Source organism: Hyla sarda, chromosome 9, assembly GCF_029499605.1.
Source record: "Hyla sarda isolate aHylSar1 chromosome 9, aHylSar1.hap1, whole genome shotgun sequence".
NCBI lineage: Eukaryota > Metazoa > Chordata > Amphibia > Anura > Hylidae > Hyla > Hyla sarda.
The window spans coordinates 42,211,891-42,356,069 of record NC_079197.1 but is presented as its reverse complement, the minus strand read 5'-3'; the positions used below and the strand labels follow the sequence as shown (position 1 = coordinate 42,356,069).

At 42.9% G+C, this 144,179-nt stretch overlaps 1 protein-coding gene across 3 annotated transcripts; it reads right to left on the bottom strand.

Annotated features, from left to right (window-relative positions):
• Positions 1 to 26,822: 26,822 nt before the first annotated feature.
• LOC130290247 (uncharacterized) lies at positions 26,823 to 93,790 on the bottom strand. 3 transcript variants are annotated; one of them, XM_056537596.1, is made up of 10 exons: positions 93,636 to 93,749; positions 92,171 to 92,452; positions 62,273 to 62,380; positions 59,513 to 61,144; positions 59,290 to 59,389; positions 49,077 to 49,228; positions 43,807 to 43,919; positions 36,211 to 36,291; positions 28,210 to 28,332; positions 26,823 to 27,222 (listed from the first exon to the last, which is right to left on the bottom strand). In XM_056537596.1, the coding sequence occupies exons 3-10, from the start codon at positions 62,373 to 62,375 to the stop codon at positions 27,148 to 27,150; spliced, it is 2,379 nt and encodes a 792-aa protein (XP_056393571.1). In that variant the 5' UTR covers positions 62,376 to 62,380; positions 92,171 to 92,452; positions 93,636 to 93,749; the 3' UTR covers positions 26,823 to 27,147. The 3 variants fall into 3 exon arrangements, with proteins under 3 accessions (XP_056393571.1, XP_056393570.1, XP_056393572.1); XM_056537595.1 differs by lacking the exon at positions 92,171 to 92,452 and having other exon boundaries at positions 93,636 to 93,790; XM_056537597.1 differs by lacking the exons at positions 36,211 to 36,291; positions 92,171 to 92,452 and having other exon boundaries at positions 93,636 to 93,790.
• Positions 93,791 to 144,179: the final 50,389 nt, after the last annotated feature.

Genomic DNA, 144,179 nt, shown 5'->3' with positions numbered 1-144,179 from the left:
AGTCATCAAGAGACATGATCATATATGTCTTTAATAGATGCAAGAAAAAAGGGAAAGAACGTCTAGTATCAGTGAAGACGTCACCTGTGATCACTGGGTGTAATACAGTAGGTCTATGTTCTGTGGATGCATCTAACCAAAATAACATGGGTGGCAGAAGTGAATGTGCTACAACGTCCAGCCGGTTCTAGTTACAAAAGGTGAGAGTTAAAAAAGTTTTAAAAAAAAAGGTGAATGCCATTTAAACAAAAAATTATAATAATAATAATTACCCAATGGCAGAAGTGCTGTTTTTAGGTCACCATGCCTCCCTAAAAAATGAGTAAAAAAAAGGAGGTCCCATCTACTCCAAAATGGTATAAATGCATGCAACTCACCCTACAAAAAATGCACTTACGCAGCTCTGTGTAGATTTACTATGTCTAAAACATGACGTTTGAATTTTTTTTTCATTCCACCCCTCCATTTTTAATTTCTTTTTAAATATATTATATGGTATACAGATGTTTGCTGAGATGGCGACCCCTTTAAGTGCTATGTGTTGAACATTATGTGGAATTTATTTGTTTTGCTGGAGTGATATTGAACCAAGGGTAGTAAAAGTTAAGAAAAAAAAAAGTTAAAGTTATGTCATGCTTCTTTTAGTACAGCTGATTTATGCCATTTTGTACCCCTGATAGCCACCGGGGGCCATCATTCAACAAGATTTCTAAAACCAATGTGAAGTATTTTTAAACTCAAGAATTAGAATTAACTTGTTGACGGGAAACAGAGACTAATTTATCTGATGAAAGGAATGAAATGTGATGTTTAACGTATAATATTGTTTGATGAAATATTCATCTAAGGCAAAGCACTTAGCTATATAGAACAAGCTGCGGTGACAAAGGTTATTTTTGAACTACTCTACTATACTATGCATTTACTGTTCCTAAAAGGAGCCAACATTGGATTCCCATTTCTTCCTTGTCAACTTATAAACGTCACTGGAAAATAACAGAATGTCATGTTCACCAAGAGAATTAGAATTAGAGAGGTTTGTGACATTCTTGCAGAAATGGTTTATGGCAGCTGTACCAGAGCCAGCACTCAACAAAAAAGCAGTGGCTGCCAGACGACATGTCTACACAGTTGTGAGAAAAAGTAAGTGTACACTTTCCTAGATTTCTGCATTTAATACTAATAGATTATAGCCTTATTGTTACCCAAGTCACAATTAATCTAATTATCTAATACCAAATAAACAATTCTACCGCTCTTGTTTTTTATTGAGCATATTAGGTAGACATCCACAGTGCAGGGAGAAAAAAAAATATGTAAACCTCTGTGCTAACTTTGCTTTGAGCTAGCTGGCATAAGGTGTTTCAAATAACCCCTTAAATACATAAGGAATTTCATTTTTTCATCTTCGCCTTTTAATAGCCATAAATCTTACAATTATACACCTACAGACCCATATGAGGGCTGTAGGTGTACTTAAGTTGAAAATTGCTGATTTTTGTTCATATCACATCTCAGAAAATAAGGAATAAAAATGAATCAAAAAATCACATATACATAAAAGCTACGGATCATTGCATATAATAATTTCCCTCATACAGCCCTTTATATAAAAAAAAAATAAGAAAGTTATAGGGGTCTAATTAGAGCAATTTTAAACATACTTTTGTTAAACTTTTTAAACAAAAGTGAGCAGAACTGATCGGGACCATTGAGGTAATACCGCGGTGTCCCAATCAGCTGAGACGGCAGGAGGGCCCTTATCTGCCTCCTCACTGTTAGGATTCGGCTAGCTGGATGTGGATCCTCTGTGTCAGCGAGGGATTGGCGTGGACCATGTCGGTGGACCGGTTCTAGGGTTGCTACTGGTATTCACCAGAGCCCGCCGCAAAGCGGGATGGTCTTGCTGCGGCGGTAGCAACCAGGTCGTATCCACCGGCAGCGGCTCAACTTCGCTGACTGCTGAGAAGGCGTGGGACAGAAGGACTAGACAGAGGCAAGGTCCGACGTAGCAGATGGTCGGTGCAGGCGGCAAGGTTCGTAGCCAATGGCGATAGCAGAAGGTCTGGAACACAGGCTTTGGACAACACTAAACGCTTTCTCTGGCACAAGGCAACAAGATCCGGCCAGGAAGTGCAGGGGAAGTGAGGTAATATGGAAAGGGAGCAGGTGGAAGCTAATCAGACTGATTTGGCCAGGCACCAATCACTGGTGCACTGGCCCTTTAAATCTTAGAGAGCTGGCGCGCGCGCGCCCTAGAGAGCGGAGCCGCGCGCGCCAGAACATGACAGCCGGGGACGGGTAAGTGGCTTGGGATGCGATTCGCGAGCGGGCGCGTCCCGCTATGCGAATCGCATCCCTATCGTGAATGTCAGTGCAGCGCTCCCGGTCAGCGGGGCTGACCGGGGCACTGCAGAGAGAAGAACGCCGCGAGCGCTCCGGGGAGGAGCAGGGACCCGGAGCACTCGGCGTAACACTCACCATCCATCAGAGTAGGAGCAAATCCCTATAGCGAACCTATGCTGCTCCAGACAGTTCCTGACATGGACAGAGGTGTCAGCAGAGAGCACCATGGTCATACAGAAAAGAAATTCAAAAAGAAAAGAACTTAATGTGGATCACACAGCAGCTGATAAGTACTGGAAGGATTAAGATTTTTTTATTGAAGTAATTAACAAATCGGTCATCAGTTGATAAAAAATTTTTTTTCCAGTAGAGTACCCCTTTAACTCCTTGATGAAAAGGGGACAGAGGAGTGAATAGGGGGGTGGACATGGGTGACAGGGGGGAGAGTAGGGGTGGTCAGGGAGGGTGAACATGGGTAACAGGGATGGACAGGGGGGTGGACAGGGAAGGTGAACATGAGCGACAGGGATGGACAGGGGGGTCTACAGGGGAGATGAACATGGGTGACAGGGATGGACGGGGGGTGGACAAGGATGACAAGGGGGTAAAAGAGGGGTGACAAAGGGACAGAGCAGTGAATAGGGGTGGACATGGGTGACAGGGGGTAGACTAGGGGGTGGCCAGAAGAATGAACATAGGTGGCAGGGATGGACAGGGTGGTGGACAGGGGAGGTGAACATGGGTGACAGGGGAGTGGACAAGGAGGGGAACATGGGTGACAAGGATGGACAGTGGGGACAAGGTGGACATGGATGACAGGAGGGTGGACATGGGTGACTGGGGGTAGACATAGGTGACGAAGAAAGGTGACAAAGGGACAGGGGTGAATAGGGGGTGGACATGGGTGACAGGGGGTAGACTGGGGGGGTAGACTAGGGGTGGACAGGGGGGTGAACATGGGTGATAGGTATGGACAGGGAGGTGGACAGGGGAGGTGAACATGGGTGACAGGGATGGACAGAGAAGAGTGGTCCCAAAGTGAAGCTGCTCCCACAGTTTCCAGGGTAAAAAAATGTGGATGGTATCCGTGGTGCCTTGAGGGTATGTTGCAATGAAACAAGTGTCCTGAGTTTCTTTGGCAATTGTTTAATCAATATGGCATAACATGATAAAATAAAATAAAATGGAAAAATAATAAAATATGGGAGCAACGCATTTCGCAGGGTGACCCCCGCTTAGTCAGGCTGATGTAGTGTGACCCTATATTTTCATTATATATAGAGAGAATTTCGCAGGTGAAAAAAGAAAGAAATTCCTCATGATTCCTCATCCGTCACAACCATTTGTCTATCATCTTATCACGTATCAACAGTCATACGGCAAATACCGTATTTATCGGGGTATACCACGCACCGGCCTAAAACACGCACCCTCATTTTACCAAGGATATTTGGGTAAAAAAAAGTTTTTTACCCAAATATCCATGGTAAAATGAGGGTGCGTGTGTGCGCGTGTATACCCCGATACACCCCCAGGAAAGGCAGGGGGAGAGAGGCCGTCGCTGCCGGCTTCTCTCCCCCTGCCTTTCCTGGGGTCTAGAGCCCTGCTGCCGGCCCTTCTCTCCCCCTGGCTATCGGCGCCGCTGCCCATTCTGTCCCCTTGACTATCGGTGCCGCGCCCATTGCCGGCGCCGATAGCCAGGGGAGAGAAGCGGCGCCGACAGCCAGGGGGAGAGAAGGGGCAGCGGCACCCATTGCCGGCGCCGCTGCCCCGTTGCCTCCCCCCATCCCTGGTGGCATAATTACCTGTTGCCAGGGTCAGGTCCGCGCTGCTTCAGGCCTCCGGCGTGCGTCCCCTGCGTCGTTGCTATGCACTGCACGGTGCAGTGCACTGACGTCAGGGGGAGAGAAGCGGGCAGCGACGGCCTCTCTCCCCCTGCCTTTCCTGGGGGTGTATCGGCGTATAACACGCACATAGACTTTAGGCTAAAAATTTTAGCCTAAAAAGTGCGTGTTATACGCCGATAAATACGGTATATCTCATTATTTGGATTTAATCCTACAAGATCATGTCCAAACTCTTCCAAGCTTTCTGAAAAACTCAGATGATTTAATCTCAATTCTGAAGAACATAAAATGGGAAAAAGATTGTACATTTATTACTATGGACGTAGCAGCCTCATACAGCAACATCAAACATGACATTGCTTTAAATTGTATCAAAAAAGTCCTGGAATATGATACACCAATACCAACTACAAAAAAAGAGTTTCTTCTTAATTGCTTGGAAATCATCCTAACTTAAAATTTCTTCTGCTATGAAGTATGCTAATTTGGTTATGGGCTGTTTTGAAAATCTGTGTATCACGTCAAATTACCTATTCAAGAAACATGTCATCATCTATAAAAGATATATTGATGACTTGTTCTTTGTATGGAAAGGCCCACAATATCATATCGACCATATGGTAGAAGAAATCAATCAAAACAACTGGGGCATCTCTCTGACATCCCAATACTCTGACATAAGAGTAGAATTCCTGGATTTAGAGATCTATCACAATACTGACAACATTCTGACAGCAACATTTTTAAAAAAGGTTGACTCTAACAGTTACCTTCCATTCTCCAGCAGTGCCTTAAAAAGTGGAAAACCAATATTCCCTTCAGCCAGTTAAGAAGAATCAGGAAAAACTGCACTGAAACAAAGAAATATAATGAACAAGTAAAGAAAATAACAGAACGGTTCATAGCCAAGGGATACCCCCAAGAATTATTGAAAGATGCACGCAAAAAAATGGATTCACTTTCCCAAGAATATTGTCTGGCGAAAACAACAAAGAAGAAAACCACCGAGCCAAGTGTACCAAGAATAAACTTTATTACTACATTCAATTGCACTCATAAGAAAATCTGTAATAGATGTATCTATGTTTATATGTAAGAAAATGTTCATTTAGGAGCCCCCCTCCCCCTAATGCTATGTAGCTCCTTCCGGTCTCACCCCTCCCATCGTGTGAAGCCTTTGAACAAAGAAGCCCGCCAAACTGTTCAGGAAAGGTATATCTTTCCCCCTAATAGGGGGTGGGAACTTATGTTAATTATAAAGGTAATATAAGCTTGAACGATTTGGAAAAAGCTCAGTGAAGAGCACACAGAACTTTGAAGCATTTGAAACTAACAATGGCTCCGTTTGATTTACTTTGGTATACTTCGGTATATAGATTCTGTATACGGATTTGGCCGGGAGTAAGATAGTTACAAGAGCACTGATAAAATCTATATCAAATCCAAACTGGAAAAACACTGGCATATTTTACTCCAAGTAAATAAACGATAATAAACGAACATCTACCAACAAAACCATGCCTCACTTTTAAAAGATCACCTACGCTAAAATCCATCTTGGCACCGGGTCTGCTGAAACAACATCGCAACAAAAAGATAAGAACCGATCAGACCACACATGGCACTTTCAAATGTGGAAGAAATTGTTGTTTATGCTGCAAAACAGTCAAGGCTGGTCTTACTAATCATAAAAGCAATAGCTCAGGTGAAATCTTTCCTATAAAACCTCATCTTGATTGTAGATCATCCTTTGTCGTTAACATCATAGAGTGCTGTTGCGGCCTACAATATGTATGGCGAAAAACCCAAGAACTCTATCTTCGATTAAATAATCATAGATTAAATATCAAAAAAGGGTATCTACTACACAGTCTATCAAGACATTGCAAAGATAAGCATCCGGAAAAGAAAGATCCAATCCATATTTATCCAATAGATCAAATCAGCAAACACACTCCAAACCGCATTGAAGGGCTAATCAAGCGCGAAATGTATTGGATATATTGCCTAGGCTCTCTGTCTCCAGGAGGGCCAAATGAAGCTACGGAATTAATCCGATAAATTTCAGTCAATCCCATGAGTCGATCTTCATCCGTCAAATTCCAAAAACCTGTCCTATTGGGTGCCCTCCCAAAAGGAAATAAAATATCAGAAACAAGAACAAGAAAAAGTATATCTCACTATATTATTAATATATATATATATATAATAATATACATATTATTATAGCACCTGATATCCCAAAATAAGAAAGTGTTTATATAGAAAATTACCAAATATATAGCCCCCTGAGTGTTGGTTTATAACCATTTATAACCATTCTTCATTTTGAATTTTATTTATTTTTAGCAAAGGAGTTACATTCTATCAAATTAACCAACTAACTAATTAATTTGATACTGAACTTTTATTGCATCCAGTTACATAATTTTTTTTTTGAGAGCTCTACATCCAAATATACCATACATTTCAAATATTTCTTCCAATTCCTCCCTTTATATATATTTCTTTATACATCTTCATGAAGTAAATGCATGGACAGAGTAATCACTAGCCAGTAAATAAGAATAATAATGATTATAATACAAATAAAATCATGATCACCATGGGAATTAAATGTATGTCCACGCACTTAGATGCGCAAATTCTTCTCTCGGCCGTATCTGAACCCTGTCCAAACAGTCCGCAAACCAGCCCCGATACTCTCTAGAGCCAAAATCCTCTTGTTTCATATACATTCATCCTATTTATTATTTTATATATATATATATATATATATATTTTTTTTTTTTTTTATATTAGCATAATCTAATATACTCTGCCTCCCCTCATGCGGCAAAAACATATTTGCACTTTTCAGCAGTAAAAGAAATGAGCACCGCGATTCCAATAATAATAACAGAAGGGACATTGCTCTTCAAGCCACGACTATACTATCTCATTTATACACATGCCACTATCTACATAATATGTATCAGATAATATGCATCACAAACAAACAAAACAAACAGACTGCCCGATATCATTGATACAAACTAACCTGATCTTGCATCTGAGCACCACATGTCCGGATCGCATAATGATACAGGGCAAATGTAAATCCTGACTCCGCGTCCGAACACTATATGTTTGGATCGTGCAATGGTGGAGATTAAATAAATAAGTGAATATACCTGCATTATTACTCTGCACCGACACTCAGAAAAGTACTGCAGATCAAAACTAATTTAACCCAGCGTCTGAGCATCATATGTTCAGATTGTGCAGTGTTATAGATCAAACAAACAAATTAATACATCTGCATTAACACCTACAGTTTAAAGGGTTACTCCGCTCCCCAGTGTCCGTAACATTGAGTTCCTGAACGCTGTGTGCGGGCTTCCGTGTTCACGCCCACCCCCTCGTGACGTCATGCCCCGTCATGTGACGTCTTGTCCCGCCCCCCTCAATGCAAGTCTATGGGAGGGGGTGTGATGGCCGTCACGCCCTCTTCCCATAGACTTTCATTGAGGGGGCAGGCTGTGACATCACGAGGTGGCGGGCGTGAACACGGAAGCCCGCACACAGCGTTCAGGAACTCAGTGTTCCGGTGGCTGGGGAGCAGAGTAACCCTTTAATATCAGTTCATTAATATATGAATGTCGTAATTTTTAAAGTTTTAATGTCATAATGTTATTATCTATATATATAAAACTCAACATGTGTGTATGTATGTATGTATGTATGTATGTGTGTATGTTCCAGCATCACGTCCAAACAGCTAAAGATATTAACATGAAACTTGGCACACATGTTACTTATATGTCAACAACAAACATAGGATATGTGATTTAACCCTTACTCACCCCCATTTGCCAGGGTCTGGGTTTTTGTTTAAAGTCCCATACAAGTCTAAAGGAAATATATGTTACTGCATAACTTCCAAACGGCTGGAGATATTTCGATAATACTTGGTCACATGTTACTTATATGTCCACTTAAAATAGAGTAAAGTTAAGTTAACCTTTAACTACCCCCATTTGTGAGGGTCGGGTTTTTTTTTTAAAGTCCCATGCAAATCAATGGGAAATGCATGTCCCCACAAAACTTCCGTACGGCTGGAGATATTTCAATACCTGGTACACATATTACGGGTCGGGATAGGAGGTTGGGATAGGAGGTCATGATAGGAGGTCGTGATAGGAGGTCGAGATAGGAAGTCGAGATAGGAGGTTTAGATAGGAGGTCGATATAGGACGGGATATGAGGACGGGATAGGGGTTGGGATATGACAACAATATATGAGGACGGGATATGAAGTCAAAAGCTTCCTCTGTTGATTTTCCTCCACAACAAGGATTAGGAAGGAAAAACCGGGCAACGCCGGGTACTCAGCTAGTATATATATAAAACTCAATGTGTGTATGTGTGTGTATATATGTGTGTATGTTCCAGCATCACATGAAACAGCTGAAAAAATTAACATGAAACTTGGTACACATGTTACTGATATGTCAACAACAAACATAGGATAGGTGATTTAACCCTTACTCACCCCTATTTGCCAGGGTCAGGGTTTTGGTTTAAAGTCCTATACAAGTCTATGGGAAATATATGTTACTGCATAGCTTCCAAACAGCTGGAGATATTTTGATAATACTTGGCCACATGTTACTTATATGTCCACTTAAAATATAGGATAGTTAATTTAACCCTTAACTTCCCCCATTTGTGAGGGTCGGGGTTTTTGTTTAAAGTCCCATGCAAATCTATGGGAAATGTATGCTCAAACATAACATCTGTACGGCTGGAGATATTTCAATAATACCTGGTACACATATTATTTATATGTCAAATAAAAAGTTATGATAGTTAAATTAACCCTTACCTACACACTTACATAAAAGATGGGTTTTTGTTTCAAGTCCCATGCGAGTATATGGGACTTCCAGTACCTTACTCCACAAGCTCCGCTCTGCATCTCCTGGTGAATGTGTCAGTCCGGCTTGCAAGCCACACCCCATCTCACAAAGAGAGCAGGTCAGGATAGGAGGTTGAGATATGAGGATGGGATATGAGGTTGGGATATGAGGACGGGATATGAGGTCAAGATAGGAGGATGGGATTGGAGGTCAGGATATGAGGACGGGATATGAGGACGGGATAGGAGGTCAGGATATGAGGTCGAGACATGAGGTCGAGATATGAGGTCGAGATATGATGTCGGGATATGAGGTCGGGATATGAGGGCAAGATATGAGGACAGGATATGAGGACGAGATATGAGGACAGGATATGAGGACTGGATATGAGGACGGGATAGGAGGTCAGGATATGAGGTCAAGATATGAGGACAGGATATGAGAACGGGATAGGAGGTCAAGATATGAGGTCGGGATATGAGGACGGGATATGAGGTTGGGATATGAGGATGGAATATGAGGTCGGGATATGAGGTTGAGATATGAGGACGGGATATGGGGTTGGGATATGAGAACAATATATGGGGATTGGAAATGAAGTCAAAAGCTTCCTCCTGTGTTGATTTTCCTCCCCAACAAGGATGAGGAAGGAAAAACCGGGCAACGCTGGGTACTCAGATAGTAATGTTATAAAAGCACTATGCTGTTATATCAGAAAGATGTTCCGCTGTCAGTGAAACGGAGCATGTGAACAAAGATAAACCTCTTTAATTACTGTATCAGGATGCATCTCCTGTCAACCATGCCAATCACCATGATCCACCTAACTTCCATCACAGGATGACGTCAGAAACTTTTTTCACCCATGAAATTCCAAATGAATTGCCTCTCTCTCTATATATACATATATACTGAAAATATAGGGTCACACTACATCAGCCTGACGAAGCGGGGGTCACCCTGCGAAACGCTTTGCTCCCATAGTTTATTATTTTTCCATTTTATTTTATCATGTTATGCTATATTGATTAAACAAGTTGGCCAAGAAAAATAGGACACTTGTTTCATTGCAATATACCCTCAAGGCGCAACGTGTACCATCCGCATTTTTTCACCCTGGAAACTGCTGGAGCAGCTTCACATTGGGACCACTCTTCTCTATATCCTAGACCGACAAAGCTGATGATCGGGATTGGATGCCGGGCAGCCAGTGGACCTTGGGACAATTACCACACACCTTCCATGCGCTAAACAGTGTTGTGTCTGCAGGTAGGTGAGTGCAATATCATTCACCAACACCCATCAATCAATCTAACCATGACTGCTTTTCAATCCTTCCAAATATATATAATATATTCCAAATACATATATATATATATACATATATATATATACAAATTTTTTCACATATATTTGGACAATTTGTTCCATCCATCATTTACGGCACTTAGATAGTGCCATTGTATTTTTTGTTCCTAATTTTTCCATATATAGGAAAAGCAAAAACATACAACAATCCTACATAAAATGGGGTATTAGTCAATGCTCTCATATATTGAGCCCACAAAACAGTGGCTTACTATAGTATAACAACAAAACCCCTATACTGTGTAGGAACGCCTAAAGTATAGACTCGAATATATATAGAACACAAGAAAAAAAAAGGAGCTACTCAGATTAAAGTGCAAAAATGATGGAAACCCTTATTGCATACAAATCACAAGATAAAACCATGCATGAGTAAAATTGGGAGGAAAACGACACACAAGGCGGCAAACCTGGGACATATCATTGTGTCAGGACATAAGTGGCGAACATTAAAGTGCTGGTATGTGAATAGACGGTGATGGTAACTGCTGGAATCACTCAAAAGTAGTAAACACCTTTAAAATATGTTTTGGTCTGCGGACTGAAACGTGTAGGGGTGGCGGCATCCTGGGACCTGTAGCAGCTACTATATCTATGTGGTGGTATGTATTAAGCGATGTGCCTTGTCTATCACTGCATTTGCACACCTATACTTCTATATTTGTACCTTATATGTATTTATGTTCCGCACTTGCATTTTATTGTGCTTCTCAGCCTCATATTTTAATGGTGTTTACTACTATTGATTGATTCCAGCAGTTACCATCACCATCTATTCGCATACCAGTACTTTAATGTTCGCCACTTATGCTCTGACACAATGATATGTCCCAGGTTTGCCTCCTTCTGTGTCATTTTCCTCCCAATTTTAATCATGTACGGTTTTATCTTGTGATTTGTATACAGTAAAGGTTTCCATCATTTTTACACTTTCAGCTGAGTAGCTCCTTTTTCTTTCTGGTTTTTCCATATATACCGCAGGGATGGACAGGGGGTGGACAAGGATGACAAGGGGGTAAAAGAGGGGTGACAAAGGGACAGAGGGGTGAATAGGATGGTGGACATGGGTGACAGGGGGTAGACTGGGGGGTGGACAGGGGGGATGAACATAGGTGACAGGGATAGATAGGGGGGTGGACAGGGGAGGTGAACATGGGTGACGGGGTGGACATGGGTGATGGGGGGTGGACATGGGTGACGGGGTGGACATGGGTGATGGGGGGTGGACATGGGTGACGGGAGGTGGACATGGGAGACAGGGGGTGGACATGGGAGACAGGGGGTGGACATGGGTGATGGGGTAAAAGGAGTGACGAAGGGACAGAGGGGTGAATAGTGGGGTGGACATGGGTGACAGGGGGTAGACTGGGGGGTGAACAGGGGGGTGAACATGGGTGACAGAGATGGACAGGGGGGTAGACAGGGGAGATGAACATGGGTGAAAGGCATGGACAGGGGGTAGACAAGGATGAAAAGGGGGTAAAAGAGGGGTGACAAAGGGACAGTGGAATGAATAGGGGGTGGACATGGGTGACAGTGGGTAGACTAGGGGGGTTAGCAGGGGGGATGAACATGGGTGACAGAGATGAACAGTGGGGTGGACAAGGGAGGTGAACATGGGTGACAGGGGGGTGGACAGGGGAGGTGAACATGGGTGACAAGGATGGACGGTAGTGGACAAAGTGGACATGGAGGAAAGGGCACCGTACCTTAAGCAAGCCGGCACAGGAATCCGACGCAGCTTCCCAGGCGAGGTCCACCCTGTGTGCACAGTGCCCACGCAGGCTTCCCTTCCCCCTTGTGATGCCGTGAGTCACAGGCATGCAGGCTGGAGCGGGAAATAAAAAAGAATGAAAAATTCACAGCAACATCCCGTGGCACCCTGAGCAGTGCAGAACGGCACCCTGTTTGGGAATCACTGCCTTAAGGGGTTAATTGTATTGACCACAATTTTCTGTGGAAACCTTAGTAAATATGTTGGGATTTTTCAAATATGTCAGGTACATGCCCCTTTTTGACGTCCACACCCCCTTTCCACAACAACCATGCCCCTTTTTTGGGGGTTTTCTAAGTAAAATGGAGAGTTGGTTGGGTTTTTGGAATTTTTTGGTCGCAGATTCTGGCGCAGACACAATGTGGCAAATTTTTGCACTATGTGCCACATTTTAGGTCAGGTTTACAATAGTAAATCAGGGCCACTGTGTTCAATGAAAGACCTAAACAGTATGACTGTTAGTGTGTTCTTGATTTGGTCACATTGTGATCAGGGCTGGTATAAGTGGGTAAATTTGGCAACTGCCCAGGGCGCCCACTTAAACGACTATGGAATAACAGACACATTTCTCCATTTGGCTACAATTTGCATAAAATCACGGTGAAACGCCGTAATGTATATGGGAGGGAGGGGGTCTTAGCAGCAGTATATGTGAGATAGGGGGCCCTAGGAAGCAGTATCTAAAGGAGAGAAGTCTTTTAGTCCAAAGTAACCAGGTTATTCCAAGATCTAAACTAACCAATTTTTTCACAATATGGTTGGAATGTGTCTGCTGGGTGGGGGGTCTGACTACTGAAACCGCATCCGAAGACTAGAATGGAGGACTCATGTCCTGAGGGTCATTGTAGCAGCAGAATGTGTGCTCAGCTGATACTCAACCCCCTCTCTATGAGACTTCTGAAGATGAAGTGAGTGATTTGTGAGATATTTGTGGTTATAAAAAAAAAAAAAAACTTGATAAAAATATCATTGCCTCTGATTCTAAGGCTATGTTCACACGTTCGAAACATCTGCACCAATAATCTCTGTGAGGACATTCCGCAGACTGCTGGCATAACATGGACTAGGCTAGGACTGCACAGGAATTCACAATCTCATAGATGGCAATGCTTTCCTTGTGGATTCTGCAGAAAAGAATGGACAGGCTTATTCTTTCTGTGAACACATAAATAGGAAATTCCACTAATAATCAGACAGCTGGTAAATTACACCTTAGGGCGGCTCCCTCGTGTCACCACAGCGGTATAAATCAATTCACATGGCAAGAAATAACACTTCCACAGAGATTGCGTTATATGTCCATTTTAATCCAATGCTTTTTCACTTCATACAAAAGTATAATAAAGAGGACATGGAAACATATTCACCCGATGCCAAAGTCTCTAGGATTCTATTACTGGCATGGCGTCTTTAGAATGTTTTCATCCCCATCTGGGAGGATTGAGAAAGGGAGGCAACTCCTGAAACATTCCGATCAACTGCAGCTCGCGTGCAAGCGAGGGCTTCATCTTTGCCCAGAGGGAGGCTATCTACGATGGCCAGGAACAGAATGTCCCAGATGGGGATGAAAACGTTCTAAAGACGTCATACCAGTAATGGAATCGTAGAGAGTTTGGCACCGGTTGAATATATGTTTCCATGTCCTGTTTATTATACTTTTGTATGAAGTGAAAAAGCATTGGATAAAATTGAATATATAACGCAATCCCTGTGGAAGTGTCATTTCTTGTTATGCTAATTCAATCTCCTTCTAAAAGGACACAACAACAGTACAGTTTTGGTCTTTGACCAATAGGCACAACACTTCATTGTCATCAATGCATCCTGTTGGTGATAGCAGGGGTTGTAAAGGCAGCATTACTGCCTCTAGCACAGCAGTACCAACAGTGCCACCACAAGCAAATTAAGTTGCATACATATAATTAGTCACAATTCCAACTGTCTAGGCTTATGAACAGATGACATTGTCTGTGTGCAAAAACTTGAACCTGTACTGCACCTGGACCTCGGGATGACTTTATAACCAGAATGCTATAACTTTTTGTATGAACAGTATGCCATGCAGATGGTGGTTATGTATTTCAAAGAACCTGCGGTTATCATTGTTGAAATGCACATAAAGGCATCGGAGACTAACGTCCTATAAAACTTAGCTTTTATTAAATCATTAAAAAAAATATTCTAAACCAACATCACCCAAAAAAATTATAGTATTGTAGAAGCTTTATTCATGTAATCTAGGAACTATGAGAGTATCAATATAGTGCTTGGTTGATACTCTACCTACCACTCCCAGTCAACCTTTAGGATAGCTATTGTAAAGGCATATTCAGCAAAATCCTACCTTGGGGGCTCTATCTTTGACCCTAAATGTCCCTTAGCACCCTGCCTAAAACCCAAGATGGCTGCTTTAACAAGGATGATCCCGCTCCTGGCCCTAATTTACGGGACCTGAGATGATATAGGGGCCGACACTAATTATGCCAAAAATAACAATTACTTATGACAGGGCTTAGATCCTAATATTACATGTATAGATACCATAACCATCTACACACCAAAAATCACACATTGATATTCACAACAATCCATACAAAATTAATGAAATCCAACGCGTTTCGCTATGTCATGTGCATGTTGACATAGCTCATCAGGGATTATTTCTAAATAGGAGTAAAGGGTGAACTGTGAACATATCCACTAATGTACCCCCAAAGGTTTAAACATGACGCTAATATTTTTTTCTTAGTAATGGTAGTGATATGGATCCACCACAGATCCTTCTAGATTTATGTAACATAGTTGCATAAGTATGATACTACCACAAACTGGCTTAAGGTTCATAAACTAGAAACAATACAGTTTACGTGGAATCAAACGTGAAGCAAATAGTAAGGGGGAGAAATTATTGAGGTGCTAATAAAACATAGCTTTTAATGTATAGATTAAAACACACTGATTAAACAAAGTGATGAATAAATAGGTGACAGGGCAAAAATGTCAGCCCTGTAACTAAAGATAGACACAAGCAAGGCTGTTAAAATTGCATATGTAGAGATTGCCCCAGGTGCAAAAGCCTAATTTGTAAAGCAAAACAGATAGCTACTCACAGTTCTGGCACCTATCTGGGATAAATCCTGACGATGTGTATGTAACCCGCAGTGGCGGGGAGCCAAGCATACAAGCCGGCTGCTAGCACACATGTCAGAGGAGAACGGCGTCTGACAACTTATCCGCTTCCGGTCTAGGTGGGCGTTGCCCGGCTAACAACGCCGTCTCCATGTCAACGCCAAACACTGGAGAACGCGTCATCTGTCCCGCTGATCTCGCGGGGCGGTAGCACGGGCATAATTAACCCCCTCTGACCCGAAGGTAAGCCAGTTACAATGTCTAATAAATAGACTATGAACATATTTGGCTTCATATAGCAGCAGCCCAAAAATACACCTTGGAACAATAGATTAGAGCAGGAGGAGGCCTAACCAGACAAATATATGTATACTCTATTAGATAGTATGTAGTAACAGGACAATATATTGAATAGCACATCCGAAATGGATAGTACCATTCCAAATTTAAGAGGGAGTTAACAGGCTAGGAATCAGAGACCAAAAAACACACAGAGAGAGGTTGAGGATATAAATAACAAGTAGGAACTCAGATAAATTAAGTGGGATTCATACGTGATATCCATATGCAGGGTATCCATATACAGGGTGTCCGGAGGGTGGGGGGGGGGGGTACCCTGGGTGGGGGGGGGGTACCCTAGATTGAAAAACGAGGGGGGAGGGGGGAAGACAGGGGCCTAGTGAGCCTATAGATATGCCTAGACACCCCTATACTATACCCTAAGCCTAGGCGGGGTGGCCGCCCTAAAAAGGGCGGTCCCGCTCTGGAACCTAAGCTGGTATACCCTAGTAATCCCTAACTATGGGGTGTGCTAGCTAATTGGCTGACTACAGCCACCCCAGGCTACCTAACAAAACACCCCTAAAATAAATACCCTCACGGACACCCCTAAAGAAAACTCCCATAGCAGAGTTGCTTGTTCAATCCTTTAGGTGTGACAGTTTCTAGATTGAAGATCCAGCGTGCTTCACGCTGTAAAAGAAGCTTGTCAAGATCCCCCCCTCTAGGAGATGGACTAATTTTTTCAACTCCACAAAATGTGATGACCTTAGTGTCCCCACCATGTATCTCATTAACGTGCCTGGCCAGGGCGGTCTCTCTCTTATTTCTAATGTTGCCTATGTGCTCGAGCACTCTTCGGCGCAACTCTCGGATAGTCTTACCTACGTACTGCCCGGCAGTGACCACACTTGTGGGATCCTGTGATGTTGCTTCTGTCCAACCAGGTACTTGGGTGGGGGGGGGGGGGGGAAGGGGGGCCAGATGACTATGCGTGACCATGTCCCCTATACTTTTCCCTTTTCTGTATGTAATTTGGGGGTAATCTCCGACAAATGCCCTCAGATCCTTATCGATCTGTAATATGCACCAGTGACGCTGTAGTATCTCACGTATGGGGCCTGACATATTGTCGAAGGTACCAATCACCCTACATATAGGTGATATCTCCGGGTGCTGTTTGGGTACCAGTAATTGTTGTTTAGGGGTTGCCCTTGCGTGTTTGAAGGCTGGAATAAGCACCTGGTCCGGGTAACCTGTATCTCTGAATCTGGATCTCAGATCCCCAGCCTTTCTGAGGAACTCCCTCTCCTGTCAACATTTCCTCCTGAGGCGGAGATATTGTCCCTTCGGGATACCCCTTTTAAGGGGCCCCGGGTGACAACTCTCCCACCTCAGGAAGCTGTTCGTTGCAGTAGCCTTCCGAAAGACCTTAGTAGTAAGCCCACCCAGTGCATCCTTCACAATGGTCATATCCAAAAAGTCAAGGGAGGATGAGTCCAAGGTAAAAGTAAATGTCAGGCCTATCTCGTTCTGATTAATCGATTCCATGAATTGTTCAAATTCCCAAACTGTACCTGTCCACAAAACCAAAACATCGTCTATATACCTTGTCCAAAGTGGGACAAGGTCCAGGTATTTTTCTCTATCTCCGACGAACGCCATTGTAGCCTCCCACCTACCTAAGAAGATGTTAGCATAGGTTGGCGCACAGGGACTGCCCATAACAGTCCCCTTTAATTGGTGGTAATGGCATCCGTCGAAGAGAAAATAATTGTGGACAAGGATATATTCCATCAATTTCAAAACGCGGGTATTGTGACTCTGCATATACGTGCCCCTTGAGGACAGATAGTATGACACAGCTTTAACCCCTTAAGGATAATGGATGTACTCCTACGCCCCCGTTTCCAAGTCCTTAAGGACCGAGGACGTAGGAGTACGTCCTGTCCATTCCCGGCCCCCCGCCGTAGCAACAGCTCCCAGCATGCAAAATGGGCATGCTGGGAGCTGTAGTTATGCAACAGGAGGAGGCAGACCACCACAACTCCCAGCATTCCCTTATGGGCATGCTGGGACTTATGGTTTTGCAACAGCTGGAGGCACATTCTTTCTATGGAAAAGTGTACCTTCAGCTGTTGTGTAACTACAACTCCCAGCTTGCACAAACAGCTAAAGTGCATGCTGGGAGTTGTAGTGGTGCATCTGCTGGTTGCATAACTACAACTCCCAGCATGCCCGTTGGCTGTCGGTGACTGCTGAGAGTTGTAGTTTTGCAACAGCTGAAGGCACACTGAGTTAAGCAGCAAACCAGTGTGTCTCCAGCTGTTGCATAACTACAATCCCCAGCATCCCCAGCCAAAGTAGTATGCCTCCCACTGTTGCATAACTACAACACCCAGCATGCCCTTCCGCTGTCCTTACATGCTGGGGGTTGTAGCTTTTGCAACAGCTGAAGGCACACTGGTTGCAAAACACTGAGTTTGTTGCCAAACTCGGTGTTTCACAACCAGTGTGCCTCCAGCTGTTGCAAAACTACAACTCACAGCATGCACTGATAGACCGTACATGCTGGGAGATGTAGTTTTGCAACAGCTGGATGTTCCCCCCCCCCCCCCCCCCCCAATGTGAATGTACAGGGTACACTCACATGGGCGGAGGATTACAGTAAGTATCCGGCTGCAAGTTTGAGCTGCGGCAAATTTTCTGCTGCAGCTCAAACTGCCAGCGAGAAACTACTGTGAACCCCCCGCCCGTGCGACTGTACCCTAAAAACACTACACTACACTAACACAAAATAAAATAAAAAGTAAAAAACACTACATATACACACCCCCCTACACAGCCCCCCTCCCCAATAAAAATGAAAAACGTCTGGTACGCCACTGTTTCCAAAACGGAGCCTCCAGCTGTTGCAAAACTACAACTCCCAGCATGCACTTATAGACCCTACATGCTGGGAGTTGTAGTTTTGCAACAGCTGGATGTCCCCCCACCCCCCCAATGTGAACGTACAGGGTACACTCACATGGGCGGAGGATTACAGTAAGTATCCGGCTGCAAGTTTGAGCTGCAGCAAATTTTCTGCCGCAGCTCAAACTGCCAGCAAGAAACTACTGTGAACCCCCGCCCGTGCGACTGTACCCTAAAAGCACTACACTACACTACAACAAAATAAAATAAAAAGTAAAAAACACTACACATTCCCCTACACAGCCCCCCTCCCCAATAAAAATGAAAAACGTCTGGTACGCCACTGTTTCCAAAACGGAGCCTCCAGCTGTTGCAAAACAACTACTCCCAGTATTACCAGACAGCCACTGACTGTCCAGGCATGCTGGGACTTTTACAACAGCTGGAGGCACCATGTTTGGGAATCACTGGCGTAGAATACCCCTATGTCCACCCCTATGCAAGTCCCTAATTTAGGCCTCAAATGCGCATGGTGCTCTCACTTTGGAGCCCTGTCGTATTTCAAGGCAACAGTTTAGGGCCACATATGTGGTATCGCCGTACTCGGGAGAAATTGTGTTACAAATTTTGGGGGGTATTTTCTGCTATTACCCTTTTTAAAAATGTAAAATTTTTGGGAAACCAAGCATTTTAGGTAAAAAATTTTTTTTTTTTTTTTACATATGCAAAAGTTGTGAATCACCTGTGGGGTATTAAGGTTCACATTACCCCTTGTTACATTCCCCGAGGGGTCTAGTTTCCAAAATGGTATGCCATGTGGTTTTTTTTTTTGCTGTCCTGGCACCATAGTGGCTTCCTAAATGCGGCATGCCCCCAGAGCAAAATTTGCTTTCAAAAAGCCAAATGTGACTCCTTCTCTTCTGAGACCTGTAGTGCGCCAGCAGAGCACTTTTCACCCCCATATGGGGTGTTTTCTGAATCGGGAGAAATTGGGCTTCAAATTTTGGGGGGTATTTTCTGCTATTACCCTTTTTAAAAATGTAAAAATTTTGGGAAACCAAGCATTTTAGGTAAAAAATTTAAAATGTTTTTACATATGCAAAAGTCGTGAAACACCTGTAGGGTATTAAGGTTCACTTTACCCCTTTTTACGTTCCCCGAGGGGTCTAGTTTCCAAAATGGTATGCCATGTGGTTTTTTTTTTTTGCGGTTCTGGCACCATAGGGGCTTCCTAAATGCGGCATGCCCCCAGAGCAAAATTTGCTTTCAAAAAGCCAAATGTGACTCCTTCTCTTCTGAGACCTGTAGTGCGACAGCAGAGCACTTTTTACCCCCATATGGGGTGTTTTCTGAATCGGGAGAAATTGGGATTTCAATTTTGGGGGGTATTTTCTGCTATTACCCTTTTTAAAAATGTAAAAATTTTGGGAAATCAAGCATTTTAGGGAAAAAATTTAAAATGTTTTTACATATGCAAAAGTCGTGAAACACCTGTAGGGTATTAAGGTTCACTTTACCCCTTTTTACGTTCCCCGAGGGGTCTAGTTTCCAAAATGGTATGCCATGTGTTTTTTTTTTTTGTGGTTCTGGCACCATAGGGGCTTCCTAAATGCGGCATGCCCCCAGAGCAAAATTTGCTTTCAATAAGCCAAATGTGACTCCTTCTCTTCTGAGACCTGTAGTGCGACAGCAGAGCACTTTTTACCCCATATGGGGTGTTTTCTGAATCAGGAGAAATTGGGCTTTCAATTTTGGGGGGTATTTTCTGCTATTACCCTTTTTAAAAATGTAAAAATTTTGGGAAACCAAGCATTTTAGGTAAAATTTTTTATTTTTTTTACATATGCAAAAGTCGTGAATCACCTGTGGGGTATTAAGGTTCACTTTACCCCTTGTTACGTTCCCCGAGGGGTCTAGTTTCCAAAATGGTATGCCTTGTGGGTTTTTTTTGCTGTCCTGGCACCATAGGGGCTTCCTAAAGGTGACATGCCCCCCAAAAACCATTTGTTGCTCCTTCCCTTCTGAGCCCTCTACTGTGCCCGCCGAATAATTAACATAGACATATGAGGTATGTGCTTACTCGAGAGATATTGGGTTTCAAATACAAGTAAAAATTTTCTCCTTTCTACCAATTGCAAATATTCAAAAATTGGGTCTATAAGAACATGCGAGTGTAAAAAATGAAGATTGTCAATTTTCTCCTTCACTTTTCTGCTATTCCTGTGAAACACCTAAAGGGTTAATACACTTATTGAATGTCATTTTGAATACTTTGGGGGTGTAGTTTTTATAATGGGGTCATTTATGGGGTATTTCTAATATGAAACCCTTCAAATTCACTTCAAACCTGAACTGGTCCATGAAAAATAGCGAGTTTGAAAATTTTGTGAAAAATTTCCAAATTGCTGCTGAACTTTGAAGCCCTCTGGCGTCTTCCAAAAGTAAAAACTCATAAATTTTATGATGCAAACATAAAGTAGACATATTGTATATGTGAACCCAAAAATGTTTTATTTTGAATATCCATTTTCCTTACAAGCAGAGAGCTTCAAAGTTAGAAAAATGCAAAATTTTCATTTTTTTCATCAAATTTGGGGATTTTTCACCAAGAAAGGATGCAAGTTACCATAAAATTTTACCACTAAGTTAAAGTAGAATATGTCACGAAAAAACTATCTCAGAATCAGAATGATAACTAAAAGCATTCCAGAGTTATTAATGTTTAAAGTGACAGTGGTCAGAATTGCAAAAAACGCTCTGGTCCTTAAGGTGTAAAATGGCCTGGTCCTTAAGGGGTTAAGGCCTTGATCTTGCGGAATTGAAGAATACAATGCTTTCACATCGATTCCACCCAAAAGGGTATTCTCCTCCACCTCTAATCCATCAAGTTTGGATAAAAGGTCCATTGTGTCACGTGTGAATGATGGTAATGACATAACAAAGTGTCTCAGGACTTTATCAACATAAACCCCCACGTTCTGTGATATACTGCCTATTCCTGAGACAATGGGGCGACCCTTAAGGGGTGTAACCCCCTTGTGAATTTTAGGCAGCGCATAGAACGTGGGGGTAATCGGGGCAACTGGAGTCAAAAATTCAAGTTCCTTTTCACTAATTAGGTTTTCCAATCTGGCATTCTCCATAATCAATATGAGTTCCTGTTTGTATGCTTGTGTAGGGTCACCAGGAAGGATCTCATAGGATTCTCACTCCCTCAAGATTTTATAGCACATGTCTTTATACTGGTCCCTGCCCAAAATGACAGTGTTCCCCCCTTATCCGAGGGCTTTATCACTATCCCGTTGTTCTCTGTCAATTCCCTCATAGCCCCTCTTTCATCATATGATAGATTATTTCTGACAGGGCTATCTATCTTGATGAGGTTTTTTAGGTCTCGGGTAACCAGCTCCATAAACACTTCGATACAAGAGGTTTCACTAGTGGGTGGATCTAAGGTCTGTGAAAGGTCCAGTTCCCCGGTCCCTTTCACCTGTTTCTAAGAGATCAGTGAGATCCCTCACTGTGGCCAAGTCCTCTACTGAAATACCCATAGCTTGACATTTATTACATTCCATATCTAAATGAAATTTGTGCCAACTGAGCTTGCGTGTAAACAAGCTAATATCTTTCGTCCATGTGAACGCATCAAAATTAACAGTAGGCACAAATAACAGGCCTCTAGTGAGGACAGCTAACTGGGTATAAGAGAGGACATGGTCAGATAGATTCAATATCTGGGGAGTCTTTTTGTTCTGAGATATATTATCTATTATTTGCCTCGCCCTGCCGTCGATCTGAGAAGGTAAGGGTTCTCCCCTAAAAAAGGATGTGGTACTGAGGGAGAAGAGGGTACAGAGGGTCCAGATTGCCCAGTTCCACACTGTTGATTATATTGTTGATTTCTTACTGTGGCCCTGGATCTGTTTTTGCCTCTGTATCTATATGATCTACCCCTTCCCCTTCCTTTATCGCTTTTGTTTTTTTCCCGGTCAGAGGCGTCTGTCTCGGAGGAAGAAGCCTCCGTCCCAGTTTCCCTTTGTTGGTAACTTTTCTCCAAGACCGTATATGCACGGTTATCCCGAAAATCCTGGAGGTCTCTGGTAAACTGTGTGTGTTTCCGTTCTTTCAGATGGTAACAGAATCTATCAATGGTGTTTTTAAGTTGGGTTTCTTTTGTTATAAATTCAGGATCACCTTTAAATTTAGCAGTAATATCTTGTTGTTCTCTAAGTTTTGTACCAGAGACCTCCAGATTTCAAGAAATTTTACTGAGCAGACAGTAGCTTCCTCCTCCCACTTTTTTAGTACCTCAGGGGTGCGGAGTCTTAAAGATGGTAAAATGGCTATCCGCAGTCCACGAGGCACTATTTTATTTTTTATATAAGACTCAAAACTCTGGACCTCCCAGAAACTAGTGATGTATGATTTGTGACACTGTGTCAATTCACGGAAAGCTGCTTTAAGAGAAGGTGTGTACCTAGATTGTACTAGAGTTTTGTCTGAAAAGACGTCACGTGCCTCACTAATCCAATCGTCCAAATTGGGTGTACCTGTCACCAGGCTGGCCATTGCCAAAGGAATAAGTAAAGATAATAATATTGTGGACTAGTACTGGTGTCCACTCCCTAATACAGACAACTCCCAAAGAGCATAAGGCAAATAGTAAGGGGGAGAAATTATTGAGGTGCTAATAAAACATAACTTTTAATGTATAGATTAAAACACACTGATTAAACGTGATGAATAAATAGGTGACAGGGCAAAAATGTCAGCCCTGTAACTAAAGATAGACACAAGCAAGGCTGTTAAAATTGCATATGTAGAGATTGCCCCACAGATGCAAAAGCCTAATTAAATTGTATGCTGGTAATGAATAATTAAATAGAATTACTAGCTCTGCCCAACGCATTTCAGCACATTGTTACATGTGACCTCATCAGGGGCTGACAGGCATAAAGAAATACAGTCATTACATATAGTAATTAACATCAGGGGTAGCTGATACAGTAGCGACCCCTGAGAAGAGCGTGCTGGATGTCATGCACTAGTACTCTATACAGCATATAGATGACAGGACCCAGACGCAACCTGCAAGGAAACACATAGAAACAATGGTCCTCAGTATACATATAGTTGCCGTAAAAAATAGGGTACCTGTAAAGCAAAAGAGATAGTTACTCACAGTTCTGGAGTCTATCTGGGATAAATCCTGACGATGTGTGTGTAACCCGCAGTGGCGGGGAGCCAAGCATACAAGCCGGCTGCTAGCACACATGTCAGAGGAGAACGGCATCTGACGACTTATCCACTTCGGGTCTAGGTGGGCATGGCCCGGCTAACGACGCCGTCTCCATGTCAACGCCAAACACTGGAGAACGCGTCATTCGTCCCGCTGATCTCGCGGGGCGGTAGCACGGGCATAATTAACCCCCTCTGACCTGAAGGTAAGCCAGTTACAATGTCTAATAAATAGATTATGAACGAATTTGGCTTCATATAGCAGCAGCCCAAAAATACACCTTGGAACAATAGATTAGAGCAGGAGGAGGCCTAACCAGACATACATATATACTCTATTAGATAGTATGTAGTAACAGGACAATATCTATAGGCTCACTAGGCCCCTGTCTTCCCCCTCCCCCCTCGTTTTTTAATCTAGGGTACCCCCCCCACCCTTCGGACACCCTGTATATGGATACCCTGTATATGGATATCACGTATGAATCCCACTTAATTTATCTGAGTTGCTACTTGTTATTTATATCCTCAACCTCTCTCTGTGTGTTTTTTGGTCTCTGATTCCTAGCCTGTTAACTCCCTCTTAAATTTGGAATGGTACTATCCGTTTCGGATGTGCTATTCAATATATTGTCCTGTTACTACATACTATCTAATAGAGTATATATATATATATATATATATATATATATATATATATATATATGTCTGGTTAGGCCTCCTCCTGCTCTAATCTATTGTTCCAAGGTGTATTTTTGGGCTGCTGCTATATGAAGCCAAATTCGTTCATAGTCTATTTATTAGACATTGAAACTGGCTTACCTTCGGGTCAGAGGGGGTTAATTATGCCCGTGCTACCGCCCCGTGAGATCAGCGGGAAGGATGACGCGTTCTCCAGTGTTTGGCGTTGACATGGAGGCGGCGTCGTTAGCCGAGCCACGCCCACCTAGACCGGAAGCAGATAAGTCGTCAGACACCATTCTCCTCTGACATGTGTGCTAGCAGCCGGCTTGTATGCTTGGCTCCCCGCAACTGCGGGTTACACACACATCGCCAGGATTTATCCCAGATAGACGCCAGAACTGTGAGTAACTATCTCTTTTGCTTTACAGGTACCCTATTTTTTACGGCAACTATATGTATACTGAGGACCATTGTTTCTATGTGTTTCCTTGCAGGTTGCGTCTGGGTCCTGTCATCTATATGCTGTATAGAGTAATGTAATGACTGTATTTCTTTATGCCTGTCAGCCCCTGATGAGGTCACATGTAACAATGTGCTGAAACACGTTGGGCAGAGCTAGTAATTCTATTTAATTATTCATTACCAGCATACAATTTAATTAGGCTTTTGCATATGTGGGGCAATCTCTACATATGCAATTTTAACAGCCTTGCTTGTGTCTATCTTTAGTTACAGGGCTGACATTTTTGCCCTGTCACCTATTTATTCATCATTTTGTTTAATCAGTGTGTTTTAATCTATACATTAAAAGCTATGTTTTATTAGCACCTCAATAATTTCTCCCCCTTACTATTTGCCTTATGCTCTTTGGGAGTTGTCTAAATTAGGGAGTGGACACCAGTACTAGTCCACAATATTATTATGTGGAATCAAACGTGTAAAGGATATCAGGACACAAGCTGAGATGTAACTAATGTGTTGTTCGCTCCATGATGACCTTCATTAACACACGTAGATCCTAGTGAAGATCACACACTGTCCAGGGATAATGCCTGTATTTGAGCCATGGATTATTCATCATAAGAACCGGAGACTAGATGTTACGTCCCCTACTGCAAACCTGTGACACACTCTAATATTCTATGAATCCACATGAGAACATAAACCATGCAGATTACAATCACAGTGCCAGTCCTAGGCTGTCATATTCAGATATTTTATAGATATCTACTATGTGCCCTTGGACTGTTACCCTCATCTGTGCCCAGGTATAGCACAAAGATGGAATCAGGGAGATGGCTGACCAGGGAAAATATCCCTTCAATGCAATGGAATTGCATCAGAAACCTGGCCAGGTTTTGTTGGAGCCGGGTATCTGGTGGTTGTTATTTTTGCCAAAATTAATGTCGGCCTTAGGTCTCATAAATTAGAGCTCCTGTAGTTAAAGGACAGACAGGTGGTTCCAGAAGTCGGATCACCCTTATTAGGGCAGCCATCTTGTGTTTTAAGCAGGTTTCTAAGGAATGGTTAGGGTCAAACATAGGGACCTTTAAGTAAGGATTTTGCTGTATATGCCTCTACATTAGCTATTCTAAAGATTGACTGGGAGCAGTAGGTAAGGTATCAACCAAGTACTACATTGATACCCTCATTGTTCCTAGAGTACATGAAAAGAGCTTCCACAACACTATATATTTTTTCTTTTCTTTCTTTTTTCTTCTTCGTTTAGAATGTTCTTTTTAATAAAAGATGTAATAAAAGCTAAGTTTTATAGGACATGTTATTCTCTGATGCCTGTTTTTATAATTGGTACATGTTCTTGTAATATTAGTAACCCCATTTGTGTGCATATGTGATTTTTAACTTATTGAATTTTCAGACTTGAACTTGAAATTCTCTTAAAGAACTGAATTGTCAACATTTGACATAAATTGCGTGTGGAATTGCCCATCAAAGTCAAAGGTACTCTTAAAATCCACTCCATATTGATGTGGAATTGAAGCAGATTTGGCACTGGTCTTGATAAACAATCGTCTTCTCTATTGCTCTCTAATAATCTTTTTTCATATGGAAGATATAGGTGCTACATAAATCTGTAAAAACGTTGTTATCGTCTTACAGGGCTGATGTTTAAGTTGCCCATCAACAAGTCATTTTGTATGTCAAAGTTATAGAATATATTTGAGTTACAACTGCAACAGCCAAATAAGTAATGCTACAGAGTAGAGTTTTATCATTTATGTCCTGGAAATCCCTTGGTAGTGTTAGTTTTGTAGTTTTAGATTTGTAGTTTTAGTGGCAGATTTAATCAGGACAGCGATTACATTGGTTGTAGTAAAGATTTATAGGAGGGAAAGTTATTACTGTTATTATAGATTACCACTGAGCTTTGCAATTTTATAGCTTATTTACATTTTTATTTCTTGATTGTTTGAAACTTGTCAAAATATATGTCTTAACCAATCTAAAGTGCATTTCATGACCCCTTGATATACAATACAAAAATATGTTGGTTTTACAAGTATTAAAATTGAAATGTTTCTTTGCAAAATCATGACCAGAAAATGTATAACCAAGATGTTCATGAAACAGATGTCGCAACAAAGTGCAAGAAGTTGTCCCCATTAAGTTCTCTTCGGACAGAATGAAAGTCTTGTGTCGTGTCATCTCATAAATGGAATGAATGGAGAGTGTTAAGGCAGCTGTCTCTTCTTGACATGACTGCGTGTAAAATGTCCAAGACCTATAGTACAAAGAAAGCCCATTGGTTACTGGTATAAAGCTACTTTTTGCTATCATGTGTCATGTTAATTGGTTCATAATCAGGGTCTATATAGGGGGAGATTAATCAAAACCTGTCCAGAGGAAAAGTTGCTGAGTTGCCCATAGCAACCAATCAGATTGCTTCTTTCATTTTACACAGGCCTTTTCAAAAATGAAAGAAGCAATCTGATTGGTTGCTGTGGGCAACTTTTGCTCCGGAAAGGTTTTGATAAATCTCCCCTTATATACCCAATAAATGTATTTAAAAAACAAAGATGTTGTGGAAATAACATTGCACTCCACCTCCATATGACCTGTATTTAGAAGATCTAAAAATGTAATCCAGCTGCTTTATAGTAAACCAGTCATAGTATTACTGGGATGCTCACATATGGCAGGTTTGTCGTAGAAAATTCTAAACATGTTTTTAAGAATCCATACACATGCAACATCAGGTTTTCGGTCAGAAATTTTGCAGCAAAGCCTACATGTGTAAAGATACCCTAAATTGGCCATTTTGGCATTCATAACATTTATGCATCGTTAGTATTGCCCAAGCTTGAAATAAACTTAAAGTTTGAGTCAACAGACATAATTAATTTTTCTTTCTCATTGAGAGTTACAGAAATCGATGGATAGCAGTGACTGCATCAAAAGGTTGTGCAAATAAATATTAAGTTCTGTTATTTTGTTTCTTAAAATTATTCTGTTAAACCACAATTCACAAGCAATGTCATAGACATGAATGGAGGGGTGTGGCGTGACGTCACGTCCCCAGTTCCAGAAAATCCGGAGATTTTCGAAACTGGAGATTCAGCACCAGCATAGAATGCGGGTGCTGCAGGGAGATCGCGGGGGTTTCAGCAGTGGGCCCCCCGTGATCAGACATCTTATCCCCTATCCTCTGGATACCCCTTTAAACAAGTATTTTTTTTTACTTGAATGAGCCCCCCCCCCGTAATGTTACCTTTGTTTTAGATACACTTCCAACCTTGACAAAATCAATGGTTCCCGTTTTAATCTTCATACAGTCTACAACAGTAAACTCATTGTCATCATTATTTTTGTCATCAAGGAGGATTGCGCTGACCTGGAAAAGAATGTGCAAATGTATAAAACTTCTAGCAACATAAACACAAGTGATGTAAAGCTCATACCTAAGGCTGGTTTCACACTGCGTTTTCGTCTCTGTTGCACTGTGTGACCGAGTTTACTCAGTGGAAAATGTGTGGAATGTCCACATGGAAAACAAGTGTGGACATTCCACACATTTGCCCGATCCATCGAATGCTAGGACTGCTCGGACGACAATCCATTTCTCAAAGACGACAATCCATTTACTTGTGGAATTTGCAGAAAGCAAAGACATGTCTAATATTTCTGCGGACGCCAGAATTGGAATTTACGCAGGCAGAAACATCTGGCGCAGAAATTCTGCCAAGTGAACAGTGCAGCAGAATCCCGTTGCTGTTTAAATGTTGCAGTATGCAAAAACGCAGTCAACCACACTATATTGCAATAGATTTTTTTTTATCATGTATGTAATATAAGTGATGGATAGCAGCATCTGTCAACAAATAAGTTTTTATAATGTTTAAGTATAATAAAACATATATGTGAAATGTAACAGGGAGATGTAACTAGCCTTTTGACTAACATTTGGGGACTAGTTTTTTCTTTAAAGGGGTACTCCCCTGAAAACATCTTATCCTCTATCCAAAGGATAGGGCATAAGATATTAGATTGCGGGGGTCCTGCCGCTGGGGACTCCCACGATCTCCACTGCGGCACCCCTGTCATTCGGTGCACAGAGCAAACCCCACTCTGTGCCCGATGACTGGCGATGCCAGCTGCCATGCCCACTCCATTCACGTCTATGGGAGGAGGTGTGACGGCTATGCTGTTACGCCCCCTCTCATAAACAGAAATGGAGGGGGTGGGGCGTGACATCACCAACGTGGAAGCTGCAAGCTTCCCTGTTCCGGACGCCGTTGCTGCCAGCCCGGAGATCGCAGGGGTCCCATCGCTGGGGGATAAGATGTTTTCCAGTGGAGTACCCCTTTAAGGATAAGGTCTAACACAGTAGCTTTTTTAACCATAGAAAATTGGAACTGAGAGATTATTAAATGATTATTTTTCCCCTCATCCCAACATGACATTCTGACATCGGGTAGCCTTGGTTGAGAATTTCCTCTATGGCTCTTATGAAATATAGCCAATTGCTATCCACCACATTTCACTCTTCTACTATCTGAGACTTAGACTAGGCAACTTAGAAAATTTAGGGTGCCTTCAGCACCTGACTGTTTTCCCTACTTTTCTCGCCTTCTCTCTGGACTATCATTTAGATGAAGCCCAATCTTCTGTTTTAGTCTTCCAGTTGCCTTTTTAAAAGGAAATATTACTAGTTGAATGAGCTTTGAAGCTTATTTTAACCTACTTTAAAGTATTTCAAGCTACTTTGAAGCACACTAGCCCTTTAAAGAAAAAGAGACAGAGGATACAGATTAGCTAAATGATGGATCCAAAAATATTACTTCAAAAGCATGTTTAGAACCTTTCTTAGTATTAATGTCCAAAAATGAAAAGATTATAGGAAACATTAGAACCAATCATAAAACCTGTGCATGACATTTTGTCATTTGAAGTCATGAGATGCCGAAAAAGAGGTTATCCTGCAAAATTATTTATCACCTACAGAAATCACAGGACAGGCCATACTGTATATGCATGACACAAACTGTTATTGAGCAGTCTACCTAAGGAGCTGGTCATGGCAGGAGGGGTGAGGGCTTTAAAAGAGGCGTTGATACATTATTAGAACAAATTAGCATTTCTGCGTATGCAGAAATATAGTCCCCTTCCCTTCGCCTTCTTGGTGAACATGTGCAACCATTATGGCTGGAACTACCACCAATCACTAGAAGGGAGTCCCAAGCCCACCATTTCTTCTCCACACACAACTGTGAGGAGAAGTTTGAAAGTGGTCATCACACATGTCTCCTGCCGCTCCATTCAATGTCTAATGACCCAAAAAAAGAGGCAAGTACAGTGCTCGCTGTCTATGTCAGATCCATAGTAATGAATAAAGTGGAAAGGTGCATGTATGACCACCACATCATTCAAACTGTGTAGTCCTCACAGTTGATAGGTGATGTTTGTTGTGAATCAAAATAAGAGTATTACATTTTCTTATTCAAAGTTTTATTACAGTTTTTCTTACCATAACATAGGTGGAGGGGAGAAACAAAAAAAACAAGATGTACACCCTCAACAAAACTTCAGGGTGTACATCGTATGAAGCAGAAATATAAGGCAAATATAAACATCCCAGTGACAGCATCAATAGTGAAAAGAAAAAAAAAATACAAGAAAGTAAGTCTCCTGGAACAGATTAACACCAAAATCATGCCCAACCCCCCCAGGTATCAGAAAGAGAATTACATTTTCATACCTTGAAAAAAAAAAAATTGTTCAGAAATATAATATATACCATATTTTTTGGACCATAAGGTGCACCGGGTTATAAGGTGCACTATCAATGATCGACTGCTAACAGGTTTATTTTCATACATAAGGCTCACTGGGTTATAAGGCGTACCAAAGCTACGAAGCTGCACTGCTTGGATTGAGCATTACGGCCATCGTAGTCAGGAGGTGTGTGCATTCATTCGTTTTCTATACCCGCTGCCCCAAAAATGGATCCTGTTAAGAGACATGCTTACGAAGCGGATTTCAAACTCAACGCTTTCAGCCAGGTAGTACAACATGCTGGCCGTGCTAAAACATTTTGACAGATTTTTGATCGCCGTGTACCACATATCAGTTCTAGGTCAGAAAACACAGCCATACATTAGGCGCACCTAATTTAAGGATTTTAAGTGCGCCTTATCGTCCGAAAAATACAGTATATAAAAATGCTATATTAAAATACAGAGAAAATGTGCAACTAAATAATATTCTTCACTGGACACTGCTGTGCTGTTAGCTTATGTTTACATTGTGAGCAGCTGAAGTTTGGTGAAACTGAGGTAGGATTGACAGCTCTACCCTCAGGTCCTGTTGTCATAGAATTCGATGCTTAGAGATCAGTGCAAAAATACTGTATATTGTGGCACACAAAAAGATGACAAACATAACGCTGTAGATAAGTCAAACCAGGTGCCAAGAGATAAGATAGAAAGTAGATGAAGGAGTGGGTCCAAGGGAAAATCAAAGCTTAATTTTGAGGTTCCATTTAAGCTGTGGGGTTAGTTCTAGTGCTCTATTTATGCTACTAGGTTAGTTCTAAAGCTGTATTTATGTTCTAAAAGTAGTTCTGGTGTTGTGTTTATGGTATTGTTGTGGCTACGGGAGGGTTATGTTGTGTGTAGTAAATATGTTTCACATTCAAGATGTTAACTAACCAAATTTTCCTCTGTGACTCCACAACAATTGTTTTGTCAAGGAAGCTGGTTCTCTGTGCAAAGTGAAGGAATTAGACACCTGGACACTTGAATTCTGTGAAACAACTTTGAAAACTTTACTCAAACTTTTAAATCAACTCAAATAAAATGCAGTTGCTTTGGTACAGTTGGAATGGTACAGCTTTTTAGCCAGAAGAATAGATATTTGGTCACTGTCCCTTCAACCGATGCTTTACATAAGCTTTACTGAATTTAGGAATCCTTTTGAGATGCTTCTTAGCATGTATACTTGTAATTACTAATTTAGATGTATATGCAGATGCAAATATTTACTGGTTCTCAAGTTCTCGTTCGAATATTACTGAAACTACTGTTGAGGATCTTAACTGGATGGCTTACAGTGGTGCTGTAATGTCTGATTATTTGTTTTTGTATTTTTCTGTTTAGGTGTGTATTCACACACTAGGATGTTCTGAACAGTTTGCTATTCTCCCTGCATAGGGAATAGTTAATGATCTCAACCTATGAGAACTCAGGTGGGGTTATTTAAACCAGAGTTCTCCTGCTTTCTGGGCTTGGTATTTGTGCAATACACTTCCATGTCTGCTTGAACATACACCTTGTATTTATCTTATGATATTATCTGACTTTTAGCCATGGTTAAATAGTCTTGTTTATTGTAGATTTTAGTCTGTGTTCCATCTGTCAGTTTTTAGAATGATGTATGTCTGTTCTGCTTAGTCTGTGTTCAGACTGTGTTAATCTTGCTTGTTTCCTGTGCTCTGTATGTTATAATTCCTGTTTGGTATCCTGGAGTCTATTCAGACTCATCCGGTTCTAGTCTTGTGTTCTATGTTTTATATATATATGTTTCCTACTAGGTCAGCATCCTGTTTTCCTGATCACATGGTGGAGTGTGCCCGCTGGCTTGTAGTCTATTTGGCTTTAATATGCTGTCTACTCCTTTTGTGGAGTGGGGTGTTCAGTTTGTTTCTGTTCTGTGTCCCAGTGTGAACAGCGTCCTATGTTCCACATCAGTTTAGTGTTTTTCATTCAGTTGTTCCGTCCATCCCCTGCATCTCCTGGATTCTTCTGTGTACCTGTTCCATACCTAGACTTGTTCATTTTATCATGTCTGCCATTTATCTGGATTCCGGTTTATAAACTGTTTGTTAGTACACTATATTCTACCCTGTTTGTATAATTATATTATGTCTGGTTTTTGGTAGTTATTCCGTTTCTGTTTCTGGCCTGTGACTGATTGTGTATATTATTTGTTTTTATGGCCACTGCACTTAAGTGCAGGGAGGGACCAGTTCCAAGTTGTCGATCCACCGTTTAGGGTAAATGGGCAAGTAGGCAGGGATAGTGTGTTTAGGGACAGCTTAGTTCTTACTCTCCCTGGCAACCCCCCATCATGATAGGTGCAAAGTAAAAAATGTAGACTTCTCTTTACTTACTTAGTGGTAGTTCTGTGACACAATTCCTGTAAGTACGTATATAGAGAAGTCTTCTTGACGAGGCAGCACTCACTCCAACCGTAAGCCAAAACTGGTGTATTCATTATTGCCTCTTGTTGGGTTTTTCCTGTCTAACAAAGACAAAGTTTTTCCTTTTGGAGAGTGGACTCTTGTAGAACCATATCCTCACAGCATGGACAGGAACTTGATCAGGAACAGTGACTTGATTGTAGACAGATTGTATCTAGGTTAAAAACATGTGGCCTAGGTGTAGGTTTGCCTAGCAATAGGGGTACTAGGAAAAATACATGTGGTGAGGAACTGTATGGAAAAGCCTTGTGGGGTGTAGGTTAGTTGGGGTGTTGCTGTTCTAGATACTGAAAGGGCGCTGTTAACCCTTGTCACTCGTGACCCCAGGGTGAGGGTTAATTTCTGTAATTTTGCTGGGCCTATCGCCACCCTTCCAAAAAGCGATAGGTGCGTGCGTAATAATTAGATTGTCCACAGCCACAGTTGAACTTAAAACTTGCAGGAACTTTTACTGAAGAATTTCTGAAGCAGGCAATATCAATAACAGTCCAGATAACAAAGTCCATTTATAACTGAGCAGCGATTGACAGTTGGTTGGGATCAGATAAGTTTAATGTAGCTTCTCATAGATTCTGTAGCATAGATCTGCTGGATATAGGGGTGCGTTTAGGTCCAGTGATCTTGCAGAGATGACGGGGAATTGTAAAATCTAATAGTCTCTAGCATAGGCCGCGGCCGCAAAGCTTTGGGCCTAGTTCTTGTCTTTGTAAGCTGCAGAGATCCTACCTCATCCAGAGTCAGCAACCCAAGAGAGAGAATAATGGCGGCCGCTCCCTTATATGGGCAGGGGTTGGCCGCTTTGGATTGGTCCATAACAACTGTCACTCACCGTTACATTGCATTGTGGGTGAACACGTGACATGAGAACCACCAAAGGTCCTTCAGCAAATCATAGAGTTCTGAACTAAGTCACATGACCTGCAGGTCCTGCGACACGAACAAGGTAGGAATCTTTAATAGACATATTTACATGTTTTATTTACATAAATATTAGCTAACTAAGGGGTGACGAGGGGCTAGCTAAGGTAGAGGACCCCCCACTGTTCCTAGGGACTCTGTCTTTGGGGACCTCACCACAAGGTAACGTATGATATACAGTACTGGGACACCACATACACACTTTTCAGCATGGAGATGTAAGTTTGCCCAATGTCAGGCCTAGATTGGTTCTAACCGGTTTCGGTCTGCCTCTTTTCCAAAGATAGACTGGAGACTTTTTGATCAGCCACTGGCTGGGATGATCATGTGACCAAAGTATAATTGTTCTGTGTTCATTATTTTTTTTACCTCTGTGCATAAAAAAAAAACTTTTGACTTAACAACTTTCTCAGGATGGTAGCTGGAACAGTTGTACTGAGACACTGCATTAACTTGCTGTATTTAGCATGTACTGAGGTTAGTTCTGGTACTGTATTTGCAGTATGTTATGAGCTTTAGTCTAGTGCTGTATTTGTTATGAGCTTAATCTTGTAACATTATGTATGCTTATGATATTTTATTTGTTTTTTATTCTTATTTGAGGGTATCAGATTTCAGAAAGCTGGAAGGATAATTGCAGCATCCTGTGCCTGTCATACAAAGTTCCTAGGCTACACATGTTTCTGAATATTCACAAATGAAGGATGAATGTATTTGAGTTAGTGTAGTGTACTTGTTGTAAGGTCAGCAGTCAGCTCCTTTCTGCATACTACTTTTTAAACCATGTATGGTCCCCATGTTACTTTTAATCCATGCTACCTGGTGCATGCTCCTGTCACCCGATCTGCATCATATCCTATCTCTGCTATATTCTGGCTCCACCCATAGTGTGTGCTCCTGCTCCTTCCTGATTCATAAATGGCCAGCAAGTGCATCCAAATTCTTCCCTTTCAATCACATGCCATTACCTATTATATCAAGCAGCCATACCTGCTCCACTGTACCCGAGCAAAGGTTCTATGGTGTTCTATTAAAGGTATATCTTTGCATGTGGATGTTTCAGGGTATGATGGCAGCCTGTTTACTAACTACTTTTATATTGCCTCTCCTGTGTATGTTTATCATGAACCTGTGATGTGTCCAATGCCCTGTTTACCTGTTAATGATGATGCATCTCGTCTGCCAGCCCTACACCTTGGCATGTACATGGAATTGTCCCTGTCTGATGCTTTGATTTGGGAGTCTCCTGGTTTGCTGGGTCAGCCACCACCCACATTGAGGTAGTGACCTGGTAGCCATCTGTAGAAAATTCCAGATCCCTGTACATGGGTTAAATGGTGAAAACCAGGTGGGCTACTTAGACATCATCCTTGAGAGTGGCACAAAGCCAAATCTGTTAGGGGATGCAGTGGGTCCATACCCGTCACCTGTTACATTTACACATATTTATTTATAGTGTGGCAAAAAAAATCTTAAAATTCTAGCCTTGGAGATAGAAAGGAAAAGGGGCACAGTTGGGATTTAGCAAATTTTGAAATGTAAAAATTTTAGCTAGGTGACAGATAAACTTAAAGGGGAACAGTGGAAAAAGAAGGTTTTGAAATCAACTGGCTCTAGAAAGTTTGTAAATTACTTCTATTTAAAAATGTTAACCCTTCCAGTACTTATCAGCTGCTGTATACTACAGATACTGTATACGACAGAGAAATTTGTGAAGTTCTTTCCAGTCTGACAACAGTGCTCTCTACTGACACCTCTGTCCGTGTCAGGAACTGTTCAGAGCAGGAGAGGTTTTCTATGGGGGTTAGCTTCTAATTTGGACAGTTCCTGACACGGACAGAGGTGTCAGCAGAGAGCACTGTTGTCAGACTGGAAAGAACTGCACCATTGTCTCTGTAGTATAAAGCAGCTGATAAGTACTGGAAGGGTTAAGATTTTTTAATAGAAGTAATTTACAAATTTGTTTAACTTTCTGGCACCAGTTGATTTGAAACATTTGTTTTCTACTTTTTTTTCACCCAAGTTCCCCTTTAAAGTGAAATTAAACATTCATTATGGACTAATTAAGTAGAAGGTTTTTAACAATAACTGTACCTTGTTTTGCATTTTTGGGAACATTTGACCGGGATGAATGTGTGTTCCCTTTGGCAATGATCGAACAGCTATTGGCCCCACCTGTAATAGTGAAAACATTTTAGCTGAATGTTGGACTTCTTTTCATATATTAATAATACATTTGCATTGTATTTTGAGGCAAAAATGTGTCATTTCAACTTTTAACAGTCTGTTTGCTATTATCGTAGCTACAGCAATGATTGTATTTATTCTTTCAGAATCCAGACAAAGCCATCTTGCAGCACAGTCCCATAAATTTAAAATAAAAACTATATTATTTTTGACAACAAATTGTGCCATTAGAACACTCTGAGACTTCTTGAGTGGTGTCAATTGTAGATATTTTATATTGCGATATAATAACAAATATTAAATGGTCACTTTAGAACAGGCATCTTTTTCTTTCTATGTAGGTCTTCTTTTCGCCCACTAAAAAGCATAAATTCTTTGAGTCATACATTCAACAGATTGATTGATAGAAAGTATATAAGCCAGTCTACAGCTAGCAAGGAGAGGCAGCAATAAGCGGAAGCTTCTCGTCTGTCCTTTTAGCAATTGATGGGGGTGTCTCGGCTCCCCAACCCCACTGATCAAAACCACTGACAAGTCTTTATGATGTGTCAACTGTTGAGTGAAAAAGTTGAGGAGACTTACAACATATTAATCATTACCACCTGCTTAGTATTAGTAAATACTTTTATTTGCCATGAAACAGCAGTTCTTGAGCTTTTTTCTTTTTTTTACAGCTCTGTGTTGTGGCCATTCTTCTGTTGTTATTATTATTAGAAATAAAAAACTAAATAGCCAATTAGGTGTTACCAGTTGTGGGTGTGCCCCTTCAAATTCGGCCTCTGTCAGCTTTGATTGGATAGTCTCAGACAGTAACATAGTAACATAGTTCATAAGGTTGAAAAAAGACCAGAGTCCATCAAGTTCAAACTAGAACCCTAATGAGTTCCTACTGAGTTGATCCAGAGGAAGGCAAAAAACCATCATACTAGAGGTAAAAATTCCTTCCCGACTCCAAATATGGCATCAGAATAAATCCCTGGATCAACCTTCTGTCCCTATAAATCTAGTATACATAACCTGTGATGTTATTATTCTCCAAAAATGCATCCAGACCCCTTTTAAATTCTTTCACAGAGTTCCCCATGAGCACCTCCTCAGGCAGAGAATTCCACAGTCTCACTGCTCTTACAGTAAAGAACCCCGTCTGTGCTGGTGTAGAAACCTTCTTTCCTCCTGATGTAGAGGATGCCCCCTTGTTATAGATACAGTCCAGAGTATAAATAGATCAATGGAAAGATCTCTGTACGGTCCCCTGATATATTTATACATAGTTATTAGGTCACCCCTAAGCCTTCTTTTTTCTAAACTAAATAACCCCAATTCTGATAATATTCCTGGGTACTGTAGTCCTCCCATTCCCCTTATTACTCTGGTTGCCCATCATTGAACACTCTCCAGCTTCACTAAATCTTTCTTGTACACTGGTGCCCAGTTCTGTACACAGTATTCTATGTGTGGTACTGTGATAGATTTATGTGTGTGTATATATAAATTTTATATACTGTACATGTAAAATGCCCATTTAGGATGAAGACTCCATATTTCTGTTACTTGTCCACTCCTCCCCATCTGCCCCTCCCCTCTCTGCTCACTTCATCTGGCCCCCAACATCGTCTGAAGACTTTGAGCAAAGAAAGCCCGGGAAAGACGCAGGAGTGGCATGCCTTTCCTCCTAGCAGGGGGTGGGAACTTATATTAATGACAAAGGTGATATAAACTTGAACGATTTGAAATAAAGTCTCAGTGGAAAGCACACAGAGAACGCAGAAGCATATGACAATGGCTCTGTCTGATTTATTTCTCTATGCTTCGGTATATACATTCTGTATATGGATTTGGCCGGGAGTAAGATAGCTACAAGAACACTGAGATAAGCTACCACAGACTGACTGTGATTTGTACAGCGGTAGAATTATTTCCTTGTCGTGGGCATCTATGCCCCTATTGATGCACCCCATGATTTTATTTGCCTTGGCAGCAGCTGCCCGACACTGGTCACCACAGCTAAATTTACTATTAACTAAGACTCCTAAAACCTTTTCCATGTTAGTCGTCCCAAGTGTTCTCCCATTTAATACATAACCCCAGCCCAGATTTTTCTTCCCCATGTGCATTACCTTACATTTATCAGTGCTGAACCTCATCTGCCACTTCCCAGCCCAAACCTCCAACCTATCCAGATCCATTTGTAACAGTGCACTGTCCTCTATAGTGTTTACTGCTTTACAGAGTTTAGTATCATCTGCAAAGATTGCTACTTTACTATTCAAGGTCATTAATAAATATATGAAATAGAACATGACCCAAGACTGACCCCTGTGGTCCCCACTAGTAACAGTCACCCAATCAGAATAAGTACCATTAATAACAACCCTCTGTTTCCTATAACTGAGCCAGTTACTTACCCACTTGCACACATTCTCCCCCAGCCCCATACTTCTCATAAAGCCATGCTGATATGGGGTCATGCATTTATTTTTATTAAATACTCCAAAATAGCATCTCTTAGAAAACCCTCAAACAATTCACATACAATGGAGGTTAAACTAACAGGTCTATAATTTCCAGGGTCACCTTTTGATCCCTTTTTAAATATTGGTACCACATTTGCCATGCGCCAGTCCTGGGGAACAGTCCCTTTTACTATAGATTCCCTGAATATAAAAAAATGTGTAGTGTAGTGACACCCCCCAACTGGTAACACCTATTGACTATTTAGGCATACATTTCTGTTTCTAGTAAGGATAACAGGAACAGCTCAACCCAGGACAATAAGAGATATTCCAAAATTGTTAGTGCTTAGGGAATACAATAATGTAATAAAACAGGCAAGTCACAAGAGGCAACTGATTCTTTTTATGTCTATATTTAGTACATTCATAAAGCAACAATAGTAGAGGCTGTAGACAAAGTGTTATCATATAACTGAAATATGTAGAAATGAAGGAGATTTGGGCTGGGTTTTTTGAAGAACCACCACTGCAGTTTTTGAGCCATAACCAGAAGTAGAAATACAATGTAAGGACTTACACTTCTTCTTCCTACTGAATCCACTGACTTTGGCTCAAAAACTGCAGTAGCAGTTTTCCAAAAATTGCCAAGTGGAAACCCAGTCTTAGAGCTTTGTATCCACAAAATAGAGATACACACATTATAAAGATATACCATATTTTTCGCCCTATAGGACGCACCGGCGTATAAGACGCACCCTATTTTTAGGTGCAAAATCTAAAAAATTTAAGATTTTGAACCCAATAGTGGTCTTCAACCTGCGGACCTCCAGATGTTGCAAAACTACAACTCCCAGCATGCTGGGAGTTGTAGTTTTGCAACATCTGGAGGTCCGCAGATTGAAGACCACTGCATAGGAGGTAATACTCATGTGTCCCCGCCGCTCCGGACCCGTCACAGCTGCCCTGGATGTCGCTCCATCGCTGTCGCCGTGTCCCCGTCGCTCTGCTGCCGGCCTGCTGCTGAACGTCTCTGCTGCCGGCCGGGTATCCTCGCTCTCCGTCGCCGTCATCACGTCGTTACGCACGCCCACGCACGTACGCGATGACGTGATGACGAGGAAGGAGAGCGCCGGCCATACAGGGGATCCCTGAACGGAGAAGACACCGAGGAGGCAGGTAAGGTCCCTCCCGGTGTCCTGTAAGCACTAACCCGGCTATTCAGTCAGGCTGTTCGGGACCGCCGCAGTGAAATCGCGGCGGTCCCGAACAGCCCGACTGAACAGCCGGGTTAGTGTCACTTTCCCTTCAGACGTGGCAGTCAGCTTTGATCGCCGCGTCTGAAGGGTTAATACAGGGCATCACCGCAATCGGTGATGTCCTGTATTAGCCGCGGGTTCCGGCCGTTGATGGCCGCAGGGACCGCCGCGATAGGTGTGTATTCGCCGTATAAGATGCACCGACTTTTTCCCCCCAGTTTTGGGGAAGAAAAAGTGCGTCTTATAAGGCAAAAAACGGTAATCGAAAATTACTTGGCACACTACATGGACCTAAAATAGATGTAACAATTTATGTACATTACTAAAGTACTTCATATCAGAACATAAAGAAAACATAGAGCTCAAACATGTTTACACCATGAATATCCATCAGAGTTTCTGGAAAAAATGGTGGTACTAATCTATTAACAGTATTCTAACATTTTTTGGGAATTGTGATTGGTGATCTGTCTGGTATTATAGTTTATTTAGCAATATACCAGTTAAGTAATAATGCAAACTGCATTAACTCTACATCCCTATTATGGTTATAACTGCCATCAAGTAACAATTCACATTCAAGATGATTTTCAAACAGAACATAAAATAGGCATAGATTAGTAATGTAAACATTTAGACATTTAAACCTTTTGCCAAATATACTTTAAAAGTATTAATTTTTTGTTTATACTTAGAGAAAAACTGAGATTGTTTATCCCATTTACATCCTATGACCTATATATATTTATGTCATGGACGGGACTATGTTAACGCGGAATGATGTATGGATTCAGGGGGGACTGATTTTGACCTCCACTGAGTAATCAGGAACCATTCCTACCATCCAATCTTCTCTCTGCTTTTGCAGATCAATGCAATGCCTAAAGCATAGCATTGAATATTGTATGCAATTGAAAGATTGGATATAATAGTACCAAATGGTGGCTATAAAATTATGGAAACAATAATTAAAACAATAATGTAATAAATGTCAATAAGCCCCTCACCTAATAAAAGTTTATATCACCCTCCTTTTCCCATAAAAAAAAAATGTAAATGAAAATTAATACAAACATATTTGGTGTTGCCACATGTGTAAATGTCTGAAATCTCTCTCTCTCTCTCTCTCTCTCTCTCTCTCTCTCTCTCTCTCTCTCTCTCCTCTCTCTCTCTCTCTCTCTCTCTCTCTCTATATATATATATATATATATATACTCAATGGCCCTCATTTACTATTGCAAACCCGACATGTTTTGCGTCAGATTTTGCACCAGATTTTGGGCCAGAATTTGGGCCAGAATTGAAAAACCCCGATTAACTCTCCATTTTGTTAAAGATTACCTGTCATCATCTAAACTTTCTCTGATCCCCCTTCCCATCTGTCCCTTTCTCTAACTATGCCTATCCCTGTGTTTATTGAGGTTTAAAACGCTGTGGAAATACCTTTTTTCATCCCTATTCATTAGCTCAGGAGCACTGTCTTTCTGAGGGGTGGAAGGAGGCGGGTCCCGGCAGGCATGATGTCACATGAAGCCTGGCCGGGACTCTGATTCTGCCAGTCTTCCTGTATGCTGATCTCCCTCTGCAGCAGTGTTTCCCAACCAGGGCACCTCCAGCTGTTGCAAAACTACAACTCCCAGCATGCCCAGACAGCCAACAACTGTCCGGGCATGCTGGGAGTTGTAGTTTTGCAACAGCTGGAGGCACCCTGGTTGGGAAACACTGCTCTGCAGTGTGCATACAGACTAAGTACAAGGGAGGGACGGCAGCCTGTCTCTCTCTCTCCTGTGTCTCTCTGCACTACAAAGTCAATGCTGAGAACCAGGGGCTGAGGGAGCAATTACACAGAGCAGGGAGTGTAGTGAGATAATACAATGTATAAGATAACGTGTGGTGAGGGGCAGGGGGGAGGGGGAGGTGACTGGCTGTTATATGAGAGGCATGTGTAGGCTTGTAGCTCACAGGCTGGGAGCGAGTCCTGAGCTGAGAGTACTGAACTTCCGGTGGAAGGACCAGAGCCCTTCAGCATTAGTCCTAAAAGCTGTACACTTACTACGAAAAGCATAGGATGCTGCTTTCAGACCAGGCATAGAAGAGTGACCCCTAGTGGCAAAAAGTATAAAATGAAAAAACTGGTAGAAATATTAATATTTTTTAATGAAGATATATTGCAATATCTCTTCATTAATGAATATGAACAACATAGTAAAAGTTTTTGTTGATGACAGGTACTCTTTAAGAAAACCTGAAAAAGGGACATTTTCACCAAAACCCAGCATATTTACTAAGGTTTCCACATAAAATGTGGTGGATTTGAGCTGAGGAAAACCAGACAGATCAGAGCATGTGTAAAAAAAGAAAAGTGTAGAGAAAGTGGAAAATGGAGGGAAAACTTAGTAAATACTGTGGAAAATTAATTGTAGGGAATTAAATCCCACAAAGAAACCTGCACTCATGTGTGTATGTACTCATGAAACTTGGCACACATGTTACTTATATGTCAACAACAAACATAGGATAGGTGATTTAACCTTTACTCACCCCCATTTGCCAGGGGCGGGGTTTTTATTTAAAGTCCCATACAAGTCTATGGGAAATTTATGTTAACTTCCAAACAGCTGAAGATATTTCGATAATATTTGGTCACATGTTACTTATATGTTAAATAAAAATAAATAATAGTTAAATTAACCCCTAACCTACCCCCATATGTGAAGGATGGGGTTTTTGTTTCAAGTCCCATGCAAGTATATAGGACTTCTGGTGCCGTACTCAACAAGCTCTGCTCTGCATCTCCTGGTGAATGTGTCAGTTCAGCTGGTAAGCCACACCCTATCTCACAAAGACATGCCTACCTTTTAAGCCACACCCCTTTTACTTTCAGCTTACAATATCTTTACCACAATGCAGCCCCACCTGAGGACAGGATATGAGGATTAGAAATGAGGATCAGCTATGGGGATGGATATGAGGTCGGGATATGAGTATGGGAAATGAAGTTGGGATATGGGGACGGGATATGGGTACTGGATATGAGGTTGGGATATGAGGTCGGGATATGGGGTCGGGATATGGGGTCGGGATATGGGGTCGGTATGGGGACGGGATATGGGGACGGGATATGGGGTCGGGATATGAGGATGGTATATGAGGAGGGGATTTGGGGTTGGGATATGAGGAGGGGATATGGGGTCCGGATTTTGGGACGGGATACGAGGACAAAAGCTTCCTCCTTTGTTGCTTTTCCCCCACAAGGATAAGGTAGGAAAAAACAGGCAGCGCCGGGTACTCAGCTAGTATTAAAATATAATATTAATGAAACAACATGGTGAACAGCGTAAAGGTAAAACAAAATATCAAAGTTCAAAATTGATGATTTTTGGTTGTCATATATCAGAAAAAAATGAATATCAACAAAGATAATACCAATGAAAATTACAGATCACTGCATAAAAAATTAGTCCCAATATAGTCCCATATACAAAAATAAAGTGTTATTGGAGTCAAAAAAGGACAATTTTAAGCATACTCATATTCTTAAAAAAGTTATTATTTTTTAAAAGTAGTAAAATAAAACAAAACCTATATAAATTGGGTATAATTGTTTATTGGCCTTACAGAACAAAGATATGTAATTTTAACCATAAAAATTGTAAAATTGATTGTCAATGTCAAATAGAAGAAGATAATTCAAAGGTAATGACCAGTGACAGTGACTGTACTTTACAAAAATATCTATGGTCTTTGGCTGAATTGTGCAAAAAATAAGGTTGACAATTATGTCCAATATTTACCTGATCAATGATCTGAGTAGTGATTTCACAGTCTGATATATGTACAATAACATTCTTTGAAGATCCAGGTAGTGAGGAAGAAGTTGCTAGCTCAAATCCATCCAACCAGTCTCCTAATAGACAAAAATAAATAAATAAATAAATATACACACATACCTTCAAAGCAAACAGATAAAGATTGCAGATTCTAGGAACTCTGCCATCTATATTTGCTGCTAAGAGCTGCAAATACCTCTAGACAGCTGTTAGGGTATAAAAGCAAACTGTACATTTCCTGGAGATTACGGTGGCTGCCAAACTTAGGAAACCACCATTTGATTTCTCAGCCAAGTGTTCAGGAGGTGAAGCTAAGGCTGCCTCCCACTCCCCCTCACCTACCAGTCCCTCATTGATTGACATACAGAGCCCTGTCCATGGAGGGGCTTGGAGGTGAGAGGGAGTGAAGAGATGTGGCAGGCTGTGATATTTGAGCAGCTCAGCTCAAGGGGTACTCCGGTAGAATTTTATTTTTTTTTTTAAATCAACTGGCGCCAAAAAGTTAAACAGATTTGTAAATTACTTCTATGAAAAAAATCTTAATCCTTCCAGTACTTATTAGCTGCTGTATACTACAGAGGAAATTATTTTCTTTTTGGATTTCTTTTCTGTCTGTCCACAGTGCTCTCTGCTGACACCTCTGTCCATTTTAGGAACTGTCCAGAGCAGCATTGGTTTCCTATGGGAATTTTCTCCTGCTCTGGACAGTTCCTAACATGGACAGAGGTGCCAGCAGAGAGCACTGTGGACAGAAAGAAAAGAAATCCAAATAGAAAATAATTTCCTCTGTAGTATTCAGCAGCTTATAAGTACTGGAAGGATTACGATTTTTTAATAGAAGTAATTTACAAATCTGTTTACTTTTTGGCACCAGTTTATTTTTTTTAAAAAAGGCACTTTGCTGCAATACAGTTTGCTTTAATACCTTATCAAGTATCCAATGATGTCTCCAGCTCTTAGCAGCTAATACAGCTAAAGTATAGACCGTTGGGGAACACAGGTATTTTGAAGATTCTCAGAGGTCTTGGGAAAGACAGATGTCTGAAGACAGCGCTTCGGACTGTGGATAAATACCTATTCCCGAAATAGTCGAACAAGATATATATGAAAACATAACAAAAGCAATTATTTTGGCCAACTCAGTTTACAGGTCCTGCCCTTGCAATGTCTGTTTATTTGGTTTTTTTTTTGTTTTATGTCTTGGGGTCTGTTCAGACATTGGTTTTTATGTCTGAGCAGTTTCTGCGTGATTTCTTCTCTGGCTAGGGAATATTTAAAGGTTTTAGCCAATGAGAACTTGGGTGGGGCTATTTAAACCCGATCTCTGCTACACTCTGTGCTGGTGATATGTGCAATGCTGGCCATGTCTGTTTGATCATGCACCTTGCATTTATAGTGTGATATTTCTGAGTTTTTAACCATGGTTAATAGTCCTGTTTATTATAGATTTTAGTCTGTGTTACATTTGTCGGTTTTTAGGATTGTATGTCCATTCTGCTTTAGCCTTGTTTCTTAGTCCGTGTTCACACTGTGAGCATACTGACCTGTGTCCCTTCACGTTGTAGAGTTTGATTTTCTTGTATCTGTTTTTATAGAGTTCATGATTGCTGATCTTTAGAGTTTATAGTACATATATTGATCATAGAGTACAGGGTGGGCCATTTATATGGATACGCCTTAATAAAATGGGAATGGTTGGTGATATTAACTTCCTGTTTGTGGCACATTAGTATATGTGAGGGGGAAACTTTTCAAGATGGGTGGTGACCATGGCGGCCATTTTGGAGTTGGCCATTTTGAATCCAAGAAGAGGGTCATGTGACACATCAAACTTATTGTGAATTTTACAAGAAAAACAATGATGTGCTTGGTTTTAATGTAACTTTATTCTTTCATGAGTTATTTACAAGTCTCTCTTTGTTTACAGCCATTGACATGTCGTCGAGGTTAACACGTGAGGAGTGGATAGAAATTGTGTTGATGTCTGGTGAACGCAGTAACCGGGTTATTGCAGCAGATTTCAATGCAAGACACCCTACGAGACCACCCATCTCCCATGCTACAGTTAGCAAACTGCTTGCTAAGTTTCATGAAACTGGTTCAGTGTTGGATTTGCCAAAATTTGGACGCATGAAATCTGTCTCTAATGAAGAAACATCAGAGGCTGTCATAGTTTCATTCAGCAAGAGCCCACAGCGTAGCACTCGCCGCATGTCACTGGAGAGTGGCATTAGTCGAACATCCCTTCGGCGGATATTAGCTACTCACAAATAGCACCCTTACAAACTCCAGCTACTGCAGCATCTCAACGAGGATGACCCAGATCGGCGCACTGAATTCGCAGAATGGGCAAAACAAAAATTGGAACAGGACCCTCAGTTTACGCAGAAGATTTTGTTCAGTGATAAGGCAAACTTTTATGTGAATGGTGAAGTTAACAATCAAAACCACCGCTATTGGTCTGACACTAACCCACATTGGATAAATACCTCCAAGGCTGTTGGAACACAAAAATTTATGGGGTACAAAGATAGTGGGGCCATTCTTTCTCAATGGAAACCTCAAGGCCACTGGATATGCGAAGATGCTACATGATGATGTGTTTCCCTCTTTATGCACTGAAGCTGGCACGTTCCCTGAGTTTTCCCAGCAAGATGGTGCACCACCACATTATGGGTGTCAGGTCCGAGCATTCCTAGATGAACAGTTTCCTGCAAAGGGGATTGGTCATCGTGGGCCAGTTGAATGGCCATCAAGGTCTCACGATCTGACCCCCTTAGACTTTTACATTTGGGGTCATCTGAAGGCAATTGTCTATGCTGTGAAGATACAAGATGTGCAGCACCTGAAACTACGGATATTGGAAGCCTGTGCTAGCATTTCTCCTGCGGTGTTGCTATCAGTGTGTGAAGAGTGGGAGAAGAGGGTTGCTTTGACAATCAAACACAATGGGCAGCACATTGAACACATTTTATAAGTGGTCAGAAACTCTTAAATAACTCATGAAAGAATAAAGTTACGTTAAAACCAAGCACATCATTGTTTTTCTTGTGAAATCCCCAATAAGTTTGATGTGTCACATGACCTTCTTCCTATTGAAAAAACAAAAGTTGGATTCAAAATGGCCGACTTCAAAATGGCCACCATGGTCACCACCCATCTTGAAAAGTGACCCCCCCGACCTACGATGGCCCTGACATATGATAATTTCCACATGCGATGGCCTCTCAGAGGCCATCGCATGTTGAAGGTGGCATCAACATACAATGCTTTTGTATGTTGGGGCCATCGCCTAAACGGCTATCCGGCAGCGCTGACTGCTTCAGCTGCCACCGGATAGCCGTTTACGGTGCCCCGTGTGCTCCAGAGATGGTCTCCTACCTGTCCTCTTCATGATCCCATCCATCGCCAGCGCTCTCCTTCGTCGTCATCACATTGCGCGCAAAGGATCGGCGTGCGTAGTGACGTGATGACGGAGAGTGAGGATCCTGGGGAAGCAGAGATGTCCGGAGCATCGGGGACACGGCGGAAGCAATGGAGGGCGACATCAAGGGCAGTGGTGACGGGTCCGGAGCGGCGGGGACAGGTGAATACAGCTTCCTATACTTTACATTGCACGGATCCCTCCACATACGATGGTTTCAACAAATGAAGGTTCATTTGGAACGGATTACCATCGTATGTTGAGGGACCACTGTACTAATGAGCCACAAACAGGACGTTAATATCACCAACCATTCCCATTTTATTAAGGTGTATCCATATTAATGGCCCACCCTCTAGTGTTTCATCTGTGCTTTACCATTGGTCTATTGTGTACTCTTTGTTTACTCACTGATCTATGTCCTCTGAACTAGTATCTGTTAATGTTAGTGTTCCGTTTATTATATTTCTGTTTACCTTCTAGGCTAGCATCCTGATCACACGCTGGAGTGTGCCCGCTGGCAAGAAATCTATCTGAAGTTATTATTCTTTCTACTCCTTTTGTGGAGTGGGGTGTCCAGTTTGTTTCTGTTCTGTGTCCCAGTGTGAACAGTGTCCAATGTTCCTGATCAGTTTAGTGTTTTTCATTTAGTTCTTCTGTTCATCCCCTGCATTTCGTGGATTCTGCTGTATACTTGTTCCATACCTAGCCTACTGCACTTTAGCTCAGGTAGGGACCGGCACCGTGGTTGTCGATCTGCCATTTAGGGAAGATGGGCAAGTAGGCAGGGAGAGTGGTTGTTTGGAAAAGCTTAGGGCTCACGCTACCTGTCCACCCCTGGTCATGACATCCCTCTTCATCAGGTTAGTTTTGGGAAAAGATATTGGGGGACATGTATCAATAATGGTGTAGCAATGTGTGATTTTATGTATGTTTTTTTGCGTCAAATGGAGCATATTTGCGCCAAAATTATCAAATTTTCTCTGTCACTTTATTAATGGTGTAGATTTGCACCTAAATGAAGGTATTTGCGCCTAAACTTGCGCCAAATTGAAAAGTCGCAATTAATGAATTCCAGACCAAAGAATGATTGTAACTGAAATCACGACTAACAAAGTGAAATCAGTGATTTTGTTCTAAACCATTTGGCGCAATTGTTTGTTGCAAAAAGTGACATAAAAGGAAATTTGAGACAAATCACAGTAAAAAAAAAGGGTAAAATCCTTCATACATACCCCCCACTATCTCCACAGCCAGTAATGCCATCTCAAGATGGTCATCTTTTCCGAGGACCCCCAAGATTTTCTACCTGAGGTTCTCTGAGGGTTTTCTCTTTCGATTGCATCTACCATCTCAAGACCTTTGAGCCCCGGTGAACACAGGCTGCTCCAGGTATTTTGTATAATTATGCACCAGTATGGTGCAAAGTATATGTTGGTGTTGTGCCCACAGGGGAACACTACATAGTAAATGTGTATTATGCTAACCTTGATACACACTCCGACATATTTGAGTATCAGCACTCCTGTTCTTAGTTTTTTTTTACGTATTTGGCCCGGTAGAAACAGCTGACAGATTCCCTTTAGTTTCTGATAGCAAATACTTGCTCAACTGAAAAAAGCTACAAAAGATATGAAAAATAAATCACTGCTTTCTTCCAGAAACTTTCGTCTGGTATTGCATTTTGTCTACATTGAGGTGAATTCCTTCTCCCCTTCTCTGGCTATCATAGTACCAGACTGCTTACTCAATTTTACAGTGTTAACTAAACAATTTAAAAAGATACTGGATCCAGTCTGAAATAGCTTACCAATTTCAGGTAAAACAAAACCAACAGGATTTGGCCATAGACCTTCAATGAAATCCCACATAAGTTTGCTGAGTAAACATTTTATTGGTTGCAGTTGTTTTACACTTGAAATGTAAATAGACATCTCACTATCTTTGTTTTCCACATCTATCCTGCAATAAAAAATAAATAAGCGTAAGAGTATATTTGTTTGGCCTATGAATGTATGTATTTATTATTACATATATATTACATAATATTATTTCCTGTTACTTTATGATTAGCAAAAAAAAAAAAAAAATACAAAATAATTTGGCAATCTTGCCAAGAAGATCCATGCCTAAAATTATTAATTTTTTTCCATCTTTTTCATCATATTCCTACAGTAACAAATCTCATCCACAAAGCTGTGACTAAACCCACAGCGCAAGATGACCCAGCTTGCCAATTATTCATGTAGGTTGCACTCACTGCTTTTAACCTTTGCAATGAAAGGAGACCATTCGCTGTAAGTAGTTTCTGCCGTTCTACTATAGTGGTGTGAGTTGCACCACAAAGGGCCCTCTAAGGTTTTGTCACCGAAGGACACACATAATCCTGGAGCTGAACACTCCGAATCTAACCTACATGGCATGAAGTAGAAGGTCCATTTGCTATTTCATTTACTGTACACATCATTGAACTTGTGGAGGGATTTGTAATATATTTGCAGATAACTCATCAGACTGTAAAGCATTTGTTATCATACACTAGAGTGTCAGTTGCAACTGATCCAGTACGTTGATTAGGCAACAAATGTCCATACAACATGCAAAAGGTGAAGAGTTCTCAAGTAATCTGAAACAATAGTAAAAAGGCATGAATATAACAAAACAAAAAAGTCTCTGCCAAGAGCAGCATTTCAACTTGTTTCGAGAAAGAAAAGGGAAAAAAAGGGAACAGAAGACCAGCGCACCCTGTGCCGTTACCTCATGGGGATATGAGTAAAGTGGAATGGGAATGAAAACTGCTCACCTTGTCGTGTCGCACTGCGAGCGCGACACCGTTGTAGGCTTTGTATAGAACTATGGTGATCCGCGGCAGCCTGTGTCCTTCCGTTTTTCGAAATAGTCGAGGCGGTTCAGTCAAGATGCGAGTTCTGTGTTCATGGCAGAGGTCACAGATTAGAAAAATCGGATACCTCTCTGGCGCTCGCAGGATCCGTGTTGGTGGTCAATCAGGCAAAGACCGCCTGGACACAATCCTCCGCCCGGTTGTCCCCCGCTCCGGCTGCAGCCTGATTGATCGCCAACACGGATCCTGCGAGCGCCAGAGAGGTATCCGATTTTTCTAATCTGAGACCTCTGCCATGAACACAGAACTCGCATCAAGAGCAGCATTTCACCTTACAGTATAATGCATGTTCTGTTGTTCTCTTTCTGCTTTAGAGAAATGTTTCAAGCCTAAAGGATACATATTGGTAGTTCTTTTATTGAATATTATTGTTTAATTTATAGGGAAACTGACAGCAGTTTGGAAGAATCTAACCTGCTGATATGGGCCAACAGGGAGGTGGACACTGATAATGTACCTTTATTGTCCTTCTCCTCCACACCATTTTTGTGCAACATTAACTGTTATGAATATGGTAATGAGGGTATTTGGAGGAGCTGTCTGCTTGAAAGGAGTTATCAACCTTTAATTATTAATATATATATATATGTATATGTATAGATTTTTTTTTTTTTTGGCTAAGGCGTTAAATGAACTTAAATAACAAACTGTTACTTACCGTATTTATCAGGGTAGAATACGCACCCACCTATAACACGCACCCTCATTTTTCCAAGGAAATTTGGGTAAAAAAGTTTTTTTACCCAAATATCCTTGTTAAAATGAGGGTGCGTGTAAATGCGAGTATACCCCCCCCAAAAAAGGAGTTTATCGGTGTATAACATGCAGATAGACTTTAAGCTTAAAATTTTAGTTTGAAAAATGCGTGTTATACGCCGATAAATACAGGACCCCCCTCCGTTTCTTCGGTGATCCCCTATTCTGCTTCCGGTCAACACAGAAACTGAGGTAGAGGTAAGGCTGGATTCACATTACACTTTAAGCAATAAGGGACAGTATACGGCTGGAGGGAGCGAAAACCGTGAGCTCTTGTATCCCTGCCGTATCCAGCCCGTATGTAATGTATTTCAATGAGCCAGACAGAGTGAAACGCTGACTACGGTCGGCTCATTTTTGCCCTGTATGCGGTTCTCCCACCGGACCTAAAACCATGGTGTACCACGGTTTTAGGTCTGGCTGGCATGTATGTAATGGTAGGTAGGTTGTTAATCAATATCCTCTTTCTGGTTAGCCCATATGAGCAGGTTAAATTCTTCAAACCTGATGACATTTCCACTTTAAGGGTCTATTCACACATACAGTATTCTGCACAGATTTGGTGCGCAGAATTGATGTGCAGGATTTTCTTCTGCAGACTTAAATGTAAACTGAATGACTAAACACAGCTTGAAATCCTGTTCATCAAATCTGCGCAGAATACTGTATGTGTGAATAGCCCCTTAAGGGGTGATTCCAGTGAAAAAACTTTTTTTTTTTTTATATATCAACTGGCTCCAAAAAAATCTTAAGCCTACCAGTACTTATCAGCTGCTGAAGTTGAGTTATTCTTTTCTGTCTGACAACAGTGCTCTCTGCTTACACCTCTGTGTCTCAGGAACTGTCCAGAGTAGCAGCAAATCCCCATAGCAAACCTCTCCTTTTCTAGACGGTTCCTGGGACAGACAGAGGTGTCAGCAGAGAGCACTGTGGTCAGACAAAAAAGAACAACTCAACTTCAGCATCTGATACGTACTGGTAGGATTAAGATTTTTTAATAGAAGTAATTTACAAATATGTTTAACTTTCTGGAGCCAGTTGATATGAAAAAAAAAATTTAAGTTTTTTCATGGAATACCGCTTCAACCTCTACAGGACCCAGGATGTATGCGTACACCCTGCATCCTGGGTCCTTAACCCCTTAAGGACCAAGGGCGTACAGGTACGCCCTTGGTCCTGCTCTCCTGATATAACGCGGGGTTACACAGTAACCCCGCGTCATATCACGGCGGGCCCGGCGTCATAGTGATGCCGGGACCCGCCTCTAATAGCACGGAGCGCCGATCGCGGCACCGCGCGCTATTAACTCTTTAGCCGCGCGCTCAGAGCTGAGCCGCGCGGCTAAAAGTGAAACCGAAAGTGGCCGGCTAGCTCAGTCGGGCTGTTCAGGATAGCCGCGGCTAATCGCTGTCCGATCGCTGTCCGATCGCCGAATGACTGCTCAGTGCCTGAGATCCAGGCCTGAGCAGTCATGCGGCAGAATCGTTGATCACTGGTTTCTTATGAGAAACCAGTGATCAGCATAGAAGATCAGTGTGTGCAGTGTTATAGGTCCCTATGGGACCTATGGGACCTATAACACTGCAAAAAAAAAAGTGAAAAAAAAAAGTGAATAAAGATCATTTAACTCCTCCCCTATTAAAAGTTTGAATCACCCCCCTTTTCCAATAAAAAAAAAACACAGTGTAAATAAAAATAAAAATAATTATATATGGTATCACCGCATGCGGAAATGTCCAAATTATAAAAATATATCATTAATTAAACCGCTCGGTCAATGGCGTGCGCGCAAAAAAATTCCAAATCCAAAATAGTGCATTTTTGGTCACTTTTTATATCATTTAAAAATGATGAATAAGTCCTATCAAAAATGGTACCGTTAAAAACTTCAGATCACGGCGCAAAAGATGAGCCCTCATACTGCCCCATACACAGAAAAATAAAAAAGTTATAGGGGTCAGAAGATGACAATTTTAAACGTATTAATTTTCCTGTATGTAGTTATGATTTTTTCCAGAAGTCCGACAAAATCAAACCTACATAAGTAGGGTATCATTTTTAATCGTATGGACCTACAGAATAAAGATAAGGTGTCATTTTTACCGAAAAATGTACTACGTAGAAACGGAAGCCCCCAAAAGTTACAAAATGGCGTTTTTTTTTTTCAATTTTGTCGCACAATGATTTTTTTTCCGTTTCACCGTAGATTTTTGGGCAAAATGACTGACGTGATTACAAAGTAGAATTGGTGGCGCAAAAAATGAGCCATCATATGGATTTTTAGGTGCAAAATTGAAAGAGTTATGATTTTTTAAAGGCAAGGAGGAAAAACTAAAATGCAAAAACGGAAAACCCCGCGGTCCTTAAGGGGTTAAGGATGCAGGGTGTACAGGTACGCCCATGGGAATTCCAGACCCCGCTGCTAGCCGGTTGGGGACTGGACCGGGATGCCTGCTGAAATTATTCAGCAGGCTTCCCGGCACACATCGCCGAGGGGGGTCTTGACCCCATGTCGGTGATCATCGCAAATCACCGGTCAATGCAGACCGGCGATCTGCGGCGATTCCGGGTCATACGGATCTCCGGTGACCTGGAAAATAAGAGGGATCGATTCCCTTGAAGGGATTGGAGTGAGGTGGCAGGGGTGCCACCGCTCCTATCCCTGCTATTGCTCGGTCATAAGCGATCGACCAATAGCAGATCGGGGGCGGGGGGGTGAAAGTTTGGTTCCCCCCGTTCTGCCCACCCACGGTAGTCAGGGCAGAATGGGGGAACTGCAGACTACAGAAGCTGGTGAGTTGCCTAGCAACATCTGGAGGGCTACAGTTTGGAGACCACTATACAGTGGTCTCTAAACTGTAGCCCTCCAGATGTTGCAAAACTACAACTCCCAGCATGATTAGACAGATGTTTCATTAAAGTTGGATGTGTAAATGAAAACTATTTTTTATTCACTAAAATGCAGTTTCCCCCCAAAATTTTACATTTTTAAAAGGGGTAATAGGTGAAAATGCCCCCCAAAATTTATAACCCCATCTCTTCTGAGTATGGAAATACCCCATGTGTGGACGTCAAGTGCTCTGCGGGCACATTACAATGCTCAGAAGAGATGGAGTGCCATCGAGCTTTTAGAGAGAGAATTTGGTTGGAATAGAAGTCAGGGGCCATGTGTGTTTACAAAGACAACCGTGGTGCCAGAACAGTGGACCTCACCCACATGTGACCCCATTTTGGAAACTACACCCCTCGCAGAATTAATAATCCGACTTTATTGAAAAGTCGTCAAACACCTGTTAGGTGTTAAGGCTCACTGTACACCTTGTTACGTTCCTTGAGGGGTGTAGTTTCCAAAATAGTATGCCATGTGTTTTTTTTTTTTTTTGGCTTTTCTTAAATGTGACATACCCCCCAAAAACCATTACAGCAAAATTTCCAAAAGCCAAATGTGAGTCCTCTTTTGAGCATTGTAGTGTGCCCGCAGTGCACTTGACGTCCACACATGGGGTATTTCCATACTCAGAAGAGATGGGGTTACAAATTTTGGGGGACATTTTCTCCTATTACCCCTTTGGGTAATTTGGGGAAAAAAGTTGTCAAACACCTGTGGGGTGCTAAGGCTCACTGGACCCCTTGTTATGTTCCTTGAGGGGTGTAGTTCCAAAATAGTGTGCCATGTGTTTTTTTTTTTTTTTTTACTGTTCTGGCACCGTAAGGGCTTCCTAAATGTGACATGCCCCCCAAAAACCATTTCAGAATAACTCACTCTCCAAAATCCCATTGTTGCTCCTTCCCTTCCGAGCCCTCTACTGCACCTGCCGAACACTTTACATACACATATGAGATATTTCCTTCCTCGAGAGAAATTGGGTTACAAATTTTAGGATGATTTCTTTTCTTTTACCCCTTGTAAACATTCAAAAACTGGGTCTACAAGAACATACGAGTGTAAAAAATGAAGATTTTGAATTTTCTCCTTCACTTTGCTGCTATTCTTGTGAAACAACTAAAGGGTTAACACACTTACTGAATGTAATTTTGAATACTTGGAGCGGTGCAGGCCAGGGGCGGGCGAGGCCGAGGAAAGGGGGGGGGTGGCAACAGCTGGAGGCACAAAAGGGTGATGGGATGTCACATCTTCTCCCTGTTTGACTGACACACAGATCTCACCTGACAATGGGGGAGATTTATCAAAACCTGTCCAGACTAAAAGTTGCTGAGTTGCCCACGGCAACGAATCAGATCACTTCTTAATTTTTCAGTGGCCTTTTCAAAAATGAAAGATGTTGCTATGGGCAACATTTTCTCTGGACAGATAAATCTCTCACAGTGAGTTTGACAGAAAAGGTTCTACCACCAATCACCATTCATGGCACATAAGGATTTCCACACATGTCGCCCTTCACAGATAAGCCCTGTGTGCTGACATCAAAGGGCATTATTGCCAAGGGCACAGCAGACCCCTGGGCCACACCTCTTTAAAAGACATTATAGGCAAAACTGAAAATACAGGTTTTAGCTGGAATGCCTGGGATATCCATGCTACCGTGTTTACCTGAAAATAAGCCCTAGCTGGATTATCGGGGTGGGCTGAAATATAAGCCCTACCCTGAAAATAAGACCTAGACCAGTGGTCTACAACCTGCAGACCTCCAGATGTTGCAAAATGTTTGCAACATCTGGAGGTCCGCAGGTTGAAGACCACTGACCTAGACAATGCCCGGGCTGCAAATATTAAAAAACAAACTTTTACCTTCGTCCTTCATTCCCCTGTTGCTAAGGAACCGGCCTTATGGTCCCTCCGCTGTTCTTGCTGCTTCCTGGGGATGGGAACGTTACAGAGCCTTCAGCCTATCACCGGCCGCATCGATGTCCCGCCCCGGCCAGTGATAGGCTGGGCCCACTGTCATGTAAGGAGCTCTGGCCGGCTTCTTACATGACAGTGTGTTTAACCTATCACTGGCCGGGGCGGGACATCGCTCCGGCCGGTGATAGGCTGACGGCTGTCCTACGTTCCCGTCTCCAGCGTGAGGCCGACGTAGGTAAGTTAAAGTTTATTTTCTTTATCTTTTGCAGCCCAGGCATAGGGATACAGCATACAGCAGTGGTCTCAAACCTGCGGACCTCCAGCTGTTGCAAAACTACGACTCCCAGCATGCCCGGACAGCCGTTGGCTGTCCGGCCATGCTGGGAGTTGTAGTTTTGCAACAGCTGGAGGTCCGCAGGTTGGAAACCACTGGCGTACAGTATAGAGTTCCATTGCCGGCAGCCCCCAACAAAGAGGAGGAGGGCAGTGCTTGGGGTGACATATGTGAGTAGTACCCCGCTGGGCTGATAATTAATTGGGGGGAGCAGAACAGTGCTGGCGGTTAACATGATTTGGTGGGGGGGGGGAGCAGAACAGCGCTCGCGGGTCACATGATTTGGTGGGGGGAGCAGAACAGCGCTCGCGGGTCACATGATTTGGTGGGGGGAGCAGAACACCGCTCGCGGGTCACATGATTTGGGGGGGTGGTGGTGAAAGAAATACCGTTATATACTGTGGAACCGCCATAAGTTGCAAAAATACCGTGATACACATATTTGGTCATACCGCCCAGCTCTAGTACATACCGTAAATAAATAAGCCCTACCCTGAAAATAAGCCCTAGTGTGTTTTTTGTGACTAAAATTTATATAAGACCTGGTCTTATTTTTGGAGAAACAAGGTACTAATGGGTCCTTCTTATCTACGAGCAGGTTCCAGAGCAGGCACCAGCTCAATATAACCTGATCCCTAGCCCTGCACCAGGAGGTATAAGTTGAAACTCCCTGGCCCCAATGCAAAATCTAAACCCCCCCACTGTCATATGCCATTCATAGCACCGGTCCTGTTTCATAATTCATTACAAAATGATAGATGCAAAGTGAAAACTTTTTACCATGTATTGTCAGGTGGGGGCAGCATAACACCACTTAATATGCTTTGGTTCTTGCAAGATTCATTTCTTTCACAAATCGTTTGGATCAGGATTTATATTTTTCATTCTGGCCTTAAATTTAATGACACTGTTCTGTGCAAATTTGTTTAGCTGGTGTTTTGCAAACAGATTGTATTTCGTCATATAAGACAATGTACTGTAGGCTTACATAAAACATTGCAGCCTCCATTATCGTATGTGAGGAAAATGAAGCTCAATGATAAGAAATTCTGTCATGTATCTTTCTTGTTTTGCTTAACATATTAACATATAGAAGTTCGAGAAGGATTAGTAGTGTCATTAATTTGTTAAAACATAACATTATTGTTACTTGATTAAAATAAATGTGTTTTAGTCTTTTCATTTATAACTTTCACCGGACAGGCATTGAAACGCGTTGCTTTTAATGTCAAAATAAATGCATATACATCTATTCATGGACCAGCGCCGTTATTGAGGGGAACACCTTTTCTACATTCCTATTCATTATAAGACTATCAGGAGACAGTAAAGGGGGTGATGTCAAAGCCACTACATAGCTTCCATGATAGCAGGTGGGAGAAGAACATCTCTGAGAGGGACACTAAGCAGTGAACAAGACAGATAGGAGTTTTACCACACATATATAATTATTGCAGTAAAGCAGCAGAGAACATTCTGCATCTGTTTTACCAGTGCAAAATCTTTTCATTGCCATTTAAAAGTTTTTATTTTATTTTTTTTATTCCATTATGCTACAGGGGCTGTAGTGTTAATGTAGTTTATAATATAGTGTCTGTACCTGTGTTTGATGGTGGTCTTGCAATTCTTATGCAATCTTTGCCCTGATATTTATTTTTAACAGCATACAAAATGAGTGTTGTTTCAGGATTTACCAGAAAACACAGGTCTATTGATTACAGCACAGCATGGAAGACAGCACACCTGTGCGTCAATGGGTGGGGTGACTGATATGTGGAAGGGAGAAAAGTGACCTCATACTTACAAACAAGGAATCATGGGACTTGTAGTTGGAGGGAGGGAACTCCAACAGCAAATAGCCATTTTACAAAAAGCCACAGCATTATGGTAATCTCACAACATAGCCATTTAGCTCCAAGACAAGCACGGATCCTTCCTAAGCATGTCAATTAATTTCTGACAGGTAAGTGCCAAAATCGCCTTATGGTGAATAACCCCTTTAACTGTGCCAGTCTTTTTTTGTGGTATACTTAAAGTTGTGAAAAAGCTGTGCATGGAGGCTTGTGTGTCACTTTTGTTCCCTTTTTAGATGCTAATTCTGTTGCTACTCCTTAAAATGGGGTACATTTTTTTTTAAAACCTGTGGTCCTTGGGTTCATCTAGGTTACCTCTTTGACAGTGTTATACAACAGTTTTAGGCTATCTGTGAATTTGGAGTTTGGACCAAACTAGTTCAGTCGTAAACCAAACTTTTTGTCAAAGTTCAGACCAACTGTCAACAAATAATAATCACCATTGATTTAACTGTGTAGGCCTGCAGGTACGCATCACAATAATAACCATCTGGATCTTTGCTGATATAAAAACAGAAAACAAAGATCCAGCCCAACATGTTTCACCACATAAAATGTAGTATCATCAGGGGCAATGGGGCAAAGGTAGTGGGAGGGCAATAGCAGTGGCCCCATGAACACAAAATAAACTTTAATCTATGTGAACTGTGTTAATACCACAGGCATTTGGGATACCACACTATTCATTTTAATGGGGCCTGTCAGTTTTTTGCATTCTATATAGCAATATAAGTGCTGCAGACTACTCTCTCTTTGTGGAGTTTCTGGTGTTTTTAACAGCGCAGACTTGCAGGAGTAAGAACAGGATCTACCATGACAGCATTCAATAAAAAAAAAAAAAAAAAAAAAAAAACCCTGGCTTCTTCTATTCAGTATACATAGGGGGTGGGGATTTTATCAAGACCAACAGCTCACATTCCAATCTAAACCAATCTCTTGCCAGCATAGGTGTTTGCTGGATTTATCAAGGTGCATAGGAGGAAATTTACAAAACTGCAGTAAATTTGGAAAAGAGGACGGCCACACCCATGTATGCCAAACCACACCCCTTCCACACAAGCCACACCGACTCTGCAAGCGTAATGCAAAACTGACAAAAAAAATAGCATATTGTTTGTGAACAGCTGAAGCTTGTGCACAAAATATGTTATTTCTTTTTTTTTTTTTTTGCCATTTGTCTCAGATTTTGGAATGATAAATCCCCCCCTTTATGTAAGCTTTGTGGGTCTAGTTATTGTAGCTGTAAGAGCTAGGTGTTCATCCCTCTGTATTATAAGAAATGTATTGCACGTTGAACATTTCTTTTGCTTTTCATTGATTACTGTACTCCTCGATTTAATACTGATAGAAAGCAAAGTTAGACATTCTACTTACTTGGAGAGTTTCTGCACCGAGTCTGGGAATTGACAAGCCGATGCAATAACATATCCCTCATCTGCTGGAATAACACAAATGCCTCCTTTTCTCATAATATCTGTAACACAGAGAATAAACAGATTGGCCACCATGTTTGAGTGGACATTTTAGTCTTAGTCAATAATACGTATTATTAAAATTGTTCATAAAAAAAAATTTAAATAAACAAGCAATCACTTACCTACAATCTTTTTAACTGAGGAGACTTTTTTTGCGGGAAGCGTGCACGGCATGTGACCCTGCATCAACAGTGGATTCTTTAGGAATGGTTCACCCCAAGGGAGATGGGGAGTCTCTACAGTCCCATTAAGTATGGAAGCCAGAAAGCAGTAGAAGCTTACAACACCAAAGAGAACACTAAAAACAACAGTGCATTCCCATTTTACAATAGAAAATGTTCTCAGTAGAATTATTAAGAGGAGACCCTCAAAAAATAAGGAGTTTATGAACCAAACTTTGTTTAGCATGATCATGCAAACAGTGATAAAGCCATGTAATACTAGAAAGCATATTATCCCCAGTGCCACATAGAACACCTTCACCGACACAGATAAGCAGAAGTATCTCTCTGTTCCAAAAGTTATCCACCAGATTCCATAAAAGAGGAAGGCGCTGCTCTCTATGGTTTTACCAGCAGATGCAGACAGTAAGCCAGCTATGAGAACCATGATTCCCACCACAATGACTAAAATGAAAGAAGCTTTTGTTTCAATAATGATAGAAAAAACTGCAAGGGTGTTAAATGCATGGCCGATGGCATCCACCTCCTTGAATCTAAAGCCATCAGCATACAAACAGAAAATCATTTTCATTTGTTTTACCTTAAGAAATCGAAGGCAGGAATTCATCATCTCCATCAGACCGTGTCTTTGGGGGGTTTTGAATTCCGCCTTTGAGAAGTAAAGCCTTAGAAACATGTAGGCTACCGAAGCTATGAAGATGATCAAGCTGATCACTTGTGGTGCAATATGGTTAATGCCACTTGGAAGAGTTAAAGAAGCACAGTATGCGGCATAGAGTAAAGTATATATGCCAAAGTATAGGTTTTTCAGAGACATCATGAAAGCCAAAATACCAAAAAGGACTGCAAACACAACCATGAAAGGTAGGGGAAGCAATTGGACATTTGTTATGTTAGGCTGATAGAAAAATGAATACCCTTCTGCAAACTTTAGGATGGACAGAAAGCTGAAGAATGCTGCATTTAATATGTCCGAGGCACAAAATGACGCAATGGAGACTATGAGTTGGTATGTTGCTGATGTAAACATCCAATGGGCATGGCCAAGGAATTGAATATTAGTGGTTCCAATAAGCTTTCCACAGACCACACTAGAGGACACCATATTAGTCATAATTCCGGTCACAATAAGATGGTTTCTTGATAAATACTTTTTGGAATGGACACGATTCACAACCTGGGGGGCAGGTTTTTTTTGCAAAATATTCCAAAATCTTAATGCCACAAGATATAAACTGATAGTTGTCACAATCATAAAGTTACATCCAATACCTGATGGACCGAGTGTTTGGTCATTACACATTGCAAGTACATGGATGTTAGCTAATCCTAGGGCAAAGGACATAAGGGGTACGGGCCCTTGATTGTGAAGCGTCCCAACACATCCGATTGTGAGAAAGGCACAGGAAATGGCAAGTAAACCAGGAAATATGGCCTCACAAAACTGATCTGAAGCTGACACGATCTTATTGTCTACTAAGAGCTGTAAAATGCCCGTATTGCTCCAAAGTGCTGACACAGTCATACATAATGTTAAGACCAGAGGATGAGGACTGAACTGCTTCTGGATTCCTAAAAGAAAAGGCATGACAAATAATAGAACATAGAAGAATTGTGCTGTTCCAAAACTACTTGAATCTAAAATATCTTTCAATTATGTTTTTACCATCCAATCCTGAAAGTCACTTAACCCACTTACAATGATCTATGCCTACAATAACAATAAATATTTTGTAGAGCTTGTACACAAAGTTTTTTTTTAACATATATATTTCATATTGACTGTAGTTTTCATGTAAGTCTCTGGCCACATCATTTTATAACAAGATTAAATTATTTGAGGATCACAGTTTAAGGAATGGGGGGCAGTGAGGGAACAAATGACTCTGCCCCCAATGGGGCCACCTGCCTAATGGAAATAACTATTTGCCTACTGGGGGACTGATGGCTTACTGGGGGGCTACATGGATAATGAGAGGACTAGCTGGCTAATGAGGGGAAGTAACTGCATACTTGGGGAGAGACTACCAACCTACTATGTGGCTACTTGCCTCCTGGGGGCTATCTGCCTACTGAGGGGACTACCTGCCTACTGGTGAACTACCTGCCTTTTAAAGGGGACTACCTGCCTGTTGGGGAGAATATCTGTCTCCTGGTGGACTGCCTGCCTATTAAAGGGGTATTCCGCTGGAAAACATCTTATACCCTATCCAAAGATAGGAGATAAGATGTTTTCCAGCAGAGTACCCCTTTAAAGGGGACTGCCTGTTTACTGGGGGCTACCTGAATATTGTCATGTGTAATACTGTCTGCTGAGCAGGTGAATATAAGCCTATCATGTATCATACAGTTCTGATGCAACAATGTTTCTCATGATAAATGACAGTGTGCTGCTGAGCCCATGTATATAAGTGATCCCTTTGCTATAGTGGCTATTGTGCATTTAATCCTATGAAAATTCAGGTTTAGATATAACTGATAAATAGTGGTGTGAGAATTATCATCAGTGGTGTGAGAAGCATCAGATATTCTAGGTATAGATGTTACTGTCTAGCACAAAGTATAACAAATAAAAGGCTTACACTGCACTGGAGAAACTGTACAGTGCAAAATATTGACCCTCCTGCTAGATAGGATATTATTTAATTGTTATTTTGCTAATTAGTTCTTTTCACTAAATAAAGAATTCTTAATATTTACCTATGTGTGCTAAGACCACACAAAGTATAATAAGTACAGTTCCGAGCGCTGACCTGGTTACCAGTGCTCTTGGTGAATTGTAGTTGTATACAGCAAGCAGCATGGTGCCTAGAAACAGAAGGGAGAAAGAACATTTATGAGTCTGTTAAAATAAATGTACCAATGAACTTTGGCTAAACATTAGTATGTGTTATTCAATAGAGGTTTTAAATAGTATGTATTATACAGTAAAATATAAATTGTGTTAATCAGTGTGAGCTTATGTGGTTGTTGTACAGATCAAGGTTTGGCTATATACAAAGTCCCTTTCCTGCACCAGCAACACTCTTGAGAGAGAAAATTTCAGGCTGTATTGTAGGCAAGCGCAGTGTCTCACCTCACTCATTTAACCCCTTGGGGACGGAGCCCATTATGACCCTAAGGACGGGAGCATTTTTTGCAATTCTGACCACTGTCACTTTAAGCATTAATAACTCTGGGATGCTTTTACTTATAAATTTGATTCCGAGATTGTTTTTTCGTGACATATTCTACTTTATGGTAGTGGTAAATTTTCGTCTATACTTGCATCATTTCTTGGTGAAAAATTCAAAAATTTGATGAAAAATTTGAACATTTAGCATTTTTCTAACTTTGAAGCTCTCTGCTTGTAAGGAAAATAGACATTCCAAATAAATTATATATTGATTCACATATACGATATGTCTACATTATATTTGCATCATAAAGTTGACATGTTTTTACTTTTGGAAGACATCAGAGGGCTTCAAAGTTCAGCATCAATTTTCCAATTGTTCACAAAATTTTCAAAATCTGAATTTTTCAGGGACCAGTTCAGTTTTGAAGTGGATTTGAAGGGCCTTCAAATGAAAAATACCCCACAAATGACCCAATTATAAAAACTACACCCCTTAAAGTATCCAAAATGACATTCAGTAAGTGTTTTAACCCTTTAGGTGTTTCACAGGAATAGTAGCAAAGTGAAGGTGAAAATAATTTTTTTTACACTCGCATGTTCTTGTAGACCCAGTTTTTGAATTTTTACAAGTGATAATAGGAGAAAAAGCCCCCCAAAATTTTTTACCCAATTTCTCTCAAGTAAGGAAATACCTCATATGTGTATGTCAAGTGTTTGGCGGGCGCAGTAGAGGGCTCAGAAGGGAAGGAGCGACAATGGAATTTTGGAGAGTGAATTTTGCTGAAATGTTTTTTGTCACATTTAGAATGCCCCTATGGTGCCAGAACAGCAGAAAACCCCACATGGCATACCATTTTGGAAACTACACCCCTCAAGGCACGTAAAAAGGGGTACAGTAAGCCTTAACACCCTGCAGGTGTTTGAAGACTTTTCGCTAAAATCGGATGTGTAAATGAAAAAAAAATTTTCACTAAAGTGCATTTTTTTCCCAAAATTTACAATTTTTAAAAAGGGTAATGGGAGAAAATGCCCCCCAAAATTTGTAACCCCATCTCTTCTGAGTATGGAAATATCCCATATTAGGACGTAAAATGCTCTGCGGGCGAACTACACTGCTCAGAAGAGAAGGAGCGCCATTAAGCTTTTGGAAAGAGAATTCGTTTGGAATGATTGTCAGGGGACATGTGCGTTTACAAAGCCCCCTGTGGTGCCAGAACAGTGGAGCCCCCTACATGTGACCCCATTTTGGAAACTACACCCCTCACAGAATTTAATAAGGGGTGCAGTGAGTATTTACACCCAACTGGCGTTTGACAGATCTTTGGAACAGTGGAATTTTTCATTTTCACGGACCACTGTTCCAAAAAACTGTCAGACACATGTGGGGCGTAAATGCTCACTGCACCCCTTAATATATTACATGACGGGTGTAGTTTCCAAAATGGGGTCATATGTGGGGGGGTCCATTGTTCTGGCACTATGGCGGCTTTGTAAACACACGTGGCCTTCAATTCCGGACAAATTTTCTCTTCAAAATCCCAATGTCGCTCCTTCTCTTCTGAGCATTGTAGTTCGCCCGCAATGCACTTTACATCCACGTATGGGGTATGTTCTTACTCAGAAGAAATGGGGTTACAAATTTGGGGGCCTTTTTTTTCCTATTTTCCTTTGTGAAAAAGGAAAAATTTAGGGTAACACCAGCATTTTAGTGAAAACATTTTTTTTTTTAATTTTCCCATCTAAATTTTATGAAAATTCGTCAAACATCTGTGGGGTGTTCAGGCTCACTATACCCCTTGTCACATTTCGTGAGGGGTGTAGTTTCCAAAATGGGGTCACATATGGGTATTTGCATTTATGTCAGAACCGCAGTAAAATCAGCCACCCCTGTGCAAATGACCAATTTAGGCCTCAAATGTACATGGTGCGCTCTCACTCCTGAGCCTTGTTGTGCGCCCGCAGAGGATTTTACGCCCACATATGGGGTATTTCTGTACTCAGGAGAAATTGCGTTACAAATTGTGGGGGTCTTTTTTTCCTTTTACTGCTTGTGAAAATAAAAAGTATGGGGCAACACCAGCATGTTAGTGTAAACATTTTTATTTTTTTACACTAACAGGCTGGTGTAGACCCCAACTTTTCCTTTTCATAAGGGGTAAAAGTAGAAAAAGCCCCCCAAAACTTGTATTGCAATTTCTACTGATTACGGAAATAGCTCATACGTGGCCCTAAACTGTTTCCTTGAAATACGACAGGGCTCCGAAATGAAAGAAATGATAACATAGCACTCCACTTGTGGTGAAAATAAGGGTAAATTTTATTCTTGCAATCCAAAATTATGTGACGTTTCGGTCGACAATGACCTTCCTCAAACCTATGTAAGACAGCGTAACATCAGTATACAGTATAATGTATACAAATAAATTGTCCATAACAATAGTTGATCTACAGCAAAATACACAAAACTCAGAACAAGAGGTAGATCTGGTCATATCAAACAAAAACTGGTTCAAATCAATATAAGAGATGAGGCATAATAATAATAAAGTAAATCATATCAATCATATCACAGCGAATGCATGGTGATAAATAGGGAGCAAAATGCTCACCAACAGGACTCTAGCATTAATAAGAAAAAATGAATAATTCTATGGACACTGCGCCAAACAGAGATGCACTATGGTGATGCTGTACATGACAATCAATATACAATGTAAAGGAAAAAGCATAATAATAAATCTGGACGAACCGTTGTAGGAAAATGGCTGGGTGACTCACCGGATGCGGGGAAAGAGAAATGAGAGAGCGCCATGCGCATTTGAGGACTACATTAAGGATTGCATAGGGGTGGATATAGGGGCATCCTATGCCAGTGATTCCCAAACAGGGTGCCTCCAGCCGTTGCTAAACTCCCAGCATGCCTGGACAGTCAGTGGCTGTCCAGAAATGCTGGGAGTTGTTGCTTTGCAACAGCTGGAGGCTCCGTTTTGGAAGCACTGCCGTACAATACGTTTTTCATTTTTATTGGGGGGACAGTGTAAGAGGTGTATATGTAGTGTTTTACTCTTTATTATGTGTTAGTGTAGTGTAGTGTTTTTAGGGTACATTCACACTGGCGGAGATTTACAGTGAGCTTACCGCTAGGAGTTTGGGCTGCGACGAAAAATTTGCCGCAGGCCAAACTTGAAGCAGGAAACTTACTGTAAACCTGCCTGTGTGAATGTACCCTGTACGTTCACATGGGGGGGGGGCAAACTTCCAGCTGTTTCAAAACCACAACTCCCAGCATGTACTGACAGACCGTGCATGCTGGGAGTTGTACTTTTGCAACAGCTGGAGGCACACTGGTTGGAAAACCTTCAGTTAGGTTCTGTTACCTAACTCAGTATTTTCCAACCAGTGTGCCTCCAGCTGTTGCAAAACTACAACTCCCAGCATGTACTGATCGCCTAAGGGCATGCTGGGAGATGTAGTTATGCAAAAGCTGGAGGTTACGCAACTACAACTCCCACCATGACGAGACAGCTGTTTGCTGTTTGGGCATGCTGGGATTTGCAGTTTTGCAACATCTGGAGGGCTACAGATTATAGACCACTGCACAGTGATCTCCAAACTGTGACCCTCCAGATGTTGCAAAACTACAAATCCCAGCATGACCAGACAGCAAAGAGCTGTTTGGGCATGCTAGGAGTTGTAGTTTTGCTAGATCTGGAGGGATACAGTTTAGAGACCACTGTATAGTGGTCTCAAACTGCAGCCCTCCAGCTGTTGCAAAACTACATATTCCAGCATGCACAAACAGCTGTCTGGGCATGCTAGGAGTTGTAGTTTTGCAACATCTGGAGGGCTAAAGTCTAGGACTGTAGCCCTCCAGATGTTGCTAGGCAACTTACCGGCTTCCGTAGGATCCAGGGAGCCATCCTCTTCCGCCGCACGACATGCCGCCCACGCCGATCACCGCAGCCGATCGCGTCCCGCTGCCTCCGGATGGGTAAGTGATCTTCGGCACCCGGTCCCCTTCACTTCCCCGTTCTGCCCTGCCTATTGTGGGTGGGCAGGATGGGGAAAGCGAAAGTTAACCCCCTCGCCCCCGATCTGCTATTGGTGGTCGCGTCTAGACCACCAATAGCAGGGATAGGAGGGGTGGCACCCCTGCCACCTCATTCCTATCCCTTCAGGGGGATCGTAGGTGTCTTAGACAACCACGATCCCCCTTATATTCCGGGTCACCGGGTCACCATAGACCCGTGTGACCCGGAATCGGCGCAAATCGCAAGTGTGAATTCACTTGTGATTTGCGCCGATCGCCGACATGGGGGGGGGGGTCTAATGACCCCCTGGACATTTGCATGGGGTGCCTGCTGATCGATATCAGCAGTCACCCCGGTCCGGTCCCCGCCAGGTGCGCGGCGGGGACAAAAATTCCCACGGGCGTATGGATATGCCCTTCGTCCTTAAGTACCAGGATGCAAGGGCGTATGCAAACGCCCTTCGTCCCCAACAGGTTAATCCAGGGGACCAGTAAGCAAAGAGATAGGTTCTCTTCTCCCACATTGGGATGTATTGCTACTCAACGTTGCCCAGTCTTCCTACCTAAATCTTGTGGGACAGGAAAAGCAATATATACCTGTGACGGATCCTAGAGTCACCCTATCTACCTGGATGGACTTTAGGACATCACTATTTGTACCCCTCAGTTTATGTTGTCCAGTGACATAAAGCTCAGAGTTAAAATACTTTTATGTTTTCATAAACTTTGGCCCTCATTTACTATTCTAAACCCGACCTCTTTTGTCTGTTTTTTTTGTCGCATCTTTGTCTGCGCCATGTCGCAGACATCGTGCGCCAGTCTGCGACACGATGCGACATTTTTTCCCGACGGACCCGATGTGGATTCTCCCAAACCCGAAAAAGGGGCGTTACCCGACATTTCTGAGCTTTCCCACGTATTTATTAAGGTTTCCAACCCGAATTTGTTGAATTGTTGTGGATTTTTTCCCGACAGCTCAGAGGAGTTGGAAACCAAAACCAACAAAACCCACGTGCGACAAACAGGATGCGACATAATAATAAATACCAGGGGGAAAAAGCAGTCGGGTAAGAAAGCAAGATAGACTTACAATCCGATTTTCTTAAATGAGGGCCTTTCTGTGCACAATACACCTTTGTTAGGGAGAGCTAATTACCTTTGTTGGATTATCTACCAGACTATCTGTCACCTGGATTACCTTTATTGAATTATCTCACAGACTACCTGTCACCTGGATTACCTTTGTTGGATTAGCTCCCAGACTATCTGTCACCTTTATTGTCTTTACTGACCCTTCCCCCTGTGATGTCCTTCCTATAAAAGAAGACACTTGTTCCTCAATAAAGAGTTCTGATTTTATACCTGAAGACTGGTGTTGTCTGGGTCTTTTTGTACAAGGATGCAATAATCTCTAGTTCTGCCTGGAGATATTGCCTGTGATAGGCTGGGGCTTGTCATCCGGAAGGAGAAGTCACTTTTGGCAGAGTCAGTCTGTCACAATACCGTCCTCAAATTCTGACCTCAAATCCCATCCTCATACCCCGTCCTCAAATCCCTAGTTAATCTCCCCATCCCTATATCTCGTCCTCATATCCTGTCCACATATCCCGTCCTTATATCCTTTCCACATAGCCTGTCCTCATATTCTGTCCTCATATTCTAACTCTATATCCCATCCAGGCAGTGCTGACCTGTGATGAAGAGATGGTAGGCTAAAAATAGAAGGGAGCATGGCTTTGTGGGGGCGTGGCTTGTGGGAGGGACGTGGCTTGCAAGACGAGCTGACACATTCACCTCGAGATGTGAAACTTGTGGAGTAAGGTGAAACTGAGCTGTAATAAAGAGATTGCGGTTAAAGGACATGTGGTGTAGGTGTGTTGGATGAAAATGTTCAGATCACTTCATCTTTTTTTTTAAAGGCCTTTTAACCCCTTAAAGGACATTTGCAGCGTGATTAACACTTATCCCCTATCCACAGGATAGGGGATAAGTGTTTGATCGCGGGGGTCCGACCGCTGGGACCCCCTGTGATCTCCTATATTGGGCCGCGGCTGTCCCGTGCAGGGGGCGTGTAAGCCGCAGCATAACGTTGCAGCCGGCACGCCTCCTCCATACATCTCTATGGGAGAGGCGGGGAGGCAGCGTTCGTGCCTCCCCGTCTCCCCCATAGAACTGTATGGGGACGGGGAGGAGACGGGGCGTCACTGTCGACCTCTAGGTCGACGCTACGTCACCATGAGCGCTAATGGCGGCGCCCCTTAATGGAGATCGAGGGGTTCCCAGCGGTCGGCCCCCCCGCAATCAAACACTTATCCCCTATCCTGTGGATAGGGGATAAGTGTCATACCGCTGCAGTTGTCCTTTAAGGACTGAGGTCATTTTGGCCTTAAATGGGCACTGTCAGACACAAAAACGTTTGATATGTTGTAAAGCATGCAAAACCAATAAGTTTTCAAACTGAAAAAGCCATTCAAACAACATCCCCCCCCCTGCCTACTTGGACCCATACTAGTCCTGCTGTGTCCATGCATCCTCACCTATATCATGGACACACTTCCTTGACTAATAGCGCAGGGCTCACAGCTGGAGGAAAAATCCTCCCACTGTCAGCTTGTGTCCTGCTACTATCAGTGAGAACAAGCTGGGAGTTGTAGTTTTGCTAATGCTAGGGAAGATGTGCAGACAGCATACTGAGGGAGGGGGTGGAGACCTGTACAGTGAGGCCGTGCCCCCTCCCTTTGAGAGGAATTCAGACAAGTGAGATAAATTAAAAGTGTAAAAAAAAAAAATAATAAAGCTGCTAGACACAAAAAAAATTAGATGTACATGGTCAGGATTAGGTACTGAGTGATATATTTAAAAAATATTTTATTGTTGGATCTGACGGGTAGGCTTTAAGGACCAGAGCATTTTTTGCACATCTGGCCACTGTCACTTTAAGCATTAATAACTCTGGGATGCTTTTACTTATGAAATTGATTCCGAGATAGTTTTTTCATGACATATTCTACTTTATCATAGTGGTACATTTTTGTCGATACTTGCATCATTTCTTGGTAAAAAATTCAAAAATGTCATGAAAAATTCTAACATTTTGCATTTTCCTAACTTTGAAGCTCTTTGCTTGTGAGGAAAATGGACATCCCAAATCAATTATATATTGATTCACATATACAGTATGTCTTCTTTATGTTTGCATCATAAAGTTGACATGTTTTTACTTTTGGAAGACATCAGAGGGCTTCAAAGTTCAGCAGTTCATTTTCCAATTTTTCACAAAATTTTCAAAATCTGAATTTTTCAGGGACCAGTTCAGTTTTGAAGTGGATTTGAGGGGTCTTCATATTAGAAATACCCCATACATTACCACATTATAAAAACTGCACCCATCAATGAATACAAAAGGATATTCAGAATGTTTGTTAACCCTTTAGGTGTTTCACGGGAATAGCGGCAAATTGAAAGAGAAAATTCAAAATCTCCATTTTTTACACTAACATGTTCTTGTAGACCCAGTTTTTTAATTTTTACAAGGGGTAAAAGGAGAAAATGCCCCCCAAAATGTATAACCCAATTTCTTTCGAATAAGGTAATACCTCATATGTGAAAATAAAGTGCTCTGTGGGTGCACTAGAGGGCTCAGAAGCGAAGGAGCGACAAAGGGATTTTGGAGAGTGAATTTTGCTGAAATGCGGGCATGTCACATTTAGGAAGTCCCTATGGTTCCATAACAACAACAAAAAACCCACATGGCATACTATTTTGGAATCTACACCCCTCAAGACACGTAAGAAGGGGTACAGTGAGCCTTAACAGGTGTTTGACAACTTTTTGTTAAATTCGGATGTGTAAATGAAAAAAAAATGTTTTCACTAAAATGAGGTAATAGGAGGTAATAGGAGAAAATGCCCCCAAAATACCCCATATGTGGACGTCAAGTGCTCTGCTGGCGCACTGCAATGCTCAGAAGAGAAGGAGTCACATTTGGCTTTTGGAAAGCAAATTTTGCTGAAATGGTTTTCAAGGCACGTAACAAGGCACACTGTGAGCCTTAACACCCCACAGGTGTTTGACGACGTTTCGCTAAAGTCGGATGTGTAAATAAAAAAAAAAAAAGATAGGTTATGGGAGAAAATGTACCCCAAAATTTGTAACCCCATTTCTTCTGCGTATGGAAATACCCCATGTGTGGACATCAAGTGTTCTGCGAGCTAACTACAGTGCTCAGAGGAAAAGGAGCTTTTCGAGAGAGAATTTGTTCAGAATGGAAGTCGGAGGTCATGTACGTTTACAAAGCCCCCAAGGTGCCAGAACAGTGGACCCCCCCACATGTGACCCCATTTTGGAAACTACACCCCTCACAGAATTTAATAAGGGGTGCAGTGAGCATTTACACCCCACTTGTGTTTGACAAACTTTTGGAACAATGGGCTGTGCAAATTAAATATAAAATTTTTCATTTTCATGGACCACTGTTCCAAATATCTGTCAGACACCTGTGGGGTGTAAATGCTCACTGTACCCCTTATTACATTCTGTGAGGGGTGTAGTTCCAAAATAGGGTCACACGTGGGGGAGTTCCACCATTCTGGCATCATGGGGGGCTTTGTAAATGCACATGGCCTTCAATTCCAGCCAAATTCTATCTCCAAAAGCCCAATGGTGCTCCTTCTCTTCTGAGACCTGTAGTTCGCCTGCAGAGCACTTTACATCCACATATGGGGTATGTTCTTACTCAGAAGAAATGGGGTCACAAACTGAAAATGAAAAATTTGGAATAACACCAGCATTTCAGTGAAAAAATTTTTTTTTTCATTTTTAACGAAAATTCTTCAAACACCTGTGGGAAGTTAAGGCTCATTATACACCTTGTTACGTTCCGTGAGGGGTGTTGTTTGCAAAATGTCACATGTGGGTGTTTTTTTTTTTGTGTTTATGTCAGAACCGCTGTAACGATCAGCCACCCCTGTGCAAATCACCTCAAATGTATGTGGCGCTCTCACTCCTGAGCCTTGTTGTGCACCCGCAGAGCATTTTACGTCCACATATGGGGTATTTCCATACTCAGGAGAAATTCCGTTACAAATTTTGGGGGTCTTTTTTTCCTTTTTGTGAAAATAAAAAGTATGGGGCAACACCAGCAAGTTACTGTAAAAAATAAAAAATGTTTACAATAACATGCTGGAGTAGACCACAACTTTACCATTTCATAAGGGATAAAAGAAGAAAAAGCCCCCCAAAATTTGTAATTTCTCCCGAGTACAGAAATACCCCATATGTGGCCCTAAACTGTTGCCTTGAAATACGACAGGGCTCTGAAGTGAGAGAGCACCATGCGTATTTGAGGCCTAAATTTGCATAGGGATGGACATAGGGGTATTTTGCACCAGTGATTCCCAAATAGGGTGCCTTCAGCTGTTGCAAAACTCCCAGCATGCATGGAAAGTCAATGGCTGTCCGGCAATACTGAGAGTTGTTGTTTTGCAGCTGGGGGCTCAGGTTTTGGAAACAGTGCCGTACCTGATGGAAAATTTGCTGCATCTCAAACTTGCAGCGAGAAACTCGCTGTAAACCCCCGCCCGTGTGAATGTACCCTGTACACTCACATTGGGGGGGGGGGAACCTCAAGCTGTTGCAAAACTACAACACCCAGCATGCCCTTTGGCTGTCCGTGCATGCTGGGAGTTGTAGTTTTGCAACATCTGGAAGGCCGCAGTTTGGAGACCACTGTGCAGTGGTCTCCAATTGGTGCTCTTCCAGATGTTGCAAAACTACAACTCTCAGCATGCCCAGACTGTCCAGGCATGCTGAGAGGGGTAGTTCAGGAACATCAGGCCCTTCAAATGTTGCCGAACTACAACTCCCAGCATGTCTGGGCAGTCTGGGCATGCTTGGAGTTGAAGCTTTGCAACATCTGGGAGAACTACAGTTTGGGCACCACTACTTAGCGGTCTCCAAATTGTTCTCCTCCAGTTGTTGCAAAACTACAACTCCCAGCATGCCCTTCAGCTGTCTGGGCATGCTGGGAGTTGTAGTTTTGCAACAACTGGAGGCACACTGGTTGGAAAACATTGTTTCCTAACTCAGTGGTTCCCAACCCGTGTGCCTCCAGCTGTTGCAAAATTACAACCCCCAGCATGCATGGTCTGTGGGCATGCTGGGAGTTATAGTTTTGCAACAGCTGGAGGAGAACAGTTTGGAGACCGCTAAGTAGTGGTGTCCAAACTGTAGCCCTCCCAGATGTTGCAAAACTTTAACTTCAAGCATGCCCACACTGCCCAGGCATGCTGGGAGTTCTAGTTTGTTCTGGAAGACCACAGATTGGAGACCACTGCCAGCCCAAAAAATATTTATGGGGTGAAATGAAAAAAAAAAATGACATTTTGCTAATTTTTAAGGCTTCTGTTTCTACGCAGTGCACTTTTTGGTAAAAATGACACCTTATCTTTATGCTGTAGGTCCATATGGTTACAGGGATACCAAATTCATGTAGGTTTTATATATTTTACCACTTAAAAAAATTATAACTACATGCACCAAAATTACTATGTTTAAAATTGTCACCTTTTGTTTTGATAGGACTTTTTGATCGCTTTTTATCAATATTTTTATGGTATATGGAGTGACCAAAATTCAAAATTTGGGACTTTGGTATTTTTTTTTACATGTACGCCATCGACCGTGTTGTTTAGCTAACCTTATATTTTAATAGTCCAGACATTTACGCACGCGGCGGTACCACATATGATTTACATTATTTTATTTTAACCCCTTAATGACCACAAAAGCCAATGTACATCCTGGTTTGGCGGTACTTCGCGCACCAGGACGTACATTTACGTCCTGTGTATGACCGCGAGCATCTGAACGGTGCTCGCGTCATACACGGCAGGTACCGGCTGCTAGCAGAAGCCAGGGACCAGCCGGTAATGGCCGACATCCGCGATCGCGTGGATGTTCGCCATTAACCGCTCAGATGCCGTGATCAATACAGATCACGGCATCTGCGGCAGTGCGGTACTTTAAATGGATGATCGGATCGCCCGCAGCGCTGCCGCGGTGATCCGATCATCCAGCATGGTGGCTGGAGGTCCCCTCACTTGGCTCCGGCCGTCTCCCGGGTTCTTCTGCTCTGGTCTGAGATCGAGCAGACCAGAGCAGAAGATCACCGATAATACTGATCAGTGCTATGTCCTATACATAGCACTGAACAGTATTAGCAATCAAAGGATTGCTATAGATAGTCCCCTATGGGGACGTAAAAAGTTTAAAGTAAAAGTTGAAGAAATAAAAAATAAAAAAAAAGTGAAAAATCCACTCCCCCAATAAAAATGAAAATTGTCAGTTTTCCCCATTTTACCCCCAAAAAGCGTAAACATTTTTTTTAATAAACATATTTGGTATCGCTGCGTGTGTAAATGTCCGAACTATCACAACATAATGTTAATGATCCCGTACGGTGAATGGCATAAATGTAAAAAATTAAAAAATTCCAAAAATGCTTTTTTGTCACATTTTATTTAAAAAATTTTTTTTATAAAAAATGATCTAAAAGTTTTATGTATGCAAATGTGGTATCAATAAAAAAGTACAGATGGCAGCACAAAAATGGACCCTCATACCGCCCTATATTTGGAAAAATGAAAAAGTTATAGGTGGTCAAAATAGGGCGATTTTAGATTACTGATTTTGTACAAAAAGTTTTCGATTTTTTTTAAGCAGTACAAAAATATAAACGTATCTAGCCTTGGGTATCATTTTAATTGTATTGACCCCCATAATAAAGAACACATGTCATTTTTACCGTAAAGTGTACAGTGTGAAAACAAAACCCTTCAAAATGTGCAAAATTGTGGTTTTCATTTAAATTTCCTCCCTAAAAAAATGTTTTGGGGTTCGCCATACATTTTATGGTAAAATTAGAGGCTTCATTACAAAGTACAATTGGTCACGCAAAAAACAAGCTCTTATATGGGTCTGTAGAGGGAAATATAAAAGAGTTATGGATATTAGAAGGCGAGGAGGAAAAAACGAAAACGCAAAAATAAAATTGGCCTGGTCCTTTAGGTTAAAATAGGCTTGGTCCTTAAGGGGTTAAAAAATAGGAAAAGGGGGGGTCATTCAAACTTCTATTGGGGGGGGCTTATTCACATGTATTCTCTTTTTTTTTTTTTTACACTTTTTACTTTTTTTTAATCCCCTCACAGGGGGCTATACAATGTATTCTTTTGATTGCATACACTGATCAATGTTATGTCATAGCGTAGCATTGATCAGTGTTCTCGACACTCCGCTGCTCCTGCCTGTGGCCCATTGAGTTGATTGGGACATCGCAATTCTGTTGCAATAGTCCCGATCAGCTCCGCTGAGCTGCTGGAAGTTTTATTTTCACTTCCGACGCCGTAATCAACTTTGATCGCGGCATCTAAAGGGTTAATGCTGGGCATCGACCTAATCTGCGGTGTCTGGCATTAACCCCGGGTCCTGGCTGCTGATAGCAGTTGGGACCCACAGGGTTTGAAGCGTTCTCTGGTCGCGAGAATGCTTTAAACCCCGGTAACGAGACTCAGGGCGCAAAGATACGCCCTGAGTCCTTAAGGGGTCAGGAACAGGGGCGTCTGTGTCCTTACCGGTTAAAGCAGATGGGCAATAGAAGACCATTCCTGTCAGCTAAGAACTCCCCCCCCCCCCCCATCCCCCCACATGAAGAGAAAAAATTGTACATTTAGGGTATGTTCACACGTTCGCAGATTTGAAGTGCAGGATTTGATGTGCAGGATTTTCTGCTGCAGATTTCAATAAATGACTGAGCACAGCTTCAAATCGGCAGTTACAAATCCTGCGCATTAAATCTGCACAGGACCCAGTATGTGTGGACACACTCTAGAAGAAACTAACAGAGGGATGGAAAAATACCCAAATCATCATCAGGTTAGCTATATTACAGACTGCACTAAAGCTTATATACTGCTATAGCTGGAGGAGTCATTGGGATGTTTTCCTTTGAAATAATAGATACATTATTCACCAATTTGTTAATATGCAGCACATGAATTGCAAACAGGAGAACAGACACGGTAGCACATTAGTTAAACACTCTGTCATTGCAATACACTGAAACTTAACATTCTAGGTTTACCCAAAGAACTTTTTTCCCAGCAATTGCATGGTAACCTTTACCAAAGAACATTTTCTGGGTAAATTTGCAATTATTATTATTAATAAAGGGGTACTCTTGTGGAAAACTTTCTTTTTTTAAATCAACTGGTGCCAGAAAGTTAAACAGATTTGTAAATTACTTCTATTAAAAAATCTTAATCCTTCCAGTACTTATTAGCTGCTGAACACTACAGAGGATATTCTTTTCTTTTTGGAACACAGAGCTCTGCTGAGATGTCAGCAGAGAGCACTGTGATCGTGATGTCAGCAGAGAGCTCTGTTTTTCAAAAAGAAAATAATTTCCTCTGTAGTATTCAGCAGCTAATAAGTACTGAAAGAAAAAAAGATTTTTTAATAGAAGTAATTTACAAATCTGTTTAACTTTCTGGCACCAAAAAGTTTTCCACCGGAGTGCCCCTTTAACTTTAACAATGTCACTCAGCCTCCTCCACAGAAACACACTTTACACATGAAACTATTGCAAGTGCAGTAAAGGAGGCTGAAGCTGATGTCATATGACCATAGGTTCCTCCTAAGGCACCATGTTATGGAAACGAAAGTTGTCTGGCCAGATCAGGAAGACAAGGAATCGAGGAAGCAGAGTTTCCATATTACAGAGTAGTATGCAAGTGGCATATTATTATCATTAGAACATATTTTATCAAATCACAGTCACGAATCCCTTTACTAAGCAGAAGAACATAACATCACAAATACAAATCCAAGAGTTATGAAATGCCTACATTGATGCCAGTATGGAATATGACCAATATGGGGGTACAGGGGGGGTACAGGCAGTACCCCGTATGGGGCCCCTGTGCCCAGGGAGGCCCGGGCTCCGTGACCGACCCCGCTCACTGCCCGCCGGGTTAAGGGCCCGCCGCCACTACTGAGGATCTGGGATCTCGTCCCAGATCCCCAGCAGATAGCGCTGCCTTCTCCTGTATGCGCGATACACACACATACAGGAGAAGACGTCCCCTCTGTCTGAGCCGCATCTGCAGCTTACACAGAGGAGACGTGACCTCCGCCCCACGCACCACGCAGTTCAGGCGCCAATTACATCACTCATCAGCACCTGTACTGTGGAGGGGGAGAAGATGCAGGCCCCTGCTGCTTGAGGAGATTGCTGAGTGGGACATCAGGTGAGCATAATTTTTTTTATTTTTTACTCTGCCTATACCTATAGGGAAAGGGGGGTAACTTTGCCTATACCTATAGAGAAAAGGGGCGAGGAGGGTAACTCTGCCTATACCTATAGGGAAGAAGGGGGGGTAACTCTGCCTATATGTATAGGGAAAGGGGAGGAAAGGGGGGTAACTCTGCCTATACTTATAGGGAAAGAGGAGGAAAGGGGGGTAACTCTGCCTATAGGGAAAGGGGAGGAAAGGGGGGGGTAACTTTGCCTATACCTATGGGGAAGGGGGGGGGTTACTCTGCCTATACCTATAGGAAAAGAGGGGTAACTCTGCCTATACCTATGGGGAAGGGGGGGATAACTCTGCCTATACCCATGGGGAAGAGGGGGGTAACTCTGCCTACACCTATGGGGAATGGGGGGGAGGTAACTCACTTTATACCTGGATGCCTAACTACTTACCTACATACCAGGCTATCTAACTACCTACATACCCAGCTATCTAACTATGTACCTGGCCTTCATACATGGCTGCCTAACTACCTAGCTAGCCCCCTAACTACCTGGCTTGTCACCTACCTACATATCTGGCTTCCTGATCTACCTACCTAGTTACCTATTTACCTGGCTACCTACCTACCTGCCCTTTTTACTGTGCAGGACACCAAGGAGGGCATTATTACAGTTTGTGGGCCTATAGATGGAAAGATTGTGTAGAGGAGGGGAGGGCACTGGAAAAATGCAGAGTCTGACATGTTTTTCCTGCAGATGTTAAGAGATCCACATGGCGGTCTTATCCGGACGGAGAAGAAAAGGAAAGAGGACGCCGCTGATCAGAAAAGACGTAATTGTGAGTCCCAAAATGTAACTGTAATCACTTATACGGTGTATACATCCTGTGTACAGCTGATATCTACCGCCATATGGTCCTGTATATAATCACTTATATTGTATACTGATCTGTGTATAGTGGCTCTATTCAGTACAGTATGGCGGTATTATCCAGTTATTGTGTGGTGGTATATATTTACTCCTTGTATACCAGTATTATTGGTCATGGAAATTTACCTACATTTAAGTGTTTCTTACATATATAAATTTTTGTTTATTGTGTATGGGATTTGGGTGGAATAGGGGCGTGGCAGAAGATTGACGAGCTGCAGAGCCTAGAAGGGTCCCTTGCCTTTTTTTTGGTCCGGGGGCCCCGAGTGTTGTCAGTCCACCCTGGCTATGACCCATAGGCCATAGCAGTCGATCCTAACCCCAGACTAGAGATGGAGTGATTGGACCACGGAAACTGGCCGATACACAGACATACTGCCTGCAGCCGCATCATATATATGGCTGGAGGCAGTATGTCTGTGAAGGGCCTACAGCAGTATATGGGGGCACACAGGGGAGAGGGGTCATTAAATATATATGGGGCACAAGAGGGGTCATTAAATATATTATGGGGGCACCGAGAGGGAGTCATTAAATATATATATGGGGGCACCAAGAGGGGGGGTCAATACATATATATGGGGGCACCAAGAGGGGGTCATTAAATATATATATATATATATATATATATATAGGCACCAAGACAGGGTCATTAAATGTATAGGGGGCACAGAAGGGAGGGGGATTTACAAATATATAGGGGGGCAACAAGGGGGTCATTAACAATATATGGGGAAAAGGGGGGGTCTATAAATATAAAGGGGGGCACAGAGGGGTGTACGTAAATATACAGGGGCACAGAGAGGCACAAAGTGGTCACTATTAATGTGTGCAGCCATACACATGAGGAGTCTGTAAAGAAGTGGGCATTGTGGTGAAGAAAGATGCCTAAAATGTTTGTCTGGCAGGTTCTTTGGCGACAAGTCTTCATGATGGCCTCTAATCAAAGAAGACGTAGCTTGTGAGTCAGTAAATGTAACTGTAATCCCTTATAATCCTTGCAGAGCCCTTGCTAGCATCTACCTCTGTATGATCAGTATGTGGCACTAATGTTGAATTTTTAGGGAAGTTTCACAGTAAGTAGATTAGGGTGTATTAGAATATAGCAGGGTGCAGTGCAGTAAAATACTGTGCAGCACAATGTCTTACTGCACTGCACTCTGCTTTAATCTAATTAGAAATATATAATTAGAAAATAAAATAAGATTAGGGACAGGCCCTGGGGGTGGATTCGGGGGGCAGGCCACGTGGTGGAAGGGGCCCAGGCCTTGAGCTGTGTAAGGGGCCGCAACATTTCTGATGGCAGCCCTGATGCTACAATTAATGAAAAACTATCCGAGGAGCTCTCTGGGCTTTCATATGGACTGAAAATTAGAGAATTGGGAAACTGTTCAACAGTTAAGCAGTTTTCCCTGTTGATCTGCCAAACAGTTGCACTACAACCTCCCCCTGGGCTCACCTTGCCAATTCACTTTGCTGCCAGGATTTATAATTTTCTGTATTGTAAAATATCTGCTCTCATTACAGGAACCAGTGTCATGCTGGAGTACCTTGAGATCACCAGAGGAATGAATTCTTGGGGCACAACCTTCAGTCCCACCCCACAACAGCATTACTAGGGTATATACAGTACAGATAAAAAGTCCCAGGCAGCTGTGGAAACAATGCTGTAGAAGAATACTATCAAAAATTGAAGTCTCAATAGTTTATTTTTTTTATCACTTAACAAAACAAGCAAAGTTAACAAAATGAAAAGAGAATGCAGAGAAATTAAAATTAAATCCATATTTGGTGTGCCCCTCCTTTTGGGCACAGGAGTAAATTGCTTGGACTTGTAATTTATTATGTTATATTATATGATGTCATGATGATTATGTTATGATGCTACACTGGTGGTTATGTCACTCGCAATGGTGCAAGTGATGAACAGTTCCATGTAAACCCCAAACACCCTCACAACCTTTGTCAATGAAGGGCTGCACTTGATGGTTATATATAACGGGATTCCTCTGGGAACATCCTAGTGTACTGTGTGCTGGTGATGGTGGTCGGGTGACCTTGATGTTTGTGGTTGCAGGTAAACCTGACACAGAGATGGGGGAAGACAGTGCAACACAATTTTACTTGTAGTAACTCTAGATGGTGTATAGCAGTAAACAAGGGAAGTAGGTAGTGGTATGCCTCACTTTCAGCAACCTGCTATAATAGGATCAAGCTAACCATAAATACATCTATACCTAAGATGAAGAGAGGTACAGGTAAAAATATATCAAGCCTAATGGTGCTCTAGATCATATTATATAAATAGACAATTGTATAATTGTACAAGTTCTTTGAAAATATAGAAATATACTTCTTATAATATGTCATTTATAATCCACCCACAGGGCTCTTGTTGGTAAAAGAAGAACAATCACCACAACTGAATATCACTAGTGATGAGCGGCATTGCCCATATTCGAATTTGCGATATTTCGCGAATATATAGACGAAAATTCGTCCTATATTCGCAAATTTTGCATATTCGTTGTATTCGCAAATGCGAATATTCCCATATGCTAATATTTGCATATGTGAATATTCGCATAAACGCGTATTCAAGGAAGAAAACAGTGAGGGGGTGGGCAACTTTACTATTGGTTGCAAGGGATGTTGTTTATAACCTCTAACAAGTGTATTTGCATCATTATAATTGGCCCACAAGTGAAAAGAAGGAATATTCACATATGCGCATATGCCGGAGAAAAGTAAATATTCGCAATTTCGAATATATAGCGAATATATTCGCAATATTCACAAATTTGCGATAAAAATTCAAAATGCGAATATTCGCGCCCAACACTATATATCACCACAGTTTTCCTTAATGGATGCATTGGCTGTATGATGGATAAATATATCTTAACATTGATGACACCAACAGTTGGGACCAAATTCCCAACTCCATTTTCTGAAAAGCAGCACCAAACTTGCAAAGAACTTACACCATGCTCCACTGTTGCCTACAGATAATAATTTTTGCCCCACTCTCCAGCCCTTCAGTGAACAAACTGCCTACTGTTACAGCCAAATATTCAAATTTTTTACTTATTAGTCCAGAGCACCTTTTGCCATTTTTTCTACACCTTAGTTCCTATTCTTGTTTCCACATTGAAGGTAAGGCTTTTTGGCAGCAATTCTTCGATTAAGACCACTTCTGGGTAGACTTCTCCAAACAGTAGATGATGTACCTGGGTCCCACTTTTTTTCTGCCAGTTGTGTTCTTATGGCACTGCTGGACATGTCTAGATTTTGAAAGGGAGTAAGCATGATGCTTCTTTGATCTGCTGCAAGGCAATTTTTCTTGGTTGCCCACTGTAACTTTCCTCAGCATTGTCTGTTTCTTTGTGCTTCTTCACAAGAGCTACTTTGAAAGCTTTGCCTGGGAGAGACCTTGCTAATTCCTTGTTGCTGTGCTCTGTCTTGCCATGGTGTATGCCCTGTGACATGACATTGTCTGTCACAATCTCACCTTTGTAGCAGAGTTTGGCTGTTCTTCACCCAAAGCTATCTCTTTTTCAGTGAATGACTGTGTTTCAACCTACATATCAAAATGATGATCATTATCACCGGGTTGGTATATTTGGTTTATCATGCACCAGACTACAGTCCTACAAAATCACTGGCTTTGTACAAGTGTATCTAAAAGAATAAATGCAGTTTTCGAAATAATTTTTATTTATTGCATCTTTCCACGTCTACCTACAGTAAATCTATTGAACAGTACTGTAAATTTGTTTTTCGCCCAACCTTACACTAAATATCTGAGGAGAAAATCAGAAAAGTAAGCAGAATTTCTTTGTTACCAGTTCATGCTTCAAACCTACAACTTTGCACTTCATCATCCGAACGAAGGCTATTTCCCTCCTTTGATCTCCACAAAACAAGGTTCTGATACTTTCTGCCTTAGTTCTAAGGTGCAGACATGTATTTAATACCTCTGTGCTAAAGACCTGGCCATCTATTTCAAAGTTAAAATTGACAATATCCAACATGGCATTATCTCCATATACCCCAAGTGGCATTAATCACCCGCAGCATTACCCCTTGCTTAGTTTCAACATTTGACCCAGTAACCTTCTCAGTTCTACATTAGTGCTCCTGTTCCTAACACCTTCTCTACTTTTCTTATCAAACTGTTATTTCTCACTCAAACTATGTAACGTCTTTCTTTCTTCTGGTATCTTTGCCTCATCTTTTAAACATACCATCATAACCCCATTACTATAAAAAAACATCCCTGGAACCATTCGGCCCTGCTAACTACCCACCCCCTTAATCTCTGCTTCATCTCTAAATTCCTAGAATACTTGGTCTACTCTTGCACAATCCACCATTGCTTTACTAGCTCTCTTTTTGACCCCTTAGAATATGGTTTATGTTGTCCACACGCTACAGTAACTGTAGAATTCCATTGTGATCTCCTATCTACTAAATTTATCAGCAATTTTTCTCTATAGATTCCTGTTTTTCTCTGCAATGTTTGCCACTGTAGACCACCAACTCCTACTATGTTTCTTTTTACTTGTCTTAAGGACCCTGATCTATGTTAGTTTTCATTCTACCTATTTGGCTGCTTTTTGGGGGTATTATTTGCTGTATAACTTTTCCACCCTTTCTGTTAGGATTTTAGCTAAGATAGCATAGATGTGATTATGACCCATTTATGCAGTGCTCTTTTTCAAAATTACTAAAAAGTTTTACAAGCCTTTGCATACTGAGAAGTGATCAAGAAAAGAGTAGACATCAACAGACCTATCAACTCAGCAACTAGGGTAACAAATGCCCGTAACAGACATGCACCATCTTTAGATCCCCTTTGACAAGACATATGGCCCTGATTTACTATCGCTAACTCGACTTCTTTTGTAGTTTTTTTTTTCTGTCGCATGACTTTTGCGACATGTTGCAGACATCTTGCAACAGTATGCAACATTCTTTACCGATCAACCCGACTCGGGTTGTAGGGAAGCCGAAAAGGGGCGTTTCCCGACATTAGTAACTGTTTTCCACTGATTTATTAAATATCCCGACCCGAATTTACGAGTTCCAAGGGTTTTTTTTCCCAACTGCTGAAAGCAGTCGCAAAAAGAAGAGCATATGTTTGCAAAACCTTCTAAAATATTGTATACTTTATTTACTGCGGTCAAATGTTGGTGTAGTGTATTTCATTTAGCAGGAAATCATTTTATATGTTATTTTATTATCCCAAAAGCTTGATTTGGGAAACAAGACAATTTTGAAAACACTGACGTTTTGAAAAAACTCCACACATGACCTTGCAGGCCAATATTAGCCTCCTAAAGGACAATACATAAATGGAATGGTCTCTACACGTATTCAGACAAAAAAAAACTACTTATCCAAGAGATAACACTTTACGGAAAAACTAAAGTGAACAAAATATGAATCGGCGTTACTGCTATCGTTTCGGACAATTGGAAAGATGTTAAACCCAAAAGATAATTTAACAGTTTTCTATGATAAGTATGTCAGCAAATACCTGTTGTATTTGTTATATTCTAAACATTTATATGCTATTCCTATCTTTGTGAAGAAGTTAGGCACGCCCCATGCCTGTATAGTTGGCGCCCTTTTTTGTATGTATATATATATATATATGACTCGGGTGCTTCTCCTGTATCACCTGCTTGCAATGAAATAGGGTAATGTAACACCCGAAACGCGCCTTGCTTTCTGTTGCACTTTTTAAAGGGGGACTCCAGTGGGGAAAAAAATTTCAAATCAACTGGCTCCAGAAAATTAAACAGATTTGTAAATGACTTCTATTTAAAAATATCAACCCTTCCAGTACTTATCAGCTGCCTAAATTACAGATATACTTCAGAGAATTTTGTGAATTTTTTTTCCAGTCTGACAACAGTGCTCTCTGCTGACACCTCTGTCCGTGTCAGGAACTCCAGAGCTGAAGAGGTATTCAATGGGGATTTGCTTCTAATTTGGACAGTGCCTGACACGGACAGAGGTGTCAGCAGAGAGCACTGTTGTCAGGCTGGAAAAAACTTCACAAATGTCTCTGTATTATACAGCAGCTGATAAGTACTGGAAGGCTTCAGATTTTTTTATAGAAGTAATTTACAAATCTGTTTAACTTTCTGGCACCAGTTGATTTGAAAACATTTTTTTTCCACTTGTTTCCACCAGAGTTCCCCTTTAATCAATAAATAAGCTTATATTGATGAATTAACTGATGCTTTGGATAGCTCCACACCAGAGCATTACTCTGAAAATGGGCACGCACCTTGACAAAAAGCTTTCAAAAAATGCAAGAAATACCATGCTGCAACAAAAAAAAAGACGTGTGCGACACAAAAAAAAACTGAGGGCGACAGAATGTGCGACACAATAATGAATAAGTAAGGAAAACAGTCAGTCGGGATCAAAGCAACAATACAAACACAACCTGACTTTCTTAATAAATCAGGGCCATTGGATCTCTAAAGCAAATAAATAGGTTTTTGTCAGGAGTGTCAGGAACATGGTAGAGGGCTTTTCTCCCCAGCACATCAGTCAGGCCAACTGCAGGAGACGGACGCCATTAAAAGTCTATGGAGCTTGTCTCCTACAATCAGAGTGAGTGCGGTGTTGGGGAGTGAAGAGTGCTACCTAGCTATAAAGATCAGAGGGGGGTCAGTTATCCTCCCAAACTTTCCCATACATGAGAAGGTTCAGCATTGTCAAGAGTTTCCATTGGGAAGGGGAGGAGTAATCTGAAGCCAGTTAGCATGTTTCACTGGCTTTAGTATAAGGGAAATTGGCATCTTTAACCCCTTAAGGACCAAGGACGTATCAGTACGTCCTTGGTCCCTCTCCCATGATATAACGCGGGGTCCCATGGTGACCCCACATCATATCACGGCGGGCCCGGCGTCATAGTGAAGCCGGGACCCGCCTCTCATAGCGCGCGGCACTGATCGCGGTGCTGCGTGCTATTAACCATTTAGCCGCGCGCTCAAAGCTGAGCCACGTGGCTAAAAGTGAAAGTAAAAGTGCCCGGCTAGCTCAGGGAGCTGTTCGGGATCGCCGCGGTGAAATCACGGCATCCCGAACAGCTGTTCTACAGGAGGAAGATCTCTTACCTTCCTTCCTGCAGTCCGATCGCCGATTGAATGCTTCAAGCCTGAGATCCAGGCTTGAGCAATCAATCTCCGAAAACCCTCATCAATGCATCCCTATGGAGATGCATTGAACACAGTTAAAGATCAGTAAATGCAATGTTATATCCCCCTATGGGGGCTATAATATTGCAAAAGAAAAGTGTAAAAAAATCATTAACCCTTTGAATTATCCCTTCCCCTAATAAAAGTTTGAATCACCCGGCATTTCCAATAATAAAAAAAAACTGTGTAAATAAAAACAAAAATAAACATATGTGGTATCACCGCGTGCGGGAAAGTCCAATTTAAAAAAATATACTGCTAATTAAACCGCACAGTTGATGGCGTACGCGCAAAAAAAGTCCAAAGTCCAAAATAGCTTATTTTTGGTCACTTTTTATATCATGAAAAGATGAATAAAAAGCGATCAAAAAGTCAGATCAATGCAAAAAGGGTTTGGACAAAAACTTCAGATCACGTCGCAAAAAATGAGTCCTCATACTGCCCTGAACACAGAAAAATAAAAAAGTTATAGGGGTCAGAAGGGGTCAGAAAACGTATACCGTATATACTCAAGTATAAGCCGAGTTTTTCAGCACGATTTTTCGTGCTGAAAACACCCCCCTCGGCTTATACTCGAGTGAACTCCCCCACCCGCAGTGGTCTTCAACCTGCGGACCTCCAGAGGTTTCAAAACTACAACTCCCAGCAAGCCCGGGCAGCCATCGGCTGTCCGGGCTTGCTGGGAGTTGTAGTTTTGAAACCTCCGGAGGTCCGCAGGTTGAAGACCACTGCGGCCTTCAACATCATCCAGCCCCCTCTCACCCCCTTTAGTTCTGAGTACTCACCTCCGCTCGGCGCTGGTCCGGTCCTGCAGGACTGTCCGGTGAGGAGGTGGTCCGGTGGGATAGTGGTTCCGGGCTGCTATCTTCACCGGGGAGGCCTCTTCTAAGCGCTTCGGGCCCGGCCTCAGAATAGTCACGTTGCCGTGACAACGACGCAGAGGTGCGTCATTTGCGTCATTGTCAAGGCAACGCATCTATTCCGGGCCGGAAGCGCGGAGAAGAGGCGCCCCCGGTGAAGATAGCAGCCCGGACCACCTCCTCACCGGACCACCTCCTCACCGGACCACCTCCTCACCGGACAGCCCTGCAGGACCGGACCAGCGCCGAGCGGAGGTGAGTACTCAGAACTAAAGGGGGTGAGAGGGGGGCTGGATGATGTTGAAGGCCGCAGTGGTCTTCAACCTGCGGACCTCCGGAGGTTTCAAAACTACAACTCCCAGCAAGCCCGGACAGCCGATGGCTGCCCGGGCTTGCTGGGAGTTGTAGTTTTGAAACCTCTGGAGGTCCGCAGGTTGAAGACCACTGAGGGCGAATGATGAGAAGAGGATGATGAAGGGGGGGTGTGGGGATGATGAAGGGGGGTGGGGATGATTACAAGGGGATGATGAAGGGGGGATGTGTGGGATGATAAGGGGATGATGAAGGGGGGATGTGCGGGATGATAAGGGGATGATGAAGGGGGGATGTGTGGGATGATAAGGGGATGATGAAGGGGGGATGTGCGGGATGATAAGGGGATGATGAAGAGGGGATGTGTGGGATGATGACAAGGGGATGATGAAGGGGGGATGTGTGGGATGATGACAAGGGGATGATGATGAGGATGTTAATGACGGGTCTGGATGATGACAGGGGGGGATGAGGTATTTCCCACCCTAGGCTTATACTCGAGTCAATAACTTTTCCTGGGATTTTGGGTTGAAATTAGGGGTCTCGGCTTATACTCGGGTCGGCTTATACTCGAGTATATACGGTACATTTTCCTGCATGTAGTTATGATTTTTTTCTGAAGCAATACAAAATCAAACCTATACAAGTAGGGTATTATTTTAACCGTATGGACCTAGAGAATAAAAATAAGGTGTAATTTTTACCGAAAAATGTACTACGTAGAAACGGAAGCCCCCAAAAGTTATAAAATGGCTGTATTTTTTCAATTTTGTCGCACAATGCCGTAGATTTTTGGGTAAAATGACTGATATCATTACAAAGTAGAGTTAGTGGTGCAAAAAATAAGCCATAATACAGATTTTTAGGTGCAAAATTTTAAGAGTTATGATTTTTTAAAGGTAAGGAGGAAAAAACGAAAGAGCAAAAAACGAAAAACGCCCGGTCCTTAAGGGGTTAAAGGGAAACCTATGCTTTCACTTTCTTTTTTTAACCATTATTTGTGGGTCTAGAATTTGCTGCAAAGCATCTTGAAGTCACTATCCTACAAGCTGTCTTTGTCAGCATCAGCTGATGTTGAAGATTCCAATGCATGATTCCAAAACTGTAAAAAAGATAATGAGACAGGCCAAGTTTATGTTCGACCAAGTTAATTCACAAATGTTAGATTGATAAGATCAGTTGAAAAAAAATATTGGCATATTAGTCCTTTTCAGAGGCCAAGATTCAAAGCGTGCGTGAAACATTACTGTACAGGACAGCTGTAGGAAATTTTAAAAATTTTACTAAATTCTCCCTTTTTCGGAGCTGCAAAAGGATATTGAAGAACCTGTACCCAGTAGAGAAAAAGCTTTTGAAATTTTGAAATAAATAGACAAAATTATCTCTTTTAGGGAGTAACAACAGGTATGTACACACTAAAGAAATAGTTTTTCGAAAATTTGAAAAATTTAGACAAAATTCTCTCTTTTTGGGAGTTTCAATAGGATATTGAAGAACCTGTACACATCATCAAACTCCTCATCATCATCCTCACCATTCCTGCTAGTATGAATTTGCGATGTCTAATCATGGGCTCCTTGCTCCTCCTCAGAATATCCACCATGATACCTTACAGTATGAACACCAGCAGTCTCACAAGTGCTATGCTCAGCCACTGCTTCCACCTCCACCACTTCTGCAACACATTGCAAAGGCTGAACTGTCCTCACATGACCCCTCCTCGTGGCTAATGCTAGCACCCAAGATGGTGTGTGTGTGGGAGGGGCGGGGGGGATAGCAAAGACAGAGATGATGGAACAGACCATCTAGAATGGACATTTCCACTGTGCCATGTAACTATGGACGTTGAAGAATCCATTGTAATGTGATAGCTTTTAATGAACTGGTTCACTGCTGGCTGGAATTTGTAGTGTACCAACTGTACACAGAACTGCAGGTGACAGGAGGTCACTGTCTGAGGTCAGCTCACTGAAAAATGTTGTGCTCAGCTTGCTTTGAAATTGTATAGGATTTGTGAAGGCTTTCTGGGATCAATAGTCCTTGCTCTCTCTTAACTTGCTTTCTCCAAAATGGGGGCCTGCAGTGCACAGCATGGGGCCTTATCAGCCTCCTAAACCCACCCTTGTGCTGTGTCCTATTGGCCTGGGAACAGTTTGACACATCAATGCAAGCAAATGAATGGATAACCTGGGTCCATGTGATAGCTGCAAGGTATGCTGGGCTACCCTAACATCATCATTTTAGTGTCCCCAGTACATCCTACTTTCATTTAGGCACCAAAACACCAAGTGTTCCTCATCCCTTCTGATGTTATTACAGACTTTGCCATGCTCGGCTAATCTCTACTCATCATATCACACTCTTCCTCAGTGCTCATACTAATGTGATTTTTATGCATAAATACATTGGATAAAGTTGTATTTTTAATATACTTTTAACTGAGTAATTTATCTTTGATAGTATAGATATAAACGTATCAAGATGCCCAGACACAATCAAATACGTCACTCCCTAAAGCTAGGTTCACACCCAAATGTGCAACACATGTGCATAATCACATATTAGCCATCAGTATTTGTGCACCTGCTTTGTGCATAATATATACATTGTTAAAACATAGTAATGTCACATGCTGTGAAATTACAGGGTTTCTCTGGATTTTTTATAATTCAAAGTAGACTGTCTCAGTCCAAAAACAAAGTTTCAACATGTGCCACTGAAAATCACACCAGAGCTTAACATGTCCCGACCTGTACGGTTCTTGAAGTGAAATCACAAATATGTAAAAGTGGACTACAACTTCATCATCTACTCAACCTAATGCTTTGTAGTGACGAGGGGCAAGAACCCAAAAACAGCTGTCTACAAATAGGTGTCTGTGTTGGTTACAAGGGTGTACGTCCTATAGTGGAAGTTGCTATGGGGCCCTTTGGAGAGAGGGGGTCTCTCCCTCATTGGTCCTAATCCTTTTTTTATTGGTAAGTAACTGTGCAAAATTCCTCTCTTTAGAGAACTATATTTAATGGAGGCAGGAATTGACCAATGCAAAAAAATACAAGATGTGTGTGTTCTGGGGGTCAAATTCAGATGCCACTATAGGAGGCCCAAATAGATATTTTCTATAGACCCCTTTCTTCTATGTTCGGTTACTTTTCCTAATCGTGACTGTAGGAAGCTGGAAGTGATGGCCTGCTTCTACCGTCTGCCATAGACAGGCTGTACTAGCACATAACTGATTGTAATACCGTAGTATTCAGTGATAGTATTGCTCATAGAAGTCTAAAGGCCAAAAAAGTTACAACAAAAAAAATTCATCCAATCCTCCTTATTATAATATAAGTTAAATCACCTGCCTTTTCTGTTTTGCAATAAAAAGAAAAACTGAGACAAGAAAACAAAACAAAAAAAAAAAAAACATATTTGGTATCACTGCATGTAGCATTGTCCAAATTATTAAAATATACCCTTATTGAACTAATGTGGTGAATGGCATAAACTGAAAAAAATACCCAAAAAACACAAATGCCAGTTTTTTTTTGTCACAACACATTCCAAAAAAAGTCTGACCTATGCCTAATTGGTACCAATTAAAATCAACAGATCATGGCACAAACATTATCCTCCGACCAGCCCTGTAACGTAAAAAAAAAAAGTTACCGTATATACTCGAGTATAAGCCGAGTTTTTCAGCACGATTTTTCGTGCTGAAAACACCCCCCTCGGCTTATACTCGAGTGAACTCCCCCACCCGCAGTGGTCTTCAACCTGCGGACTTCCAGAGGTTTCAAAACTACAACTCCCAGCAAGCCAGGGCAGCCATCGGCTGTCCGGGCTTGCTGGGAGTTGTAGTTTTGAAACCTCCGGAGGTCCACAGGTTGAAGACCACTGCGGCCTTCAACATCATCCAGCCCCCTCTCACCCCCTTTAGTTCTGAGTACTCACCTCCGCTCGGCGCTGGTCCGGTCCTGCAGGGCTGTCCGGTGAGGAGGTCGTCCGGTGGGATAGTGGTTCCGGGCTGCTATCTTCACCGGGGAGGCCTCTTCTAAGCGCTTCGGGCCCGGCCTCAGAATAGTCACGTTGCCTTGACAACGACGCAGATGCGTTGTTGTCAAGGCAACGGCTCTATTCCGGGCCGGAAGCGCGGAGAAGAGGCGCCCCCGGAGAAGATAGCAGCCCGGAACCACTATCCCACCGGACCACCTCCTCACCGGACAGCCCTGCAGGACCGGACCAGCGCCGAGCGGAGGTGAGTACTCAGAATTAAAGGGGGTGAGAGGGGGCTGGATGATGTTGAAGGCCGCAGTGGTCTTCAACCTGCGGACCTCCGGAGGTTTCAAAACTACAACTCCCAGCAAGTCCGGACAGCCGATGGCTGCCCGGGCTTGCTGGGAGTTGTAGTTTTGAAACCTCTGGAGGTCCGCAGGTTGAAGACCACTGAGGGCGAATGATGAGAAGAGGATGATGAAGGGGGGGTGTGGGGATGATGAAGGGGGGTGGGGATGATGACAAGGGGATGATGAAGGGGGGGTGTGGGATGATTACAAGGGGATGATGAAGGGGGGATGTGTGGGATGATAAGGGGATGATGAAGGGGGGATGTGTGGGATGATAAGGGGATGATGAAGGGGGGATGTGTGGGATGATGACAAGGGGATGATGAAGGGGGGGATGTGTGGGATGATAAGGGGATGATGAAGGGGGGATGTGTGGGATGATGACAAGGGGATGATGATGAGGATGTTAATGACGGGTCTGGATGATGACAGGGGGGGATGAGGTATTTCCCACCCTAGGCTTATACTCGAGTCAATAACTTTTCCTGGGATTTTGGGTTGAAATTAGGGGTCTCGGCTTATACTCGAGTCGGCTTATACTCGAGTATATACGGTAAAAGGGTAATCCGCTGAAAACATCTTATCTCCTATATAAAGGAAATGGGATAAGGCCAGCAGCAGTGGCATCCAGAACAAGGAAGCTTGCGTTAGCTTCCGCGTTTGTGACATCACGCCACACCCCCTCCATTTATGTCTATGGGAGGGGGCCTCAGGGCTAGTACATAGCTGTCACGCCACCTCTCAAAGACGTGAATGGAGGGGGTCATGGTGGCTGGTATCTCCAGTCATCGGGCACAGAGCAGAGTTCGCTCCGTTCACCAACTGCAGGGGTGCCATGCTGGAGAACGTGGGAGTCCCCAGCGGCGGGACCTGCACGATCGAACATCTTATTCCTTTGGATAGGGGATAAGATGTTTTCAGCGGAGTACCCCTATAAAGGGGTCCGAATATGGCCATTTAGAGCATTTTAAAACACCTGAGTTTTTATTTTATTTTTATAAATAGTAAAAACATAATAAATTAAATATTTGTATAATCGTACTGACCTGGATAATACAGACAAGATGTCAGTTTTACCACATGGTATATGACACCTGCCCCATCCCCTCAAAAGGAAAAAAAAAATTGCTAAATTGTTTTTTTTCTTTAATATCAAAAATAATTATTTGCAGTTTCACAGTATATTTAATGGGGAAAATGAAGGGTGTCTTTACAAAATACAATTGGCCAAACACATAAAAAAAAAAGCCCTCTTATGGTCCTGTAGTCACAAGGATAAAGAAGGTGGTCCCACATAGGTGGAACCACCTAGACGCGTTTCAGGGCACTTGTTTGTCAAAAAGGCCCTTTCCTCAGTAGGCATATATGCCAATATATGCTTACTGAGGAAAGGGCCATTTTGACAAACAAGTGCCCTGAAACGCGTCTAGGTGCTTTTAAAAAAAATTATATTTTATCACCTATATCTACTGAGCATGAACTTACCTGAGGATTTTTAAACCAGCCCTAAATGCAGCCAAAGATCTTCATCCAGCCAGCCGTATTATCCTGATCCAGTATCCAGGCAGTCTTGCCGATTGCCTGTGACGTCACACGCCATATGACACCACGCGGTCTGCATCCAGAAACCGCTTGTTAGCATCCATTAGCGAGCACCTTGAGAGCGGCACAACTCCAATTTCATCCTGGTCTGTGGCAGGCAGACCGCCGCGGTAACGCATGCCAGCGTTGTATACCACCCAAGCATTGCGGACCTCACCTTTTGTCCTAAGGAGATCACGGCTGAGTAATCTACCAGGCTGGTAATTATATTTCTAATCTGTTATCTCTTATTATCTCAGGACTTTACTCAAAATACAGGACATTCCATTATTGTCTGGATTTCCATCATTGTCTGGACTACCAGATACCGGATTACCGGAAAATGTCATCTTTTCTATAAAAACAGTGCTAGATATCTGTGTATATTAACTAATGTTATATTATATGGTCATGCAATCTTTATAACCTCTGCACAAGAGCCCTGTGCTATGAGGTTCATTTTGCATATATTATTTTAATAAAATTTGATGTCATTTTGTATCATATAATTGAAGCACGGTCTTAATTTATATTTAACTAGATTTAATCTATGTATCAGTTTTTCTGATACTAGTTTAGAGGGGTTGGTTTTTGTTTACTTCTTACTAATTTACAAATCTTTTTAACTTTCTGGCACCAGGTGATTAAAAAAAAAAATGGTTTCCACCGGAGTACCCCTTTAACCCACTATTTTGGCAGTACAAGCCAACCATCTAATGTGCATTGAGATGTCCTGACAGTCCCTTGTTGGCAGCTGCTGGGAAAAGTGAGATCTCTCAAGGGAGATAAGCAGCTGCCAGAGGTGTCTGGCAGTGGCTTATTCCCTTCTTTTCAAAGAGAACATGTTCACGTGGATGTATATCGAGTAGTAAGCCAACAGCTGTCTAAGGCAGTGCTTCCCAACCAGGATGCCTCCAGCAGTTGCAAAACTACAACTCCTAGTATGCCCGGACAGCCGAAGGCTGTCCGGGCATACTAGGAGTTGTAGTTTTGCAACATCTGGAGGCACCCTGGTTGGAAAACACTGGTTTAAGGTGACAATATGACCACTTTTAAGACAAAGCTATGTTTAACTTAATGCATCATAATGCAATAAAAAAGTCAACAAATCAATATGCAGATAATTGCGCATAAGGTATAATGTTACTTATTCATTCATTGAAGGGAGATTTATGAGGGAGATTTATCAAAACCTGTCCAGAGGAAAAGTTGCCCATGGCAACCAATCAGATCGCTTCTTTCATTTTTCAGAGGCCCTTTTTAAAAATGAAAGGAGCAATCTGATTGGTTGCTAGGGGCAACTGGGCAACTTTTCCTCTACACAGGTCTTGATGAATCTCCCCCTATCACTCTATTCAAATAAACTTACCAGAAATCCTGGCCAATGAAATGGTCAAAAACTCTATGATTTCTCCTTCGGGCATCTTTCCCCAATAGTTTCAGCAATCCCAGTGGAGGAATCCGATTAAAATAGACAGTATATATATATATGTATATACCCACTACAGGCTCCGACTCTCTCAGACCTTAATTATGTGTCTTGCTCTTCTTTTTTTTTTTGCAATGATTTACAACAGGCAAAACCAGTCTAAGCTGTCAGGCTGTAAAACTGATGGTCGATCGCTGTCTAGCTATTATGTTAATCCCGCCCCAAAGTCATTTCTGCATAAATGCTCACGTTCTATTTGGCAATCACATGAGGGATTTGTCTTTGGAGAATCGCAGACGTTCATACGTTAACACTGAACATTGCTCTGCAACTAGTTTACGAAAAGCTTGGCTTTCATCCACTAGTACACTGAGCTCAAAATCCAAGACTTCTCTGTTTAAGATGCTGGCAGTGACTTTTCCCGCATGAAAGTTAGAGGGTAGTAATACTTTCTAGTATTATACAAAATGGGGTGGACATGAAGGATATCCACGGTCACAACACGCAAGAAGGCAGCATGCTGTTGAGGGAGTTTCTCCCCTCACAAAGGAGACAAAGTTGAGTAGTCGATGAACACCCCATGATGTTTCGGAGGTCATGCCTACTTTCTCAAGTAATTTATGAAGCATACACTTGGGGAAGGAGGCATGACCATCGAAACATCGCATGGTGTTCAGCGACTGCTCAATTTTATCTCATTCCTGAGGGAAGGAACTCCATAAACGGCATACTCCGGAGGGAGTGAAAAATACCATAATGAAGACCTAGAACTGCTTCCGCTAATGCTTCCGCACCATGGGTGAATAATATGTTTTGTACCACTGCTTCTTGATTACTGACTGTAGTTGTCCTGTTAAAGAACATAAAAACTAAAAGCTTAACAAAAACTCATGTAAGTGTATCCAAAGGATAGGGGATAAGATGTCTGATTGTGGGGGTAATGCCAACAACATTCGTACTAGCCACCTCGTGTTTCCACAATTATGTCACCCTCCACACTGGTGCCACTTTGTGTGTCCACCACAGCTGCCTGCTGTGTGCCCATCTGGCAAAGGGACACAGTGGCCCTGATTTACTATTGAAATTTTGTTTGCGCCAGAATAAAAAAAAACTCTCCATTTTACTGAGAAAATGTAAAAAAAAGGGGCGTGGTCATCGGCAGAAGTGGGTTTGGTCACCAAAAAGGGGCGTGCCCCTGACATTTTCACAAAAAAAAAACAATATATTTAAGAAAATGTAGTGGATTTGAGCTGAGAAAATCAGAGCATGTGTAAAAGAAAAAAGAAAAATGTAGGGAAAAGTGCAAAATGTAGGGAAACCTAAGTAAATATTGTGGGAAAAAACTGTAGGGAATTAAAACACACAAAGAAAACTACAAAACACTCTTAGTGTTTCAGGGCCAGTGTCTCCCCTCTTGCATCATTCCGTGATCTAGGGGAGAGCCCAGACTACACTGTCTGACTTCCTTATAACACACTTCCCCTCTTTGCTGTGGGCTTTATTAATCAGGCCCCACGTGAAAGTTTCTCCCAGGTCAGGTATGGAAATACACCCTTTCCCTGCCTGACTATCACACCATGCTTTTGATGGCTAATGCATGCTCACTTTTAATGCTTTTAAACGTGTTGTTATCTTAAATACAGGTAAAAAAAAAAAAAAAGCTTGATTAAACTTGAAAATCCAAGTAACTGGTCCTTAGATGGCTATGCTGCGTACACAATGCTTTTAATACATATTGCTAAAATACAGGTCAGCCTATTGCTTTTCTCAGTTTGCTAGGTATTTGTAATGTTATAGCTTTTATGGGCTGGTTCACTGCTGGCTGGGATTTTTAGTGCACCAACTGTATTTCAGCAGGTGGCAGGAGGTCTCTCCAGCTCACTTAACATTGCTTTGCTCTGCTTTTAATGTGATAGCTTTTATGGGCGGGTTTACTGCTGGCTGGATTTGTAGAGTAACAACTGTACAGACTTTTGCAAGTAGTGACAGGAGGTCCCTGCCCGAGGTCATATCCACAGATTAATGCTGTGCTGAGCTTGCTGTGGAATTGTATAGATTAGAATTTAAAGGGGTACTCCACCCCTAGACATCTTATACCCTATCCAAAGGATAGGGGATAAGATGTCTGATCGCGGAGGTCCCACCGCTGGGGACCCCGCAATATAGCATGCGGCACCCACCTGTTTCTTGTCCGGAAGCACCGGAGGGTCTGGGTCCCGTCCTGTCCCCTCAATGCAAGTCTATCAGCATTGCTGTCAGTTTGTCTCCTTGATAAAGCCACATTGTGGCGAAATATGTTGGGGTGTGACAGATTTGTATTTTAATTAGCAACTCCACTGCAGTCTATGCCAAATGATAAATTAATAGGGTACAAGATTTATAGCCCACACCTGTGGGGCACAGCAGGCTCTGGGTGCTAAGTGTTGGTGGACCTGAAAATACTTTATGGGTTAAATATCATCTAAGTGCCACGTACATAAGTGGCCTAATAGAAGAGAGATTGTTGCCATCTTTACTCTGTGGAGTACAATCCAGTATCCCCAGCATTCATAACATCAGGACCGTATATGTACACCTGAGATCTGAGACTTATTCAAGTCCAATTGCAGTGACCCACTAGCACTGGGGTTCAATACATGACCTGTAGGCACATTTACAGACATTTATGACTGTAGTGGAGCTGTGTTTTTAATACTTTTTGTTCATTACTATTATCATTTTTTGTCACATTAAAAGTTAAGTTTTATATTTGTGTGACACATGCAATATAGAGGTTTTTTCTAACCCTTTGGGTTAATTGTTGTATAATATATTACCACTGCATGTGCCATTGGGCCGTAAGGTAGTAGTTTTTGGTACATTCCTCCTCTGACTCCTCTTCCTCACAATCCTCTTCCAGCGTTGCCGCAGGTCCAGCAAGCGATGCTGAAAAGGCTGTTTCTAGTGGTGATGGTGACCACAACTCTTCCTCTTCACGCTCATCTACGGCCTGATCCAGCACTCTTCGCAGGGCACGCTCCAGGAAGAAAACATATGGTATTATGTCGCTGATGGTGCCTTCGGTGCGACTGACAAAAGGATGCATGAGCCTACAGCCACTGCGCATGAGCGTCCAGTAACGTGGCAAAAAAATTCCCAGCTCCGCAGATGATGTCCTTGCACCCCGGTCATACAAATATTCGTTAATGTTTTTTTCTTGTTGGAGCAGGCGGTCGAACATTAGGAGTGTTGAATTCCAACGTGTCGGGCTATCGCAAATCAAGCGCCTCACTGGCATGTTGTTTCGCCGCTGGATATCTGAGAAGTGCACCATGGCCATGTAGGAACGCCTGAAATGGCCACACACCTTCCTGGCCTGCTTCAGGATGTCCTGTAAGCCTGGGTACTTATGCACAAAGCGTTGTACGATCAGATTACACATATGTGCCATGCACGGCACATGTATCAACTTGCCCAAATTCAATGCCGCCAACAAATTTCTTCCATTGTCACAAACCACTTTGCCAATCTCCAGTTGTTGCGGAGTCAGCCACTGATCCACCTGTGCGTTCAGGGCAGACAGGAGTGCTGGTGCGGTGTGACTCTCTGCTTTCAGGCAAGTCAAACCCAAGACGGCGTGAAACTGCCATATCCGGGATGTGGAATAGCACCTGGGGAGCTGGGGGGTTGCCGTTGATGTGGAGCAAGACGTAGAAGAAGATTCAGCCGAGGAGGTTATGGAAGAGGATGGAGTAGGAGGAGTAGAGGTGGCAGCAGACCTGCCTGCAAGTCGTGGCGGTGTCACCAACTCCTCTGCAGAGCCACGCATTCCATGCTTGTCAGCCATCACCAGGTTTACCCAATGCGCAGTGTAGGTGATATACCTGCCCTGACCATGCTTTGCAGACCAGGTATCAGTGGTCAGATGGACCCTTGCCCCAACACTATGTGCCAGACAATGCCATTACTTCCTTTTGCACAATAGAGTACAAGTTGGGGATTGCCTTTTGTGCAAAGAAATTTCGTCCAGGTACCTTCCACTGCAGTGTCCAAATAGCTACAAATTTTTTGAACGCCTCAGACTCCACCAGCTTTTATGGTAAAAGCTGGCGGGCTAAAAGTTCAGACAAGCCAGCTGTCAGATGCCAGGCAAGGGGGTGACTTTGTGACATTGGTTTCTTACGCTCAAACATGTCCTTGACAGACGCCTGACTGTGGGCAGATGAGCAGGAACTGCTCAAGGCGAGAGACGGAGTGGTGGATGGTTGAGAGGGGGCAAGGAGGACAGCAGTGGTTGACGTGGCTGAAGAGGCTGGACCAGGAGGAGGATGGCGGCTTTGAGTTTGTGTGCTGCTTGTACTCATGTGTTGATCCCATAGGCGTTTGTGATGTGAGATCATGTGCCTTCGCAAAGAAGTTGTACCTAGGTGGGTGTTGGACTTCCCATGACTAGTTTCTTTTGACACCGGTTGCAAATGGCATCACTGTTGTCAGAGGGAGACATACAAAAAAATGCCACTCTGCTGAGCTCTGCAATGACGGCATTCTGGTGGTGGCAACAGCATACGTTGATTGGCGTGCTGTCTGGCTGACTCCGGGTGCCGATGCATGCTGTCTGACTGTGCCACTAGCTCCTTGCGACGACCTCCACCTGCTTCCAACTCGTCTCCTCCTCCTCTCTGTCTCCCCATCTGAATTTTCCCCCTGTTCTTCTTCTCTTCTAGCGGGCACCCACGTGACATCCACGGACGCATCATCATCATCAATTGCTTCACTTGTATCTGACAACTCAGCAAAGGAAGCAGCAGCAGGTACAACATCATCATCATCACACCGTACGTCCATGTGTGTAATGCTGCCTGACTGAGACATATCCCTGTTATCTACATCCTCTGGTAATAATGGTGAGCATCACTCATTTCTTCAAACTGATGTGTACATAACTCCTCTGACAGATCAAGTAAAGCGGCTGTGGTGCTAGTTTTGGTGGTGGCGGCAGGCTTGCGAGTGGTAACTTGAGAGGTGCCCGAAGCTAAGCTAGAGGAGGAGGATGGTGCGTCAAGGTTCCGAGCGGAAGCTGTAGAAGATTGGGTGCCCTGTGTTAGCCAGTCAACTATGTACTCAGAACTTTGCGAATTCAGGGTACGTGGCCTCTGAACACTGGCCATTATTCTAGGGCCAAAGGGAATCACAGCACCACGACCACGACGGCCCCTGTGGGGTGGCCTGCCTCTGCCTGTCATTTTTTTTTCAATTAGTGGTACTATGCGTGCAAGCTACTGTGACAACAGATATGAGTGTCACTGTCCACTGGCAGAAGTTGGCAGAGTAGACGCTGTAGGCCTGACACACACGCTTGCAGACAACTCACTGCTATTCAATTTATTACAGTCAAAATTGTATATTTTTTTAAATGTACACTTCTGTTACACCAGTTATGAATTGCACTAGTGTGACACTGAGCCCTGGCAGGCCCAAAACTCCCAAGTGTGAAGTAAACTGACTGATATTCTTTCACAGTCAAAAAAGTAAATTTTTTTGTTAAATGTACACTACTGTTACACCAAATATGACTTACACTAGTGTGACACTGAGCCCTGGATGGCCAAAAAAACTCACAAGTGTGAAGTAAACAGACTGATATTATTTCACAGCCAAAAAAGGTTTATTTTTTTTAAATGTACACTACTATTACACCAAATATGACTTGCACTGGTGTGACACTGAGCCCTGGCAGGCCAAAAAACTCCCAAGTGTGAAGTAAACTGAGGGGGGGGGGGGGGGGCGGGGTCGGGGTGCCACTGTCAAGGGGTATGCCAGGGGCGGACTGACCCCCTGCCGCAACTACTGAGGATCTGGGACACTCGTCCCAGTAGAAAGCGCTACATTCTCCTGTATGCGCGATACACGCACATACAGGAGAAGGTGTCCCCTCTGTGTGAGCCGCATCTGCAGCTACACAGAGGAGACATGACCTCCGCCCCCACGCAGTACAGGCAACGGTGACATCACTCATCGGCGCCTGTACTGTGGAGGGGAGAAGACGTGGCCCCTGCAGCTGAGGAGATTGCTGCGTGGGATATCAGGTGAGCATCCTTTTTTTTTTTAACCCTGCCTATACCTACAGGGAAGGGCGGGTGCTCTGCATATACCTATGGGGAAGGGAGGGAGAGGGGTTGCTCTGCATATACCTATGGGAAAGGGAGGGAGAGGGGGGTGATCTGCATATACCTATGGGAAAGGGAGGAAGAGGGGGGTGCTCTGCATATACCTATGGGAAAGGGAGGGAGAGGGGGGTGCTCTGCATATACCTATGGGAAAGGGAGGGAGAGGGGGTGCTCTGCATATACCTATGGGAAAGGAAGGGAGAGGGGGGTGCTCTGCATATTCCTATGGGAAAGGGAGGGAGAGGGGGGTGCTCTTCATATACCTATGGGAAAGTGAGGCACAGGGGGGTTGTAGCCCTGCATATACCTATGGGAAAGAGGGTGGGGTGTAGCTCTGCATATACCTATGGGGAAGAGGGGGGTGTAGCTCTGCATATACCTATGGTAAAGAGGGTGGGGTGTAGCTCTGCATATACCTATGGGGAAGAGGGGGGTGTAGCTCTGCATATACCTATGGGGAAGGGGGGGGGTGTAGCTCTGCATATACCTATGGGGAAGGGGGGTGTAGCTCCGCACATACCTATGGGAAAGAGGGGGGTGTAGCTCTGCATATACCTATGGGAAAGAGGGGGGGTAGCTCTGCATATACCTATGGGAAAGAGGGGGGGTAACCCTGCATATACCTATGGGAAAGATGGGGGTTGTAGCTCTGCATATACCTATGGGAAAGAGGGGGGTAGCTCTGCATATACCTATGGGAAAGAGGGGGTAGCTCTGCATATACCTATGGGAAAGAGGGGGTGGGGCATAGGCGTGCGCACGGGGTGTGCCGGGTGTGCCTGGACACACCCTAATCAAGCCCAGGCTCAGGGGCGTCACTAGGTCATTTTATTCGGGGCCTGGGCCCCGTATGTTAACACATGGGCCCCGGATGTCAGCTGCCCCGGCTTTTTTTAAAATCCTCCTCCATTTTTTAAATATATTTATAAAACAGTGGGGCCGCTCTGCTCGCGGGCGCGCAGAAGGGGACCCCGCTCAGGGAAGGTCCTCAGGTCCCAAGTTCATTAGGCCAGGCCGGGGACACTGCTACTTTAGGAGTAGCACACTTCCGTGCACAGGCACGTCCCCCCGACCCCCATCCCCCCCCTCCCAGCCCCGGCTGCTCCGAGCAGGACGGAAGCTTGGAGCTTAAACCACTGCAGAAGGCAGCAGCCAGGTGTGACCAGGAGCCGCCCAACGTGATCTGCAGCCCGGAAAGGTAAAAAGGGCGGGGGGGGGGGGGTTGTTGGGGTCAGGGATCAAAAGATTGTGAAGGAGGGGGTCTGTGGAGGGACAGTCACAGAACAGCGCGAAGAAGTGGTGGCAGAGGGGGCTGGGAAGGGGCAAATGTACAGGAGGAGGGGACAGAGGGGCAGGGGGCAGAGGAGTCTAAAGTAGGGTGCCACCTGGCCGGTATTTATATAACCAATCCACCAACTCCCAGAATGTTGCACCATATACTATACCAGTGTTTCCCAACCAGAGTGCCTCCAGCTGTTGAAAAACTACAACTCCCAGCATGCCCGGACAGCTGTTGGCTGTCCGGGCATGCTGGGAGTTGCAGTTTTGCAACAGCTGGATGCACCTCTGGTTGGGAAACACTGACCCATACTATATTCTATTATATAGTCCAACATGCTGGGGGTTGTAGTTTTCATTTGGGGCAGCTGCTGAGCCGCAGGCTGTATCAAGGCATGCTGGGAGTTGTAGTTAGTAACTAACTGCAACTCCAGAATTTAATCAAAAAGACAAAAGAAAGCAATCAAAGGTCCCATCGAAACAAAAATGGAACAGTTGAAAAACACAGATCGGGGCGCAAAAAAATGCCCCTCATACAGGACGTATAAGGAGAAATAAAAATATCCCCCGCATATGTGTATCCTGTGATGTCACGCATATATAATTAATTATGCTAATCAATATGGCAGCTATTTATTTGCAAGAAAGGTGGTGACTAGAGATGAGCGAACTTACAGTAAATTCGATTCGGGCTGGAAAAGGTGGATACAGTCCTAGGAGAATCTTTCCTAGGACTGTATCCACCTTTTCCAGTCCACCGGAGAACCTGAAAGCTGAACTAATTTATGCAGGATAAGTCATCAACTACCGAGCCGAGAAGTTCGTGACGAATCGAATTTACTGTAAGTTCGCTTATCTCTAGTGGTGACCCTATTCTCAACGAGGACTTAGGGGTCTGGAGGAGGAAGATGTGTCTGGGGGGGATTTAAGCGTCTGAAAGAAGAGGGTAGAGATGGGTCTGGGGAGACTTAGGGCTCATCCACACTGTGGACATTCTGCCAGCGAAATTCCAGGATACTAATGTACTGTGCACATTACTACAGGGCAATTCTGCCATTGGAATGGACATCACACCATAAGAATGTTCATTCTGTGGGCAGAATTTACCCAGAATGCTTTGCCAGCAGCGCCTGCAGAAGGCGGACATTCCACTGACTGAATGTCCGCAGTATGGATGAGCCCTTAGGGGTCTGAAGGAGGAGGGGAAAGATGGGTCTGGGGGGACTTTGAAGTCTGGGTGAGAAAAGTGTGAGGGTGGGATTCTGCCATACAGAAGAAACAGTGTGTGGCCATATTATGTTAAGGGGTACAATGTGTGGTCATATTATATTTAGGGGTACAATGTGTGGTCATTTTATATTTAGGGGTACAATGTGTGGTCATATTATATTTAGGGGTACAGTGTGTGGTCATATTATATTTAGGGATACGGTGTATGGTCATATTATATTCAGAGGTACAGTGGTTGGCCGTATTATATTCAGGGGTACAGTGGTTGGCCGTATTATATTCAGGGGTACAGTGGTTGGCCGTATTATATTCAGGGGGACAGTGTGTGGCCATATTATGTTCAGGGGTACAGTGTGTGGCTGTATTATATTCAGGGGTACAGTGGTTGGCCGTATTATATTCAGGGGTACAGTGTGTGGCTGTATTATATTCAGGGGTACAGTGGTTGGCCGTATTATATTCAGGGGTACAGTGTGTGGCCAAATTATGCTCAGGGGTACAGTGTGTGGCAGTATTATTTTCAGGGGTACAGTGGTTGGCCGTATTATATTCAGGGGTACAGTGTGTGGCCATATTATGTTCAGGGGTACAGTGTATGGCAGTATTATATTCAGGGGTACAGTGGTTGGCAGGGTTATATTCAGGGGTACAGTGGTTGGCTGTATTATATTCAGGGATACAGTGTTTGGCAGTATTATATTCAGGGGTACAGGGGAAGGTAGTTTTATATTCAGGGGACACAGTATGTGGCAGAATAATTTTCAGATGCCATAGTATTTGGCATGGTTATGATAATTATTGTCATCATACAGAGGATGAGGATCTGCTGACCAATGATGTCCGGGTGTCAGACTCTACAGAGAAGATGGAGCTGTAAGAAGACCTGACGTCTGGACCAACAGAGAAGACGTCACTCAGGTCAGTGATATCATTGTGTATTCTCCTGACTGTCCCATCAGCTGCAGTGATGATGGGTGACATTGTACCCCAATCTGTGGTCTCCAGCTGATACAAAACTACAACTCCCATAATGCCTGAGGCTCCAGACATGATGGGAGTTGTAGCTTTACAACAGCTACAAGAGCAACCTGGGGGTTTTAGACTATGCAGCCCATTTTATTTTGGTGGGGGTCTGACTGCTGGGACACCCACCAAAAAATAAATGGGCTGCATATTCTAGTATGCCTGGGCCTATTTTTGGTCCCAGTCCGGCCCTGGATTCCCGTGACTGTGCACAGGGGAAAGATCTACAAAGAAGATGGTAACTGAATAGAGGATTTTTTTTTAACCCGATAACGACCATGGACGTCTATACTCGTCCAATGGCCGTTACCGGGGTATGACGCGGGCTCCCGACTCGAGCCCGCGTCATACCGGCCAGCCCCCAGCTGATTCCTGTAGCTGGGGGCCGGCGTTAATAGCCGACATGCGGCGATCGCCGCGACCGGCTATTAACCCTTTAGATCGCCGCTGTCAAAGTTGACAGCGGCATCTAAAGGTGCCTGTATACAGTCCCTGGTGGTCCAGTGGGGTGGATCGCTCCCCCGCAGCGTGATCGCGGGGAGCGATCCACTGCTGAGGTAGCCTGAGGGCTTACCTCTCCTGCTGCGGCGGCTCCGGGGCTCTGAATGATAAAGCCTGGCAGGACCAGGCTTTATCAATCGAGCGCAGAGCACACAGATGAATGGGATTGTATGCAATCCCATTCATCTGTATGAGGAATCAAATGATTCCTCCTAAAAGTCCCCTAAGGGGACTAAAAGTGTAAAAAAAAAAAGTTTAAAAAAAGTTTGAAAACACACACATTAACCCTTTCTTTATTAAAAGTTTAAATCACCCCCCTTTTCCCAAATTCCATATTAAAAATATGTAACCATAATAAAAATAAACATATGTAGTATCGTCGCGTGCGTAAATGTCTGAACTATAAAAATATATAATTAATTAAACCGCACGGTCAATGGCGTACACGCAAAAAAATTCCAAAGTCCAAAATAGCGTATTTTTGGTCACTTTTCATACCATAAAAAAAGGAATAAAAAGCGATCAAGAAGTCCAATCAAAATAAAAATGGTACCGATTAAAACTTCAGATCACGGCGCAAAATCCGACAAAATTCGACACCATCCCCTGTAATTGGATTCCCACCAAACTCTCCAAATGAATGAGCCCTCAAACCGCCCTGTACGTGGAAAAATAAAAAAGTTATAGGGATCAGAAAAGGACAATTTTAAATGTATAAATTTTCCTGCATGTAGTTATGATTTTTTCCAGAAGTGCGACAAAATCAAACCTATATAAGTAGGGTATCATTTTAATCGTATGGACCTACAGAATAAAGATAAAGTGTAATTTTTACCGAAAAATGTACTGCCTAGAAACAGAAGCCCCCAAAATTTACAAAATGGTGTTTTTTCTTCAATTTTGTCGCACAATGATTTTTTTTCCCGTTTTGCCATAAATGTTTGTGTAAAATGACTCATGTCATTCCAAAGTAGAATTGGTGGCGCAAAAAATAAGCCCTCATATGGATTTTTATGTGCAAAATTGAAAGGGTTATGATTTTTAAAAGGTGAGGAGGAAAAAACGAAAGTGTAAAAACAGAAAAATGCTTGGTCCTTAAGGGGTTAAGCAAGTGTCCCTACATGTACATATGTGTGTGAGCATGTGTGTGTATGTATATATATATATATATATATATATATATATATATATATATATATTTACACACACACATATCTGTGTGTATATCTGTGTGTCTAAAGTGCATGTGTGTGAGTGTGTATCTGAATAAAGTGTGTGTATGTAATACAGGGGGGGCTACTGTATAATAGAGGGACTGATACAAGGGTGCTTCCAGCTGTTGCAAAACTACTACTTTTGCAACAGCTGGAAGCACCCTAGTTGGGAAATATAGGTATACAGTGTAAACACTAATGTAAACCCATGTACAGTTTAAGTTATTTAATTTCATACAGTGACCCCACTAGCAGAACAATGAGTGCAGCTCTGGAGCTGTACTCACTATTCTGCTGGTGAGGTCACTGTGTACATACATTACATAACTTATCCTGTACTGATCCTGAGTTATATCCTGCATTCTACTCCAGAGCTGTACTCACTATTCTGCTGGTGAGGTCACTGTGTACATACATTACATTACTGACCCTGTACTGATCCTGAGTTATATCCTGTATTATACTCCAGAGCTGTACTTACTATTCTGCTGGTGAGATCACTGTGTACATACATTACATAACTTATCCTGTTGTGATCGTGAGTTATATCCTGTATTATGCTCCAGAGTGGCCCCACCCACTGAGCAGCCCCGCTCCATTGCCCCCTCCTTTTTTGGCTCCACCCTCAGCCATGCCAATGGCCTGTGCCCCGGATCTTTCGGAGGCCTAGCAACGCCCATGCCCAGGCTCCCGTCACATTCGGGACATGCAGGGAGCGTAGGAACCGGGGGGACACATCCCACCCAGAAAATCATGCAGGGGGACAGATCATGGGGGAAATCCCCCCCCCCCCCAGTTCTGCCCGCAGACTTTGCTGTATTATATGCTCCCTGGGTCTATTTAACCCAGGGAGGCATTCATAGCTGTTCACTCATGGCCGGAGCTTCTGGACTGCATGCGCACACAGTTCAGAGAAGGCCGTGACCTCTTCCCAGACGCAGGCGCCAATGATGTCAGTCATCAGCGCCTGCACTGTGGAGAAGAGAGAACGCGGCCCGGCTCTTCTGGAGATCGCTGCGTGGGACTAGGTGAGATTTTTTTGTTATTTTCTACATTCATTCTGGGGATAAAGGAATTTATGTCATGTACAGAACAGAAGATAAACCTGGACCATACCGCCTGTTGGAATTTTTTGTGTGTATATTTTGTGTGTTTTTATACACTGTTTTTGCACTTTATATGGAGTTTATCCTGAGAGACTACTTATACTTAAGTGCAATAAGATAAATGTGTGCTAATCCATAGGTGGTAGCCTGTATATTTTGTACTGTAAGTCGATATTTTATTGGAACGTAATAAAAGGTATATTTTATTATATGGAAGGTCCCTATTCAAATCAGTGTCTATATTATTAATGTACTGGGAGACCCATCATTTTAACCTGAAAAGTGTTAATTCCTACCTGCCAATCTAGCTAACAACCTACCTACCTGGTTTCCTACTTCCCTGGCTATCTAACTACCTGACTACCTACATATCAAGCTGGCTACCTGCCTACCTACCTGGCTATCTAGCAACCTGAATATCTACCCACCTAACTATCCATCTACCTAACTACCTGGCTACCTACCTAGCTATCTATCTATCTACCTAGCAACCTAACTACATGGCTACCTAGCTAGCTAACAACCTACCTAGCTAATTGGCTACCTAGCTAGCTACCCACCTATGTTGCTAATAACCAACCTTGCTACCTACCTAGCTATCTACCTAGCAACCTAACTACCTACCTGTATTGCTATCTACTTAGTTGGCTAACAATCTACTTAGACACTTAACAAGCTATCTAGCTAACAACCAACCTAGCTATAAACATACCTAGCTACTGACATAGTTGCAACCTACCCATGTAGCTAGCTACCTACTTACCTGCCTACCTACCTATCTAGCTAGCTAACAACCTACCTACTTTCAGACGTATTTATCTAATGAGGGGGTCTATGGTGGGGGATAGGCCTACTTAATTGGGGTCCTACTATTCCTTATTATGAGAGGGCATTGCACTGGAAAAATGCAGAGTCAAACATGTTTTTCTGCAGATTCTAAAGAGACGGTTTTTACCTGGAAGAAGTTGACATGTCAGTCTGATCCAGATGCACAAGAAAAGGAAAGAGGACATCGCTGATCAGAAATGATGTTACCTGGGAGTCCCTAGATGTAACTATAATCCCCTATATGGTATACAGATCCTCTGTACAGCTGTTATCTACCTTTATATGATCCTGGATACAATTACTTATATGGTATACAGGTCCTGCAACAAAGTCCAAGACCACAGCACCAAAAAATATAAATTGATACGTGCAAAAGAGCTGTAGTTTATTGGTTCCCCAAAAGTTTTTTTTGAGGAGCTAATAAATAATAGCTCTTTTTTTCAAATTTTGGTGCTGTGGTCTTGGACTTTCTTGCATGTTTGGTATCCGGATTGGCTATCTGGATGACTACAGGGACAATGGATTTATCTAGTGCTGTCCTATCTGTTTATGTATGTGTGAATGCAAGAAAGAGTGTATTTGTGTGTTTGTATATGTGTGTGTGTGTGTGTATGTGTATGTATATGTATGTATGTATGTATATATATATATATATATATATATATATATATATATATATACGCGTGCGTGCTGCGTGAGTTTGTGCTTTAGGGTCCACACCCTAATGCAATAGGGTGCGCATGCCTATGGGGTGGGGGGTGTAGTTTTGCATATAACTATGGGAAAGAGGGGGGTGTAACTCTGCATATACCTATGGGAAAGAGGGGCGTGTAACTCTGCATATACCTATGGGAAAGAGTGGGTTACCAAGCTACCTACCTACCTGCCCTTTTACTGTGCAGGACACCAAGGAGGGCATTATTACAGTTTGTGGGCCTATAGATGGGAAGATTGTGTAGAGGAGGGGAGGGCACTGAAAAAATGCAGAGTCTGACATGTTTTTCCTGCAGATGTTAAGAGATCCACATGGCGGTCTTATCCGGACGAAGAAGAAAAGGAAAGAGGATGCCGCTGATCAGAAAAGACGTAATTGTGAGTCCCAAAATGTAACTGTAATCACTTATATGGTATACACATCCTGTGTGCAGCTGATATCTACCCCCCTATGGTCGTGTATATAATCCCTTTTATTGTATACAGATTCTTTGTAGTATACTGGTCTGTGTATAGTGGTTTTATTCAGTACATTATGGCGGTATTATCCAGTTATTGTTTGGTGGTATATATTTGCTCCTTGCATTCCAGTATTATTGGTCACGGAAATTTACCTACGTTAAAGTGTTTCTTACATATATAAATTTTAGTTTATTGTGTGTGGGATTTGGGTGGAATAGGAGCATGGCAGAAGATTGATGAGCTGCAGAGCCTAGCAGGGGCCCTTGCCTTTTTTTGATCTGGGGGCCCCGAGTGTTGTCAGTCCACCCCTGAAGGGAGGGGAGGGAGGGGGTGTAATTAAGGGGGGGGGGTGCGTGTGTGTGTGTGGGGGGGGTGCCAAACAAAGGGTCCGCCCCGGGTACCAAATGCTCTAGGTACGCGCCTGCTGTCTGATATTATTTCACAGCCAAAAAAGGTTTATTTTTGTCAAATGTACACTACTGTTACACCAACTATGACTTGCACTAGTGTGGCACTGAGCCCTGGCAGGATAAAAAATTCCCAAGTGTGAAGTAAACTGACTGATATTATTTCACAGCCAAAAAAGTTTTTCTTTTGTTAAAGGGTAGCTCCCACCATCCTATTTTTTTTTTGCTAGCCCGTTCCCATCCCCCCCCCCGTCCCCCCGCTATGGCACTAGCCTGTTCCCTCCCCCCCCCCCCCCCCGCCCCGCATACCCCATTCCCTCATTACACTTGCAGTTACTGCAGAGTCCGGCAGCGGGCGTGCAGGGACAGCGGCGGCAACGAGGCGGCGGCGGCGATGTGCGGGAGGAGTGGCCGGGGAGCCAATGCGCTCGCTCCCGCCTGTCTGATTGACAGGCAGGGAGCGAGTGCAGCCTAACTGAAAAAGGACTGATTGCCACTCCAAAATCAGTCCTTTTTCAGTAGCCGGTTTTTAAATGTAAATTAAACCTTTTTAATGAAAAAAAAATAATAAAAGTATATAAGAGATATGTTGTGGTACATAAGTACTACAACATATCAAAAAATTAAGTTGGTGACAGTGCCCATTGAAATGTACACTACTGTTACACCAGATATGAGTAGCACTGGTGTAACACTGTGCCCTTGCAGGCCCTGAAACGCACTTGTGTGATGGAAAGTGACTGATATTATTTCACAGTCAAAAAAGTTTTTTTTGTTTTAAATGTACACTACTGTTACACCATATATGAATAGCACTGGTGTAACACTGTGCCCTTGCAGGCCCGGAAACGCACTTGTGTGATGGAAAGTGACTGATATTATTTCACAGTCAAAAATTTTTTTTTTAAACAAGCTATTGTGACAGCAGATATGAGTGGTGCCCCTGGGCAAGTGGGCATAATATACACTGTGAGCGAGCCTGCCACACACGCTGCCATGCAGGCAAATGCTATTAGAGTACACAGGGGAATAAAAAAAAAGCAGACTGATGTTCGAGCCCTAAAAAGGGCTTTTTTGGGTGCTGTCCTTACAGCAGAGTTCAGATTAGTGCTTCAGGAGTGTAGTGGACCCTGAATAAACCACCTAGCTATCACTTTCCCTATTAAATCAGGAGCAGGTTCACTATCCCTTCTCTCTCTAACCATGCAGCTTCAGAATGAAGCTAAAATGGAGTCCGTGCAGGAGGTGGGAGAGTCTGGAAGGGAGGGTCTGCTGCTGATTGGCTGTAATGTGTCTGCTGACTGTGACACACAGGGTCAAAGTTTACTGCAATGATGGTGAATAGGGGGCGGATCGAACATCGCATATGTTTGCACGGCGCGGCGAACGCGAACAAGCTATGTTCACAGGAAACCGTTCGCCGACGAACATTTAACAGGTACAAAATAGTACACAACTTGGATGTGGGTATAAGGTTTGCACTTATGAGGGGAGAAAAATGTGCTATAGTATGCTTAAAAAGTATTTGAGTAAATGTATCTAGAACAAAAGAGACGCAGAGCTTCCCATAGGGCAGTATCGTTATAGGTATTTTGGAGCAGAGTCGTTAGATAAAACACTCAAAAGGAAAACTGCTCACCTGGTGTTGTTGTGAGAAAGCCACAACAACTATATACGCATGGGTCATTCAAGACCAAAGAAATGGTGGTGCTGCTTCCCCGGCGTCGGTATGGAGGAACTCTGACCGATGGATATCAGGATTGATGAACAAGAAAAAAAACGGTGCTAGTAGCGCAATCCACTGCAGAAGCTGTTTCAAGTAGGTATACTTCTTTATTAAGCCGTGCAACAACGCGTTTCGAGGCCACAATGCCTCTTCATCAGGAAGAATGGCTTACATGGTTGTGACTGTACATACACACTATTTATAAATGGATTTGGCGCCAACAGGTACATAGGCCACGCCCCCCGGAAGTGGGGGATCGTGCTATAGGTACATATACATAAAAGATAATAAAAATGAACATTGGAAAGATAAAATATATATATCTCATAAAAGACATTATGTCCTTATGTGTAGCAATGGAAAAATTTGCCCTAGGGCACAAACATTATATTCTCCGTGGAATCGGAATGGCATCCTCCGCTGCGCAAGCGCCTGTAGCGGGGACCGCGATGCGATATCGGGCTGCCCGCCTCCTGCGCATGCGCTAGCTGAAAAAGATACTAGTGATGACGGCTTTAACAGGAATGAATGGGAGCGCGTCTGTTCAGCTGCCCTAGCGCTCGCTGCTGACAGTGATTTTTTTTTTATAAAAAAATGGGAGAAAGAAACACAGAGAAGAGGAGAGATCCACAGACAAGCACAACTTTATCACTAGATATACCACCAGGCACTACAATATTAGACAGATACTGGAAAAAAACTGGAACATCCTTTTGAAAGACCCTGTCTTATGCAAACATATACCAAAAAAGCCACAACTAACTTTTAGAAGAGCAGCAACCATAAAAAGTATAGTCGCTCCAAGCAGACTTAAAGACACTACAGGAACCCGAAAAATTCTGGAAAGAACACCAGGCACCTTTAGATGCCACAGCCATCTGTGCAAATGCTGCTCTAATATTAAACATGGAGTCACAACATTTAAAAGCCACAGAAGAGTTTTTCAAGATCAAACATAAAATAGACTGCTCTACCACATATGTTATATATGTATTGGAATGTGGGTGCAAGTTACAATATGTGGGTCGAACAATACAACAACTTAGAGCTAGAATGAACAAGCACCGTTCCAATGTTCAAAAAGGGTTTATATTCCACAGCATATCTCGTCATGCCAAAGAAGCACATGGGAACGATTTTTCAGTCTTCAAGCTAATAGCCATTGAGCATATCCCGGACACGGTCCATAATAGATTTGAACGCTTACAACATAGAGAGTCATACTGGATCTATAAATTGAATACTATGACACCTGCGGGTCTTAATGAACGTATCGACATGATCCGCTAGGCGAATGGACCTTTTTCTTTATTATCTCCACATTCCCTTGAAGGACCAGTTATATTCATAATTTCATTATTTCTTAGATGTATTTATTACATTCTGTATGCGTCTATCCTTGGCGCATATGTGTATTTTCTATGATTATAACATATCCTGCACATAGGTGTATACTCTTTACTTATTTACATTTACTCTTATTTTATTGCATCGTATTTTATATGTATTTTGTATTTATAATTATTAATGTATTATTATTATTCTCATGTGCAATTTTATCAATTTGTATATGTGGTGTTTTAGATGCCTCAATTTTACATATGTGTACATTTATACACCCCCCCTTTTTTTCATATGCCTCATTTTTATGTGTGCATGTATATGTCCCCTTTTTATATTTACAAGCAAATGTTATCCATATTCACAGTATTTCAAATAGCTTCTGTATCCCCAGATTTCAATACAATATTAGATATAACTATATATAAACTTTCATTCGTACAGACAGCCCTAACCATCAGCTGCTGTGGGATATAATTAGCTATATAGATTGCCAACATTCTTATGAGCGCGTCCGTCCACTGTATTTTAAAAAAAAATCACTGTCGGCAGCGAGCGCTAGGGCAGCTGAACAGACGCGCTCCCATTCATTCCTGTTAAAGCCGTCATCACTAGTATCTTTTTCAGCTAGCGCATGCGCAGGAGGCGGGCGGCCCGATATCGCATCGCGGTCCCCACTACAGGCGCTTGCGCAGCGGAGGATGCCATTCCGATTCCACGGAGAATATAATGTTTGTGCCCTAGGGCAAATTTTTCCATTGCTACACATAAGGACATAATGTCTTTTATGAGATATATATATTTTATCTTTCCAATGTTCATTTTTATTATCTTTTATGTATATGTACCTATAGCACGATCCCCCACTTCCGGGGGGCGTGGCCTATGTACCTGTTGGCGCCAAATCCATTTATAAATAGTGTGTATGTACAGTCACAACCATGTAAGCCATTCTTCCTGATGAAGAGGCATTGTGGCCTCGAAACGCGTTGTTGCACGGCTTAATAAAGAAGTATACCTACTTGAAACAGCTTCTGCAGTGGATTGCGCTACTAGCACCGGTTTTTTTCTTGTTCATCAATCCTAAAAAGTATTTGAGTACAACATCAGCCGGTGAGTATTTTTGCCTGGCATTTCACAGTATCTAGGCTCTTGAGAGTTTAACCGGTACAAAATAGTACACCACTTAGATGTAGGTATGTGGTATGTACTTATGAGGGGAGAAAAATGGGCTACAGTACGCTTAAAAAAAGAATGTGAGTACAACACTAGCTGGTGAGTACTTTTACCTAGACTTTCATAGTATCTAGGCCCTTGAGAGTTTACCAAGTACAAAGTAGTACACCACTTAGATGTAGGTATGTGGTATTCTGAGAGCAGAATAATGCGCTACAGTACGCTTCAAAAGTATTTGTGCAAAACACCAACAGTAGACACCAGTTCTGCAGCACAGAGTCGCTTTGTACTACACCCAAAATGTAACTTTCTCTCTCAATCTCACTTCCTTCCCTATCAGTTCTTCTAGGCAGGATTTGTGCTTGAGCTGAATCGCTGCTGTTCTTCTGTGCAACACACTGCTCTCTGTAATAGAACGCTGTAGACAGTGACTGGGAGGTAAATTGCTGCAGTGAGAATGCTTGTGATCCTCAGAGAGCTCTTGGGCAATAGGGGTCCAAGAGTCACCGAATGGGTGATGCTAGTTTTGAAAATCCAGAAGTATGAAGAATGGAGATGGGTCTAAGAAAAGATAAGAAAATTTTAGATCGACATGGGGGGATTGGGAAGAGTAAGAACTAAGTTATTTCTTTTAATTTATTATAGTTTTTTTTTCCTTTCTTCTGGCAGGGATGGGGGGGGGGGTAAATGGTAATGTAATGTTTTTTATGTGAACTGTTATGTGTATTTAATCTTTAATTGCTATAATAAAATTTTAAGTAATACAAAAAAAGGAATGTTTTTCTGTGAAAGACACACTGCTCTCGGTCCCTCTGTGCAACAGAACGCTGACTTGACTAGGAGGTGAATCGCTGCTTTAAACAGCTTTTCTGTGTAACTCACAACACTGTCTGTCCCTATATATCTCTCTGCAGTGAAAGGATAAAATGACTGGCCACAATATGGCTGCTGATTATACAGGGCTGTGACATCACAGAGGTGACTGGCTGCTGATAGGCTGCATCCTGTATGTGATTCAGGGTCATCCCGCCTACCCTTGTTCCCGCCTTCTCAAGATTCCTTGCCCCTTGTCCTCACATGTGGATCTGCCATTTTAGATGTCCTGGAGTCTGGACCGCACTAAATGGAGTTTAATGAAGCAATTCTCGCAATAGAATCGCGGCGATATTCGCATACATTGCAAAGTGAATTTTTCCTGAAATTCGTAACTAATTCGGATTTGTCAGAGTCGATATGCTCATCTCTAACATGGATGGTGTAATTCCAACATGTGGAAACGTCAGAAATCAGACTATGTTGCAGGGTTCCGTTCTGACGCTGCAGCAGAAGGAGGGAGTGCTTTGCGGGGTCCGAGTGGCTGAACTGCATGCAAAGTTTTCTTCCCATTGATTAGATGTCTTGCAGATGGGGGGAACACTTCAGGAACCGCTTGACGACAAGATTGATCATGTGTGCCATGCAGTGCGCATGTCTCAGGCTTCCTTGCTGCAGCGCAGACAAGTTGTTCTTCCCATTGTCGGTCACCATGGTTCCCATTTCCAGTTTTTGTGGAGTAAGCCATTATTCGATTTCTTGATGAATGCCTTTTAGCAGTTCCTCCCCTGTGTGACTCAGTTCGCCAAGGCAAACCATGTGAAGAACAGCGTGACACCGCCGTGCCCTGCACAGATGGTAAGCTGTAGGGCCACTGAGACTTGTCCGTGCAGTGGAGGCTGAGGCAGAGTCGCTCACTGTCGCAGGACCAACTGCCTGAGAGCGAGAGCGTGGAGGAGAAAGCGGCGTGACCTGTCCAAGTTGCTGTTGTGACTGTGCATTTAGGACAGTTCCTAAAATGGACAGAGATGTCAGCAGAAAGCACTGTGCTCTTGATGTCAGCAGAGAGCACGGTGTTCCAAAAAGAAAATAATTTCCTCTGTAGTATTCAGCAGCTAATAAGTACTGGAAGGATTAAGATTTTTTAATAGAAGTAATTTACAAATCTATGCTCAGATTACAATGCTCAGAAGAGAAAGAGTCACATTTGGCTTTTGGAAAGCAAATTTAGCTGAAATGGTTTTTGGGGGGCATGTCGCATTTAGGAAGGTCCTATGGTGCCAGAACAGAAACATAAACCCCACATGGCACACTATTTTGGAAACTACCCCTCTCGAGGAACGTAATAAGGGGTACAGTGAGCCCCACAGGTGTAACACCCCACAGGTGAAAAAAAAAATGTCACTAAAATTGTGTTTTTTTCCTACATTTTTAATTCTTACAAGGGGTAATAGGAGAAAATGCCCCTCAAAATTTGTAACCCCATCTCTTCTGAGTATGGAAATACCCCAGGTGTGGATGTCAAGTGTTCTGCTGGCTCACTACAATGTAGAGATGAGCGAATCGAACTTGACGAACCCAAATTCGTTACGAATTTCAGGAAAAATTCGATTTGCAACGAATACGAATATCGCCGTGATTCTATCGCACAAATCACTTCATTAAACTCCATTTTACAGCGTTCCAGGCTATTGTAGAGCTAAGATGGCGGATCCACATGTGAGTACATGGGGCAGGGGATTATGCGAGGGTGGGAAACAGCGGCGGGAATGAAGGTAGGCGGGCTGACCCTGAACCACATGTGAGATGCAGCCTATCAGTATTCACTGACCCCTGTGATGTCACAGCCCCTATATAATCGGCGGCCATCTTGCCTCTCTTCATTTCATCTATGCACTCAGATGGAGAGGACGAGACTGCGTGTGTGTGAACAGCTCATACCACTGCAACTGCTAGTCACATCAGCATTAGGGAAAGGCAGGAGTGCAGAGTGCTGTGCTGTTACACTGAGAAGGATCATTGATTGCTAAACCTCCTATTCACGTTATTGAGCATTGCAGCAGAGAGGGGCAGATAGCTGTCAGCTGCCTCATACAGATCTCCAAGCTGCCTGAACTTTCTGAAGCATCTCATCTCCTCATTTTTCAGCTCTATTGAGTTTTTTTTTCTTCACAAATCTTCTGCTGCTCAGAATTGTGTGACAGAGTGCAATTTAGGGTTTAATCCCCGGATTTTTTTTTTGTGGTGCTGCACTGTTGGGTCCTGCTGCTGTTCAGAAATAAGTCATATTAGTGTGGACTTTAGTGCCTTTTTACCATTTTTCACCTGTCACTCTGACTCTGTGCTAAATTCAGTGTCATACCACACGCTATACACCTGCCAGTGTATTAAAGAAAAACATTTTTTTTCCTGCGTACAAATACGCTTTTTCAGTGGCCTTATCATTGCAAAGGGCCTACATACAAGCAAATAGTGTACCATATACCACCTTTTTTTCTGTCTCTGTGCTAAATTCAGTGTTATATCACACGTTATACACTTGCCGGTGTATTAACTCCTTGGGGACGGAGCCCATTATAACCCTAAGGACGGGAGAATTTTTTGCAATTCTGACCACTGTCACTTTAAGCATTAATAACTCTGGGATGCTTTTACTTTTCATTCTGATTCCGAGAGTGTTTTTTCATGACATATACTACTTTATGTTAGTGGTACATTTTTGTCGATACTTGCATCGTTTCTTGGTGAAAAATTCCAAAATTTGATGAAAAAATTGAAAATTTAGCATTTTTCTAACTTTGAAGCTCTCTGCTTGTAAGGAAAATAAACATTCTAAATAAATAATATTTTGATTCACATATACAATATGTCTACTTTATGTTTGCATCATAAAGTTGACAGTTTTTACTTTTGGAAAACATCAGAGGGCTTAAAAGCTCAGAAGCAATTTTCCAATTTTTCACAACATTTTCAAAATCGGAATTTTTTAGGGGCCAGTTCAGTTTTAAAGTGGATTTGAAGGGCCTTCACATTAGAAATACCCCATAAATTACGCCATTTTAAAAACTGCACCCCTCAAAGTATTCAAAATGACATTCAGTAAGTTTGTTAACCCTTTAGGTGTTTCACAGGAATAGCAGCAAAGTGAAGGAGAAAATTCAAAATCTTAATTTTTTACACTCGCATGTTCTTGTAGACCCAGTTTTTGAAATTTTACAAGGGCTAAAAGGAGAAAAAGCCCCAAAATTTGTAACCCAATTTCTCTCGAGTATGGAAATACCTCATATGTGTATGTCAGGTGTTCGGCGGGCGCAGTAGAGGGCTCAGAAAGGAATGAGCGACAATGGGATTTTGAAGAGTGAGTTTTGCTGAAATGGTTTTTGGGGGCATGTCGCATTTAGGAAGCCCCTATGATGCCAGAACAGCAAACTGTGGTCTACACAGTGGTCTCCAAACTGTGAGCCTCCAAATGTTGCAAAACTACAACTCCCAGCATGCCCAGACAGCCTTTGGCTGTGTGGGAATGCTGGGAATTGTAGTTTTGCAGCTTTTAGAAGGCCACAGTGAAGATCACTTATCGCGATCTTCACTGCAGCCTTCTCAGCCGCTCTTTCCGGCCGCCGCTCCTCCTGCACGCGCCGCTTGTTCCTGCTGCCGCCGATGCCGCCGATGCCGGTCCGGGTAAGCCAGGCCATGCCCTCCCCCTCGCCGCCAGTGTTCCCCCCGCTCTGTACCGACTTTGATCGGTGCGCAGAGCAGGGGGAAATGAACTCTAACCCCCCCGCCCCCCTCCTGCCATTGGTGGTCAGCCTGATCAACCAATGGCAGGGGATTGGAGGGGGTGGCAACATTGCCACCTCGCTCATATGCTTTAGGCTGGTCGGAGCTGTCTCTGACAGCTCCGATCAGTCTTATTTTCCGGGAGATTGGGTGACCCGATTTGCCCGGATCGCAACAAATCGCAGGTCTGAATTGACCTGCGATTTGCTGCGATCGCCGATATAGGGGGGTCTCAGGACCCCCCTAGGCATTGCCATGGGATGCCTGCTGATAGATATCAGCAGGCATCCCGTTCCGATCACCGCCCTGCGAGCAGCAGTGATCGGAAATACGGAGGGCGTATGGATACGTCCTCCGTCCTTAAGTGACGGGACGCGAGGGCGTATGCATACGCCCTTCGTCCCCAAGGAGTTAAAGAAAAAAAAGGTTTTCCTGCGTAAAAATACGCTTAACAGTGGCCTTATCATTGCAAAGGGCCTAAATTCAGGCAAATAGCGTACCATATACCACTTTTTTTCTGTCTCTGTGCTAAATTCAGTGTTATACCACACGTTATACACCTGCTGGTGTATTAAAGAAATTTTTTTTTTCCTGAGTACAAATACGCTTAACAGTGGCCTTATCATTGCAAAGGGCCTACATACAAGCAAATAGCGTACCATATACTACCTTATTTTCTGTCTCTGTGCTAAATTAAGTGTTATACCACACGTTATACACCTGCTGCTGTATTAAAGAGAAAAAAGTTTTTCCTGAGTACAAATACGCTTTTTCAGTGGCATTATCATTGCAAAGGGCCTACATACAAGCAAATAGCGTACCATATACCACCTTTTTTTCTGTCTCTGTGCTAAATTAAGTGTTATACCACACGTTATATACCTGCCGGTGTATTAAAGAAAAAAAAGGTTTCCTGCGTAAAAATACGCTTAACAGTGGCCTTATCATTGCAAAGGGCCTACATACAAGCAAATAGCGTACTATTTAGTACCTGTATTTCTGTTTTATACCACACGTTATACACCTGCCGGTATATTAAAGAAAAAAAAGGTTTTCCTGCGTAAAAATATGCTTTTTCAGTGGCCTTATCATTGCAAAGGGCCTAAATTCAAGCAAATAGTGTACCATATACCACCTTTTTTCTGTCTCTGTGCTAAATTAAGTGTTATACCACACGTTATACACCTGCCGGTGTATTAAAGAAAAAAAAAGGTTTTCCTGCGTACAAATATGCTTAACAGTGCGCTCATCATTGCAAAGGGCCTACATACAACCAAGTAGTGTACTATTTAGTGCTTATTTTTCTGTCTTGGTGCTAAATTCAGTGCTATTCCACACATTAGTATACACAGGCTGGTGTATACAACAAAAAAAGAGTTTTTTTCTGCGTATAAATACGCTTAACAGTGCGCTCATCATTGCAAAGGGCATACATACAACAAAGGAGTGTACTATTTAGTAACTGTTATTCTGTCTAGGTCCTATATACTTTGAAAGGACAGCCAGAAGTAATCGCCTGCTGCTGTTCTATACCCTCATAAACGCAATAAGTATGTCAGGCAGGGAAGTGCCAGGACGTGCACAGAGAAGGAGCAGAGGCCTACATACGTCAGGCAGAGTTGGCAGCAGACTTGGGGCGAGTGGCAGCAGGAGTCGCAGCAATAGGCCTGAGCTCCCGTTAACACCCAGCGGTCGTGTCGTCGACCCATCTCTCCTCTTCAGTTGGTTTGCACACTCATCCCCATCATCACAAGCGACATCTGACAACCCCAGTCAAGAGTCGGTGGGTTCCTCAGACACAATCCTCAGTTGGCATGGCCCGGGAGCAGTCCCTGTAATCCCATTGCCTTTGTCCTATGCTGTTACCTCTCTCAAAGAAGTATCTCATGCTTTGGGTTCAGCTCCACTATTTAGCGAGGATGATGTAATAGAGGACAGTCAGCATTTAATGGGCAACCAAGAATGTGAGGAGACATGCGTCCCTTGCTCCGCAAGGCGGCCAAGTAGTGATGCGGAGAGTGACGTAGAAGGCGGTGTTTCAATTGCTCAGGGTCCTGAGGCAGACACTGTTGTGTAACACGAGGAGGACATCAGTGACGTGCACACATCTTTTGATGATGATGAAGCCGATCGCAATTGGGAGCCGGGTGCAGAAGCCGGGGCTTCATCATCATCAGGAGAAGAGATTTACTCTTTGTCTTGGAGGCAGCAAGGCGGTAGCACGGTTGGCAATCAGCATGGTGGTGGCAGTAGTGGAAATTCAGAAGCCAAACGTGCCAGGGGGAGACCATCTGCTTCACAGCAAGCTACCATTCAGGGAGGTAGTGGAACAGGGGTTCCTGGAGACGGCGCCAATAGCAGTGAAATAGTGCGAACTGTGGGTGGGAAAATCAGATACTCTGCGGTGTGGTTGTTCTTCATAGAGAATCCGGAGGACCTTAACGTAGTCACATGCAAAATCTGTGGGCAGAAAGTGAAGCATGGCCAGGGTCCCAATCTCGGCCCAACGGCCCTGCGTCAACACATGATTCGCCACCATAAAGCGGCCTGGGATAACCGTGGCTCCAAGGTAGTGGTCCAGCCTGCCGCATCACCCAGTGGCCATCCGCTCCCTCCTTCATCCAGCCAAGGCTCCACCACCTCAGCCGAGGGGAGCATTGTGTCAAACCATCCTTCTCGCGCTCCTGCTTCCTCCGCTCGTAGTCAGACATTCCGCCAACAATCGATCGGCGAAGCCATGTCCAAGAGACAACAGTATGCGCCCACTCATTCAACGGTGCAGAAGTTGAATGTGCACCTGTCCAAGTTGCTGGTGTTGCAGTCCCTCCCTTTCCAACTGGTGGACTCCGCAGCTTTCAGGGAATTGATGGCTTGTGCCAAGCCAAGGTGGAGAGTCCCAAAGCGTCATTTCTTTGCGAAGAAGGCAGTACCAGCCCTGCATAAGTTTGTACAAGAGAAGGTGAGCCAGTCCTTGAGCCTGTCGATGTGTTCAAAAGTGCACGGCAGCGCTGACGTGTGGAGCTGTAACTACGGGAAGGGACAATACATGTCATTTACGGCCCACTGGGTAAATGTTGTTCCTGCACAGCCACAGCAGCAACTTGGACAGGTCACACCGCTTCCTCCTCCATGCTCTTGCTCCCAGGCAGTTGGTCCTTTTACAGTGTTCACCTCCTCCTCCTCCTTCCCCGTGTCCTCGGCCTCCACTGCACATCCAAATCTCGGTAGCCCTTCATCGTACCACGTGTGTAGGGCACAGCAGTGTCAAGCCATCCTTCACATGGTTTGCCTTGACGAACGGAGTCACACAGGGGAGCAACTGCTGAAGTTCATTAGGGAAGAAATCCGAATATGGCTTACTCCACGAAATCTGGAAATGGGTACCATGGTGACCGACAATGGGAAGAACATTGTGGCCGCGCTGCGACAAGGAAGTGTGAACCATTCGCCCTGCATGGCACACGTGTTGAATCTGGTTGTCAAGAAGTTCATCAAGTCTTCACCCCATTTGCAAGACGTCCTGACAATGGCAAGGAAACTGTGCATGCACTTCAGCCACTCGTACACCGCCAAGCACACTTTGCTTGAGCTGCAGCGTCAGAATGGTATCCCACAACATAGTCTCATTTGTGACGTTGCCACACGTTGGAATTCCACCCTCAATATGTTGGACAGACTATACGAACAAAGAAAAGCCATCACAGATTTTTTGATGATACAAGCAGATAGGAGTACTCCCCTGTGTAACTTCAATGTGAACGAGTGGCAGCTCATACGTGACACCTGCCGTCTGCTGAGGCCCTTTGGGGAAGCCACATTTTTTGTTAGTCGCTCGAATTGCGCCATTAACGACGTAATTTCACTCCTACATTTACTCCAAAAAATTATTGAAAACATGGCTTGTCACGGCAATGGAGATGTTGTGCCTACATCAGAAGGCTACATGAGTCCTGTGGGGGATGAACTGGAGGAGGATGATGAGGGGCAGAGCGGAGCACAGTTTACGGTGGATGAGATGGCTGGTGTTTCTGGTCATTGGACAGGAGAGGAGGAGCAGGAGCAGCCAGAGGAGCTGGAGGGTTATTACGAGGGAGGCGAGACAGAGGACCCAGACACACCATGGAAGTATGCAGTGTAGATGGAGGCAGGTAGTCCCAGTAAGTCACTGTCACAAATGGCACGATGCATGCTGAGTTGCTTGCGTATTGACCTCCGAATTGTCAAAATTCGTCAGCGCGATGACTTCTGGATCTCCACCTTATTAGACCCTCACTACCGGCCCAGAATGGGGGCATTTTTTACACCCACTGAGAGGGAGGACAAACTGACCTACTTCAGGGAGCTTCTGCGTAGTCGGTTGGCCGATGCCTATCGGCCACATGGTCCATCCACTCGCAGGTCTGACTCGGGGGGCCCTCTGTGCTCACCTTCCACTGCCACGGCTGCTGGGGAGGGGAGGGGTGGCAGGAGCAGTACCGGCTCAATCAGCAGCAGCCTGAGTCTTCAGCCGCATAGTGAAGCTACTCATCAGCAGCAGGTGGACATGGAGCAGGACCTGAACCAGCAGGTGATGGCTTACCTCGAGATGACCCTGCCAACAACCGTTGAAGATCCGCTGGACTTCTGGGAAGCCAAACTCGATTTATGGCTGCAACTAGCGGAGTTTGCCCTGGAAAAGCTGTTCTGCCGGCCATTAGTGTGCCATCAGAGCGGGTGTTTAGTGCGGCTGGGGCCATAGTCACCCCAAGGCGAACTCGTCTGTCCACTAAAAATGTGGAGAGACTAACGTTTGTCAAGATGAATCAGGGATGGATCAGCCAGGATTTCCAGCCACCAATGACAGATGGGTCTGAGTAGATTGACCATGCTCCTACAACAACATTTTCTCTATTGTGGTTGGTTATGTAACCCTCTGGGGCAGACCTGGGGATTGCACGGCCCGCTTGACACATACGGCCCTTTGATTGGCTCTGACCGGCCCGCGCTGATTGGGGGACAACTATGCTGCCTAATCTGGGGGACATCTATGCTGCCTAATCTGGGGGACAAGTATGCTCCTAATCTGGGGGACAGCTATGCTGCCTAATCTGGGTGACATCTATGCTGCCTACTCTGGGAGACAACTATGCTCCTAATTTGGGTGACATCTATGCTGCCTAATCTGGGGGACAAGTGTGCTCGTAATCTGGGGGACATCTATGCTGCCTACTCTGGGGGACATCTATGCTGCCTAATCTGGGGGACAACTATGGTCCTAATCTGGGGACATCTATGCTGCCTAATCTGGGGGACAACTATGCTCCTAATATGGGGAAAACTGAAGCTTCTGGCCTTGGGCCTATCATTTTTTGAAGTTAAGCAGTAGCTAAATACATGCTTAATGCAAATGTAAACATTGATCTTTAAATGTAAGGGGTTATGAAAACCTCTTGGGTACTGCAAATGCATGCTCCAGACTCATTCTGTGTCTTTCACAAACTACTTGCCTCCCTGGTGCCTCTGGCCTTGGGCCTTACATTTTTGGATGTTTAGCAGTAGCCAAATACATGCTTAATGCAAATTTCAACAATGATCAAATTCTCGGCGCTCTGCCAGGGCCTTCTCCTACCCCGCCTGGGCCGATCCGAGGACCTCACTAACCAACTCACTAACTAATCCAATTGCTTATAGCGACGGGCGGTGTGTACAAGGGGCAGGGACTTAATAAAAGCCAGCTTATGACTCTCACTTACTGGTAATTCCTCATTTTAAGATTAAATAATTGCAATCACAGATCCCTATCACGAACTGGTTTCAGCGTGCAACACGCACCTGTCCTTGAAAGATAGAGAGACGCTAATCCGTTCAGTGGAGCGCTAGTTCGGACCAGGACATCTGAGGCCATAACACACCTGTTATTGCTCGATCTCGCAATTGATCGGCAAAGGAAAGGGGTTATTAAAGCCTCTTGGGTACTGCTGAGGCCTACTCCTGACTGCTCCTGGTGCAATGTATGGGGTAATTAAACACTCTTGGGTAGTGTTATTGTTAAATTTACTGGTAATTTTATCAGTAATAAAATTGAATTTTGCAGAATGCTAACCATTACACAAAGGAACGCTTGTTGCGCTTGATTTTTTAATGAAAAAAAATAAAATACATGGAGAGGGATTAACTCTGCTTAATCATTTTTGGCGAATAGAATCCTTTTGCCATCTGATTTTTTTTGGAGACAGATGCACTTACATACATGTAATAATTTTTTTAACCAAATTTCAAACATTGTGTGGTTTATTACTTTTGAGAAGAATGTCTTTGGGTGTTCCACCATCCTGCATTGTAGAGTCTTCTGAACTGCTTTATGTGCGCTTGTTTTTTTTAAAAAAAAAAGGTATTTTGTCCGACATTTTCGATAAAATTTTGCGTTTTTTTGGGGTGGATTGTGAAGCCCGGGTGACGGGTGTGTAGTGTGTACTCGTGCATCAGTCAACTCCAGTCTGTGTCCGTTAGGCAATATATGGGTTACTGATGCAGCAGAGGTGGGGCCTTGGTCTTGGAATTTCAATTATTTAAAAAAATTTGAACATATTGTGTGGTTTATTATATTATAGAAGTATGTCTTTGGGTGGTCCACCGTCCTGCATTATAGAGTCTTCTGAACTGCTGTATATGCGCTTGTTTTTTCAAAAAAAGGTATTTTGTCAGACAAATTCGATAAGATTTTGCGTTTTTTTTGGGTGGATTGTGAAGCCCGGGTGATGGGTGTGTAGTGTGTACTCGTGCATCAGTCAACTCCAGTCTGTGTCCGTTAGGCAATATATGGGTTACTGATGCAGCAGAGGTGGGGCCTTGGTCTTGGAATTTCAATTGTTTAAAAAAATTGAACATATTGTGTGCTTTATTATATTATAGAAGAATGTCTTTGGGTGGTCCACCATCCTGCATTATAGAGTCTTCTGAACTGCTGTATATGCGCTTGTTTTAGCAAAAAGGTATTTTGTCAGACAATTTAAAAAAAAATTGCATTTTTTTGGGGTGGATTGTGAAGCCCGGGTGTGTACTCGTGCATCAGCCAACTCCAGGCTGTGTCTTTCAGGCAATCTATGGGTTACTGATGCAGCTGAGGTGGGGCCTGGGTCTAGGAATTTCAATTTAAAAAAAAAAAATTCAACAATTGTGTGGTTCATTATTTTTGAGAAGAAAGTCTTTGGGTGGTCCACCGTCCTGCCTTATAAAGTCTTCTGAAATGTTGAATATGCGCTTGTGCTTACAAAAAGTTGTAAATAAAAAAAAAATTATACAATTTTGTTGATTTTGGGGCGGATTGTGAAGCCCTGTGTGTACTGGTGCATCAGCCAACTCCAGGCTGTGTCCTTCAGGCAATAAATGGGTTCCTGATGCCGCAGAGGTGGGGCCTGGGTCTGGGAATTTAACATTTTTGGATTGCGGGTGCTACAAAAAAAGATGCACACACCCTAATCCGTTCAGTGGAGCGCACCTGCGGCCCCGGACATCTGAGGGCATAACACACCTGTTATTGCTCGATCTCAGGAGAAGGGGGGTTCATCATCGGGAGAAGAGAGTTGCAGGTTGCCCTTGAGTCAGCAAGGCGGTAGCACGGTTGGCAGTCAGCGTTGTGTGGCAGTAGTGGAAATTCTGGAGCCAAACGTGCCCGGGGGAGACCACCTGGTTCGCGGCAGCTTACCTTTCCGGGAGTTAGCGGGTTACCAGCACCGGTCGATGAAAGATAGAGACACGCTAATCCGTTCAGTGGAGCGCGCCTGCAGCCCCGGAAATCAGAGGGCATAACCCACCTGTTATTGCTCGATCTCGCAATTAATCGTGCAAAGGTAAGGGGTTATTAAAGCCTCTTGGGTACTGCTGAGGTCTACTCTTGACTGCTCCTGGTGCAATGTATGGGGTAATTAAACACTCTTGGGTAGTGTGTTTTTTTTTATTTACCGATAATTTTATCAGTAATAAAATTTAATTTTCCAGAATGCTAATAGTTACACAACGGAACGCTTGTTGCGTGTGATTTTTTAATGAAAATAAAAAAAAATTATAATAAATACGGACAGGGATTAACTCTACTTCATCATTTTGGGCCAAAAAAGTCCTTTGGTGATCTGATCTTTTGGAGACAGATGCGCTTACACACATATTGAATTAGTTTTTGTAAAAAAATTTCAAACATTGTGTGGTTTATTATTTTTGAGAAGAATGTCTTTGGGTGGTCGACCATCCTGCATTATAGAGTCTTGTGAACTGTTGGATATGCGCTTGTTCTTACACAAAGGTATTTCTTTAAAAATTTTCAAAAATTTTGTTGTTTTTTGGAGGGGATTGTGAAGCCCGAGTGTGTACTGGTGCATCAGCCAACTCCAGGCTGTTTCCTTCAGGCAATATATGGGTTCCTGATGCCGCAGAGGTGGGGCCTGGGTCTGGAAATTTCTAATTTTTGGATAGCGGGTGCTACCAATGAGAAATCTTTGACAAAAATGTCATATATTGTGTTGGTTTTTGGGGGGGGATTGCGAAGCCCTGGTGTGTACTCTTGCATCAGCCAACTCCAGGCTGTGTCATGCAGGCAATATATGGGTTACTGATGCCACAGGGGTGGGGCCTGGTTCTGGAAATTTCAAATTTTTGGATAGCGGGTGCTACCAATGAGAAATCTTTGACAAAAATTTCTCATTGTGTTGATTTTGGAGGGGGGATTGTGAAGCCCTGCTGTGTACTGGTTCATCAGCCAACTCCAGGCTGTGTCCTACAGGCAATATATGGGTTACTGATGCCGCAGAGGTGGGGCCTGGGTCTGGAAATTTCTAATTTTTGGATAGCGGGTGCTACCAATGAGAAATCTTTGTCAAAAATGTCATATATTGTGTTGTTTTTTTGGGGGGGATTGTGAAGCCCTGGTGTGTAGTGTACTAGTGCATCAGCCAACTCCACGCTGTGCCATTCAGCCACTAAATGGTCTCCTCTTGCTGCCAACATGTCCACGCTATGTCATTCAGTCACTATATGGTCTCCTGACACTGATGCCATCACCAGGCTCTGTCATTGTGCTGCTGTGCAGCAGTGATTCTAAGAGCGATGCCGGTAATCTGCATGCTATTCTGAATAACAGTATTATTTTTATTACCCCAGCACACTCCATATGCGTTTTAGGACACAGCAAAGTGTTCTATACCCCTATAGAGGCTGTATGTAGGCTAGAAATAGCCTTTTTTAACATCGATTTGCCGCGGATAAATTCGGATCGAAACAAACGCTAAAGTTCGCTCATCTCTAATTATAAACCTTCCATACACCATACCCACTGAATATAATACTACCACACATTGTACATTCTGAATATAATACCAACACTTACTGTACCCTCTGAATATAAATCTGCCACATACTGTACCCTCTGAATATAAATCTGGTGGTGTTGCTAGTGGATGATGGGGGTGCTAGGACTGGGGGGGGGTGCTGCTGGAGGATGATGAGGGTGCTACTGGCCATCCCCCCTGAAAGTCTCACCCCCATCATCCATCGGCAGGATCATCCTCCTGGCAGGAGCACCCCCATCATCCACCATCAGGATCTGCTGATGGAGGTGCTGCTGCTGGGGGGGTTTGCTGGTGGATGATGAGGGTGCTACTACCAGGGGGGGGAGCATTAGGTAGGCAGCAGTTCCCCCACTTAAGGTAGGTAGCAGTTCCCCCACATTAGGTAGGTAGCAGTTTCCCCACATTAGGTAGCATAGATTCCCCACATTTGGTACCAGTTACCGCACATTAGGTAGTAATTTCCCCACATTAGGTAGCACAGATTCCCCACATTAGGTAGCACAGATTCCACACATTAGGTAGCAGTTTTCCCACATTATGTAGCAGCTTTCGCACATTAGGTAGCAGTTTTCCAACATTAGGTAGCAGTTTCCCCACATTAGGTAGCAGTTTCCTCCATTAGGCCGCTGGTTCACTTGCATGTTCCCCACAATAGGTCAAAGTCTCCCCACATTAGATCGCTGTTCAAACAAACCCCCCCTCCCCCCACACAAAAAAAAAACACATACACACACAACACAGAGACACACACACACAGATAGATAGAGAGAGAGAGACACACACACACAGTCAGAGAGACACACACTCACAGACAGAGAGACACACACACACAGACAGTCACACACAGTCACACACACAGTCACACGCAGTCACACACACAGTCACACACACACAGAGTCACACACAGATAGCCACACACAGACAGAGATAGCGACAGACACACACACACAAACACACACACAGACAGAGAGACACACACTCACAGACAGAGAGAGAGACACACACACACGGAGAGTCACACACACACACACTCACACACACAGAGTCACACACAGACAGAGTCACACACAGACAGAGTCACACACACACAGAGTCACACACAGTCACACACACACACAGAGAGTCACACACAGTCACACACACAGACAGAGACACACAAACAGAGATAGAGTGAGACAGACACACACTCACTCACCCATCCAGCGCAGCGCTCCTTCTCTCTGGGCGCTCTACGAGTGACATCCTCCAGCGCGGCCCTGCGGAGGCACGTCGGGCCGGCGCAACAGAAGACGTGGGGGCGCAGGCCGGTCCACTGTGATGGTCCTACTAGTACGGACATAGCGCAAGTGAGGACGGGGGGGTGCTATTACAGAGACAGCGCAAGTGATGACAGGGGGGGGTTGCTAGTTCAGAGACAGCGCAAGTGATGACGGGGGGGGGGGGGGAGGGGGGTGCTGCTAGTACGGAGTCAGCGCAACTGAGGACCGGGGGCGTACCTGGTGTTACCCCATCAGGATGGTGTCACCCGGTGCGGGCCGCACCCCGGTCGCAACGCCACTGCTGTGTAGTTATCTGCAAGGAAGTGCCTGGATTTTCAAAGGCTGTTTATGGGGGATATGGGGGTTTTAAAACAAGTCCTGATGGAATGCCTTGGATGCCTAATAGAGTCATGGTAATTATATATAAATATGTATATATATATATATATATATATATATATATATATATATATATAATGGAAAAGGGAAGGAAATGAATCCAGCCAGCTCACCCCGCCCGGGAAGATGGAGCACAGATCTAGGTGCTGGACATCACCATAGCAAGCAGAAACACAAAAGGTAGGATCGAGCTCTTGATGCAAATAAAATCCGTTTATTCAAAGGACATGGACAGGAACACAGGAGGTTACGCGTTTCAAGTGCCAAGCGCTCTTAGTACTACACCATATAAAAGGGAAACATGGGTATATATAGGTGGAGCAATCTCATCCGAGTACAGGTGCTGTGGTCAGGTGGTAATAACTTCTTCCAAACTTCATGGTGGTCAGAAAATATGAAATACATCGGCAGATGGTATTGTAGCCAAGTTAAAAACCAATACATGTCAAAAGAATGGATTAAAACCAAAAACGTGTGGAGACAGTTGAGACAAATATAACATATTATCAAATATATACAGTAAAGGATATGTGTATAAAAAATATAGTTATGAACTCTATACACAAATATATGAAAAGCTTAAAAAAATACATATATGTATATGTGTAACACTACCAAGAAAAAAAGCATGTATCAATGGACAAGATAGGAAGGAGACCAAAAGTTAATGCTGGGCAGAAAAGGTATATAAGAGTAAAAAGATATGTACCCGGAATGCATGGGGTAAAACAAACGCAGTTCAAGCTGACGACAAAGCCAAATATATAGGTATATTTAAATATAGTTATATAAAAAATTGTCACTCAATAACGAAGTATAACATCCTGCCATTTGTTTACACGCAGCGGTACACGGGTAGAGAGTTTCAGAATTCAGAATATTTCTCTGTTCAACAATTTCTGCCTATGGTCTCCACCTCTCTTTGATGGATTAACTCTTTCGATAGCGGTAAATTGGAGGGAAGAAAAGCTGCCTTGGTGTACCTCAGCACAATGCTTAGATACTGCCGAAACATTTTTTTGAAAAGAAGTGTGGGATATGCGATAAATGCTTACAGAGTCCCACCTTCAATGGATTGGTTGCACAGCCTACATATTGTAAGCATGTGTGGTATTACAATTAATATATTATAAGAAAGAAACACGAGGGCACTCACGGTACTTTGTTCACAGCAGGCTTCTTTATTCAGGTAGCGGCTGAACACATGTTCTAGCGGGGTGCCAGGAGCAAGTGTGTGGGTTCGCCCCACATGCTCGCTCCTGGTGCCTCGCCAAGAACATGTGTTCAGCCGCTACCTGAATAAAGAAGCCTGCTGTGAACGAAGTACCATGAGTGCCCTCGTGTTTCTTTCTTATACTTTATTGAGATTGCCGTATCTCTATGCATGGGTTGTGCACCAGGTGAAGTCTATCACTGCAGGAGTTGCTGTTCCACTGCTGCATCAGTCTAGTACCCTTCTGTCCACTACCTACGATATTTACCAGTGCCAGCATCTGTACCTCAGTCAATGTGGACAATTAATGTATTGTTTGATGGAAAAAGTAGTGTTATTCGTAAAAGAAGTAAAAGATCTGGTAACGTTCATGACCTTGCAACAAATACATCGGTTGTGTCCACATCTGTACGAACCTGGATAGGATAACCATGTAGAAGTTGAAGGACGAGAACTAAAGAATAAACTGGGAGACACCTTTTGATCAATCGTGGGTGCTTGTTTTGCTATACATCTATAGCCTGATTTTTTAACACTCTGGAATTGAGGATCAGACAAGATCATGTGCATATGCGTATTAATAATTTTATAGATAGATGAAAAATCAGTACTGTAGGGGGTTGTAAATATGATAGGATTGAAAGCTATTTTAGATTTGTCAATCTCTGTTTTTTTCTTTTTCTGAATTTTTGGGGGGTTTTCAGTTTTTTGGGAACTGTGTAGTAAGTCCGATCGTTTTTTTCCAAAAACAATCATTTTGGCCCTATCGAGTGACCACTGGGGGTAATCCCTAAAGAGTAAATGTCTCTGTATGGATTCTGCCTCTTTAAAAAAATCAGAGACAGTTGTACAATTCCTACGTGCCCGTATCATCTCACCCACCGGCAGGTTCTTGATGACATGCGGTTGGTGACATGAGCGGGCACACAGGATTGAGTTAACTGATGTACTTTTACGAAAAGTAGTAGAAAGAATGCTTCTGCTGTCAGAATCTCCTCTTAAATTTAAATCCAAAAGTGAAACCAAGTGTTCATGGTGGGCAACTCTAAAACGTAAATTACAAGTGTTGGAATTCAGATATGAAGCAAAAATTGCCACGGGCGCCACACCGGGATCCCTTATAAATATGAGGTTGTGGATGTAGCGACCGTACCAGATCAACCTGTCAATGGATTATCTGAAGAGAACAAATATGAGGATTCCCACCGGCACATAAAAATATTAGCCAACGAGGAGGAAGGAGTTGATATCACCTGACCACAGCACCTGTGCTCGGATGAGATTGCTCCACCTATATATACCCATGTTTCACTTTTATATGGTGTATGACTAAGAGCGCTTGGGGCTTGAAACGAGTAACCTCCTGTGTTCTTGTCCATGTTCTTTGAATAAACAGGTTTTATTTGCATCAAGAGCTGGATCCTACCTTTTGTGTATATATATAATAAAAAAATTTATTTTTATCATTTTTGGCTGGATAATGAGAACAGACCCATACTCGCCAGCCATGCTCTGCCCCTAATGACATCATCATTAGGGGATTGGGCTACACCAGGCAGGACCAAGAAGGAGCTGAAGTCAGGGTGGTAAGTGATTGTCTTGCAACTATATACAGTATATACAGCCATCTATTGATGGCTGTACATACTGCTTACCCCAGAAAGAGTTAACCAGCACTGCTCAGCAGCACACGTTAACTCTAGCAATCCCATTGCTAGGCTGTCGCATGGTGATAAATTTTGTGATGTACAATTAGTATTATGTTAGAAAATATTTATTTTATAAAAAGATACATATATAATGCACATATGGAGTCTTTCACATGCAGGGTTGGACTTGCCTACCGAAATACCGGGAATTTTTCAGATAGGCCGTACGCCCTGTCAGCAAGCTGGGGCCGGCCCGGTGTTTTAACGTAAGGTTTGGAGGTTTGGCCACTTGATGCCAAACATTACTGTAGGCTGGCTCACAGTGGGCCACCCGGCTGTTTCGTTAAGAGGCCACCCACCATTCACTAGCACATAAGGTCCGAACATCACTATCAGGACCCTGTGCGCAGCAGCTGCTGTACAAACAAAGAAATCCCCTGTGCAGTCCTAGTGGTGGTCTTGGGAGCTTAGCTTCATTCTCTGTGTGTGGCGAAGTTAAGAGCTTTAAGCTTCCAGGCCCGCCACCAACACTGCTCTTTGAGCCCAGACTTGCTTGAGTGGTGGAGGCCACACAGGACATCTGCTTTCTGGTGTCAGCAGGGCGATGACATCATATCATCACACTGCCTTCACCTGAACTGACTGAGCGGCTCTGCATGAGTAAAGAGGAAGATAGGTGTTTTTTAAATACTGCAAAAGAGGTCAGATTAAGGGTTGGTTGGGGTGGGGGATGTAACTACCTATCTAATATGGGGAGGGGATAAGGGAAGGGTCAGCCTAACTACCTAGCTAATATGGAAAGGGGGGTGGGGACAGGCTATATAATATCTAATATGGAGGGAGGAGAGAAAATCAAACCTATATCTAACATAGAGGGGGGATTAGCCTATATACTATCTTATATATATGGGATCAGCCTATATACTTTGTAATATCAAAGGGGAGGGGGGGCTGGTCCGCCATCTATATATGGGGAGGGGAATCAGCCTATATACTATCTAATATGGATGGGGGGGGGGGGATCAGCCTATATACAATTTAATATGGAGGGGGGAATGACCAACCTATCTAATATCGAGGGGCCTTGCCTACCTATGGGGGGAAGGGCAACCTGTCTACCTTATATAAAGGGAGCTATCTACCTATGTAATATGGGATACCTACATAATAATTCAATAAAAGGGCTTCTTACCTTAGTAACCAAGGCCTTGCACCTAAAATAGGGGGCTCTGTCTAAATATCTAATACTAGGGCTCAACCTATTTACCTAATATTGTCAGTCTACCTAGACTCCATGGGGACTCTACTTAAGGGTCTGCTTAGTTAATAGGGGATGTTAGGGACTCTGCAAAGACAAGTTGTGGCTAGTAAAAGTTGTTATGAGGGCCTAGGCTGGATGGAAAAGAATGGAAAAGGGAACAATTCATCTTACTCCCTGTAAGTCACTGGATGTATATGCAGTCACTTATACAGTCAAAACAGCCTGTGTAGAGCTGGTATCTACCACAATATGGGCACTGTATGGCTAACATATTAGTTATATTTTCCTTCTTGTGTAGATGATGTGACAGTAGGGAAAAGTGTGATCGATTACTGCTTAATTTGCTACAGTGTTCGTGCACCAGAATTTTTCTGTAAGATGAGATGAGAGGTAATATAGTGTGTGGGCTGGTGGGGTCTATGTTCCAGGGTTGCTTTTTATTCCCAATCTGGCTCCTGGTCACATGGCCCTTGTGGCAGCTGCAGCTTAAACTTAAACAGTAAAAGTAGAAATAAAAATAAAATATATATGAATATGTATATATTGCATGGGCTTGTATAAGTAGTTATAGACTTTTGCCTTAAAATATAAGATCATGTACTAGAATGCTGTACCAAAATAAACATTCTGGTAAAGGATCTTATATTTTTAGGGAATAGTCACTTTTGGGACTTCTACTGCATTCCATCATTTATACAGTGGGGCACAAAGTATTTAGTCTGCCACCAATTGAGCAAGTTTTCCCACTTAAAAAGATGAGAGGCCTGTAATTTTCATCATGGGTATACCTCAACTATGAGAGACATAATGAGAAAAAAAAATCCATAAAATCATGTTAAAGAATTTATTTGCAAATTATGGTGGAAAATAAGTATATGGTCAATAACAAAAGTTCATCTCAATACTTTGTTATATACCCTTTGTTGGCAATGACAGAGGTCAAACGTTTTCTGTAAGTCTTCACAAGGTTTTCACACACTGTTGCTGGTATTTTGGCCCATTCCCCCATGCAGATCTCCTCTAGAGCAGTGATGTTTTGGGGCTGTTGCTGGGCAATACAGACTTTCAACTCCCTCCAAAGGTTTTCTATGGGGTTGAGATCTGAAGACTGGCTATGCCACTCCAGGACCTTGATAAGCTTCTTACAAAGCCACTCCTTTGTTGCCCGGGCGGTGTGTTTGGGATCTTTTGTCATGCTGAAAGACCCGGCCACATTTCATCATTAATGCCCTTGCTGATGGAAGGAGGTTTTCACTCAAAATCTCACGATACATGGCCCCATTCATCCTTTACACGGATCAGTAGTCCCGGTCCCTTAGCAGAAAAACAGCCCCAAAGCATGATGTTTCTACCCCATGCTTCACAGTAGGTATGGTGAATGCAACTCAGCATTCTTTCTCCTCCAAACATTACAAGTTGAATTTTTACCAAAGATTTCTACTTTGGTTTCATCTGACCATATGACATTCTCCCATTCCTCTTCTGGATCATCCAAATGCTCTCTAGCAAGCTTCAGACGGGCCCGGACATGTACTGGCTTAAGCAGGGGGACACGTCTGGCACTGCATGATTTGAGTCCCTGGTGGCGTAGTGTGTTACTGATGGTATCCTTTGTTACTTTGGTCCCAGCTCTCTGCAGGTCATTCACTAGGTCCCCTGTGTGGTTCTGGCATTTTTTCTCACCGTTCTTGTGATTATTTTGACACCACGGGATGAAATCTTGTGTGAAGCCCCAGATCGAGGGAGATTATCAGTGGTCTTGTATGTCTTTCATTTTCTATTAAAGGGGTATTCCAGGCAAAAACTTATATATATATATATATATATATATATATATATATATATATATCAACTGGCTCCGGAAAGTTAAACAGATTTGTAAATTACTTCTATTAAAAAATCTTAATCCTTCCAATAGTTACTAGCTTCTGAAGTTTTCTGTCTAACTGCTCAATGATGATGTCACGTCCCGGGAGCTGTGCATGATGGGAGAATATCCCTTGCATGATGGGAAAATATCCCCATAGCAGCTGGACAGCTCCCGGGATGTGAGTCATCAGAAAGCAGTTAGACAGAAAACAGCAACTCAACTTCAGAAGCTAAAAACTATTGGAAGGATTAAGATTTTTTAATAGAAGTAATTTACAAATCTGTTTAACTTTCTGGAGCCAGTTGACATATAAAAAAAAGTTTTTGCCTGGAATACCCCTTTAATTGCTCCCACAGTTGATTTCTTTCCACCAAGCTGCTTGCCTATTGCAGATTTAGTCCTCCCAGCCTGGTGCAGGTCTACAATTTTGTTTCTGGTGTCCTTTGACAGCTCTTTGGTCTTGGCGATAGTGGAGTTTGGAGTGTGACTGTTTGAGATTGTGGACAGGGGTCTTTTATATTGATACCAAGTTCAAACATGTGCCATTAATACAGGTATCGAGTGGAGGACAGAGGAGACTCTTAAAGAAGAAGTTACAGGTCTGTGAGGGCCAGAAATCTTCCTTGTTTGTATGTGACCAAATACTTATCTTCCACCATAATTTGCTAATAAATTCTTTAAAAATCAGACAATGTGATTTTATGGATTATTTTTTTCTCATTATGGCTCTCATAGTTGAGGTATACCTATGATGAAAATTACAGGACTCTCTCATCTTTTTAAATGGGAGAACTTGCACAATTGTTGGCTGACTAAATGCTTTTTTGCCACACTGTACGTTGGATTTCTATTTTTACTGTACAAATTCATACTGGGGCTGTCATAACGGCCATGTGACAGACTCCAGAAATATTTTTTAACGTAAGACTGGTTATACATCACAAAATTTATCACCGCAGTTAAGACCAAGGTCAGTGTTCACTCTCTATTTCTTTCCACATTTTGCAGGTAGTATAGGGTACACAACCTTAATCGACACTAGGACTTGTTTGGCCTCAACTAATTTTCTAATAACCACCTACTCCTTTTCTAAGAAAAACTAATACATGCTCCCTCCTGATAAGTATTGCTAAGGAAAATTATATACACAGGGACCTGTGACATTGTCATTTATCGTCATAAAATGCAACACAAACACATATTTGGTCATTTTAAGATGTCACATGACCCTAAATTCATGACATTGTTCCACCATCCCACCTTTGTTTGTGTATAGAAAAATAATGTCATTAAATGATATACTTATAAAGAGTGACATAAGTCAAAAACAAATGGATAAACAAACTTTTCAGCAACTTGTACTTGTTTGAATTGTCAACACTGTAACAGTATAATTAACTTTGATTGTATCCACCAAGCGAAATAGGGATAAATAATTTAAGTGGAAGGCATTCTAACATGCTTCAACAAAATAGAAGTAGTCCATCAAAATTTCCAGATATTTTAAAGCCATGGAAAAAAAAATTCCGGGAGAAAATGGAGATTTTCAGAAAAGTTTAGAAATCATGCAGAGTGGAATCATTTTACAAAACAAAAATCATTTTGTTACACTTAAAACAAATAATGCAGTGTATAAGTATTTTGATTTAAATAAAACTACAACTCAATTGGTAAATAATAAACTAAATTAGCTTTTTGTACTTGCTTCATTTTTCGCTACAATTTTTTGCAACAAATGGAACACGCTTGATAGTATAGTTTAACATTGGAGTGGTCCTTTAAGAAATTACAGAAAAACAAAAAGAAACAAACAAAAGAAAACCAAACTAATTTAAGACACAAAAGATACATGACATTTAATCTGCTCATTTTCTGAACTACTATCAAATAGGGATATTAGAGAACCCCTCAGATATCTTTTATGGAAGTCTTAATGTTATATAGTTTGAATACTGTGTTATAAACATATTATTTATAATTATAAAAGATCATATCACATAATTTCCGTACATTATAAAAATAACATATTCCATACTTCCATACTCTGGAGATCATGTTTAGTAACCTGTCAGTTCTATTTGCTGTAACTTCCCTCGAGCTGATTGTGGTTGTCAAACTTATAAAATTACCTTTTACATTTCTGATCCAAGTGTCAAGGAGGTGGAGCCAAGCTGCTCACGTGCCACACCCTTGCTCAACCTCACCTCCCACCTCCTTTGTTTCTTCTATCTGCTGCACGCGTGGCTTCTGCTACATATGTGGTTGACCTGTGTATTAATCATACAGTGGGGGAAACAGCGGAGAGAGGTGGGGTGGCCCCTGGCATTGTGGAACCCTGGCCACACCTCTCCAACTGTTCCTGCCTGTGGAAAAAAGTGAATTTTGCAGGACAAGCAGGATAAGGGAGACAGTTTTTGTGGAAACATCGGTGTGCATATTTTCAGAATCAAAAAGAACAAAGTTTATTGAAAACCACATATGGCATCAAACTGTGCAAAAAACCTGGGACACAGCACAGAAAGGTAAGGTAGCAGAGAAATATAAACATTAGAAACAAAATCGGCATACAGACAAGAACGGAGTATGTGGGTCAAAATGGAGAGCTCAGGGGGGAAGGTACATGAGAAAGAGATAAGGTACAGATCTAATTAATACAAAGAGAGGGAATACCGGACATTGGGGCAATATGGGGAGGATATCCATGGGGTCCACACTTTCTTGAACCGTTCAACAACATCGTCCCTCATAGCGTTAAGCTTCTCAGAGAGCATAATTGTGTTAACTCTACTAATAACTCTCTCCACAGACAAGGAGGACTGTTTCCAACTAGCTGCAATGTGAAAACGGGCGGTTAACAAGATGGACTGCACTAAGCGGAAAATTCTGTTCGGAATCCTGGAGGGACGTGCACCTAGCAGACAAAAAGCTGGTTGATATGGACAGTGGAATGAGAAGACCTCTCTAAGCAGTGCCAAAACAGACTCCCAAAATTGTTTAACAACAGGGCAGCCCCACCAGGTATGGAACATGGTACCTCGGAACGAGCAACCCAGAAAGAAGAGGGGAGAAGAGGAGGCAAACATTGCATGCAAATGACAGGGTACATAATAGTCTCTGTGAAGCACCTTCAAGGAGGTTTCCATTAAGGACACCTGCCAACTGCCTTTACTAACAGTTTCACAACATTCTTGCCATTTGTTTGGAGAGAGAGTGATGTGAAAATCGTTTTCCCATTGCAGCATAAAGGGCAATTTACAGTCTCTGGGAGGGGAGTTAAGCATAGCATTGATTATAGAGAGTAAACCAGAATGAAAGGGAGTGTAGAGAGGAATAGATTCAAAAGAGGACCTATAGACCTCTCTAGAGGGAGGAGATCAGACTAGGGGGGTGGAGGGGAAACCACAACTTAAAGGCGTCCAATGTTAGCAGGCACTTATTAGTGAGAAAATCATTAAGGCATTGTAACATGTTGGAGTGCCACCAAAAAAGGAGAAAGGCTGAAGACCAGGGGAGAAAGAAGGTTAAGGAAAAGAGGAGCGAGGGGTGAAGCTCCAGATTGCAGAGAATACTTGAATCAAACCATTCGCCAGAGCAAGAGAGAATAAATAGTAAGCAAAGCAGGTGAGGGGAGCAGATGAGAAACCGGAGAAGGACAGCAGAAAAGGGCGGATGGAGAGTAAGGGTTAAGTAGAGAGCTTTCTAGTTGGACCCATAGAGGTGTACCAGATGGGGCATGAAACAACATTAGTTGGGCTAGCCTAGCTGCGTAGTAATATTTGGAGAAGTTAAGGACCGAGAGACAACCCAGACATTGGGTTTGGGAATGCGGGGAGCCTTGTTCCGCCATATAAACTTAAATACATCCAGTTGAAGGGCATGGAGATCAGCGGGAGGGACAGGTATGGGAAGGGTATGGAACAGGTACAAGAGGCGGGGTAAAACTTCCATTTTAACAGTCTGGACCCTCCCAGTACCATCATAAACTGTAGAAATGTGAAAGGGAGGGGCATTATTGAGTCAAATTGCAACCCCCTGGGATTTAGAGTGAAAAGAAGATAAAAACACTCTAGAATAATTGGGGTGAAGGTGTGAAGGGAAGGATGAGGGAGTAAAATAGATCTCCTGGATACAGATTATACCAGGACGGTGACGAACATAATCCCAAAAGGCCTTGCAGCGTTTGGGGGGGGGGGGTAATTAAATCCCCTCACATTATGGGACAATATGTTACACATAATAAACAATAATCATGAGGCAAAGTATGATGTATGATACCCGTTCCTATTAGGGAGCAGAGCCCCGGTGACCATAGTACAGCTAGAGACAAAGCAATATGCCCACATTAAGGAGGTATGCCTGAAACAAAACATGAGAAAACAAAAAATACTGCAAAACATGGAAAGCTGAGGCACACAACAGGACAGCCTGGCCTCCAACTTCCATCTTGACTTCAGGGCGGGGGGGAGGACAAGAAGTCCAGCCACTACCAGCCCTGAGCAATGAGAGCGGGAGCTGAAAAAAAAACAAAAAGTCAGTAAACAGTGGAGAACAAAAGCATGAGGAGAGTCCAGGTATGGAATCAGGGTGCCTGATCCTCTACAGGTGGCAGGGCCTCCAGGCGATGAGCAGTCTTGGGGACTGTATGAGAGGGGTGTGAGGACATCTGTGGCAGGGGAGCTGTCTTGGACCAGGATATATTCTCCTTCAGCAGGGCTTCTTGGGCAGTGGCCAGAGAGCGCACAGTAGAGGAGCGGGAGCCATATTGAAAAGATAAGGAAAAAGGGAAGCCCCACCAGTATTTAATGTGTTCTCGATGAAGAGCCAGAGTAATGGGGCGCAAGGTGCGTCGCCACTCCAGCGTAGAAGATGCTAGGTCAGAATAGAGGGGAACCTCAGATGGCAGATCAGACAATGTAGCAAGATTCCTAGTGGCAGCTAGGAGTGAATTCCGGACCTCAGCATAATGTAATTTAAGCACCACATCCCGAGGGACATCTGGGATTCTAGGCCGGGTAAGAGCCCGATGAACCTTGTCCATGCGGAGCAGTTCAGAGTCGGTCTGGGGGAGAAGAGCTCAGAACAAGGAGGTGATGGTCCCCTTAAGGTCAGTAACAGACTCCAGGAGGCCAGAACCCGCAAGTTGGCCCTGCGTGAGCAGTTCTCTAAGTTCTCGAGTTTGAGGGCCTCCAGTTTATCAGCATGAGAGTGGATATCATGGCGGTCAGCTTCCAGCGTCAGCGTCCACAAGTTCATCCAACTTATTTTCATTGTCCGCCACCCTCTGGCCCAAAGCTTGAATTTGCTGGGTGAAGTCACTCACCACTTTGTGGAGCTCATCCCTGAATAGCTGCTTGATACTCTGGTACATTTCGACTGGAGTGAGTTGCGAGGGAGCTGCTCGGAGGGCTGCTCGGAGTGTGAGGGACAAGCAGGCACAATCTTGGGCGCTGGTGAGAAATGAAAGAGCTCAGGGATAGACTGTGATAAGCTGCGGATAAACTTCTGTTTGTTCCTCCGGGTTGACCTGGACATCTTGGGCCACCAAATGGTAATGTTCCGGAGCTTTTGGAGCCCGACAGGCACTGAAAGGAGCCTATGAAAGTATGGCCGGCATGGAGCTCTTATCACCTGCGTCCGCACTTTGGAGCTGCGCGCATGCGTTCTGTGGGCATAGTTTTGTAGGGTATTTTCAAGTAACAGTTGGGCTTTAACATACCTTACATTTATCCTGAAAATTATATAATTTTTTGACAGCATTTCGATTGCATTTTCACTTCTTAGGCGCACTGCCAGGGGCACATGTAGTGGTGTAATTGGGGAATATATAAATATATATATATATATATATATATATATATATATATATATATATAGCATAAACAAGAACAAATGCACACCTGCACTCACCGCAAGGGTACCGCATCTCCGACCTCACTCGTACGGGGTCTCCAACCAACGCCTGGGCATATCAGATGTAGAGCGCTCAGAAGTGATTGCGTGAAACCGCCGTCAGTCGCCTCTTCTGAGCGCTCCGCATCTGATATGCCCAGGTGTTGGTTGGAGACCCTGTACGAGTGAGGTCGGAGATGCGGTACCCTTGCGGTGAGTGCAGGTGGGCATTTGTTCTTGTTTATGCTATGCTTTGACTTTGGTCTATTTCACCTAGCACCACCGATGGGACCTACCTGTATAAGTTTTCCTGTCTGAGGTATACCTCCAACATGTATCCTTTGAAACACTAGACCCTATAGTTGCTAGCGGTGCCACTTGTTTCTTTCTTTGAGATCGATATATATATATATATTTTTTTTTTTTATTAACACTAAAACTTTTTCTACTCACATAAAAGGTCCAATACCACCATGCATGTCTAAATACAGGCAGGAATCTTCCCCCCCAAAAAGGAAAATAATTTTTGGGCCGCTTTCTCAAGCACAAACAATTCAACAACGGGTATGTGTTGCTATCACTTTGACATTAATAATGCTGTCTTGGCGTTACAGAGTTTAAAAGGGATTGGATACTGTTGTAGGAGAACTAAGAGTACTATACACAACATAACTGGCTATTGGGGCATTTCAGAATTTAAATTAATCTCTGAATCTAAATCAAAACTCTCAATCCAATTTAATAGAGTCCAATTTTCGCCTGGCAGAAAACTTTCACAAGCCAATATCTGTTCACCTTGGGAAAGGGGGACTCAGCAACCTACTCTCACCTCCAAATCCCAATTAGTCTTTATTGTTTTATTGTTGAATGACATTCTGCTTATAGCCACCAAATCTTAATACCCAAGTACCTCTAAGGTACTTGGCTTGATCATGTGCACATAGAAAAGAAAAAGGGAGAGCATTATAAGGTATGATCAGGTGACCAACCAGTGAATAGAAATCCACACTTACAGATGCACCAATATGACTACCCCTGTTGTCCTGTATTGCTTGTCACCAATACTCATAGGTGTCTTTTTATTATATAGCTATATACAAGGCCAGAAATGATTGCATCTGGAATGCATTATGTGCCATATGCGGAATTTGGAATGCACAACATAGGAGTGAGGTGGAACATGTACACTAGCTGCTTCCAGGTGCTAAATGACAGCTCAGGCCAGCTGGTCAGGCATTAATAGAGAGAAGGTATATTCAAAGCAATTTCTCCTTACTTCCGTTTTTATGTTTGTTTTACTTGTGAAAAGGAATGCCTTGGATTAGTTTTGTATATTGTAGCATCGGCATTCCAATCATCCTGGCAGGAACAGAAGCTGGGTTACCTTTGGCTCACATCCGGCAGTCTATAAGTGATTACAGTGCAGTTTCATCCAGTGACTCACAGGTAATGTATTCTCTGATCTGAGGCATTTGCTTTCTCTTTCCTTCTTCATCTGGCCCAGACCACCATGGTTATTTCTTCCAGCCATGGTTCATCTATGCAGAACCTACCAATTAAACATCTTAGACTCCGTACTTTGTCAGCAGCACTGTCAGATTTTTCCCCACCTATAGTGCTCCCAATGATAAAAATTCTCCCCTTGTGTCCACACAGTAAATAAGGTATGTATGAATTGGTGGTTTGGGGAGGAGAAGGTAAGTCTCCAATTCGGTAAATAGGTTGCTTTAGAAATGTGCTCCCTGTATATAGTATAGTATATAGTTTTCCCCAATAGTTAGTTTCCTCCAGTATATAATATCCCCCTGTAAGTGATTTGCTTCCTGTAAGTAGGTAGTTTGCTCCCAGTATGTAGTTTCCTATGTAGGTTAAATCCTTATAGGTAATGTGCCCCCCTTTATGTAGGACTCCCTATAGATAGTTTGCCCCTTTTTAGTAGGACTCCAAATTATTGGTAGTTTGCCTCATTAAGGTAGCATCCCCTATAAATAGTTTGCCACCTCCTTCCTCCATTCACTTAAAGGGGTAATCCGGTGGAAAACTCAACTGGTGCCAGAAAGTTAAACAGATTTGTAAATGACTTCTATTAAAAAATCTTTACCCTTACAGTACTTTTTAGCAGCTGTATGCTACAGGAAATTCTATACTTTTTGAATTTCTTTTTTGTCTTGTCCACAGTGCTCTCTGCTGACACCTGCTGCCCGTATCAGGAACTGTCCAGGGCAGGAGAAAATCCCCATTGCAAACCTATGCTGCTCTGGACAGTTCCTGACATGAGTAGCAGGTGTCAGCAAAGAGCACTGTGGACACAACAAAAAAGAAATTCAAAAAGCATAGAATTTCCTCTGTAGCAAAGATCTGCTAAAACGTACTGGAAGGGTAAAGATTTTTTTAATAGAATTCATTTGCAAATCTGCTTAACTTTAAGGCACCAGTTGATTTAAAAAAAAAATTTCCACCGAAGAACCCCTTTAAAGGGGTTGTCCACCATAAGGTGATTTTAGTACATACCTGGCAGACAGTAATGGACATGCTTAGGAAGGATCTGCGCTTGTCTTGGGGCTAAAATGGCTATGTTGTGAGATTACCTTAAAGGACATGTCCGGTGCTCACTTTTCTTATTGTATCCGTTCCGGGCTGCAAAAAAAAAGAAAATAAGCTTTCTCTTGCCTGCCTACGCTCCCCCGGTGCTCCGGTACAGGCGTTCGGTCCCCGGGCTGTATTCTTCTTACTTCATGTTAGCCCGGAACGTCACACGGAGCTTCAGCCTATCACTGGCTGAGGCGGGACATCGCTGCAGCCAGTGATAGGCTGAAGATCCGTGTGATGTGCCGGGCTAACAGGAAGTAAGAAGAATACAGCCCGGGGACCGAACACCTGTACCGAAGCACTGGGGGAGCCTAGACAGGTAAGAGAAAATTTGTTTTCTTTTATTTTTCAGCCCGGAACGGATAAAATAAGAAAAGTGAGCACCGGACATCTCCTTTAACACTGTGGCTAGCTGTTTGTGAACTGGTATTTCCTGTTTGACTTTTTTTTCTTTTTTTTTTTTACTACAAATCCCACAATTGCATCTTCCTCCCTCCCACACATCAGCTAGCCCACCAATTGAAACATAAATGAGCTGCATCCATTAAAAAGACCCGTGGTTTTCAATCAGGGTCCCTACAGCTGTTGCATTAGTTGCAGATTGATCTCTCTCCCACCAAGCGATCACTCCACCCATTGAAGCAGACAGGCTCCCTGTCATCAGCTGATTAGTGAGTCAGGTCTTGGCCGCATTGCAAGCTGGGAAAAATCTGAGACAACAGTTATTTTGTATGCTGATAAAAATAAATATTGGAGTGAAAATCACAGAAGAATTGTGAGAAAACCTTCACACACAGGTACAGACACTATATTATGAACTACACTAACTTTACAGCCCCTGTAGAATAGTCAAATAAAAAAAAAATCCTGGAATACCCCTTTAAGGCCAGGCTGCAGAGTACACACTGAAAATCACTTAATGCATTGTGTGGTGATGCACGCGAAAGTTATAGGAACTCCCGACCTCTGGTAACCCTAAATGACAATAGAGACCAGAGGCGCTGTCTGGGCGTCAGTTTAACTGTAAAGACATCCTTAGGACATGCTTACAGCTAAAAACGGTGCAAAGCCAAAATAATTTTTTACATTTCTTCTGCGTTTCTGGAAGGGGATCCCTCCAGAATATACATTATGGGGGAGATTTATCAAAACCTGTCCAGAGTAAAAGTTGCTGAGTTGCTGAGTTGCCCATAGAAACTAATAAGAACACTTCATTGTTAACAAATTGCAATGGTTATCAATTGCAATGCCATAAAATAATTGATAAATGCAAGCACCACTGAGTGACAT

Coding starts and splice junctions, on each gene's coding strand:
- LOC130290247 (XM_056537595.1), bottom strand. CDS start 93,690: ATGCCCGAAGGAGAAATCATAGAGTTTTTGACCATTTCATTGGCCAGG. Junction 43,920..49,076: donor TTTTGTTTTACCTGAAATTG/GTAAGCTATTTC, acceptor TTTGTCTATTAG/GAGACTGGTTGGATGGATTT. Junction 27,223..28,209: donor GAAGTGTATCTAAAACAAAG/GTAACATTACGG, acceptor TTTGTACTATAG/GTCTTGGACATTTTACACGC.